This window comes from Aspergillus vadensis (assembly GCF_003184925.1).
Source record: "Aspergillus vadensis CBS 113365 unplaced genomic scaffold BO88scaffold_18, whole genome shotgun sequence".
In the NCBI taxonomy this organism is placed as follows: domain Eukaryota; kingdom Fungi; phylum Ascomycota; class Eurotiomycetes; order Eurotiales; family Aspergillaceae; genus Aspergillus; species Aspergillus vadensis.
Window position 1 is genome coordinate 102,841 of NW_020292056.1, and position 138,639 is coordinate 241,479.

A 138,639-nucleotide genomic window follows, 5' to 3' on the forward strand; every position below is an offset into this window, starting at 1 on the left:
GCGATCCGTGGAACTAAAGGGGAGCCGTAATCGACAAACGTCGACGTCGGGGAAGTCAGCCACGTAATTTTTGGGTCACAACAGCTGCTGTTCTACAGGGACTTTCTCAACCATCCTGCCTACCTCATAGTGCCAATGTGGCAGGGCCTTATTAAAGGAGCCTTTGCGAGTAGTAACGCGTTTGGTAAAAGTACATATTCGAACTTATCGTCAGCGCATATAAGAATCAATAAGAAAATAGATAGTCTCGCCTAGAGAGGAAAATCTTATACGTTACTGTTGGGTGAAGTTCGGTCGTCTCGTTTTCCCCTTTGTAGATGACGATGCGCTTAAAACACGTTTGTACGTCGAGGTACAAGCACTGGTCGATTTAAATAGTAGCTCAGTAATGTAATGCATCAATGCCAGACCTGTTGTGCCGCTCAATAAGTAGCACGTTTGAATGACAGGACTTTCCACCACCTTTTCCAGCTAAGCAGTTTTAAATAGTTATCCCGGCGAATAGACCTGTTTCGACAATTCATCTCATATTCGCACCTGGGGTCAACGCCTTCTTGGAATCACTGACGAAGATCATCTAGCGAGGTTTAGTCGGCTATGCTGGAGGCGTTGATCGCGATGGGAAAGACTAGTGCAGCACAGTTAGTAGGCTATCAATCGAAGTAGGATGACTTTTACCTTCAACGAATCTGCAAGGTAAGTAGAGACATCCTTGCCGAATTTATCCGATACATTTTGGACCAATCGCTCATAGAAGTTCACTTGCAATCGCATGTCCTAAACATATGACTCAGCACAGCATTCAAACATTTCGTTCAATGAGAGAATGTTTTCCCACCTGGAGACTATGCCAATCGTGCAACTTCGTGTTCACATCAGTAGACGAATTATTCCTTGCTATGCTGATGAGCCGTTCAACATCTGCATCAGTGCCACCATCGAAAGCCACCACGATCTCATGTAGAAGTGAACGAGTTGTACACAAGTCCCGCCCTATCTTGTGCATTGCAACTTTCCTTCGTCGGTCAAGGCCTTCAAGTACATGACATTCTGTACCTGCCTGAACACATCCATCGCATGGATGATCTCCATTGCACTGGTAGGCCCCTATCAATCAGCTATATGCTATCTGAAATAACATTCTGCGTGCTGACCTTAGACCTCTTTTTCTTACAGGCCTCACAGGCTATTGATTTTCTCTTGCTTGACTTAATACGGATATCTGTCTGTTGGGGAGCTTCTATAGTTGGGGCTGGAGCAAGAAGCCTTAGGCCTTCTGCCCGCGAAGCAGCCATATCTCTTAGAGTTCAGACTAGATGGTGTATTTGTGGCACAGATGGGAGCGGATGATATTTTGAGGTCTTGTGGAAAAGGAAAGGGCTATGAGTGCTCGAGCAGAGATTATCGATGGCACCAATGGATTGATATACTTCTCCTTTGTTCGATCAGCCTGATGTTGTGTTCCCTTAGCGGATGAGATGAACGAGATGAGTAGGTTATATGAAGCACGAAGGGAATCGCTACCTTACAAGGGTCCGTAAATATTTGTAGAGAAAAGTAGTAATTTGAAGTGCGGTATGCTTTGAGCGTTCTTTCCAATGTTTGTGACGAATTGGTCGTTGCTGGCCGTCTGGCATGGACGTAAGGGGCTTGTTCCGTGGCGACATTCTGCCTTTTACCCCGCACGGCAGACCACTTAAATCGAAGCCTTCACCCACCCAATCCATGGACGGACATTTCTCAGTTTTTACACCTTTCTGCCATCGCTAGGCATTTTGACAGCACAGCTTTGACCAGCCGAAAAGCTTAGCAGGCGAGGAAACGACACATTAGAGTTCTGATGTTTAGAAAGAGTCTACTATATACTACTGCTCCGTTTCACTGGAAGTCACTGCAAGGTATTAGAAAGAAATCTTAAAAGAGTTTAGTAGAAAGGTGACTGATTAAAATTTAAAGATGATCCTATTCTATAGGCTTCCGACGATATTTTGCGCGTAGTAACGACCGGCGTCCGTGCCAAACAACTCGAACAAGTCTAGTGTTTCACTCGCACTGGATGTTCCCAGTTTCCCCGGCACAGTCTTCAGCGCGCTTGTACGGCCGGCGTCCATGTCAAACAACCCGACCAAGTTTATCGTTTCGCATGCAGAAGTTGACTCCATTTTTGTTCTCTCAGTCCACGGGTATTCTTTTCCTTCGGCCATATAGCAATTCGCGGGCTTAGACACCCGAGAAGAGACAGTCTAAGCATTGGGGCATCGCTAGGCGAAGGCAGATCGTCAGATGGGGTTAAATCACGGAACGACAGGATATTATGATGTTCTCCCTTATGGGCAGGACCGGACCGGAAGTCTTTCGGATTGTCATTGTGGTGGTGTTGATAAGGGATATCATCCGGCTATCTCAGCCGGATCCTCGGTGCGCCCACAAATATGTCTTCGAGGCTCCCATTTTGCCCAGGTACGTGGTAAGGAACGATTGGCCAGCAATAGTGTGACAAGATGATTGGATGTAGTATACCCTTTCGGACAAGATCTGCGTGGCGTTGGGCGCAACGCATCAGTTAATGGCACATCATGACACAACCGTGCACTGGGCTCTAACACCATTTAGAAACAAGATGCAAGAGAACGAGACCGCTGACTCGATAGGCCCAAGTAGAGGTCATGTGCCGTTGAATGAGGAGGAAGCATCGCCACTCATTTGCTGCTTGCGCTGCCAAGGACCACTTGATTGAATGTGACGATGTGATGTTGCCATCCCGCTCACAGCCACTGAATTTGCAGTCAACCAGAGATGCCGCCTTGATGGGTCAGCGCTAGGGACAGCTCGACGAGCGTCGCATCTAACGCCCAGTGAAAGTGTTCTCAAAATGAAAAGCATGGAGGACTAAGCCAGGCTCTGTGCTGTTGAGAGCGAGACAAGCACAACCTATCAGCTACCGCTCACACCAATCAAGGCGGACTTGATCAGATGTGCTGATAAAAGATCGAGGTCATTGTTGTTGTTGTTGTTGTTGTTGTTGTTGTTGTTGTTGTTGTTGTTGTTGTTGTTGTTGTTGTTGTTGTTGTTGTTGTTGTTGTTGTTGATCCATATGCTGACCCTCGCCTGAGCGATATGCAGGCTACTACTATCTCCACGCTCTATGTACATTCATTCATCGTAGACTATTACTTTCCCAACGAACTTGGTGCCTCCCCAAGGCCTGTGGTAGCCAGTGCCTGGGATTATTTTTTGACGTCCCCGCAGCGCGCGACTTCGGGATCTCTGCGATGCCTCCGCAAAGTCCAGGACCGCTACGAGGATGATACTGTCTTGCGGACCATCTTGGAACCTACCCTCCTTATCTTGTCCTGCTCCTCCCAGCATATTTGAAAAATTATTGAACGCCCCTCCGATCTTGCGTCGGAGGATTTGGCGCAGCCCACTGAGCCGCGGGCAATCGATTAGTACGTAAACCACGGTTTCAGTTGCTTCACAATTATATTTCTCATCGTCTCAGAGCTCGCGTTCTTCTCCGTGTGTCGCCAGCCATGAGTGGCCAGTCCGAAATTGGGTGAATAAGTGGGCTCGGTTTTGGGGGAGCGAGCCGTGGCGCCGGCGGGTCCGGTGGGCCGGCAGGGCCCGATCAATGTGGCGGAGATGTTCCTTTTCGAGAGACCTTCTATTCCTGTATGCCGGTAGCGGTAGTGTAGTGGTAAGCACTCCGAGGCTAACTTCCAAATATGTGGGAAGGTCACCTTCCTTTTTGGAGGTGGTGGGTTCGATTCCCATCGTCTGTACCACATTTACCACAACAAAGGAATCCGTTCCACAGTAATACCCAACCCTCCCCCTTATTGGCAGGGTCGCGTGGAAGAGAAACAGTCACAGGCCGCAGCGAGGCTCCAAATTCGTTAGGAAAGAAATGGTTCATAGTAAGCAGATGTATATAGAGAGAGTTAACTAGATAGTGGATACCTGCATATCGCTCCGGCGAGGGGTCAGCGTATGAATCATCATCATCATCAAGAAGTGTACACGCAAAGCATAGTTACATTTGAAATTACTGTACTGTAGAGCGGCATACGTAACAGTCGAACGCAATTTGATGTGGAGCTAATTCAACCCCTGTCAGCTTGATCTAGATCTACCGTAGAATCAAAAACTGATTTCCCATAGGCCACGGTGGTAAAACAGCCACCAAAACCGACTCTGCTTGACAGAAGCTTGCTAAATACCCAGTTGTTGTGCGTATAGATTTCCGACGCACCCCATATTTCTGATGCCTGGGCATCGGATTGAAAGCGCAGACAGGATCCAACACTTGTCGTCTTTGACCTCAAGGTTTCACGGGCGGAATAGCGGGGAGCCATTGCCATCGCCAGAGCGGATAAACCGATCGCCTCGCTGAGGCATGACTCGGGTTCCCTTACTGGTCAGACCACCACGCCGCCCTCGATGATGATGATGATGACGAAGATGACGAAGATGACGAAGATGACAATTGTTTGTGATGATGACTGTGATGATGACTGTGATGATACTGTAACTGTGAGTGCGGAGTATACCACTGACCAGAGTTAGGCAGCTGCTACCGTCCTTATAGACCTCGCCATATTGCTTTTATGGGTACCCATGGGTTACCCGGAAACCCGCCAAGAACCCAAAATCTCATATATTACGGGAATTAACGAGAAATGTTGAATCTTTAGTAGGTATTCTTATGTAGTTTGTGTATGTATTACCGTTATTCATTTCTCTTGGCTGGTTTTAGGTTGGGTTGGAGACCCAACCCGCGATTTGGCGAGGTCTACCTAGGTGAGAATAGATTGATTGATTGTCGGTTACTTAAGGAGTTTTGTTTTTTTTTTTTTTTTTTACAAGGGCGGGATAGCACATAAATATGTGTGGTCCCATCCCTGCCATAAGTTTCAGCCACCATGATACTCATCACAGCCACCGTGATATTCAACAAGACCACCCATGGGTTTGCTGACTAAGGCCCAAACCCGCCCATGGGTTGGGTTCTTGGCGGGCTTTGGCGAGCTCTATTCGGACATGGAGGAAAGGGTGTCCTCGGACGGCTACCACGCTTGACCGCCGCTTTCATGAGCCTGCAAATCACTACTACTGCCACATGCCTGTTCAAGGTATTCTGTATACGTTATTGTTTAATTGCGGGCGATTGAGTAACAGCTAAGGCATACATAAGTAGAATGCCAAAATCTACAAATACCGCAACAACATCTATTCGCAGCGATTCGGTGATTGATAGTCTTCGCCGCGCACGGGGTATACCGAGCCGGAGTTTGGGCGTGTCGGTCAGCACTGCCGTTGGGGGCGCTACGATATTTCTGTTGATCTAAGTCTTGCACCGGCCTATTTACCGATGGATTTGCACACGGCGTACGGGCGTGATTTGGATCGGCCACGCATCGGCCGCAAGCAGGAGACATTATACAGAGCCGCGTTCACCTCACATGCAATATCCGGAAATGTCCCACTTTTCTGATGATTTGGAAGCAGGCTCTACGGAAGCACATAGGGCGTGAAGCGAATCTGGGTGTACGGCCAGTTGTGTTGGGCAAACTTCCACCTGAATGAAGCCTGCATTGTCGTAGGGACAGTTCCAAGTGTACTGTAATAATCTCTTGAAGAACCTATTATATTGATGATTCGATTGGCCCAGAGCCAAATCTACCCCCTAGCTAATTATTTGCGAGATACAATTTTGTTTAAGCTGCCAAAGTCTGCTGCTTATCATTGAATTATGACAATGTTTGGCTGATCTGCGTCCAGCGTTGAATGTAAGTCCTAATAGCCCATCGAGGAACATGCTCCAGTGGGTTCTATATCTCAACAGGTGGCTTGATGTGCCTAGCCATAATAGTAGGATAGATTGCAGGCCTGGGGCAACGGCTGAAGACACAGACAAATGGTACTGTGATGGAACCATTACCCCTGCATCAGGCGGATCGGAGCGCACTGGCGCTGGGATGGTGATTTAGTCGATGGCTATGATGACACTTCCCGGCATAACACCCCGTTCCATTCCTCTACGTTGCATGTCACCGGGTGGTCCGGTTCCGACATGCTCTTCAAGCTCGTCATTCAGTTCCCTCTTCTATGGTAGATCATTGTATCATGATCTTGAAAGCCGTGTTTTTTCTTTTTACTTTGCAGCATCTTATAGCATCGCGAGGTAGCCCTGGCTAGAATCATGTCTAAGAATCATATCGGCCAGTTACAGTAGTGAGAAAGAACGGTGCCAAGGGTTGCTTTGACGATGATTACAACCTAGCGGGAGCCTAATATTATGTATTCTGTGGAGTTTAGAACAATAGATACTAAACACTCAAAAGGAAAGCCGCTGCAGACTCCTCTGATCCTCTATGATCCCGTGGGCACGATTATGCTGAGATGATTATGTTGGAATAATCAGGCATGCATGTGCCGCTCACTGTAATAGCCCCCGCCTCCGCGCCTTTCGCCTTTGCTATATTAACGAAGCCTCCACACGCCCGGTCACCTTTTAAGGCTACTTGGCTGCCAACATAGCTTGCTGCACGTCTGAGCCCTTCCTGGCAGCCCTCGACTGTCAAAGGTGCCGAATCCATACAGGAGGCTAGCTTGTTATTGGCAGTGGATTCCACTCTGCCAAGAAAGTCGTCGCTCCCAAAATATGGGTTGGCGCACCTTGAACTAAACTTAGTCACGGTCACCATGCTGGAGGGGACGATCCCGCATACCCATCTTTAACACAAGCCTCGCAGGCCGATTCGAGAGAGGGTGAAGAATATCTGGATGACCACACTACTTGGTGAAAGAACAATAGATTGTAGCCTTGAAGCTAGACTCGATCTCATGCTCCTGATACACATAGCCGATTAGCTCTCGACTCATATGGGATGATGGTTGGGTTTGCTAACAGTTGCTACCGCAGGTGGCTGCTCCCGGGAATGTGACGAATGATAGGCGCTCGCGTTCAATACTTCTGGAGTTGGTATTCCCATACCTAGACACAGGATGTCCACCAAAGTTAAAGTGGTAGTAGATGCTGACAACGCTTGTTCTGTTGTAGTGCCTGCGTAGCAAATTAGCTGGCAGTGACCATCAATCTCTCTTGCACAACATAGTTGGGTCTTGGAGATATCCGTCCTCCAAATGTCCTTTGACATCATGATTGTGATATTATTGGTGACCGCCAACAGTAAAGTTTCCGCTAGTAGGGAAAGGGGCATTCTCACTGTACCGAGACATTAGGGTGTAAGGGCTGGAAGGCAAGAGCGAGGCAAACACAGGGGAGATGCAGAACCATTGTGACAGGCGGAGATCGGTGATGGCGTATATGAGTGTACTCCATACAGTATCTTGGTCTTCGCATTTGTACGTCGAGGTCGATGGGTCTCCAATAAAAGTGGAATGGCTTTAAACCGATACTCTCCCTGTTTATGGTATTGTTTGGAACTAGAGATTGGCCAACATCACGTATGGACAGAGTAAGCGGACCTTTCGTATCGGCATGGAATGCAAGCTGTGAATTTTCCCGAGACAAATTATGGGCAAAATCAAGGTTAATGATCGGACAAATGTTCACTTAACAAAGAGAATGTCCTCCACAACGGGAGGAAGCCCATGTATATATGCAGAACGCGGAATTGTTCCGGGCAAAACAGAAGTACTCTAGGCGGTTTACCTAGGCAAAACTCCCACCTGAGATTCAACAACCGGTTGAGATGGTTAGTAGCCGGCCAATATAGTCAATGGCGTATAAGGGCAATTCACCCAGATCATACCCTTAGCCTCTGCCACTAGAATCCCATTAGGTGTGATCTGGTGAACTTGACTCTCTTTTGTATGTTTATCCCGCGTTCTCCGCGAATTTGTAGCATTTACCTGCATGAACTGACCTCGCTAGTAACCACTTCGAGTGGGTTGTAATGGAACATCCCGAGTGCAAAGCACACAATCTGTTGGTGTCAATCCCTGGGGTCTGTCCTAACCAATCGGGTGGGTCTGGGTATCGACCGACCGGGCATTTTGTTCCTGCGGGGTTTGGATCCGTAGTGAGTTGGCCAGTGTTCTGCCTGGTCAAACCGCCATCACAATTTACCGGTGTCCGTCTTGTTGGGACTATCACTCCTAGAAACATCAGGGATTATGGTTGAGATTACCCTGCCGGGACAAGTGATTCTTGATATGGGTTTAGGGGTTAGGACGAAGCACGCAACGACAACAGATTTGTGCGGGCAATCAATATTGCCCAGGTTGAGCAAGGCCCCTAGTACTATGAGCAAGACAGAGAATGCTCCGAACGGTAATTACAGCATGGGCGTTTGGTGTTTCGTTGAAGGCAGTAGAAGAAAAGGGTAAGAATAATGTCCAGCGTCTGAAAGGACATAAGGCTCCCACAGTATGAACAGTACTTGCTTCAATAGGCTGGAGGTCATTACGAAAGGTGAATCCCATGTGTGTTTCTGAGGGATATGGTAGTTCACCTCGACAACTGGGTCATGTATTAACCACCAGTGTTGTGTCTCTGTCCCCATGCGACAACTAGCATGGGAAAGAGCGATACTCGGTCCTGTAGGCTGACGATGGGATTCATTTTATTCACTTTGAGCTGGTCCAGGCTGACCGCATTTGCCCAGCTGGTGAGATAAGGCTCAGTTATGATTGAGATTAACGATGTGTCAGAATCCCTAACATGACGGTCCACTGTGCCACTCGGACTGCTGGCTTATGACTCAGTCCTATCCAGTGATCAAATCAGATCAGTCACTAAGCGCCTAGTCTGTGTAACAGAGAGCACAGCCATGTGCAATGAGCTTCCATGAGGCAGGGTAGAGCGTCGTCCCGTGAACCCCCGGAGGAGTACGTGCCTTTATCCTTCAATCTGTTGCTACGCGGATGGCACTTGTACCTCATTCCATGCATGGTCCTGATTCCCCAGAAGCAGCAGATACTTATAGTCGCTGTACGAGGATCCCCGCCGAACATACTCCACCGAGCAGGAACTGAAATACCTATCAACACCCAAGCCCCAGCAACAAAACAACGAGCCTGGAATACAGGTGTGAATAGGTCGCGCATAGCAGGCATGGTTCACTATACTAGAAGGCGGCGAATGTTCTAGTATTCACATCGCTTACAGACAACAGGCATTGGATGAGTACCTAGATAGCTGATGAGGGCCGAGGAAGAACAGGAGCGACTGGGAAAAGAACTAGAACGCGAGCGGCTCGAGAAAATTTGATCTATCTGATAAGAAGCGTGCAGTTTTGGAAATGGAATATAGAGTTTATGAAAGGCTCGTGTCGTCGCCGAGGTGCCTCTAAGATGGGCCACCGAAGATGCCGCATACCAAGAAGCTAGGCATCATATGGGGTGTCATTCGCAGAACCTAAAAATCAACTCATCACCAGTCACTGATTATAAAGATCCGTCCGGTCTCATAGAGAAGTACCCCTAAATTGCATCGCCGGCCATCTAGGACAACTCCAGTAGCTCCCGTACTCATAATCCTTTTTCCAAAATTGATCGCCGGCTGGGCAGGCACCAAGTATCATCAGATTACGTCCAGATCTCGGGTGTAGATTATCTTTACGCGGAAGCCCAGGGATTCGAAAACTGCTTGGCCTCGGGCCAGGGACTGGGGGAGTCGGTCGTTGAGTCGGCTTTCTGGAGGGCTTTGGCGAGGATGAGATGATCTGACATGGTTGACTCGAAGTGGATGATAAGAGACGGTGAAATTATGCTCAAAAATGATGGTGGTGGTGATAGATGGTGTGGTGTCGGGTTGGGTATTATATCTAATTATACAACCTAGTTCAGACAGAAGTTGAGAACCAAAAAAAAAAAAAAAAAAAAAAAAAAAAAAAAAAAAAAAAAAAAAAAAAAAAAAAAAAAAAAAAAAAAAACACCTACGAAATCATGAATGCAAACACATGTCGTCAGCCGGTCGGTATAATGCAGGAGTGGTGAGGATTAGAGTTGAGAGTTGGTTGGCTCTGCGGGGAGAACATGTCTGCACTCTTTTATTTGCTGTCTTTGTCGTGTTTGCCTTGTTGGCGCAACGGTAAGACCGCGTCATACCATCCCATCATCCTACCAACAACACCTTCATTCTCGAAAATAGCCACAGCAGTAAGTTATGAGCAAATGTATTGGTAAGCCTGAGTTTACTATTATACTGTCCAAAGTCTTCAGGATCTGCGTGCTACTTGATGATGGCTGATTTCTATGATTACTTCCATGCCCTGTCCAAATCGTACGGCATGAATTGGTCGTACGGTGTCTGGAGCGCTGGATGAAACATTGCCTCGTTCCTCATTTCTGAGTCCATAAATGCCGACTCCCCCGTTCCGTGCGGCACTACGGAAACATGAGTAGAACTGTGCTCAGCCTGGGAGACTAAACTTGGGACATCCGCAGAAGGGATAAGTTTCGTTGACAACGCCGCAGAGAACCTAGGAACTCTGTCCTGTTCGACGATCGAGCGGAGAAGGAGCCGACGATGAAGACTATCGCAGACTTTGAAAGCACGTTCAGCAGCGAGATCATCAGCCGCCAGAGCGGAAAGCCAGTCTAGTGCTTTTTTAATGCGTGATTCGATAAAAGCGGCCTGGTCGGCACCTGTTCGGATGCGATAGCCCAGCTCTATCAGCAGTATGGTTGCTGACTGCATGAGGTAGTGTAGGACACACCACCATGGAGACACCTCAGCCAACCAGATTCTGTCAGGAATATCAGGCAGGAGATCCAGAATCTGGCAAGCTGAATCAATACATATATCTGCAGTTTCCTGAAGATCCTTGGAAGGCTCGGTGCCTTGTCTGTGCCTTCCCGACCGACAAAGGGAGGGCCGACATATTGTAATCCTCACGCTATGAAATCTGACGGCAAGGCCCCATCTCCACCTGTCAAATTGGCCTGATCCTTGATGATTCTTGAAGCTAAAGGCTTCCGCTAAACCGGAAAGCCATTCGTCTGTTTCGTGCACCAGGTCTATCATGGCCGCATAGATGGTAAGCCAAGGACGTCTCGCGAATCCTGGACTGTACAAGGAATCAACTGCTTGACGCATGATCTTGGTCAGCTCGACCAAATAGAGAAAATACCGAGAAGTATTAGGGACAATATCTTGAAGTTTGGAGCCAGGCCTTCGGCCGCCAAATTTTTCGGTATTTCGAGGCCGGTTCGCAGGGGTGCATCCGAAGAATGTAGAATCCCGCATATACTCAGCACGAAATTCCGAATCTGCTAAGAGTCTGGCAGCAGGATCTTGATGAAACTGCTCTTCTTCGAAAGGTATTGGATATCTCTTTACTCTGATTCCGCAAGTTTATTCCCATAGCAATGGAAGACCTTATTGCGATACCACACACTCTCCAGGACCTGCAATACGATGAGAACGTGGGGGCTTTTGATGAACAGAGGTAAACTAAGAAGGGAAGAGGAAAGGAAAGGCGAGCAAAGGGTAAGCAAAACTGCTATCGCACCTATTAATATGCCCAAACACCATACACAGAAACGCAGTGAGACCTTCAATTTGTACCTGTTGAAGATTGGGATGTTCAGTTAATGGATTTTCTGCGGTAGCGAGTTGCTGAGCCCGGGAGAAATACTCCGTCGGGCTATCCATGGATTGCATCAAATGTTGAGGTACTAAATGCGCAAACTTGGCAGCGGCAGCAAAAACCAAATTCAAAATCGCGAGCCATTTCTTCGGCGGACGTAAATTTGGATTGGCGTAATATCTGCCCACTTGTTGCGTAAAGGACAGTTTGCTGATAATGGGAAACGAAAGATGCACAGTCTGAAAGTATAGGCAAAGCAGACGCTCCGCAACACCTTGAGGTGGCTGAATCTGAAGATCGATGTTTCCATAAATAGCCAGCTCCTGATCATCCAGGAAGTAACTCACCCTACTCAAAACTTCTGAGTCATTAGTTGGAACTCCTTTCGGAGAGATTCCTTCCGAAGATATTGTGTATTTCTCGACCTCCTGGTTCAAATCCTGAATCCAGGACAGCTCAGAAGGACCGCCAATAAATCCAATGGGCTGTAAAGTTTTGCTACTATGAAGGTCCTCCTGTACACACTCTATTGCATAAACAGTATCATCTTCTGTAGCTGAAAGGTGTGCATGATCTGTAACAGTGTTGATCACCTCAGTAGACAGACCGTACTTGGACGTATGTTAATAGAGGCCAGAGCTTATAGACAGTCAATCAGATTGTGGCATACATGGGCAAGAGTCTGAGCGATAAGGTCCCCTTCCTCGGGCGGGACTCGAAACTGTACCCGGCGCAGGACTTTCTCGTACGCCTGAACCCGACTTTCAAGATCTAGGTATCTCCTGATCTTTGTCGGTCACTATAGTTTCTCAGCGCGTCATGAATGCGAACGCACCTTTCCATAGTCTCCCTTTTCCCATCAATGTAGAGACACTCTACTCCACATGCCGCGCATCGACTGCATGGCTGGTGACCGTCGCATTTTGCCTTGCGTATTCTGCATTCCTTACATGCCTTCCTAGTGCGTGGCCCAGCGGCCACTTCATGAATCGATAATCTCGGGATGGCAATTTTAGAAGTAGAAGTACTCGGAGAAACAGACTCTGAGTCCGGATTCGAGGCCATATCAACAAATATGACGCTGCCTACGCCTCAGGTGATGGTAACCGTAATGGGATCGTGCCTGTGCAGATGTATCACCACTGAGTAACATGGGAGGCTTTTTTTACTCTTCTTTGGAAATTGCTATCGAGGTGTTTGTGCGGCATCTGCCGTTTATCACAGGCCACAGTACTCTGTTTGGACATTAGGATCCGCGTGTCAGTCGACATGTATGACGTCTTTTGAAAACAAAAGGAGGTTTCGGGCCCGCGCACCTGCAGCTAATTATGATAGCCTGTATAACATTCGTCGAGGGCTACACTGGTGGGGTATGACTAACCTGCTATGATTGGACGGCAGAGAGTTCCGGCACTACGTCGCAGTGGCGGGGGTAGATTATGCATCTACCGTGTAGCATAATCCACTAAAGATAAGACCCACCTGCGGCAGCTGGCAACCATCCAGCGAGCTGCCCTGATACGGATTCTTTCTGCCTTTAGAACCGTGTCTACACAGGCACTCGAAGCAGAATCCTACATACTATCAACTCCATTACGGCTGAAACAACGCGCCCAGCTCGTCGCAGCCAGCCTAAGCACAATGCCAGAACATCACCCAATCCATGAGCTAATGGCCCGAGCAAGGACTCGCAGAACTCGGACATCATTGCTACTTCCCGCTGGCTAAGACACTACGAACAATGGACCTCCGCCGCCTGCATGCCCTGGAGACAATCGATCCCACCCCACTAGCGCCCTGGCGAGAGCCAACATTTGCTGAGATCAAGATTGAACCTGACCGAGAACAGGCAAAGGAAAATACCACGGCCAGACGGGATATGCCCGGAACTACAATTTTCTCCGATGCATCCGGCCAGCAGAACCACCTAGGGGCCACAACGGTAGCTCTCAACGGAGACCTGCAAGCCTCGGAGTGGCGACAAGTCAGCATTGGTTCAATGGAACACTGGTCGGTATACGCAGCCGAGCTCATGGTAATCTTCTACGCCATCAGCCTGATTCTTCAAGTAACTCAGAAGGGGCAAAGCCAGTTAGACAGGGTGGAACATCCCGCAACCATTCTAAGCGACAGCATGTCAGCGCTACAAGCGATCCGTAATCCGTCTAACAAGTCCGGGCAGCAAATCGTCCGAGCCATACTACAGGCAGTCTCCGAAATGAAAGCGCGAAGGATCCCAATTCGCCTCCAATGGGTGCCAGGACACTGCAACGATCCCGATGAGGCCGACCGGCTGGCAAAGGAAGCGGTAGGCCCGAGGAAAATGCACCCCTTTCAGCCCCTTCTCTCGCGGGAAAAGGGCTTCATCCGAAAGAGAATTCTGAACGAATGGAGGGATGAGTGGGTCAAATCTCCAAAGGGAGGGCACCTTCGCCAGATTGACAAAACCCTACCGGCAATCCGTACCCGAAGGCTGTACGGATCGCTCCCACGGAACCGAGCATATCTATTCACACAATTTCGGACGGTTCACTCTTGGCTGGAAAGCACTCTTGGCTGGAAACGTACTAGAAACAACATGGTTTCCAGTACGATGACAGATGTGTCTGCGGAGCTCGTGAGACAGTAGTCCACGTACTGGTGGACTGCCCGAAACTCAGATACCTGCGACAAGAACTGCGGAGGAAGATTGGAGCTGCGTTTAGCAGCATTTTAAATATGCTAGGAGGGCAACAAGGTAAGGGAGGTAAGGCACAAGACGCTGAACAAGACCACGGCACCCTAGGGGCTGTACTGGATTCTGCAGAAGCGTCCCAGATGTTTCGAAGTCGCGCGCCCCGGGGGCCGCAGAACAAAACTCTAGGCGACTAGGCCAACATAGGCCTCGATGAGGCTCCAAATTCGTCAGAAAACTAGTGGTTTAATGCATATAAGGAATATATAGTAGGGTAGATAGGGAGATCCTGCATATCGCTTTAATCTGCGAGGGGTCAGAGTATGAATACACGCACACACACACACTACGCTGCAGTGCGGTAAGAGCATGCACTGTAACCGACGCAATTCGGGGTCTGTCACACAGTACATCTTGGACATTGCTACGGCAACTTCAACAGCTTTTTATTAGGAAAGGCCACTTGGACAATGCCAGAGAGTGTAGCACATAGCTTGGCTACAGAGGTGCCAATTTTGGACATGAGGAACTAGTTCTTCAGTTTTTAAAGATATCGTCTATCCGTAACTATGTCCTTCTCACTGTCCCGTACTGTCTCAATCTTGTCACATATAGCAGGACACGTCAGAGGAAGCGGGGGAAATCTAGGCGATAGAGGCGGGACTGACAGCTTATTTTCCGATTCCACTTCGTTATCAAGAGAATCCTTACCCAAGGCTTACCAATGGTTATCGTAGGTTCGCTCAGAGCTCTCCACGTTAAGCAGGTATAATATGGACCTTATCAAGGTCGGGCTAATAAGCCTGGATAAACCTAGCGGGTATTAGCGCCATTGTCCACTGAGCCGAAACCCATGCGAGCAAAAAGAGAAGACTATCCCATTTGCCTGCTATAGGCCCTATCTTTTTTGGGCCTCCGAGCGTCTCTGTGGCGGATCAAGCATTCGTACAGGCCATATAGCCGTCTTGAAATTCTAGCATACGTTCCAAAAATGGAAATAGCAGTGATTATGTAATAAAGCTAGTCGTGTTCAGTTTCAATACTTACTCCAGGTAATTGAAGAGCCCCTACGGTTAATTCCTATCGCCCCTGCTTGGTGGGTGTCACCGTCCATACTGCCATTGTCGAACTCGCTATTATTGTTTGATTGAACCACTTCTGAATATGATGCTTATGGAGTATATGCGTACCTAAGAGTTCACTTTTGTACAGTTAGAATTGTAGTCATATTGAAACAGTACCATCAAAGGCGGACATCCATGTGACCCGCGAAGGGGAACTAGCCCTTAAAGCAACTAAAGATGAGTTTGATATCCTTAGTGATTGCGAAGGAGAACAACTGAATGGCAGGGAAGGGGGCAGTGGCAAAGGATGTAGATATAAAGGAGGCTGAAAGTGAGCGTGATTTGGATTATGTCCTGCTGGAAACGCTATTGGACATGCCCACTCCGACCAAGAATGTCCCAGGGGTTTAAATCTGGAAACGGACAGGCAAGAGAAAGCTCTACCGTTCCTTGACCGATTACATACCGAAGGTGACAGCTCTACGGACCAGACATGCACAGCGCTACGCAAGGGATAGTTTCACCAATCATGACAGCTGTACGAAATTGAACCCAAATCGCGACTCAGCCCGCGAGTAGTACCAGAATGGACTATGAGTGCAACGAGGCGCAACAGTCGACGCGGCTTTCTTCGACGGAGACATAAAGGAAAGGGACTCCAGAAGCATGAGAAGCATATCGCGGGGCGCGCAACCATAGGTCATGGCCTATTAAAAGACCCCTAATGCATTGCCATAGATCAGCGGATGGCCTCTGGCAACTAGGAAGAAGGGCCCGGAACCAGAAAGCCACACAGCACGATTATAACACCCCTTCAGCGACCGGACGGCCAGACGGCCAGACGCGGCATAAAAGTTGGAGCTGTCCCGACAGGGCTTCTTGCCTCCCAATCAAAAGGTGCTTTGACCCGGCGCGCTAGCCCATGAATGGTATCGGCTGCTTTGCAGGACTCTTAAGGTCAGCCGCTGTCTTAGAGTGTCTCATAATCTTTCTTGTTACATTACCTTACGATTCCTATAGAGGTATCCCGCCTGGCTCCGGAGGAACGTCCCACCAATCGTTACGGCCCGTACACCACCATGATTATTAAAGATGGTAAGAAGAAAGAAAAAGAAAAAAGGGAAAAGACATTCCTCACGCTCTCAGCTACTTTCAGTGGCCCTCTTCCTCTCGCGCATCTGTTAAGGTTTACAGAACATCTCAAAGGAAAGTAGTTTGCCACTCACAACTCGGAAGCCCGGATCAGCTGCTCCTGCCAGTTCAGGGATATCAAGGATTATTCAACTTCTTTGGCCCTGCCTTGGCTGTCTGGGCCTAAGTATATGATAGATCAGATCCCCAGTCGCCTTCCGTCGCCTTGGCTATCACCTACTGGGGATAGTAGGCCTCTGCAGAGCTATACTCTGGCGATTCTTTGGTGGTGACTCGGGAAATTGACCGGTGGTATTCACCAATTCTACTCTCTGGGATGGTATCGGACATCACGCTGTAGATACCTTCGGGTTATAACAAGAAGAAAAACATTGACAGAAGACTTGTAGGCCTACCAGAAAAAGCCACACTGTATATAACGTACTAGGTCGGGCAAAGGCGTGTAGCAAGTATGCAACAAGAAGCTTCAATTTCGCGCTAGCAGGAATTACGCAGGCGATGGATCCGAGCCGCCTAGTTGTGGAGCTAGTCAAGGGCAAACATAGTCTCAACGAAAAGAACAGATCATGTTCAATATCACGCCTCTCCGCGTTTGCTCACTCCGCATCACGCTTTGGGATTGCTGGCTACCCCGTAACTGGAAACAGAGATACGATAATATTGTCACAAGAATGGATCAATGGCTCATATCAAGCTCTGACTCGAGGAGCTTAGGCGGGCAACCACTACTTGGGTGTGTTGCTTGAGCCGTTGGGGCCTCTAGTCCCATTGCCTCTGCTGATATAGTTCCCTGCGGAGAGAAGCAATTTGATAAGCAGAATTCTCTGGAATGTGCTCGGCGTCAACAGTGAATAAGTGAACCCAATCCAACTTCCAGCTCATTAGCCACCATGTACGTGGGAAACTACTGACTAGCTGACTACCGTGACCAGCTGACACATAAACAAGGGCCGACCAAACTAGCATCTAGGAAATGGCTAGCTAACAGCAGCCCGGGCCGATTACAAAGCACTTTGAGTGCAAAGGAAGAAAATAAACGGGCTGCGGAGGAACGCCAGCGGGAAGCCAAGGAAACAAGCAAAGCAGAGAAGGGACTAGAGAAAGTACAAGCACGAGAAACCACCTTTGCTGATCTTATTCCACCTCGGACCTTTAGTTTTCGGTATTTCGGTCACAGGGCGAAACCACAATGCCGGAACAAGGAGAACAATGATCTCGAGCCAGGTAGTGCGCCAGTACACTGATATGCGTCAACAGGTTCCGGGCATAGCGGGCTGTAAGGGAGACCATGAGATTCGTTTATTATAGCCAGTGTAACGGACATACTATACTACCAGGCATGCGTTCGCAGACCGAGAATGGATGACTTGATAAGGGGCATGATGTTTTGTGGATTGCCTCGGTGGGGCTGCCGTGCCGCTGATAGCTAGTCAATCAGACTATCGTGGATCTGTACGAGAATCCTTGCATGTCCTCCAAACGTAGCTACATGACGACCTTCTAGCAACCAATGAGTGCGGCTGCGTGAATGCCATCACTTGCAGCGAGGCGTCACGCTACATATGATCACCAGTTCTGGGCGGAGTTCTCCTGAAGCTGTCAGCTAAAACGTTCAACATCCACAACCAGAATTTTTTCAAAATCTTCGCTGCTGTCTGGTCGAGGGGCAACAGTAGGGGCCACGCTCATGCAAAATCTACGCCACTCCTAGAATAGTCCTTGGTGTGTCCATTATGTTTCAGCGAGAATTGCCCGGGCGAAGGAAGCTCCAAAAAAATAAAAAAAAAAAATAAAATAAATAAAATAAAAATAAAAATAAAAACAATAATAAAAATAGAAGGAGTCTGCGGGCCGACAAATTCCTGTTATTCACCCAGCCAGGGTTTCGAGAGGCATGGCAGCATATACATATTACGACCTGTGAGGCTCCTCGCATGCAAAATAATTTCCGGCCTCCCATGCCTTTGTAGCTGCATAGATAAAAGTACCTCCCGGCTGTTTTGGCGGCAGACGGGTAGGCCTGCACGTCAACCCGAGTCGCCGGCCATGTAGGATTAAGGCAGTGGAATGCAGCCACGTACTGATTTCGATTGGTGTCAGATCCTTCGTGGGAGTAAATCAACTCATTCAGCAGTAGGCAGCCACCTTTATCTGGGTTGGTGACCAATGCGGCAATCTCTGCGTCTGCCAGGAGGAATTTGAATTGGATTGAAATCAATACCTGACCGTGAAAAGGGAGGATCGGAATAGACTATGCTGGGGACACTGCGTTATACTTCCTGCCGTCATGATCAGTAGCGATGTGTCTCCCCGATGATGCCTATGGATTCAGAAGGCAAGTTATTGTTGAGCTCTCGCACACTTGGGCTTTGGGAAGGCCATCACCTCCTAGCAGACCGCATCCACCCACCGTACACCCATGATCCGGTCAACTACGTTGCACGCGATCCGGGTCAAAGCGAACCTAGGATATGCTGACCGAACACTCAAAAAGTGCATTCGTCGTCTGACGTTTCCTCATTCGCCTCTCTCCCCTTACACTTTAACACAAGGGAAAGTGGGGACCCGGGGGGGCGGGCGGAGGGTGATCGGAGAAGCACAGCTTAAACACAAGCGCCTCTCCACAGCGTGATTACAGGAGAGTAATAAATACAGTTAATGACAAGATAGCAGAAACGGCGAAATATCAAGACTTTAAGAAAGAGAACATCAGCGAATGGGGCCTCTTCTGCCAAAAAAAAAAAAAAAAAAAAAACACTGTAAATAAGTCATAAAATGGCATCCGCGCAAGATACAAACGCCTTATCCTGCGCTGAAGCAATTACTGTTCAAAAAATTGCTGGCTCGTTAGCCCGCCCTAGAAAAATATAATCTTGTTCGTGCCTTCAGACTGGTTCAGGGTGTGAGCTAGCGACCTGTGGTCATATGATCGTTAAAAACCGTTAACAAAGGACACTCTGCCATCGGAAGACTGATATAGTGTTGCTGAGACTCCGGGGGCAGATATCGCTGGCACACGGGATCGTGTCGCTGCCACTGTTGCACTGGTTGTACGTAGTATTGCCAAGCACACTGATTGTCAACCGGTGATGTGGCCAGGATAGGCTGCATCACAAGCTGGGCTGGATCTTGCAGGGGCACCGGCGTTACATACAGGCTCTGGTGGGCACGGGACTCGAAACTTGACCACAGAGTGCGAGGGTACGAGACTTGCTGGGTTGGGAGATACTGTTCGTTGAAATTTGCGGCTTGCTCTGGACACGGCTCATCGGACACCACCTCTTTCGAGGACAGCGGGGTTACGGCGTCTCGGGGATGGGAGCGATGTCGGTGTTTGGTCAGTGTCACCTTGCGGCGAAATCTTCACGTGGTCAGGAAGCTTGCAGCACCGCAACCGGACTAATACTTACGTTTTACTGCATGTTAAATTCTGACAGATATAGGGTCGTTCTCCTGTATGGATCCTCCGATGACGGGAAAGACTTGACGACTGTGACGGTTAACACTGGAGAGAGTTGGGTAAGAGAGGATATTGCATACGTCGGAAAAGGCCTTGTGGCATCCTCCGTGTTGACAAACGTGAGGTTTCTGTCCAGTATGCGTCCGCGAATGCACGGTCAATGCACTCCGCTGGATAAAACTTTTACTGCAATCTTTGACGGTGCAATGGTACGGTCGCTCGTTGGTGTGTATCCGAAAATGCCTGCACAGGTCTGATTTGCGAGTGAAAGCCTGCTAGCGTCAGCGAGGAAAAATCGACTCTCAGGTACCAGATGATAGAAATGAACACAGCAAAGGAATCGAGAAAGTCTTCACCTTGTCACAATTCTCCCAAGTGCAGTGGAAACCACGTCCACCACCGAACTTCATGGTTGAGAGGATGAGGGCGCCAAATCAAGAGCTATCGGAAAGATGGGCCGCCACTTGGGACAACGGAGAGTGGCCCGACTAGCGATTTTTTGGATTTGAAAATGGAAATGGGAATGGAAAAAAGAAAAAGTAAAAGTAAAAGTAAAAGAAAGGAAGAAAGAAAGAAAGAAAGAAAAAGAAAGAATCACAACGAACACAGTTACAGGGGGCGGACCGAATTTGACGAGGAGGAAGGGGAGATAGAACCGATACTTGTAAAGCGACGACCAAACAGAACTAGGAGAGAAGTACAAAGAATGGTGCAGGCGACAGAAAGATATGGGAGGGTAAGCGGCTCCGAGTGCGACAATCAGCTATGGCGGAGCGAAACAAAGGGTTTGGGTTGGGGGTGGAGGGAGGGAAGGGGGGAGGGGGGCTGGGGACGAGATAGGAAAGAGATCGGCACAAGCATCAGGGAACAGTACCTACAGTGCCATGACAAAAGTCTGAATCCGCCAGACTTGGGGCCGTGTGCCGTCAGACCGACGTCTTCCCTGCGTGCCCGCGCCAGCATTAGTAGGTCAAGCAGCGGGTAAGCGCGTCCAGATAGGCAGGCAAACAGTGAATTCTATGACTCTAGAGACGCCCCAAGAGGAATAACTACACATAGTACGTAGAGTAATTAGCAATAAGCACTGCATGCGGAAGATGTGACAAGCAACGACAATCGCGCGTGGAAAGTGATCAGGTCAAAGGCCAGTTATATTCATGGTGATGTTAGGCTAAGGCTTTCCAACGTCTAGAAGCTTCACAATGACTATTTTCAGCAGCTAAAGGTGTCGTTCATATGGAAGTCGCATTTTATCTTGGAAGTTGGGCCCCCCGATAATTTTGCTGTCCAGCCTGCCTTTGGCAGCTATAAACCGCTGGGCTGCTAGCGCATGCTAAGGAGCAAGAATAACCCTCAACATAAGTGGATACCCACCAGTCGGCTATGCTAGGCCGCTAGGACAGCATCGTCCCCCATCCATCCTTTACTGCACTCTCCCATATAATGATACTATTATTGCCGTCAACACGATCATGCGTACTCAAGTGGTCGGGGCCGTCCGGATCTCTGTAGTTTCTCTGTTTGGGACCACCACCTCGAGGGCATTAGTGCGATAATTGAACCGCACTCCATCGCCTAAGCAAGATTCCTGAGCGGCAGGTATCTTCCTAGCCTCTGTAATAATCTTGGTTATACAGCTTGGTCACCAGCTGGGATTTGAGGGTATAGTATGGCAGAGAGTAGCGATCCTTGTGGTAGGCCTGCGTCGATATGATACGTGTCCGGTTTAATGTCGCCCATCCGGGGGACACTCACTCCGTTGCTGGGAGAGCCCCTGAGTCGTCCTGTAGGATTTGAGTTCAGATGCCTTCTCTTCAAATTATGAGACAAGTCATTCGTGCAGAGAACGGTCGAAGCGCGCCTGATGGCCCTAGAAGGGCGCTAGTGATATGTGGCAGATTAGAGGTCTATGCTGTGTGGATCATTTCCAGCAGATGTAAGGCGTGTTCTGTCGTGATTCCCTTCCGTCCGCCTGAATGTTGTGTCGGAATTAGGCCGTGTATTTCACTGCGTGGCTAATCCGCTTTACGATACCTGGCTTCATAACCTTCCCCAAGCTGTTTAGGAGTGCTACTGGTCGGTTGTTCGGTTCTGGCGGTAATCATTCTTGGCGGGTTTTCGAAGCGTAACCGTGAAGTATTGACGGGGACGCTGGGGGCAGTAGCGCAGTTTGTTGCTTGCATTAAAGAGGCGCTAGAAGGGTTCAGCGAGGTGCTGAGACATGCAACATAGTAAATGTTTAGGCGTGATGTCTTCGCCTGCTGCTTCCTTTCCAGGCATGCGTGTTATGCCTTGAAGAACCTCGTTAAGCGTAATCAGCAGGAATCCCGGCGGGGTTGGGTATGCGTAGCCCGTTATCTTACAAAGCACTTCCATGGGTGGACCCTACCAGGTGGTAGTGGAATTTCGGTAACTTGTCCTAGGATGCGCCCATTGATGTGAGCGGAATCTCCTTCCAGCGAATCTGGTGCTTTGACGCTGCAAGCCAACATCTACAGGGAGAGAGTATCGAACAGGTAAATTTGGTTCCCGGGGAAGCGAGCCGCAAAGCCGGCGCGCGCGGCTTGCAAGCAAGGTCCAATCGATATGGTGATGGTGCCTTCCTTTCGCGCGAGGTAACCCGTTCTCATTCCCCTTCCACTGTAGATCTATTTGTGAACGTTCCCCTTTCTGCGATATGTGTCTGAAATCAACATATTGGAGACCACATGATCACAGTCATATGCAGGCGGCCTACCGAGGGGGGTCATTGACGCCGCCTCCGATGACAATATACTTCTCTGGCTCCTTATCCCAGTGCTAGAGTAACTACGTGGGGTCACTACCAGCAATCTCCTCCAAGCATGAAGGGGAACAGGCTTACGTAGTTCGCCACCTGTGCCTGTAAAGTTGGAAACAATTAGACTAGCCAAAAAAGACTCCGGAACTTTTGCTTTGTAAATAGCCTGTATTTCACACAGCCAGTAACATTATCTCCGATCAGCATTATTGTTTATAGACTGAATATCTAGGAGTATTGTGGGATAGCCAGAATATGGAATCCTAAATTGCGCTAAACAAGGGTGCAGTCGGACGAACTGCAAAGTCTTCAGCGCGATGCTGCAAGTGACAATCACATACTGCGACGGCAAGTGTAGCAGAACCTCTCCATACCCTAACAGGATTGCATGGATTAAGAATATATTAATCCCATAGACCATCAGGTGAGGCTTTGGCTCCGTCGCCCGTCAGCTTTTGAGCGCTTACATATTGCACTCTAAACAATGTGCTGGTTGGTCATCGTACTGACACCAACCAACGAGCGGTCAAAGCAACGACCCTAGGACAAACGAACATTTACTGCCTGCAAGGCCGAAAGCACACCAACACCAATCAATAGAGCGGCCTAGCACCGACATCAATCTCGGGTGTATGTGACATGTCGTCAGTTCGCGCTCTGAACGATTGTTAGGACAGTTACGTATCCTCTTCAGGGAATTTGTAGGTGATGGGTGTCACACTCTGGGTGTGGGCAGCCCCCGCTGGGTCAGAGAGCGTTTCCCGCCCAACGCGCGCGCTAGCATTGAATTATTTGGCCTGTCAGCACAGTTTAAAGAAAAAAACATCTGTACCTTTGCATTTCGCATGACGTGACCAGGTAACGAAATCTTTTGATGGTCCGAGCCATGCACTGTCCGAAGCCTATTCGAATAGCTACTTCGGCTAGCAAATGCAGACACCGCATCAACAAGCAAGCCTTCTGCTGACGCATAGACAAGACACCGGCGTGCAGAAAGCTGGTAATGTTTGGCACCTCCACATAACCCAACTATAAATGATAAGCTGTTGTCTCCTTCGCGCTCTACCTAGAAAAACTACCCACCTACGGCTCTCGAACCGTCCCTCAATTCCGTCCGTACCCATGGGGGTCTTGCTTTTAAACGCTCTGTTATTGGTTGAAGATCCTTCTAAGAAAATTTCAAGCGCTGGGCGACGTTTGTTCCAACTTACTATTGGGAGAAGATAGAGACTTTAAAATATTCTTAACCACCATTTCAAAAGGCCAGGAACCCATACAGTGAAGCTAGCACCACCGACTACGTGACTTTACATCCATACTTGGTAACTCCAAAAGCTTGATCGACTTCCGGCCAATGACTAGAAACCCTTTGGACCAGCCATTAGGCCAACCAAGTAAGTGATATATGCAATAATCAGAATCATGTCGATGCGTGATTTAACAGTGCCTTCAATTCCCAGGAAACCGGAGCAAGGGCACTGGACACACTCTCTTACGAGGTATCCCGTATCTGGTTGGTTAAACTTGCTCTAGTCACCGTGGTCATCTATTGCTCCAGTCTAGTGCACCGCAGGATTCGTCTAGTACGTTGGACGATTTCGGCTCTAAACGTGACAGTGCTTTCACGGTGGATACCATGGATCAAAGGTCTATCAAGGCTCAGCTCATTTCGACAGATTACTGCAGATCCCACTGGATCATTGCATTCTGTCAACTTGACAGGTGCATCAATGCAGATCTCTCGAAAAACATGCTCTATTACACGCGAAATCGTCTCCTAGCAGTTATGAGTTCTATCGACTTTCTCATCAAGGACGGCTACCCACCGATTGACGTCCTGAAGGGATATATGTGGCTTCCAGAACATCTAATGCAGCGACATGAATCCTGCTATTGCGTCCAGTGGGTGTAAGTGTAATATATGATAACCCGTCCTCTCATTCTAATCGTCTGCAGGTGGGGGGTCTTATACAACTATTTTGAACTTGGCTGTATAGAGACGGTCTCTACAGCTGGAGTTACCCGAGATAATTTAGTTTTGGAGCTAGTCTGCAGACAATCAAGTGCTCTGATCGATATTGATACGGACCGCTTACGACTGGACGTTGTCACCGTACCGGAGCTTGGGCCCGTTACGAATGACGACTTCCGGGACGCCGAGTCTATCAATCTTCTCGAACGTCAAGCCCCACATCACGCGAAAACAGAGGAACAGCAAGCCGCACCTGTCCGATCATAGATTTTAACGGGATGGGAGTGTATGCTGGGAAATATCATATTGGCATGGCCAGTTATTATGCTTTGTTGTTCACAGTTGCCCTTGGTACATGGTAAATTTAGGGTGAGACAAGAGGCAGAAGAGGTCGAGAAACCGGGAACCAGCGAACATGGTCCATCATCCATGGTATGCCGTAAGAAGCAGCTGCAAGACCAGACCTTTTCCGAGTCTTTTGGCGCACCGAAATATTCAAGTAAATGCAAGTAGGCCAGTGGTGGCGGTCGATTCAAGGGGTGGCCCGCCGGACCGTGGGTTACGTTATGACATGTTGTTCCTGTCTGTCTGAAAGGCGATCTATCAGCCTAAAATTGTGAATAAGTTCTCGCACAACTACTTCTCCCATTTATATATATATATATAAGAGTGAAGCAACGTCCTAGCATGTCACCCGCTGACTTGACCGAAATTTTCTTCTAGCGAAATCCGATATTTCGATGCTGGAAGATGACATTCCCAGGGACAGAGCGATCGGCCACTCGTATGACAATTCAACCACCACCTGGTGGGGGTCTCCCAGAGACAATCAGGATAAGTTCTGTCCCATTGTACTAGAACTTATAGGCTTTCCTTCCTTACAAATGACGAAAATTCCAATGTGTGCCTTATTACCGACTGCGATGTGGAAGCTCAGATGACAAGATAATAAGCCAGATAGCACCCTTAGCTGATGTTAACCCGATCACAAATCGTTATAATTCGCAGTTGCTGTGCTAGCGCTACCAGCCCGGATACTATACCTGTCAAGGACTTGTAAGTCGCTAAGCCACTGAATGATGGTGTTGTCTACCATGCTACTATACTGATCAGGGCCGAGGCTAGAGCAGATGGCAGATACCATAAGGCCATGGCTTGGACTGTTTTGCCATATAGGCCGGGAGAGCATTGCACATGATGCCACGGTTAGTAAACAGCAATGTGGAAGTGATGGCGCATGACTCGCAAAGTATTGACAGATAGCATGTTCTTCAACCCCTGCACAGAGAATGCGGAAGAGCTAATAATATCACTATCAAGACATTCCGCGTGCCAGTTACATTGGCACATCATATGATACAGCATAATATGTGCACAAAGGATATAAGAGGCTGCTCAGGACAGCAGGATGCCTGTGTCATATGCACGATCCACTATTTTTCCATTACCCTAGCCTCCAGCAGCCCTGCATTTTTGTGACTTACAATCCGCTGTCCCAGCATGTCCTTTACCTGCAACGCTTCTCCAACGAACGGGGCATACCCGCACAGTGCCCATCCCATGGCTGATGGGTCCACCGTTGAGGAAACTGTTATTCCTGATTGTCTTCTGACGGCGGCATCAATCGAAGGAGTGTGGCGTCAAGAAGTGCCAAAGCACGTGTCACCGCAACCCATGGCTGCAAGTCCGGATGGTGATCTGTGCATTCCCAAAAGACGGCCGCCTACTCCTAGCTGGTCAGTCATAAAAGTTACTAGGAAAGAGGCTAGGCGAAGGCAACCCAGTCAAGCATACGGGCTGCAGAAAGATAGGACAAATGTCTATCCTGTTCCGGAGGACGGTCCTACAGTCGACACGCCGCATGGTCTTGGAGCTCATCCGCACCCTATGAAACAGTCTATGGTCCCCAGACTTCCCCTGTACCACTTTAAAGGCACGGGAGATAAAGTTACCTCACCTATTCAGCCTACACTTGATCCCAGTTCATTTTTGGGGATGGAGACACGAAAGCACAACAAATTCAGCAGACGTCTCTTCTCACTGTCTCATACTACAACCCATAGTATTACTGGGAGAGTCCGAGATACCAGCCCCTGGAGCAGGTACGATAGGACTAATTTTGTTAAAATCAAACATTAACGCCAATACTGGGTGCAGTTGCTGATTGAGTACGGAACATACACGCTCTTTATTGTCTTCGTGTACTTTGTGCTGGTGGGAGTACTTCTTTGGAAAGGAGCTGTCTCCTGGCTCTACTGGCTGATGCAGAATAAGTTTGTCTTCCAAGGGGGGTGGTCCATCGTGATCGGCCTTGTGATCTTGTAGGTGATTCTCTATTGTTCACCATCAACATTTATCCCCCTGTCCTGCAAGTGACAAGTTTTGCCGCTTACGTATGCCTTTACAGCTACTCGTTCCTGCCTCTGCTCATTACCTTCGAGAAGGATGCTCCAGATCTCAAAAGTCACCACAGTCACTGTACACCCTCAGGTGCTCCAGATACCGCCCTTCTCATACCATGCCACAAGTCCGCCCCTCTTATCTATGAGACACTCGAAGCAGTCCTGAAGATATTCCCACCTTCCCATGTGTTCGTACTTGCAAATGGCGACTCACCTACCCCACTTGATAATACTGAAGAGATTTGCCGATCCTTTGGTGTAAATCATGTCTGGATTCCAGTGGGCTCCAAAATCATCGCACTCTTAGTTGGATGCTATGCTGCCAAGCGCTTCCGTCAAGTTCTACTAATCTATGATGACTGTGTTCTATCCAGAAACTTCCCCATTGTTGTTTCACGCTTGACAAAACGAGTCCGCTGTATAGGCTATACTCTCAAAGTTGTCGGCTCATTTTTCTCCAAGGGAACATACTGCCAGCAGGCACAGGATTTGGAGTACAAGCTTTCCGGGTTACAGCGTACCTTTGCAGGACGAATTGGCAGTGCTACCTTCCCACATGGTGCTATATGGCTCTGGGAACGAGAATTCCCTAGTGATGCTCTTGAAGATCATCCTGGATTCTCTATTAGTGAAGACTGATTCCTAGGTAACAGCTGTCGGCGACTTGGAGGAAGGATCCAAATGTGCAGTGCTGTTTTCGTGGAAACCAGTGCGCCACCGGCTGTCTTCTATACCAATGACAAAGACGGCCGTAGTGGATTCGGCGAGATGACCGTCTTCAGGCAGCGGTTCACACGGTGGAACTTCTTTGTTGCCAACGGACTGCGCTATAACTTGGCGTATTCTTCTCGGTCGTGGGAGCTAGGGAGATGGGAGATAGGTAGCGAGCTTTTGTTTTTCAGGAGGTAGTAGCTGTTTCGACGCCAAATTTGTTGTACTCATGGCTAATCTAAAGGCACAGATTTACGAAGCTATACTAGGCCTTCTAGCCCCCTTTATGCTTCCAATATCGCTCCCTGTGCGAGCAAACTTCTGCATCGCTCTTCTGATGGGAACAATGGCTCTCTATTTAATCAAAATTATCCTCTTCAACGAGATCCACCTGCGCTTGAAGCATGAGCGAGTCAGATGGAAGGTAATCATATTTTACTATGTAAGTTCCGCACGTTCTAGTCTGAGCCACGTGTGACTGTTCTCACACACTTGAAACAGATGCCGTATAAATTCCTGATCACCATCATCAACATCGGAAGCAACTACTGGTCTCTGCTCAAGTATGCCAAGTACTTTGCCCAACGACGTCCAAAAATTATTGAAGACCACAAAGCCATAGGGACTGTGCTGAGACTGGAGGAGAGTGCACTGAATCAACAGGGAAGATCTATTACGTTAGGCAGGAGTATGACAGTGAGGTCTGTGGATGTCCGGAGCCAAATGGATAGCCGGGCAGGTCTTGGAAGAAGCCGGATGCCTGAAATTCAGGAGCTAGACCAAGAGCAACGGTGGTTGTAATAAAAAGAGTTGACTGTCCGAAAACCATCCTATTCATTGTTTATTGCCGCGTTCCCCTGCTTTGGTTCACTATGCATCACGCTTCCGCGTTGCTGGCTGCCCCGTAGCTAGAAAACCCAGACATGTCGATATTATTGATATTGTCACAAAATCCTTTGGATTCGGTTTCTAGTTGGGCCTAAGACCTCCGGCTGTTTTTATTTTTGTTTTTATTTTTATTTTTTTTCTTCCACCTCTCTTTTTCTTGGTCTTGTGCCTTAATATAACTTGAGCATGTATACATCTTGATGCCAGAAGCCAAGTCAAAGAATAGCATAGGCCATATGCTGTCCCTGCAGATGGCAGTCAAGGCGACGTAAAACGATTTGGGACCTCATCTCTCATATACTTGAGGGACATACAACTGAGACACGGTCAAAAGATCTCAGCCTCGGCCCAGGTACGGCGGGAGGGACCAGATAGGAATTAGAGAACTCATAAGTGGGCAGAACCAGGTTACCTGCCATTTTATTCTTTTCCAAACGGCGAGCTTTTAATCGGATTCGATTATCTGTGAAATGCCTCTAAAGATCCTCAACAGACGTGAGAGAAAAAAAGGACTACTGAATATCGCTTGAGAGCCTGAAGAGATTCTTTGAGACAAATGATCGTATATGGGTCACAATGATTGGTGGAAGGTCTCTCCGAAGCTGGATGGAATGTCTCAGTAGGAACTCTTAGGCTACGTGGTAACTAATGTGATAGGACACTCTTAGAACGGCGTCTAAGTTTGAGTCCTGAAAAATTGTCCATACCATTCTTGGTCTAGGGGGCTGGATCAGAGCCCCTTCTGGCTGCTTGTTGGCCCTTACCAGGCGGTGGTTGGATTGCAATACCGAGGGTTCGGTCACTCTCCCCCTGTGGATGTCGGCTTCGAGAGTCAGAGCGCCGGATTCGCTGGAAAGAGATTCCGCTCACATTAATGGACGCACACTAGGACATTGTTCCCCCGCATCATCCGACTTTTGGTCACGCATAGGTACCCTTTAGCAGAATTTATGGAGCAGTAGTGGTGCGAGAATCAACTATCCTTATTATCTACGCTGATAGGTCGCTCCTTAAAACAAAAAAAAGCATGTTCAGCTGTCATATTCCTGGCAATGTGTTACTAATAAGCTGGTTTCCTCCATTGAGAACACTCTTCTCTTTTCTTGGCGCTACAGCCAAGACACTAGTCTGGAAGACAGGTGCAACTAGTATAACTTGTGCGTTTCATAAATCAGAATGCCGGTATGCTAGCAGAGGTGGGCGACTCGCTTACGTGGCCGACTCGGTCGCCGCTTATGTTATTCCGCTTTAGTCAGCTCAAGCGTCGGGACCGGTGATTACGAGCGGGACTGAACTTGACATTTCAACACGTTTCAGACAGGGTACGTGCAGACCGCTCTCATTGGCCGTCAAGCCCTCTCGTAGCCAACCGCCCTGGGCATGACCAAACTCTTTCATACCATAGCAGATTAACGTCATACCGTCCACAGACCTACTTTTTTGAATACTTGCTCCTTACCAACTCTTTGGGCTGACTCTATTAAATACCTCTTGATACTTTTAGTATCCACAATCAAATCCTCTCCACACAGGACGATTGTGGACTATTCTGCACTCTTGGTGGTCCCTGAATCCTCCATGGCATGGTCTTCCTTCCGAAGTATGTTAGGTACCCAGGAAAGCCTTCGTTCTAATGTATGTGCGACTTCCACGTCCCCGCTACTGAAACAATAGTAGGTATTCGTGAGCCCGTGTTGGTCGGCGCGCTATGAAGTCGTATACCACAATGGGCCGATGAACGAGGGTGAAATAATATCGACATAGACAATCAGCCCAATATGCGTGGATAAGAAACTGACTTGAGGAGGTGACTGGCGATTATAGAGCCATAGAAATTAAATTGGAGGCTAACATGGATCTATCCCAGTCGTGATATTGGATGACTTCCATTACCCCACATAACAGAATGCGGTTCTAAGGCGGAGAGAGTAATCCGAGAGCTTACTGGCATAATCTTAGGTCCGGTTATCCTTAGCCGTCATCGCTGGATTTATCCTGCAGCTCCCTGCTGAGGAAAATCAACCTGTTTAGGGGTACAGCCCATTTTCGATACCACGTATGAAGAGTACTGGTAGTTGTTTCTTTGATGTGTGGCGCCGATGCAGGTATGTGAGATGCACCGCAGGTGAGCGGTATGAACAGAAGACAGTGAGAAAGCGAAACAGAAAAATACTGAAGGATTATGAAAGGAATTGAGAGTAGTCGACTACAAAGACACGGGAACGCAGCCTCACAAGGTAAAAGACACCATGCTGCTTTAGTGCACATTTTACAGGGTACACAAGAGACTCGGATGCGTGACATCAAGTTCAAGTAGACGTTGTCCTAGGGTTTTCCCGTACATTTTCCCTTGGCGGTAGTGTCCGTCAAACTGGCTCCCCAATCTTCCTTGTATAAGTCTTGGTACCCACCTCCCGTGGGCTTCCAGGACCGAAATACGCCCTTGGAATGAAATCTTTCACATCATCCAGCCTAACATGTCCGACATTCGAAACCATAAGCCAACATCTGTGAATCCCCGGAGCCTGTGACATTCTTATTGCGCCTCTTGAACAGCCTCCGTTTGTCAACCGCAGTCACGGATCTATAATAGGAGCAGAGTTGCCTAAAACGTATCCAATGGTATGAAGACGATGGGGCAGAATGCTGCTTTTGGAAAAGGCCGGAGTTGAAAAGGGAAGGGCATGTGGCGGGGGAGACCTGGCAAGTATAAGATCTAACAGATGAATAGACAGGCGCTATCCTTTATAGCGATAGCTGTATAGCTACGCAGATGAAGTATACATGCCCAAATCAGCCTGTACTCTACAACTACTTTCTCCTCGTCGTACGAGATAACCAGACATCCCTATTACGACACGGTTGCACTGGAATTGATTTTGCGAGGGTCGTCAGAGTGAGCGTCGAGTATTGAGTTAAGGGACAGACGTCACCCTTGAATTCGTGATAAAGATGATGTTGCTCTCGCGTGTGACAAGAGATTCCATATAGTTGAAGTTAAGCAGAGAAATACGTGTTCAATACACTCCGCGCCGGGGTCAAGCAAAGGCTTGGTCGCGTGAGTGACAAGTACGCCAACGTAATTCACAGCTCCCTCTATGTCATTCTAGACAGAGGGAATCCGAGAGTGTGCAATTCGAGCGATATTGCTGTACCGTTTTTCCAGCAGGGTTGAAGCACTCTGCAAGGGCCATTGAGGGAAAGCTGGACTTCCGCGTCGAAGTCGCTCTGGACTCTACTATCGTCTTTCTTCTTAGGCTCACCCGCTTCAAGGATGTACAAGATTGCAATAAGTGACGAATTGCCTGATTTGATTCGATGACGACCACTGTTGTCCTCGGGTGCCTCGAGAGGTTGTTATCTGGCTATTTTGAGATCGCGAAACGACAAAAGGTGTTTTTGTCGGAAGACAGTCCAACTACCGATAGCCACTGTCGGTTGTTAGAAAGCATCTCTACAAAGTAAAAGTGATAAAGTAATACCAGGTCTGCATTATGCTACAGCGTCAAGGGTATCTCCGATCGATACTATGGTGAGTTCCAGCGCGGGGGACTGCGGGTAGAATGGGAGTCACTCAGCTGACCTCAGCCAGCTGCCGAATGTCACGCCTTCACAACACCATTGTAGACTGGTACCGCTATAATGGCCGCGCCTTCAAACATCAAGATATGCGTTTGCTTTGAGAAAGAGTATGCCGAGTGGACCTGGAAAGCCAGTTCAGCAGAAATAAACCATCAACTTATAGCTCATAGGGGTAGCTCTCAGAATTGTGCGAAGTGCGGAGAATTGCCGGATGAACGGCTGGATAAGTGTTATCTTCCTGGAAGAGCCTCGCAACTGTCTGCTGAGCGAAGTTCTTGCCTCGTTAATCAGCATACAACATTCGGACAGAGTAGACAATATTCCGAGGGCTCAGGGCAGTAAGAAGACCCAGCTCAGGTAGAGCCATATTCGGTCAATAATAACATTGTCCTACTTTAGTTACTACGACTTGGTTTCAGATATTTCTCTACGGATATTGAGACTAGATGGCTACACCGAAGCGAGAATGGCAAATAAACACACATCATTCTATACTCTTGGGCGGCGAGGACGTAATACCTTCGGTACTGGAGGGCAAAACCGAAAACAGTGAAAGCGTTGACGTTGAAGGGACATTGCGAGCTACGCAGCTCGGAGACGGCCTCCTCTAGCCCTCGCGCCGCGGAGTCGTAGTAGGCGTGTTGGCCATGGCCGATTGAGATGGTCAAAATGAAGATTGTGTCGCGAAAAGGCTCGTAGGGTCAACCTGGAGGACAATGGTTTGGTGCATGTAGGCCCTGCAGTAGTTACCCCCCGGAGACAACAAGACTCCGCATCTGGGAATTGGCGCACCTGGGCTCCTATTGGCGTCCAACGCTTTGGCTCACGGCATTGAGCCGCTTTGCCTGCATAGCGGCAACCCCTAGTATCCGATGGGCCGCATCCAGCCCATCCGAAAGAAAAGTGGTAAGTGCCTGAGATCCTTATACGTAAAGCTACATGTTTTACCTCTGATGCGTTCGGGACTCTGATGTCTACGACTTGGGGATAACTGACAGCCTGGAGGGCTGAACTTGGATATCCGGACAATTCAAGGCTCGGATGGACAGACACCATGTCAGGCATCTGAGTGTCTAGGTGCTCGCACTAGGCATCAGCTGCATACAGTCACTTGTCGATGTGCGCTATATCGAATCCATTTAGTCAAAAAGCCGGTCTAGACCTGTAACATCTAAAATCAGACTGTCATGAAGACAGTTTCTCTTCCCGCACATATCTCTTTTAATCGAGAAATCATTCTATTTACTCTCATATCCGGTACTACATCTGATAATCTCCTCACGTTCGCATAATATCTGAAAAGGATAGTATTTTCAAATGTAGACGCGCTCTTCTCAGAGAAAGACAAATTCAATTGTACCGCGATAGAAACAATAGTTGGAATGAGATAACGTTCGACCACAGCAAGCAGGTCATATTTGAAAGAAGCATAATGAAGATGAGTTGACTGACAAAGGTCGACTGAACGCTTAGTCGGTTACGACATAACTCATCTATGTATTGCTGAAAGACTTCATTCCAATGAATCGCTGGTGATTCTGAAGTGGAAGGCTGCAGACCACCCAACGGCCCGGTATACTGTGCGACTGGACTCGTGGTAACCACTTATCGTCTTTCTTTCGTCGACCGGAGCTCAAAGATGGGATCAAGGCTAATTTCAGTTATCTTAAATACTTCGGTTCGTGACTTCCCTGCCCTTTTTACTCATTCTTTTCCCCCTTGACGCGGCTCCTTGATCCAGTCTCATCACATTCCACATTGAGTTTCTGGTACCCATGGTGCGCATTACACGGACCGGCCGGATCGGCATTCCAAGGCGCAAGGAAGAAAAGAAAAGAGGGAAATAAAACGAAAATAAACAAGCTCAAAGTATAAAATGAGAAATATACCTAAAACAAGATCATAATAGAGTAAAAGATAGCGCATGTAAACCGTCTAAGTGAAAAATTGCAGCGATTTACATCCATCACCTGACGGTGATCGGCTTTCCCAAGTAACCTCCCTAAGCGTCCAGTGTGGCCCTGCACGTCGTCGGTCTGCCAACGTGACCCTGCCGCGATCTCAACTCGGTGAACCATCCAACTCATCAAATGCTACTCTCTCATCCCCGTGCCTCCTTTGGCCCTCTGCTTCCCATTAGAGTGCTGAGGATTTATCTGTCGTCCAGGTAAGTGGCGAATCCTTCTGATGCCGAGGTTTTCCAGACGGCATTCTTATATGGAAGCTTGCTTTCTTCGGCTGTATCCATTTCTCTATGATGTGTAGCTTCTACCAGCCCGCTACAGTACCTATTCCGCTTTCCGGTCGAATGCTAATTTTTTGACGGGATTTACCACAGTATATTTCGACGGCTACCGCAAGGGCATGCTTGCAGATAACCCAGGGTTGAAGGAAGTGGTTAGAAGTGTATTTGGAAAAGCATCATCCCGATTAGCTAACCGCGCAGTCTTCCCTCCTACAAGGCGTTCTCCTCTCCAACCAATATTCAGGATACCACCATTGTCGCTCCCTACTGGCGCAGGTGCAATTCATCACGCAGGTTGTCGTGGCGTACCCGCCGTAGGAGTGAGTGACCCTCTCCACGTCCGGACGGAGGCGCAGTTACCATCGGCCTCTATTACAGGGTAGGAGGATCTAGAGGTCTGGTACCCTGCTTGGCTTAGAGCAGGGACCTTTGGCTACTATTGCCCACCCCTCCCCCCCGAAGAGTTTAACCGGAAGTCTCATACGGCGGTGGTGATACTTAAAGGCCCGGCCTTTCCTGGATTAAGTCGGTTCAACAAAGCTACCCGACTCCTCGACTGCTCCGTATCACTTTGTCTTCCCAACCCCTCTTCCATCAGGCCCCAGTTCAGAGCAGCGCGCCTGAGAAGGAACGCCCCTTCCACCATCCTTTGCTGAAAGATCTCCCCATCTGTCACAACTCTGTTCGTATTTCAATTTCTGTCTTACTTGTTTAATGCTACTTTCTCCCACGTCCCCTTTGTGCCGTCCTTTTCAGTCGGCCCACCAGCTCAACTGCGGGAGAGCAAAGGATTATCTTCAGCCCCATCTTCTTCAAGTATATCGTCTCTCCTCTGGCGGCTTTCGTTTCTCTCGACCCGAAGACTAATTTTGCCTCCAACTCCTCCTGTACTCTCTCCTGCCGGTCTCTTCCCATACGCCTGCCATGGAGGCCGCTCGCGAACAGGCACGGCCCGGTTACCTGCCGGCGTCCCGTCGGAGTCACATGGCAATTGATTTTATATTGAACCCATTGAGTGAGAGAGCCCCCGCCAATTCCCGATTCCAATATAACTATCCTGGGCCCCAACAGTCGCCGCTATACCCTCCCAGTCCTAACCAATATTTCTATTCACCCTACTCAGACGGGCACCGCCCCTACGCAGAGAGTCCTGCATCATCGCTGGATGCGGCGTTCATGCCTTACTGGGACCGATCGCCAAAGTCCTCGCCCGGGATATACTTACCGGAGCAATACAACTCTGTCTCCCGCAGCTCCAGCAATGCAGCGGAGCGGCGACGGCCTCCTCGGCCTAAGTACAAGGAAGAGGAAATGTACTTCATCTGGTACCACCGAGTGGACCTCTCCCAGGAATGGAAAGAAGTGCACAAAAGCTTCAACAAACAATTCCCCAGCCGGCAGCGCTGGGGAATCCAGGGAATCCAATGCAGATATTATCGATTTATCAAGGATAAGAAGTGCCCGACCCTGCGGGAACAGCAGCGCCTGCGGAACGGCGGCCTCGTCCTTGAGAGAGCGGGCCTTCCCGACTCGGGACCTCTGCGATTTGGTGTGGTGGACAGGGTCGGGATCTGGTATCCATGGATGCGCGAAATCAAAGATGAAGTGCTCAGCGGGCGGATACGCCGGTGATGCAACCACCTAATAAACCATTTTGGGTTGCGCTCCATCCTCTGGAATTCCTCTGGGACTGGTAACTACTGACTCACGGCTGTTGGAAGATACCTCTGTTTAGCTTTATTCATCTTTCCCTTTCCAGTTTCACCATTCATTTTCATTGCTTCTTCTCTTTCTGTTTTATTTATCCCCGTCTGTCATTTGTAGCCACAATTCAGCACTTTAGATGTTTACTTGGGATGTTCTCGAATCTTCGCTTGCAGTGCATACATTGCGTATCCTTACCCTCGCACCCAGACTCCTGATAACCAAGGGTTGGCTAACCTAGTGACTTTTTGGCTGCGTGGGATACAAGGATGGAAACAGCTAAACAGAAACATGAGACAACCTATCAAGCAATTAAATCCAATCTAAACAAATCAATTGAAGCAAGATTGTACGATTGGAGACTTCATGTACCCATTAAATTTCCCATTTGGACGGATTGTATGGTGTTTTCTAGGAAGACTTTTAAGGCACTCTTGTTCTGGCAGTCTGGTCCGATGTCCGGGGTGAATCTCAAAAGGTACGGGCTGGGCCATAATAAAGTGTATTCTGAGGATACCCAGTACTATAGATACAAAATCCCATAGATAAAGACACTCTGGATGAGTGAATACGATTCGTCACGGCGTGGAATTGTCAATTAGTCTTGAGTATAGGCATAGCACGATGGTATTTCTGCATAGGAGAGTGAAGAGCTGTTGGAGAGGTGAGCCGCGGGCAAGGATAGCGGGAAGTAGTCCAACCAGCGATGACGGACCCAGGATTAAAGCGAAACCAGACGAAGAGATAGGCTGTGTACAGGTGACAGAGACGGGAAGGAGCGGTTGCGAACATGCCAGCCAGCCACGGCGGAGCGAAAGTGATGGAAATGATGGGAGGGGAAAGAGAGAGGAGCTATACAAGCGTGGGAAGGAGAAATGCAACTGGAAATCGAATCCCGAAGGCACGCAGCCTCAACAGTAGACCCATTAGCGCACGGTTGCTCTGGCTAAGGTATGGAGACCAAGGATTGCGTCATTAATCATACGTCTAAAACAACTATACTCATCGAAAGTGCCGAAACAGAGGCTGTACTATCTACTTCCCCCTTCCAATCAGATGAGGAGGCTATCGTTATGGTGGACACCGAGATCGTCTTACCTTGTCCATCATTGTCAATGGATCTACCGGTAGACGTATGGTGGAGCTGCTCTATGTCAGTCCCGTATGCCGTTATTACATCTGTTATACGCCTTGGCGATCGTGAGCCCAAGGGGCGCGAATCCAGCCAATCAGACTCGAATGGAACTGAAAATTGAGGCGCTGTTCGCCACAATGACCTTCTCTTCTGGGCGTACGTTCTGTTTAGCTATGTAAAGTGCCGTGCTTACATGGAGCCGCTGCGGTTCACTGAAGTCGTCGGAGCTGCTTTTTCCATGTTGCCCAGCCTCTACCCTCTCCTCTCCTTTTTACTACGGCTGTCAGCTGGCGAAGTGTTACTGATTAATTGATTACTTCACATGTATATGCATGAAAGTCATCTCCCTAGGGTTCTGGCGGTGCAGATATTAGTCCGTATGGTAGTTGTATGGTGGTTAGCTTATCCCCGGATGTGTAAGGCAGAGAGGCTTTTGCCCTTTAATATACTCATCATGATAACCATGAACAGCCTTCTTTATGCGGATATCTCGCTGCTAGTGCTCTGTCTCTTATTTTATTCATTCCTCGTCCTCCACTGTTCCTTATTAGGATAAGTTATATTCGTAATCTTAAGCACGTGCAGTCCTCGCCATCTGCATGACGTGTATCATGGATCCTGTACCTTTTTGCAAAGGCTGCTAAGGAGCTGATTACTTGGCCGTTAGAAGAACAGAACCATCAGAATTCTGTTGCAGGAATGGATGTGCTCGTCTGAAGGAGGAAGGGAATTTCTGGGAGAGACTATCGAGTGGCAAAAGGGAGATTTCACCGTCGGAAACATTAGCTAAGGAGTTATAGCATAAGATTAATCTTTGCGGGGCGCAAAATAAGGGGACAAAAGAGGATTCTCTTTCTCTAACGTTCAAGAAGGCTGTAGGGAATACTCAAAACGACTGGACTAAGGGATATGCACATATGACTTTGAGACGATCCTGTTGGGTGTGCAAGAAGAAATAGGTGGTCGTAAGCGACTGGGGATGCTGTCGTGCACGCGGCCACGAAAGTTGTCCAGAGTGGCCCCGCGCCCCGCCCTAAGACGTGCCCCTACATTACAGATCTCTGGACTAACCAGTACCATTCTGCAATGCAAGGAACAGGCGTGTAGATGTTCGTAAGACTGTTATAATGGAGTCGCACCATACCATCACATTTTGCAAAAAACGCAACGGCCGCAGTAGGAGCAGCATCCTGGAACACTAGACGGGGATTTATCGAACAACTTACCAGACAACGTTAGTCGTGTGGAAGTTGACATTTTCTGACTTTGCCACCACTTCTTCTGCAGTGCGCAATATCCTGTACAATATTCGCCAAAGCGCGAGTCGTCTGGATCCTACTTCGCTGTTAGCATGTCACCCAGACGTGTCATGTAACATAGCAAGTGCTGATCGCTGTATATCAACGCCCTTTATTGATCGGCCTGCTAGAATAATAAGACGCAGTCAGATTCGTCAAATGTTGTGCATATGGGTTGAAGGATCCGAGGCCATGATCAAGAGCCTGCGAGCCTTGTTAGCATCACTATTGAGTAAAATATAGCCTACTTGATCTAAGCGACTTTGATATAATTCGAGTATGTGCTACGACGGAAAAGTCAACATAATAGTATCTTAAAGCCTGCTTCAACGAAAAAATTTTCAGCTCTAGCCGCTCGTAGCTGCTTCTTAATCTCCCTATGGCCTCCTTGTGTAATCATGAAATGTTTAGCCACCAGCACCCAGAAATTTCTCGGCACTGTCAAATAATCCCAGTCAATGAAAGCAGGCGCTAGCAAAAGGCCCTATTATCAGCCCTGAGACATACGATGTATGCCCAGTCACAATAGATTCCATCCGTGGCATATCCTGCGCCTGAACAATGACGTACATGACGTCGCGAGTCCTGTGGTAACCCATTCCAGTTCGCTTTGGACAAGGAGTCTGCACATCGAGGTATATCTGATTCGAACTAGTTGCTCGTTCAATACTTCCCGCTCAGATGCGTTCGGTTTATGGCCTGCTCGACATATTCCAACCTTTGTGACGGGCAATGCACGATGGACCCCCGGAGATTGCCCGTCTGGTCATGGGGTGGGGGGAAATAAGGTAAAGAGGCAAAGAATAGTGAGAATATGTTCAAAAGATGGTGGAAAGATGGTGACAGGACACGGAGTGGACATGGTTAATAATCCGTTATATCATCTGCTCCGGGAACGGGTGCGTGGCAATCAGTTGGGACGTTAATCTGTTCAGAGGATGCAAGGTTGCCCAGGCGCAGACCTCTTCCCACCCACTCCACGAGACGCGTACAAATTCAATAGCGGCGCCAACCTTGAACATAATAAATAGCTCCGTGACGGTTTCTCAGACCCGGCACTGACATGGACGGGACAAATTGGTTGCACCATGAAGACATAAAGGAGCAGAGGCGCAGTGCAACGTATCCAGTTAGGCCTAACGCCGACTTCTGCTGCTCTCTGTGCTCAGACCACCCTTGTACCAGCCACACGTAGTGAGTTGTCGAGTCGATATCGCCTCAGTCAACGTGGCAGCTTGCAGTGCAGGGTAGTGCCAAGGAAATTTACAGTAGGTAGATAAATGATCATAGGAACCTTGCCGCAGACGGATACAGATTGCTTCGATTGCCCACCAGTCAATTGAAAAGACACCAAGCGCGACGGTATGCCCCGCCATTCGGGAAAGTCATTGTGAAGAGTTCCTTTGCGGCCGCATACGTCTCGGTCTCGATTTATACTTACTGCCTCGCGCGACCGGAGATGTGTTATAATAACCGCCACAGCAGATTGAGCGTGGAGGGTGCATATAAGGACTGAGACGGCATCCCAGTATCTGACATGCGGTACTGCGAGCTACTGCGTCTCATCCTGCTCGTCCCTGCATTAAAGGTCGTCAACACATAAGACTACTTTGATCGTCACACGAAGCATGCTTTTACTAGGGTAGTCCTGTGAACTTTCAATGAAGCAATGCACCATGACCATATACCTGCTGCGGCTCTCACGTTCGGCTGGGGCTTAGACAGTTAATTTCTGATCTTGAGTTGACTGTGCTCTCTTATGGCAGATCGGTGGACTGGAGACGCGTGTAGGGGCCGGCCGCCTCACCACCTGCGTCAGTAGAGGGCTTTGGTCGTCCGAATGATGCTCGGAAGGGCTGGGGGTGCTGATCGGGATAGGACTGGGCCAAGCTTTTCGTCGGCCACGAATTTGCCTTCAGGGGATCTGAGGGCTGGGCAGTGATGGGAGTTGCTGTTGGACGGCGGTGCCATTTTATGTTCCTCTCCAGCCGCCGAAATATGGCCCGTAGAAGTTCTTTCGCTCTGGGTTTGCGCTGGGTTGAATATATCTAAACTTTCTCCGGGCACGTTAAACGAAGATGACGAGCTACCCATGACGGATATTCACGTTTCTTTCTAAAAATCTGGGCCCAGTAGTGTCTCGCGGACAGGGGGAGCGAGAGTGAATAACAACATGATCTAAGTGGGAGGACCGCGCTTGCAGAGACCGGCGTAAATTGCAAGATTCAGGTAGGTGTATTGCACACTATGCGGAAGACCAAGGAGGGGAGGCCAGGAAACACTTATATGCGGAGTATTCATTGTCCTGGGGATGTTCCCTGTTGATTGACATCCTGTTGATTCAATAATTCCCTGTAACTTACCTACGTCGCCCACCATTCGGCATGTCCCGTTGCCCAGGGTTGTTCAAGTTCCATAGGTCAATACTACTTTGTGAGATGGGTGTTAATGAGGGAGGAAGCCTTGAGCTACAGGCTAGGCAGACCAGTTTCAGAGACTACAGACTAATAAATTGTGGTATATATCAGAGTGAATAAGGCTAAATTGGACGAATGACCGCGTTGAGTGAGAAAATACCACACGCCGCTTGGATCCGCAGCAATGCAGGTTGTCGCTAAACCTCGCCAAAACGCGGGTTCGGCTGGGTTTCCATCTTTTTAAACTGCTGAAGTCAGAATAGATTGATTGGTTGTCGGTTACTTAAGGAGTTTTGTTTTTTTTTTTTTTTTTTTACAAAGGCGGGATAGCACATATATATGCTGGTCCCATCCCTGCCATAAGTTTCAGCCACCATGATACTCATCACAGCCACCGTGATTTTTGGGCGGGTTGGGGACCCCCGAAACCCAGCCTGGGTAAATCGTGGGCGGGCTCAAAAGATGGAAACTCAACCCAACCCGTGTTTTGGCGAGGTGTACCCTTGCCTACTAAGGAGTCAGTGCTCCAACAGAAGGCAAACAAATACGGAGATACCTAATATTAGCTGTTTCTTGAGATCCTTAGGTACTGTACACACAGGGTCCGCTGGATGCAGAAGAAATCATCAGATGGGTCGCGGATATAGACTGCTTTAAACAAAACTCAGCTATACTGAGCAATCCCTAATTAATAATCCATGTTCATCTCGTAGCATGCGCCTCGTTGTCCCGATACGGCGCCTTCTATTCCACGACTTCTTCTTCCCCTTGTATGGAACCACTCTAACATGCTGTATCTGCGATGGGGAGATGACTTGTCGGAACAGCTCAGTCTGCCCTGTCCCAAGAATTACAATCACGCTGATTACTGCCTTGGTGAGGACCACGTCCTCTACATGCTCAGAGTCTTCCAGGAGAGTTAGAACATCCTTATAGTTAGAAAGAAGGGCCTGCAAGTAGCAGCCAGGCATGTCCATTACTTATACACCATCCCGCATGGGGTACCAAGCGACCGGACCGGCCAGGAAGAGGCTGATCAAGAACAGCACGTAGACGAAGCAGACTATCAGCAGCAACAAATCACTAAGAATGCCTTACATGAAGTAAATTATCCGGCAGGTATAAACACCTGTACCGGCAAAGAGAGATGACCAGTACATTCCAGAGCAGGGAGATAGACTAATATACCAGATTCCAATTAAGGAGCTTCTCTATATAGAAGGGCCGTAGGCCTAGCCAGGCCTTGATTATATTATATTAATACATGAATTCTACTTGCTGAATACTGTGTATAGTATACTTATACTCATTGTGCTGCGCCACAATGCTATTCTTAAAGCAGACAGTCTAGTTCATTCCTCTAAATATAAATATTACCTATTTATCATGAAGTTATAGCTAGAAGCAGTATTTCTTATAATAATCCTCTGATAGCTCCTCTTTATAACTATTATATAGCAGCACTGAAATACTTCCTTATCTTTATCAGTCTTACTTATATAATAGGTCTAATCCTTGCAAGTTCTATATCTTAAAGCCTCAGCCTAGTAGTATTATTACTAACTTCTATAACTAACAGAGTTGTCTGCCTTCTGACTAGTAATCAATATTATACTTTCCAGATCTATGCATTGCTAGTGAATGGGCACTTTCGTGGGCCAAGAGCCGATCACACATGGTGTGTGTAGCTCGAGTAGCGCGAGTCTATTCAACAAACTATGATGTTCTGTACGGAGAGGCAATCTTGTCTTCACAGCCGGCCAGGCTAACAACTAACTCAACGTAAACCACGATCGCGCGGCCCATACGGTCGAGCGGCCCATCTAATAATGCCATACAAAAGCTACTTATTTGATTCAAAATATCTCAGCCACTTAGAGAGTAAAGCACTTTATTCTGAGAACATAGACTATAAACATAACAAATTTTATCTTAATATTTTTCTAGTATATTTATAACCATTAATAATGGCTGGTCATATATATTTTTTAGAAACTTTTTGAGTAAGTTTCAGAAGTTTATCTTTAATCAGTAATCAATATGCAGAGTTATATCCTCCCAAGAGACGTGATTAGTGAGATATAACACTTCTCAAAGAGTATATGTTTTGTATGGTATTACAAGATGGGCCGCGCGATCGTGGTTTACGTTACAAGCCTTTCGCTTACTCGGCTCGGGACAAGCCACTTGTGGCTTGCCATTTGCCTAAGCCACGACATCAGCAACTGGGAAATGCGGTTGAATACGTGGAGGGTCTTACCTACGTAAGAAGTTCCTCGAGTACCAAGAAAGTATGGGATTTCGAAATAGCGCACATTCCCGAGCGGAAGAAACAGTCGGGATACAGTTATACATTGAACAACTAACCATTGCTTGTGCGGCTTGTATGGCTGTCGCGTGATGTATTTTTTAATAAGTATAAAGATTGCTGCTTCCTTAAACATATAATAACCCCTGCCTCCCAAACCAACTCTCCCCCCACTAACTATGTACTGGATGTAATTATTGGAAACTACTATTATCTAGTAATTCATGCCGAAGTAAAAGATTTTAGCCTTATAAAATATTATTAATATCCCGCATAATTCATGACAGGTTTAGTAGAGATAAAACCACTAGCTATCAACTATATAATATAATCTCTACTAATATGAATCCAGACCTAGCTTAATATCTCTTTCTAGCTTTGCAATTATCATATCAGATAACAGAATATTATTTAAGTTTCTTTTCTATTAAAGAACTGTCTTATTCTTTTTAATCTTGAAAAATATAAGGAGACGCTCAAGAAGAATCACAAGTTTTTATCTATTTTTTTTAGTATAATATAATACCATCTTCCTATACTTATCTTTGTGCAGTTTGAAGATACACTCTGACCTCAAGAACATATAAAATTAATAAATTAATGTCCCAGTATACTGTTGGTCTTTAGCTAAGTCTAAGCTAAGTTATATAAAATAAATAAATCTTCCTTCTCTTTCTATAATATATTATACATATAATATTTCGCCGCTTTAGAGTTAATCCGCGATGAATCAGTTCAGTACATGGGGCCTCAGTTGCCGGGCGTAATGGTCAAAGTCAGACATTTTCCATCATGGCCACCAATATATAGACCGGGAAGGACAGTCAAGACTTAAATAAAATCATCAAAGATTATATCTCCTAGATATATTTCAGACCAGCGTGAATGTGTCCTTCTCAATACACGCAAAATCAATAACTAAATAATATGGGTGTAGAGCTTTGTATTTATTATATAATATATGCTTGTCCAAGTTACCGTGCAACAGGCAGACTGTCCCTGCTAAATTATAGCTAATTCATGTAACACCCCTTGCAAGTCCACCAGAAACGCTACCAATATATAAAGCATAATTTACCGGCCAATAACAGCAGATAATTACTATTACTTACAGTAAGATATTAGTCTGTATATATAGCCACCCAAGATATAAGATTCCCTGCCAGTAGATAAGGACTGTAAGGAGTTAGCTACCTATAATTAAAAATACTCAATAAACTATCTAATAATATAAATTATCTTATTTAATAGATTTATATATAAGCTGCCAGCCTTCTAGCTTCTCTCTAGACTTATAACTTGCTTTAAATAACCGGTATATACCTTCGAGTACTGTTATTCGTTTGCTACAGAAAAGATTAATTATTAGTAGAACTTTCTAGGCCTAATGTCTCATAGAACAACTATCTATATAGTGAAATATAGAGTACTATTCCGAGCAGTCTCTGCGCAAGTAGCAGTGAATAAAGTCTAAAGATTTATTACATTATCTAATTAATATAGATAAGAGAGGCGAGGAGCTCTGACAGCCATGAATTTATATTAGAATAAACTGCTTTATGAACTGAATGCAATTTTACACAGAAAATCATATTAACTACTATAAATAGTTATCCTGGAGCTTTCTAGATGATAGGAAGCCTTGACTAGAAATATTTAAAATTATAAATGTCTCTAATAGCTGACTCGTCTTCAAAGCAATTATTATTATGCGTGGCATGTTCTATATACACAGTGTTCATGATTTTATATCTATCTAATAAAGAAGCACTAATTTCCTCTAGTACTAATATAATTTAAGATGGGGAAAAGCTGTTAAAAGAAAAATCTTAATATCTATGTTATATATACTAATACTGCGTATATCGGTCACTCTACTTTCGAAGTGCTGAATGAAAGATTAGGTGGTAGTTTTCCATATCACCTGCCACTAATTCCCGATCAAGAGTTGTTTTAAGATATGATCTGATGTACTCTAAATGGTTTTAGGGCAAGAAGAATACCATAAAACATCTAAAGGGCGCTACAGATGTACGTACAAGAGAATAATTATTGTATAAATATTGGTAACCATCCAATCCATTGCCCATGACGGACAGGGAAATTACCGGGTTGGTCACTGGGCCAGTGATGATCAGATAGCTGCCTACTGCTCAGTTGGTTGCCTTACCACCGGACACCAATTAAATCCAGACGCCACTGCATTCCGCGGCCTTGACCCCGCACGGCGGACGGTTCACGTTGAGGTCTAGGCCAAAGCTAGTAATGGACATCCTTGGCTTCTGTTACTAAGCAGGCTGTCAGGAACGGCTATAAGATACTTTTAATATTAGTCTAGCTAGATTAATCAGTGCAATCAGGGATGCAGTGGCAAAAATATTACTGCTTGGTATATAACAAGGCTCATAAATTTTACTAAAGTCCCATAATAATTACCGCAGATTCTAAAAAAGGTTTACTACTCTTATACTCCTGGAAACCCATGCTGGTTTGAGAATTAAGTATTCAAAGTATACCATTATAAATCATATATCACCATGAAACATTAGAGATAGAAGAATCATGGATTAAACATATTAAAAAACATAAAATAATCTAGACTATACTCCCACCATTACCCGCGGGTAAAAAAGCAATCAGGCTTCTTCAAGAATCTGGAATTAGACATCAAGTATTCTTTATTAGCAGCTCCAGAAGATCTACAAAATAGGTAATCAATATACAGCATAATACCTTACTACAGGTACTGGTATTCAGACATCTACCCTCATTAACTGGTAGAAGTTGCCGTCGTGCAGTTATATATAGCAAACATGCAAGGGGCCTTACACAAATTCTTTATAACAAATAGCAGTAGCACCGGCAGCCCTGCCAAGATATTATCTATAAATATAATCTCTCTTACCAAGTCATGCCCGCCAGCATATCTCTGGTAATATATTACAATCCCTTTCCTAGCTCTTTTTATATAGTAACTGATATTTTACTTAAGATTCTAATACCTACTCCTGTATATCACACTACTTTAACAGGCATATAAAAAAATCCTAGGACATTCTTTTACCTTCAGCTATGCCCAAATTTACTAATCTATAATATATCGAGTGCATAAGTTACTAGACCTATATAAATTCATTTTAATACTTGTTTTGTAATACAAATGATGATCAGTTTTAGAAATTAGCATTAGGAGATATTCAAGAGAACTGAGAAATAATAAATAATTATTCTAAACACTTAGCTAAATCACCAGGTAGGAATAATAAAAGACTATTTAAATATAAAATTTCTCTTGCGAGTATTTTAACAGTTAAACAGATACTGCAGGACTAAATAAAATAAATAAATTCTGATTTAATAAATACTATACTTAGTGGCTTAGATTCTTTTTATCGCGCTATATAAGAATATCAACAATTACGCAGTTTTTATATAGAATTTTGACTAGTTCTACACTTTGGCAAGTGGAAAAGCTTAATACTCTTATACTAAGAGAATTATATAAAATCTTTTCAGTAATCTTTTTAAACCTACTTTCAGCCTATATCATATACCGACCGGCATACTATACACATCTATGCCTGTTCTTGATACCAATTAAAACAATCAGAGGATCCAGGGATTCCTAATTCATATAATAAATACTACAGAAGGGAGCATATATTTTGGAATTCAGTAAGAGAATATATATATTAAAATTAATAATCTAGCAAGAAGAGAAAACTGTTAATATAAGACTTTTTATTCACAAATAATCTTTTCTTTTATAATAAACTTCCATGCCTGTGTAAGGACCACTCAGCATAAGCTTAATAGTTCTATAAGCTTAGCCTATGTTACACTTGTATAAAATAACAATCATACAGACAAGATATTCCAGATAAATATCTGGCCTGCTCTCTTCCAGTATAAGGATGGTTCTCAACTGCTGGAAGACAGCTAACAAGTTTCTTTGAAGTAAGAGAATATATTATAATTTTTTATAAAACAGTAATAAGACCTCTTAATAAGTAGAAACTCAGTATATACTTAAAAATTAAAGCATCTGAGAGCTCTGATCCTTGACCTGATAATTATTAGAAGTTAATATTATCTAGAGATAAGCCTGATTCTACCTCTTTAATCAGATAAAAAATACTCATTTCCCTATTTTAGCCATTTACTGAAAGGCTGCTTAGGCATTCTTGCTGGATTTCATGGTTATCAAGATACGCCAGATTTATTATGTTAAATAAACCAGGCATTGTGATGTGATTACTAAAAGTAAATGCCGGTAAAGATATATATAGTATCCTGGAATGACTCATGGCATAGATAAAAGTAAGTTTATATAAATTACTATAAAACTATTACAGAATTCTCTTTGTAAATAGTTCTATTATCATTCTACTAACTAAAGCATTAAAATAGTCTATTCTTATCAAGAAACAGTGTAATTGTTGAATCCTATATAATAAGAGATAGAAAATCAAAGCTAAAACAGTTATTAGCCACTATAATTAATTCTTTATAATTGGATTAATAACTAATCTATTTTCCTTTATTTTTATAATATCCTTTTGACTAAGGGGACCCTGTAAGAAAAACCTGCTTAAATATTATCTTATTAATTTGCTGTCTGGGATTTAATCTAGTATATAAAAGAAATTTTAATTATTTCCTAGTTCTCTCAGGTACTTTGTTACTCTAATTTCCTGGATTTATCATTTTGAATTTATCAAAAGCACATGTTAATCTTGACATTAAATAAACCAAGCAAGTTAGTACGCAGTACATCCATATATATATTAACAAAGTCTAGACATAGCGGACTGCAAAGGAAGACCCTATAATTTGTTTAATATATTTCTGCCAAAACAGTGTACCATACACGAGTGGGCGATAGTATTTTAATAAAATATTAATAAATACTTTAGGAAAAGAACAGCTAAGAAATCCTATATATTATTAAATATATACTGGCAGGCTGAGAATACATGACTTGATAATAAGAATAATATTTATAGATGTTATTTCAGCAGGATAACTATACTACTGCTAGCTACTACAGTAGAACTGTGCGAGAGCCCCTGGATATCTCCTGAAGGTAATTATATAATGGCAACTTCTACTAACTAATAAGAATAGATATTTACCAGCACCTACAGCAAGCTATCATGCTGTATATAATTATTAATTTTATAAATGTGCTGGAGCTGTCAGCTGGGAATATTTAATATTTAAATTAAAGTTTTTGGAGAATACTGGCTGCTGTCCTGTTTTACCAAGTGTTACTTGGGCCACAGGAGAATACTAAGAATAAGGAATCTACTAATCAATAAATATTTGTATTTTACCCGGCCAGGGCTTGGAGAAGCATGACAGTATATACTTACTTATTATGATCTATGATAATTATTAAGAAGTTCAGTAATATCTATAAGGCCTGCCGGCATGTAAAACAGTCATCAACCTGCTATAATATTGTGGTTGCGCAGATTAATCAGGCCAGGATTATGTTAAAAGTATCTCCCTGCTGTTTCTGGCAGCAGCCGGGTAACCAAAGCTAAGAATGGCTATTAATAGATTCAGGCCTAGATATCAATTGGAGTTGTCCACTGTGCGCGGTATGCAATTATGTCCGGATTTGGATTGGTGTCTGATCTTTCATGGAAGCGAGGTAATTAACTAAGCAGTAGACAGCCACCTAATCTTTACTAAAATAATAATTAATACAGTAATCTCTCTATCTGCCATATGTAGCTAGGATTAAATTACTATTAATATTTTATTACAGGCTTAACAGCTTGAAGATACTCAGATTCTTAATATACTAATTAAATATTAGTATATCTGTAAGTCATCACAACACAATCACTCAGACTTTATAAGAGCTAGATAATAATCTTAAATCTATATATAGCTGTATTCTATTATCTTGACTCTGCACAGGCACGCTCTGACTAGAGGCCAGGCCTAATTTTATCACTATTACATAATATTATTAGTTTCAATTATCTAATTACTATCAGTAATAGCTAGCAGCGCCACAGCAGTTTTATTAAGATAATATTTTTAGATATTATCTCCTAGTCAAGTCTTCTTAGCCTGCGAGTACTAAGATTGGTAGTATACTTATAATACCTGAATTATTTTTATTTAAGTAATCTTTTAATTATTTATTTGAGATTCTCTTACCCACTCATGCCTTTACACCACTTGAACAGATATATAATAATATTAAATATCTCAGAATATTCCATTGCAGTTCATTATGCTTAAACTCTGTTAATATATATCCATGTACTGGTGTACTGATTTGCTAGATGTGTGTAGTATTAACCAGGGTATATAGTCTAAGGCTCTCAAAAGACAAAATCACAGTAGTACTATAAATATTCCAAGAAAACTGGAAATTAATAGAAGTTTTTTCTGGTCGCTTTATTTATTCTAAAGATAAAAAAATAATAATATAATACTTAAATAATAGGATTCTCCTTGCAGGCTTTTTTTCACTTAAAAGAGTTATACTATAAAACTAAGAAGAGATAATTATATCTCTAATCAAGCTATAGACTATTACTAGATAATTGATGCTTGTTTTTATTTATTATTTTTATAGTCTCTAGTTATATACAGTTCGACAATCGCACCGTCTATAATTGTGAATAGGAGTTAATGGCCAGTAGAAGAAATAAATAAATATTTATAAAGAAAATCCTAGTATATCCTCTTCTTTGTTATCACAGCCTAGCTATTACAGTCTAATTTTATTATATACACAGACTAATGCTGTTGAATAATTTAGGAGAATATGATTATGGAATAACTTCGGTAATAGTTTAAAATAAATAGTATGCTGATGGACTGGCCTGAAGACGGGCCATGAAACTTCTCAAAGCAGCGGGGGTTCCCGCCCCTGATAGCAACTAAATTGATGATCATCAGGCCCGCACTGGATGGCGACAGACTGAAATATAGCCAGTAAAAGGGCCAGATTAGATTATACCACTTGTCATCGTCGCGGTCTAAGATAGATAGAGACTGATGGAAATATTGGGTGGTATTCTATACTAATATCAAGATTTGACACACTTATCTCACTGAACCAGAAGAAAAGTAATTTGCCTCAGTAACTGCTCTATGCAGTAGAGGAATTATGTGCCCTCGCGTATCCCAGCAGTCGTACTGGGGAGCTTTATGGAAATATTAAGAGTTTAGAATTAAATAGTTCGGCTTAGCTCAACTTGGTGTCTCCCGGACCTGATCTCTGGCATCAGGATTTGGACCCAATTGGGTTACGCTGCGGCCATGCGCAAACCATGGTGGATATAGTCATCTTAGCCAGTAGCCAATCCTTTTATATGAGCTTCCAATTTTCCCATCGCGATTCTGGACCAGAGGAAGTTACATGCCAGCTAATGGAATGCTTCCCAAAATATCGCCGGAAAATCTCATTTTAGATCAGCAATAGTCGAACACAAGAACCGTAACAGGGGCACTATCGGGGTGCTTACCGTGAATCTGAAATCAACTACGTTCTCAATAACCTGTACGGAACGGACAAGCCCTGGACGAGCGCAAACTACCAGATCGCTGCCACGATGAATGCATACTGGGAAACTTCCTAAAGACCGGAAATCCGAATGGCGACGTTTGGTGCAAAGGCCGGTAACTGACGAGACGGAAATCACTCAGCAGCTCGGAGACGGATGGGGCTCTATGCCGATCGGTAGCAAAGATCAGGTTTTGCTATAACATTCCGACTGCCGGATGATTATCTGCCCGGGATAGTTATCAGCGTGCGGTTGAATGGGTCCTAATAAGCACCGGCCATCCCTCCGAGAACGGAACGCACGTAAGGCACATGGTGATCATCAGCCCGTATGAAGTGAATAAACTTCATGCTGACATTCGTGGGTCTGGTGCAGTAACGATGCATCTATATGCACTTCGGCAAAACCAGAGCTCGTATCCTATCGATAATCTCAATCTGTACACGATTCCGACAAATCTAAGCCCAAGGCCCCTGCGATTCCCTGAGAGCCTACGCATTCAACTGAACCTCTTTGCGGGGCAGCTCTATATTTCGTCGTACAACGAGTATCGTGAAATACGCCGTTTCCTGGGAGTGGCGTCTACTGCCGCACCAGAGGGCTTGGCTGTCGCCGCGGATGGGTTCATCGTGGAGAATCAACAAGCAGGGGCCCAGTTCACCAAAAAACCCCCCAGGGTTCTCAAGGTGTTCATGTCACAGATACGGAAGGACGGGCAGGAAATTGACAAGACCCGCCTTGGGAACATCCTAGACGGAAAACTATTACTCATGGCTGACTTCCAAGATTGCAATGGCAGGACTTCGGACGACCTCGGCAGCCCGTCCGATCAATTTTCGAATCGATCGCCGTCGAGCTCCGGTGGAAGCCCCAGGTCTTCCGGTGGCATGGATTGTGATCGCAACCCATGGCTGGAGAATAGTATTGAAGCATCAAGTGAATTTGGATCGTAAATCCTCCCTGTCACGAATCTCATGTAAGAGCTGCGGAAAGCTAACGTATCTCGTGGCAGTATCGTTGCTTCCCTTCTCAGACGGTTGCGGAGAAACTGTGAAGATAGTCTCTCAAATGCTTCCATAACCTCGACCGGCTGATAAGTCTGCCCGGACCTCCACATATGATAGCGTGTATAACGCCTTGATGCATGATCGTCTTCGCTGTGAGCATTCTCCATACATCAACATCACTCATGTGGTTCCTGAACAGTTTAGCCTTTCCAATTTACCCTCCTCTCCTCCGCCTATACCTCGTTCCCTGGTCTCGGGCAAAGACTATTTCAACCTACCGGTTGTGTTCTCCAGTGCAGCGGTTGATCCCGCCTATCACAATCATCGGGGTCCGATCCAACCAAAGACAATGTGCTTTCCTATGCTGGTCGTCCCGCCGCACACAGTCCACATCTCGGTTCCGGAGCGGTGTCTCCCTCCGTCGTCCCCACAGGAATATCAGGACATGTTCTCACGGCATCGTTCGTCGTTCTTGGTGGACAGACTGTGTGAGCTGTCACTGAACGGCGGGTAATTACTGTTCGTCTACCCCACGAGCCTTGGACCTTCAAGTCGCAATACCTTGGACCAGTAATAGATCTCTTACTCCGTCAGCTTGTGGTCTTGAATGAGTTATCCACCGACATCGGTTGTAATTTGGCTCGTACGGCACCGGCGACATCGTGTCGGGCGAGGCTTCGTTGCCTCCAAATATATGCATGTCAGCCTCCAAAGCCGCTTCCGAAAGACCCGGAGTTGTTGAATTCCCATGTATGCTCTTTAGTGCTGCTTTGACGCAGTTTCCGATTCGTCCACGTTCACCAGCGGCACCATATACCCCGTCCGTGTCACCGGTGGGCTGAGAATCAACGCCGGACGGGACATCGAGCGGAAAGATCGTGAGGTTGAATCTTAGGTCGCAGCCAAATGAGAGCAGCTGTTCTCTAGCTTTCGAAAGTTTCGCGTCCATGTCCTTGCGCATCGTAGATGTCTTTACTCGACGGAGAACGGGTTTTGTGCATCGGAAGATAGTAAAGCCCAAATCAGTAGGTATCAAATGCTAGGCTAGATAAGCATCTTGTAGTTGTAATTAGAGCTGCTAATTACCCTACATGCCTTAGAGTCCAGTATAATATTAATTTGAATATACTGGAGAGAACCGTAAAAATATACTGAGCTTATAATCATTTTGAAAGATAAAGGCTGCACCCTATCATCGTTGGAATGTGTCATTTTTTCTTTACCTCGACGCATGTTGCTAGAAGAGCATAATAAAGGTATTAATCTTTTCAACAAGTTTATCGAGCATTTTGAGGCACTGCAGGTATTTAAGAAGGGTTATAAACTATTAATACTTTTAAGCCTCGCGAAAGAGGGAGTGTCTGCTGAAGATAAATTTCTGGAACATTTTATTCTTTCTATTTGATTCAAATGAGTCGGAGTCTCGGAAACTACTATAGCTGAGACCTTAGTAACCCTATACAGCTTTCAGGGATGGACTTCCGAAGAACAGCATGAACTAAGTCAAAGCTTGCTTGAAATTTCTAACTTCCTGATGGAGAATTTCTTCCTACAACGTACGTCATTGATATGTACCTGGCTTGCCCTCATCAGCCCATCCCTTTTTCACGTTACACCGTAGGAAGTGCTCTGTAATGGTGGTGGAGTTTGACACTGAATACTGAATAAGTCCAATTGGATTCGTATTTAAGTCTTATTTTGTATATTTAGGAGCAACGCAACAATGCTGTTCTTTGGAATATACACGCCAAATCAAAATCACAATCAGAATCTTCCGTTCGCTTGCATGGGTGGGATAACAACGCCAGATGTAGAATCAAAATCCTCCCGTCGCTGTCCTAGTCATAACACCGAGGAAAGGCCCCATACTGCCCAGAGAACATTCAAAGTAGACGAAAGTAATGCGCAATCCGATAATAAGAATAAACCAGACAGAAGTAAACAAGTATCGTCAAAACATCGTATACAAGCCGTGCATAATGTGTGGAATACCGCACACCATCACGGACCCTCCGTCATCTTCACCGGCTCTGCATCTGCATCTGCATCTGCATCCTCCTGCTTCCCCTCTCCCACCTTCGAGCCACCCGCAGCAGCAGCAGGCAGCACAACCATATCCTTAAACCCAAACGCAGCCTCCTCCACTTTTTCACTGTTTGCCTCCCACAGCGACGCCACCGACTCCGCCCGCCGCGACACCCCGCCCGAAAGCACCATATCCGACTCGCTAGCCCCCGTAGACACCACAGACGCACTGGGCGTCGACAGACTAGCCACCATCTGTGCCAAATGCGCCTAAATGCCCGGGTCATCGCACCCAGAATGCTGCAGGAGCTCGTTCTTCAGCTCCAGAATCTGGCTGCGCAGCTGGCTGACCTCGCTCTCCAGCCGCGTGTTGGCCTGCGTCACATCCATACATTTGCTTTTGAGTTGGCGCATATGCTTCTTCTTCTTGCGCCGGCACTTGTTAGCCGCGACCCGGCTGCGCTCCAGGAACCGCTCGCGCTTCTGCTGTTCGACTGTTTCGCGGTCGGGAGGATAACTGCACGGATGCTGGGCCAACAAGTCGCTCGGCCGCCGGGTCGCGTGGCTGTAGCTTCCCGCACTGTCGGCGGAGCTGGCGCTGCTGATGCTGCCGTAGCTGCGCTGTGAGTAGTCGCTGATGGTGCCGCGCGAGGTGAGCTCGTGCATGGGCACGGGGTAGGAAGGAGGGCTTGCGGCGAAGGGGTGGTGGGAGGCGGGGGGGATAGTGCTACCGTCGAGGAGGGGGGTCTTTTGGTGCGAGGTGCTAGTGAGGGTGCTGGCGCATGTACGGGGGGTTTGGTTGGTCCGGGGAGAAGAGGTTGGGCTCGATGAGGGCGTCCAAGAAGGTTTGTTGGTAGTGGTGGTTGTGCTGTTGGTGGTTGTGCTGTTGGTGGTTGTGCTGTTGGTGTTGGTGCTGTTGCTGCTAGAAGCTATCAAGTCCCTCTGCGGATGGGGCCGGTACCCCCGGGGTGCTGCCGCTCATTGATTATTCTTGCATCCCGTCGAATAATGGCATCGTCAGGAAGTCGGGGGAGACCGGGCTTTCCATGAGGAATGGCATCGGGCCTGTCCAGGTGATGTCAGCTTTGGACGGGGCTCTCGGCATGGAGGAGTGGTCCATATGCACGGACATGGTGGGTTGGCTTGATTTGGCTCTCTTGAGAGTCTGCCAGAGGTAATGCTTGTGGGAGGTATGTATAAAGTGGTTTCAATTCAATGGGCTTAGATATATCGATAGGACAATTGCCGCAGCAAGATGTCAGACTGAAAAGACAGGACTTGTGTAACTATATAGATAATAAGATTGTTACAGGAGGCTGCTTCTGAGGTCACCAATCGCCAGTATGCAGGAAGTCCATTGCCAGGTGGGACAGTGGGAAAGGTATGGAATAGAAAGGCCAAGGTGTGCAGTGAGGAAACACCATACTTTTTATCAGGAACCACGCAGGCTTCCCCAACCCACAGCCTGGCAATGGTGATGCATGCGAGCCAGTTAGCAAAGAGATTAATCTAAGGCATTCAGGACAGATAGAGGAATTTTCCACCACGGAAAGGGGGGGGGTCATCTTCGTAGGGGATCGGCTCCCACAGCAGAGGGCGCGAGACTTTTGCAGTGAGGGTAGTTCAAGGAACGATGGGACGACAGTCGACAGGGGAAGGAGTATAGCTCCTTGCGGCCTGATTGGCCGGAGTTATGAGCCGGTGGGCTGGACCTGACGGATTAAATAAGGATTGATACACACACAATTCATTAACGCCCGGCGGCTCAGCCGAAAGGGCAACTATCACTGATCTATCAACACAGGTTCTAATGTACATCTGCGGTATCTCCTTCAAGCCCATACATAGATCCTTCCAGTATATGTCCTCTCAGCTGTCAGTATCGTAGGAATCCCTGTGGGGGTAAGTAATTTTGCTGATTGACCTATCCTCGGCAGTGGCACAAGGTGGCTGGTGTAGGTTAGTTAGGGGGTGGTGTCATTGTCTTGGTCGACCTGGTTAGACGGCGTCGAGACGACCCGTGGCGATTGTAAATCGTATTGAGGCTCGTACTGCCTCCAAATTCGGCGTCCATTGCTGATCATCGGAAGGCGATTTCCCGCCCAGGCAGAGGGAGAGATTGCCCCGGTGAGTAAAAGTACCTTGTAGCAGTGCTATCTGTTGCGTGGTCTACTTCCGGTATCGGAAGAGGAAATGCTCCACGGTTGCTCTTGCTTGTCTGCATGCACACTGGTCTGTCTACGCGACATTGACCTGGTAGAGATACCTATTTAATCTTGCCATGCTGGTCCGGAGTTGAGCCAGCACGGTTGCTTCTTTCCACGGACAATCCATCATACAGCTGTCGGGTGTGCTTTCCTGGAAATGCTGCATCTACTCGTTTGATGTGTCTTTCTACGTCCTCTGGCAAGGCTTTCGTGGTGACTGCTTGGGATTGTTCGAGACTCAAGGTTGTTGACTTCATTCTCGAGACCTGTGCTTGTGGGATAGCGTCCTCGTGGGTCGCGGCCTTGGTCTGCTCCTTAGCCAGGCCCAGCAGTTTGTTGTCTTCGCTGGCGGGGACCCAAAGAATTTTGATATGGTTTCCTTTTCTCCGCATTCTGTTCATCAGCTCGTACGTCTGGCAGACGGGCTCCTGGCCTGACTGTTGTATATCCCGTATACCATATAACATATACCCAGTCATTTACCGTACTTACCGCACAATAATACGGCACGTGATTATAATTTCCTGCTGTACGCGCTCGATGACATCATCTCATTGTCATGTACTTTGCCACGGCTATTCGAGCTTTCGAGCAGAAAAAGCAACGTGTCTTCCATTAGAAAGATTGTTCGGGACGCTGAATCATACGCAACCAATGTGCCAACTACTACCACCCTGACATATGATGGAGCAACTGCAAGAACATGTGCACGAATTTGACTACTTTGGTTTCGATCCTGCCCCGCCGACTACGAAAGACCAAAAGAAAGAAAACAATAGCAGTATCTACGATCCCGGCACCCGCGAAGTTCGGAATCTCAGTTACGCAGTGGCTACGCAGCTGTCTGTCGAAGAAGTTGAGCCCCACAATGTCTCAAAGTCGAACAGTTACAGAGGAAACACTTCCGACAACTCTTATAACCTTCCTGACAAGGACAATACCGGGATAACGAGTGACTTTTGGGGCTTCGATCCGCACCCCAATTCGAGCCAGAGGTCCATCGCCTCGAGCCGAATCCGACCACAGCATAATCACGACAATCAGGCGCCTCTGCGAGGCGAGGGTTCACTATAACATAATAGCTATTAAGTACTACTCAAGTTCTCGTAGAGACAGTCGCAGGAGTCGACCAATCCCGTATGTGAGCTAGGGAAATGTCACATAAGAACAACAGATACCTGATTTTCATGCAAGCATTCTCTAGGATGTCTGATTAAATTAATAAGCGATCGTGGTATTGAATGACTGACTGGAAAAGTGCATCTACATACATCATATCGAGACGTCTTGAGGAGAGGACTGATGTGTTAAAGACAAGCCTTCTTTGGTACCTGAAAAGCCCAGTCCGCCATACTTTGGCTGGTTGGTGCCTGCCACCAAGAAAATTCAGCGTGATAATCGCTGCGGTCGTTCTGTGCACGCGATTCGTCCTTTGTATTCTATGAGGCAATCATAGGCAGCAGTAATCCTTCAAACTCTGACTCTTCGCATTGCGTGGGTAAATCTGGCATATCTGCATCGCAATCGTAGAGAAACTACACTTTGCTGCATTGCAGCAGGACTCCGCTGTCGATCTCCAGCGATGCTCTCGTCGTTGAATTCGTCGGGTGAGGCGATAACCTCTGACGTTTGTTTCTCAACCCCAAATTCATGTACTCGCCCTTCCCCGTGCGCTTCGACTTGTACTGGGCTGACGAGCTACTGGTGGGATATCGCTCAGACCAAACTCTTTTGCTGTCGTGAGATTATGGATACACCTATTGAAGAATTCGAAAGATCGTTGAGCCGAGCCTGAAGTGTTTCCCAAGCACTGCAACCAACGGATGCCTTCCTTTGCCGCTTTCAAGATGTCTCCGACTGGTTCAGAGGCAACATAGGTTTCTCCAGGATTCGTTGGCACCCGGCCAATTGATGTGTCAAGCAGTAAAATATGATAGCTTGTGTGAGGATATGAACAAAATCCCACCGCTGTGGAAGCTGGTATGGCCAATTCCATAATGCTCGATCCGGTAGCAAGGTAATAATGACCAGGGAAGCTTTAGTGTACACTAGAGCTGAGAGATTACCAAATCTCAACCGTGCACAAGTCGTCTTTCCAAAAGCGGGTCGAATCAAGCAGAGCAGGTTCAGAACAGATTGAGTGCTGTAGTAACCCAATGCGAGAGATATTCGTAAGGGTGACTCAATCGTGGAAAGAGGATTGCCATGGCTGTCTTGGTAACGATAATCAGTGTTTAAACGCGACTCCCAGTTATGCATCCTTATGTTACATAGTGTTATCCGGCTCTCAATTCTGCCCCGATTGGTTCGATGACTTTCGGTAGCATAGACGCCGCTCCCGTCACGAGGGCGATAAGAGACAAATCAACCATGTAAAAGCGATAGAGGGATGGACTAGGGTATATGACTTTAGCAATTCGCTTTCGATATCTTTGCTCTGTAAGTTTGATTGCATCGTCCAATGCAACTGACTGAGTTGCGATATTGTGGTATCGCCTGTCTGTCGGCCAGCAAGCCCTGTATGGGCCAAGCTAGGAAGTGATGATGGCGGAGGCAGAGAACTAGAAGCCGATCCGATGCAAGAGACTCTTCCGGTCATTACCGAGAGGAGTTGTTCCAAACGGATATTGACCACGAAGCTGCTAACGGGCTTCGTCGGACTCGGCGTCAAGCCCGTTGTGTTCTGTATGAAGATTAATCCCTTGAGAGATTCCCGACCGTGCAATTCCAATTATTTTCCAGGGTCTAGGAAGTGAGTGTTAAGACTCGTACAGGGATTCACTCTATCTGATAGACTTACTTCTTTATCTGAAATACGATAAGGAAAAAGAAGGCCATTAACGACTCGACTTGCACTTGCTGCAAAAAAAGTCGCTTGTAGAGGATATAATCCGAAGCACTCAGGGATGCGATTTAGCCCATGCAGAAGAATGTCCTCGTCGGCGCCTGGAAAGTGTTCTTCAGACAAACGGGAGAAAGCAGAGTCGATCGCAAGGATGAGGTTTAGAATGGCAAGCCATTCTCCACTGGATTCACTCCGCCTAGAAAGCAACGGCGGTATTGCGCACAAAATAGATCGAAGAAACGGTGGGGAGATTTCGCGTCCGTCAAGATCAAGCTGAAATAGCCTATCAGAAAGATTTTTTCGCGGTAGAACAAATGCATTAGACACTGTTGGACTCTTCATATTTCTTTCATTGAGATGATAATTCATTGACGACAGCGAGTTATCCGGCACTCATTGTGCGGACGTAGGCTCTAGGACTCCGTCATCGCTTTGCCTCGTCTCTTCAATATTCAGTCGTTGCATCCATACAACCTCGAAATTCTTGCCCAAATAACGAGTTGCTGACTCTTCTTGTCCCGATTATGTTCTTCGCTGGCAGCATCAACATCTTCAAGGGAACCCAGACACGATGGATTTGAGGCATTGGAGCCATTTTTGTGCTTCGTAGTCCCAGACTGGTGGGTTCAGCTGCAATCCAAAAATTCAGACTATGTCTTGAGACTCATTCTGGCGAAGAAACGGACCTTTAGGGGTCTTCTGATTCGCTCTGCGGTAGGACCCTCGAACTGCACAGATAGATCCTGGATGATTTTCTTGTAGGCTCCTGTCTTCTTCTGTTCAGATCCAAGCTCCCTTTGAAGCCTGGCAACCTTCCTTCGAAGTAAATGCAATTATCAAAACCCTGGGCAGTATACTGTGTACAGCGCGGCCGATTACCGTCGCACTTCGTTTTAGGTCCTCGGCACGCGGCAGAAGCACCACTAATGCGTCACCCGCTACTAACCTATCTTTCGCGCGGTAGTCGCGGGATAGACAGCTTACTTGCCACGATCTGGATGGGTCAACGACGACAGAAAGAGATCATGCCAAATCATCAAGAGTCGGATCTGGAGGATACTGTATGACCAACTTAGTGGCGAAAGTAGTTAGCTCTGGAGTGACTCTGGTAATCCAATTCATTGTATCACGCTGACTCACCAAAGCGTCATCCTGGTGCGCTGCCAATGAATACTCGCGCCCTTTAAATGTCGAGTTCATGGCAGCTGTTGTATGTCGTTCTATCTTTGTCCAATGGCAGTCGACTCTTCCGCTGTTTTCGGATCTCTTACAGTCTATTCCAATTCAGCTTCTACGGCTTGGTCTTCAGAGATGTAGTCAATACGTCCGTGTAATGCTCCTTGCACGTCCAGCTGGTTCCGAGAGATCTGACGCTAACGAACACCTGCAAGTTCGGCCGGATTTGGACGATTGCAGGCTCCTCGCAACTGTAGCTATCCCCGCTTGAAAATAGTTAGTCACTACAACCTGTTGTATAATGCAGAACTGAGCGTATATCTCGTCTGATTGAGGGCCATGATAAGTCGGACCACCAGTGTAAACTGCTAAACAAAGGGACGAGTGTGGCCTGGTAAAGCTAACGTCTGGCATTGGTAGCAGTTTTGTGACAGGTAATAATAAAGTCGCGAAATAATCATACTTTGGTAATCTATGGTACATGGCTTGCAACCTGGTTAAATAACTTTATGATCTCGAAATAGTTCAGCGTTTGTCGGTATCAGGCTTGGGGGGGTAAAGAAAGAGTGTAGGAGGTGAGACCGTTTCCCGGAAACACTGTATGTGAAGACCTGTTATAAGCAGGAGGTAAATCTAGGTCCAAGCCGAACTATAGCAGGACGGCCTGTATAGCAAGAGAGCGATCACTTTTGGGACGATATACGGCTCCTTGCTGGCGGTTAATCTACCCCACAGGTGATCCTGAAATCATCCCAAGGACACCTGCAAACTCTGCAGGGGACGATGGCGAACAGACACTGGCACCAGCCCATAGGGGCAGGACAAGGAGAACACAAAACCATTACGATCCCACCTCTGGACTCCAATGCGCCGGATGATACCAGTAACCGCATCACTAACCAGATGGTCCGGGCGCTGATTCTCAGCCTGAAGAAAACCATCACTCACCAAAACATTGCGATCGAGTCAGCCAGAGCAGAAATCCAAGAGATTAAAGCTAGACAGTGAGAACCTACAGAAGGAAAATGCCAAGCTACAGGAGATACACTTCCTTCGATCTCAGGTCGAAGCACAGGCCCTGTCCACCCCTAAATCATGGACTGCAGTCGCAGCAGCAGCGGCAGGGAACACACCCGAACAACCCCCAAACGCGATACTTCCGCGACCCGAAAAGAGCCAAACTGCGTCCGCATCAACACCGCGGCCACGTTAGATGAAGACATCGATAACGAACAGTTCACAAGATTTCTACCTACCGAAGCAGCGAACACACACATCAGAACAGCCCTGCTCAACGCGAAGACCACCAAAGAAGTGCAAGTGGCGGGAATCGGTACAACCAAAACAAGCTATATCATTTAATTTCGGGATGTCCAATCCGCTGAGACCGCTCGGAACAACACCGAGTGGCTCGATGAGCTGGGAAAAGAGACCAAAGCAGTGAAACCTAGGTTCGGGATTGTGATTCATCGAGTTCCGACGGAATAATTCAAATTGGAGGCGAACAAAAACCAAGGGTTCGAGGAAATCATGACGAATAATGACCTCCGCGAGAAGGGTTTCCGGGTCGAGAAGCTGCATAGCTGAAGAGACATGTCTTTGGGCAAGTCAGCCGCCATGAGGATCTTGTTAGACTCACCAGAGGCAGCGGAATGAATCATCAACAATGGACTACTTGTCAGACAGAGGTACATCTGAAGTATAGAGCCCTATCAGGTAGAAAAGAAACGATGTCGGCGCTGCCAGGGATTCAGCCACCTGGCCTGGTCATGCAAAGAGCGAGCAAAGTGCGGATACCGCACGGGTCCACATGACCAGCGCTAATGATTCCCAGGAATCAGGCCTAGATGCTCAGACTGCAATGGAGAACACCCGACAGAAGACCGGACATGACCAGACACTGCTGAATCCTCGGTCTCCTCCCCAGTGACGGCAAATCTCCGACTTCTACAGTTGAATATGATGGAATCCCGGGCAGGTTGGAAGTCCTTATCAATGACCACCATAACCAGAACCTCGATCTTCTCCTAATTCAAGACCCTTGAGATGAGTCGGGGGGTGAGTAAGGCTATACAGAGCTAGTAATATTATAGCAGCTAGATAATAATAATAAAGATAATTTCAGTTACCCTGACCCCTTGCTTGAGTGATATACAGGCTACTACAACTATATCACTGCCGTCGTGTGTCTACCATACATAACCCCGATTCTTAGGAGCGAACTTTGAGCCTCGCCTAGAGGCCTGTGTTAATCATTTACCTTCAGTTATATCATTGTGAATTCCTTGATCTGCGGCCACAAAACTGTTAAATTACTTCTGCAAAGTCCAGTACAGTCTTCACAGGGCTGGTTTCCCTATTATTTTCTAGCATGGTTAAGATGTTGGTAAATACTTCTCCAGTTTCTCTGTATAGAATCTGCCGTGAGATTCTTAGTTCTGGGCACTCGAGTATGACATGGATGGCGGTTTCCTTGGCACCAATCCACAATTATCATCGTCTCGGATCCGTACAGCTTTCTGTAAGGTGCCAACAAGCAGTGGCCAGCCTGCAACTGGATAAGGAGTAGGCGCGGTCTCGTGGCAACGGGTTGTATAGTCGTCGCGTGCGGATGGCTGGTAACTCAGTATCAATTCACTGAAGATGGCCGCCTTTCAGGATATCTTCTACTTATATTTCTATTCTTAATAAATATTCTTTTAAATGGCCACCCTTCAGTGTTAAAAAGAATATATCTTATCTGGGCTGACTATTCTTTTGGCTGGCGTGTTTACTGTATCATTTCCAGTGTTATCACTGTATCCCGGTATCTATTAGAGACAGAGAGGAACGCCTTGAGCCTTCAATTCTAAGGCTGCCAGCAGAATAATGTGGATATTCTATTATCCTGACTTTTTACATGAATTCCTGGTCGCCTGTAGGGCTGGCATGTTATCACAGAGAATTATTGCTGTTTCATGCTTGTAGTATTATTACGGCCCTGGGCCTCAGCCTTCTGTTTTAAAGACAAGGCTAATAATATAGAATATACTGATAAGCTCTGCTGCATGGAGACCAGTTTACTATCAAGCCTATAAAGACTTGTCAGGATTCTGCTATTATTTAATTTTTATTTAATATTACTGGCACTGCCCCGAGATGGCCGTTTTACTCTGATATATCTAAGTTAATAACTGTGCTGAATAATATAAATAAGACTGTGGCTTTCTCTATTACTGTATCTGGATCCTGTTTAATATTAATTTCTATAAAAGCAGGGGCGCTCCACGGGTTCTAGTCTTAAGTTAATTATTTCTAATTATTCAAGTCTTATTATTTTCATTGATTCAGCAAGTGGGAACTGATACTAGAATCTATATTATTACATTGCCTCCGAGCTCTCAACAAGATATTATATATCAGATAGCTACAAGGAAACATCTGCAGATAGACTGTAGTATTATGTTCAAGTCATAAGTATGTCAGTAGTATATATATTTCTACTTCTATTATCGCAGTACATTGCCATTGTTCAAAATACAGACAGGGTTCGGATTATGGCCGATCAGTGTACAAGACCGATCATTATACCGTATCAAGCACTCGGAGATGCCTCTTATCCTTGAGAGATTATGCCAGACCGTTGATATATAATCTGTAATAAATATTACACAGGCCTGGTAGACCTATCTCATTTAGCCAGAATAATATTAGCCTTAATTACCTATTCCACTGCCTGCTATACATACTCCGTCTACCCTCAGTTCATGGTCCTAAACCACTCCAAGCGGCTTAGCTGTCGCCGAGAGTATGATAATTACATCTTATATTACTAACTATATTTTAATTTTGCTTATACTTCTTTCTAGTAGAGCGGATAAGTTCAGTCTTTTCCACAGTAAAATATAATTCTGTTTATTTAATTTATTACTTAATATAGAAGATATCCTTCTCCTGGAGCTTCTTAAGATTTTCTTCTACAGATTTTCCTGCGCGCCACCGGAAATAGTTATTAATAAACACGGATATACCTCTGTGGCAGTCCACTGGCCGGTCTACCAGGTTGGAGTTGAAGAAAATAAATAGAATTAGTAACAGGGACAAGCCTTGAACCAAGCCTGTGTTTTCTAAAGATAACATTAGAAACTTGAAGTTATTAAATAAGATACTTATAGACTAGCCTTACATAAATCTGACAATCTAGGTTTGTAATATAGTTGGGAACCCTTTAGTCTTGAGCTGTTAGCTGAGAATATTTCTATTAACCCTGTTGTATGCCCCTTTGAGATTAAACACAACTAGTATTATTATTTTCTATAATAGCCATGCTCTGTTGATAACACCCCTCACTCGATCCTTCCCGTGCTGATATAATGAATTTATGTTTAAGATGCTCTCCGGTTAATTCTTGACAAGATTATGCAGAAAAATGGTTCCGAATTCACCTGGAGCCAGGATATCTGAAGCTTTAAATCAGTGCTGGCCAAGAGCACCTCACTGTGATACTTATAAGATCTATTACAGCATTATATTCCAGCTTTGTTATATAATGCGGCTGCTGACTGGAAAGCACGCCTTTCTTAGATAAATGACAGGGAGGGAGATCTTACATTACTAGTAGAATTAATAAATAAGATTATTTTTCATGAAGTTAAAGTTCAGCGCGAGGACTCTTTTTTACTAGGATTAGACTACTAGAAATACCTGTAACACTGTCTATAACATAGATAGATGTCAATACAGTAGTATAAAAAATATATTTATATTATGGAGGCTTTTGGGCTAGGGCCGCGGATAGCTTATATAAAGATTGTCAAAGAGAATGCCTCCCTAGAATGCAGCGGAGCATGCGTACCTCCAGACAACGAGCCTAGGCACAATATATTTAATAAATTGAGATGTAGTAATTGTTCCTCCTGAGTGCTTCGTACTGCACTGTACCGCCCAAACAAAACGAATAAACGGAAAAGGACGCCATCGGTCGGGGTAAAAATCAAACCACGATCCGACTGTTCGGAAGGATAGGTGCTGAACCATACAAAAAGACATTAATAAGCTTGCAGCCTTTATAAGTCTTGGCTGCAAGAGCTCCACCCAATGATATGCCCCGAATTATAATATATGCTATCCATATCACAGCAGTACGAGATCGTATTTGGCCTGTTTATTTACAACGTGGATGTATAGCTTGAGGTCGCTCTCGTCAATCACCTTTTTGAGAAACAGATCCTAAAATCTTGTTAAAAACAACCACTCTGCCGACTTGCTACAAACTTGCCTTCAGCAACTCATCCAGTGACTTATCAGGCAAGATTTCTAAGAAATCTTTAGGCCTTGGAGCTCCGTCTTCCTTGTCCTGTACCTATAGCTATCAGGCTTCTCATGACTATTATCAGGGCGGTTAGTTTCAATGTGTCGGTATTTATATAAGACATTTAAATCTAGTAGCTCTGTTTCATGCTGGCTAGTATAATAAAATCAGTTATCCATGCTCTTATTGATAACGATATTGGCAGGGACTAATTTACCAAGGCGGACCTGCCCCCTTTTGTTCAGCCAGATCATGTCCGGCCCCAGGGTGGCCAAGGCTCTTCCATAATCACACAGAAATCATATTCCATCTAGAGTCTATTTCCCTCACGAGGTATCCATATTATTAAGATCATACTATGGCCGCCAGTAACACTCACCGACCAGAGAACACACGCCAATTCAGTCTCGTTCACCGGCCACAGAGCAGTTAGAATATTGTCCACCGTGATCTCTATCAGCTCTCATACGAGATAAAGCTGGCTCATTTCATAGTACAATTCCAGAAGGCGTGGAAATATAGGATGAGAAAGTTGACTGGTAACCTTTAGAAGACCTCAAATCTGGGATTAATCTCCGGAAAGGCATTAGATATTCACGACTTCCTGTTTATACTTTCAATAATGGGCCAGGGTGATTTATTATCCGCGACAAATTCTAGCTCGCGGTTCGTACACGTCCCGCGGGTCTTGTTCATAGTAGTTCAATTTAAGAGAGCCTTGTAACTTTTATTTATAGATAATATTGGCTTTGGCGTTTCTCCAACATCTGGTTCGGCCGGTCGCTGAGACGCTCCTCCGGCTCTAGCCAAGGCAAGAGCAGGTCTGGTCAATACTTTCTTACCTGACCACAGAGTTAGTGGATGACTCTCCGGAAGATCCGCCATATTAAGAAAAATATGACTTTTCTGATAAAAAAACTACCAGCTGCAAAGATAGACATGCTAGTTTTATATACAACAGAGTATATCTAAACCTCAGTCCGCCCTTCATAATTTAGCATTTATTTTTCACGCTCTCGGGATGACCACTGATATATTATCCAGCAATTAAACATGATTCTTTAGTTAGGCTTTAACTACCCCATCGCAGCCGTCACAGGACGAAGTTCACTGGGCGAAATGCGCGTAAGTCTTCAGAAATGAAGATTCTAAAAACCGCGCCGCACTATGAGGGAGAAATATGATTGGGAAACCCCCCCTAAAGCTTGATTTCAGCAGACCTGAAAGTTGTACTTTGTCCAGTTAGAGAGACACACCCTATACTACCCACTATAAACACTGCTCTTCCTCAGCAGTGCTAAGATTAAAGCCCTGTTTAAAGTTACATAATTATTAGCCTTGTAGAAGTACTTTAAATCTTCATTTTTATTTCAGATAATATTTTCTCAGTTTAACATGCCTCTTTGCGTTGCCTGCGACCAACAATTCCCTGATTAATATTCTCTGAAGCAGCACTTTCAGTCACCTAGGCATTAATATAACAAGTATAACAGATTCTTTAAATCTGCTTATTCAAAAGAACAGCATATAAGGAGCTCGAAGAATCACTGTATACAGATACTATACTATACAGACAGTAATACGCAGCTGCGGAGCTCACCACATAAGCACAAAAAAAGAATCCAACAGATATAAGTAACAATAATTAGAGGAGCCATTAATAATTCTGTTCTACTATATTTTAAAATATCCCGAGCCACAATCACACCTGTCTTCAAGATAGCATATCGCCTCCGACCTGCAGAACCCGATATTGACATATTATTAGAATGTATTGACATGCAGTTGGACTGTATGATTATTTCGGCACTTATTAAAGCTGCCCTTTGACGGCTGCCACCTGACAACACCCCCGAAGGCAGGGCAGAGGCGAAAGGGAAAATGCAAAAGAAAATAAAGGCAGGCAAGACTCTATGAAACAACTTTTATCAACCAATTGCGATATTTTGGTTATCAGTTTTAAAGCGAATTTGTATATTTTGCATTTTCCACAGGGTTTAGGACGTGCTTGATGGGTGTATGTATATGCATGTGTGGAGTGGACTGGACAGGTGGGCGGATTTGGGAATGCTAGTGTAGATGGGATTCCCTGGTTGGCGTGACAGATGAAAGATGACGAGTTGGATAGATTCTTGAAGTAATTAATAGATAGATTATTTGATGAATAGACATAACTGGCTCTTATATAATATTGCAGAATTGCATGAGCTGCTTATCCTGATATCTTAGTATCCAAGTAATACCCTAGTTACTAGTAATAGACAGCCTAAACTCCAGGTTATACGTAATTTACTACTGTGCTATTAATACAATTACCAAGGATCTTGGGATTATTAATATCAAGCATATATACATATAATAATATATATCTAGCTAGCTTAGTTACCTTTCTGTTACTTGTTAATTCACCAACTGATATAGACTAAGTTGCAGACCCTGGAAAGAATAGTCATCCCATCACGATTTAATACTGTTAATTATTGGGCAAGTTATCAGTTATATTTAAATATATTATCTCCAATCCATTGTTCCCAGTATAAATTAGTTATGAAGTAATATTTAATTAAAGCATCACAAATCTCCCTTTATTAGAATAGCAGGTGGGCCCGGGGGGAGGGGGCCGTAAAAAACAGAATATTTTTATTATTCTTAAGTTATTTTTAACAGGAGAAAGGATAGCCTTCTAATAGATAATATCTTAATATTTAATATATAAGAGTATGACTTTATAATTAAAGAATTAGAAAATATTTGATAATAATTTAATTTACTATAATAGAGATACACCCATGACTGAGCTTTACAGTTTATTAAAGTATTTTTAAGTCTTGAATACTTAAGCAGTCTTGCTCTTGTATATGGCTATCAAAGATAAGCTGGAGGTTTGTCTATCCATTACTATGTACTGTAAGACTATAATATGACTGGATAACTTAACTAATAATATTTATATACTGTTGGTTGACCTGCTATAACTTCCCACAATTTAGGCCACTGGCCTACTTAGTAGTAGTAGTAGTATATTTATAACTATATGCTGGAAGTGGGGAGCAGAGACTGGGGAAAGAAGAAGAAAATTCATTAGTTTGAAATAAGTAGTATACTAATAAGAGAGAGAGCTGAGTTCCATCTGTTTAGGTCTTATAAATATTAAGTATATATAAATATATATATATATATACAGACAGAGGAAGAGTGTGTGTAGACTAGGTGTGATGATGGTTTATCTTATTACTATATATATGAACTGCTGGTGGTAGTTCCCCTAATCGTAGTTGTTTTCATGTTCGTTTGTTAGAAAAGAAAGTCGTACTGTATCCTATCTATTTTATCACGGTGGCACTCGGAAGGGAATGAACGTTTCTCTCATGTTAGACACAGAATATATCTTATTATTGTACTATTATTACGCATCGGATAACCCAGACGCAGCGCAGCACCGGGTATATGTGCTCATATTATCATCACAGCCTACTCCGAGGTCGTTTCACTCCATATTCCCAGCAACGCTTTATCAATGCCAAGTACGCCACGAATCAAACCTTTGATAAAATGGTGGAACGGGGCGAACTGGGATGGGAAGGATTATAGCGTAGATGTGGGCATACATGTATTGTTACCTTCCAGCGCGCGGTGATCCAAATTAGCTTGTGCTTTTTGGGTCCAAACTATTGTTCGAGCATAGCTATCCCTTTGGCATTACTGCGCGCAAGCTTCCCTTTCGAAATTGACACCCAGCTGATGGAAGATGTCAGACATATCTTGCAACTAGAATTTTCCAAACTCGATTGGCAAAGTACGCTAAGGAAGCAATGTATGGCAGTGAGAATGCAGGAAAGCGTCGTTGTCCCCATGCCGGGGAAGGACGGATGCATAGTGGCTGGCTTCCAACCCTTGCACAAGCCTAATGACATCGGTGTCAGCTTGCATATGCACAGAGTTTAGGTCTCGCCCATGCATTAGAGGGTTTCAAGAGAAGAATACCGCCAAGAGTACTCAGCCTCGCAGGCCCAGGGTTACGTATACCACTTGCCAGTGAAGTTGGGTTGGCTGTAACACAACTTGCATTAGGAGCGCTAACATCTCTCAGTGTTAGGACCACTCATTCCCGCTTCTAGTGTTTCGTACTTCAACACCCGATCTAGAGACTTCAAATTTTATGAGACTCATTTAGCCCACAAAGAGTGGCTATATCCACCCCGAATATGGACGAGGATGAGCCGGTCAAAGATGAAGCAAATGAAGCAAACCTAAGGGCAATCTGGCCCTTCGACATTAATGAGTGAAGCGAAGCGATACCTATTGCCGAAACACGGTGGATGCCTATGCACAAGCACAGTGAGAGGAAACCGTAGTGGGGACTACGCGAAACGTCCGTAACTTGATATCAGTGATTGGATACCGTGCAATTTCAGACTGTCTTTCGCAAGTGGCCAGAGGAATGGCACGACAAGTCGTGAGGAGAAAACTAAGCGTGAAGAGTCTTCCCAGAGGCCTACTGTAACATATAAACTCTGCGCTCAGTCGAAACACGACATCTGTAGTTTGGCCACTTAATTCTACCCCTCGACTCTTAAAGGCACCCTGCGATCGGAGTACCCATGGGTTACCCGGAAGTCCGCCAAGGACCCAAGTGTTGAGTACTGTTGAGGTGAGAATAGATTGATTGATTGTTGTTACTTAAAGAGTTATCTCTTACAAGGGCGGGATAGCACATACATATGTGTGGTCCCATCCCTGCCATAAGGTTCAGCCACCATGATACTCATCACAGCCACCGTGATATTCAACAAGTACCATGGGGCTGAACCTTATGGCAGGGATTGAGAACAGATATATATATGTGCTATCCTGCCCATGTAAAAGACAACTCTCCTTAATGTTAAGTCAAGTTACACTAGAATCAGTCTATTCTCACTTTAACACCAAGACCTCATATATTACGGAAATTCATGTGAAATGTTGGATCTTCTTAAGAGGTATCTTAATGTAATTGATGTATGTATTACCGTTGTTTATCGTTTGGGTTGGGTTCGAGACCCAACCCGCGATTTGGCGGGGTCTACTGTACACTAGCCGCTCACGTGTATCCAGGTAACAATTCACCCAGGCAGCAGGCCGTGTACTCAACGCCACAACCGTAACATCTATTTGTCCCCCCATATTGTCGGAACATACGGACGTCCCCATCCGCCTGCCCTGGGGTTCGACCTCGCTTAGTCATAACTTAGTAAGCAATTACACCCAAATAGCTGGCCTACCGGCCACCCAATAGGAGAACAATCGGTCGCTTCCCACACAAATCCCGAGTCATGTGATCATAAATTACTGTAACAAAAAGTCCCTGTACGCTTTGAAGGTTCTAATTTCTATCACATCGAGATCAACGCAACTCTTCATACACCGAAGAACCAATCATTGAGAGAGGGCTTCGGTGTTCTTAGATCCTCCATCACGGATCGTATAAACAGTGTACGAGCCGCCACTCCCCAGGAAAAACAAGCGGCGATCTGCGTCCCATCTGTCTTGGGAGCCAGGTCAGCCGCGTCCAAAAGCAGTCCTGCTCTGCATCGCCTCCATAACTCTCGTTATCCCAACCATGTAACAGCCTGTTGACTAGTTTCCGTCAAACTATTATAAAGCTTAATAATAGTGAGCACCTGCTATAATCCAGTTATATAGATAAACTTCTGATAGAGATTGTGGGCATGATTGTAAGAAAATTAAAAAGTAGTTATTTTCTTAATTTTCATCTTGCCAACAGAAGTCTCCGAGCAAGGTTATTCCAGGATTTTATTATGAAATTTTTTAAGATATGATGCTACATTTTAAGCTGATATAGTCTTGAAATCTTTTAAAATATAGCTACTCACCCTGCTTGTAGTAGTATATTATATATTTGTGTAATCTACCCTGATCACCTTACAGCACATTATCTAGCCAATCCCCGGAATAAAGAAGCTGCTGCGGTGGATAAAATCAGCTATGAATAACATTTAGCTGAGCAGGACTATCTGGCAGTATCTGGTAGTATCAGACTATAATACTGCATGTCTCGCACAAGCCCTTTCCAAGGCAACAAACTGCAAGATAATATTTATTAAGGATAATATTAACTATTATTCTTAGAGAGCTCGTTCTCTTGAGAAATTAATTAGTATTAAACTAAACTCTACATTAGATAGTTCAGAAAGCCGGAAATTCTTTATTTATACTATTCATATTATTTTCACTACTATTACTGCAGGTTGTGTTCTACTGCAGTAGTTTAAACTCTATATAAGATTATCTAGAGTTCCAGTAGATCCAGAAATACTACAGCTTCCAGATTTCTGTCTTACTATAAATTCTATTACTTTGATACTCATAATCTTACATATCACAGTTGGCCTACCAGAAAGGGAAAGTGCATTACCCTGGGCAAGACATCTAATATAATTTATTATACAGTTTTCCGGGCTTGAAGTGCTACGTCTAGGGTTTGATTCTCGTATTTAAACAGGGGATCTTAAAGCGCTAAGTGATGGTATTTATCTCAAGAATCTCCACGTCTTGGAGATTAACACAGTCAGTAGTACAGAAGACTATTTAGCTAGGCTATTTCTTGTCCATAAAATAACTTTGTATAATATATATCTGGAATTAATCGAACTTCCAACTCTAGAGTCCTGGAAATCATTACTTAAGACCATTCAGGATGAACTTTGTTTAGACCACCTTGAGATCACGGACTGTGAAGCCAGTAATCATATCATTATGTTCAGTGGCAAGCAGTTATGGGATTCTATTAGTATCTAAGAAAGGAAAGAAACTTTAAATAATCTTATCAGAATATTAATATTAGAGAAGATAATCTGAGCTATTATTAGATAACTAAATATATTCTTATGGAGGCGGATGTTAACTATATAAGATATAAATACTCAGAGCTAGCTGTGAAATTAAATATATGATTTTTGAAGGATCTCGGTCAACAGAGACTGGTTAATAGGAAGTATGTATCTCTAGTAGCTTACCTAGAAAGTTGTGTAACAGTTCCACCGCTCAAGCCTGCCGTGCAGTCAGGCTCTTACAACATGTACGATTCATGTTGCAAAATGCGTATTTAGTAACCGGTCTAAGATAAACCACGACGTCTTGTGGCGGTATACTTTGCAATATTTCCAAATTAATTGTTACAAGCTTGAGATCCTGCTATATTACTTATTTTCTATCTTTTCAAAGCCGGGCTTATATTTCATCACTCTGATGCAGTGAGTACACTGCTTACTGTTTGAAATATAATTAAAAGTCCCAAGGCGCTTCCATTATTTTATATTCTCCAGGTCTCTAATAACTAAATGGCCAATCAGGTCCTCTTGCAGTATATTATACTATTCATTATCTCAGCGAATAAGTCCGTGCTGTTGGAATACAGTCAGAGCTTTGTCGCGCTCTTGATAAAAGAAGCAGAAATCCCTGTCATAAAAGATATATTAAAACCATGTCCCAGATTATTCCAAGATTATCATCTACGCCATTAATTTTCTGTGGTACTAATATATAATATGAGGTTTAGAATCTACAGACAGGAATATATTATTCCTGTAAGTTCCTAAGCTGGTGGTAAATATTTATTTTTACTTAAAAATAATACTGGTTCTTCATAATTATAGTATTTATAATCAGACTATGTGCGGGAAATGAAAGTGGCTTTAATAAGATATTCTGTCTGATCACACACGTGCAGCTGTTTAAATCTGAGATCTTAATTTCAGGCAGGTTAATAATAAAGCTGGTATATAAATTTCTACAGTCTGATAGTATATTACTGACCACTGTGAGGTTTCCAGCTGGAGCATGTTTAATCCAGAGATCCTCGGTTAACCAAGCCGCGGATATAGGTAATAATACAGTATAGTTATATAAAATATTAATCTTTCTGAGAAGTCTCTTTATAGTCTTGGCCGGCTTGTGTCCTTTCGCCTCCCATGGTTGACAGGTGATTGTTGCCGATGCTGCGGCTTGATTAATTGCGCGACGCGGGTGCGGCAGAAGTAGATAGCATATACAATTCTTGATCACTGACACTGCCTTCAGCGGATGAGTGAGCTGCGCCCGAGTTGACACAGACGCCCGCGGGCCTTGACAGAAATTTTTGGAAATGTCTCTCAACACGTTAAGATATTCGCCATTAATTCAGGGATCATTACTTTATATAGTGCTTTGAACTCTTACTCTACTGCATACACGAGTATTTGCTGTTTCTGCTGCAAGATACATACAAAATTAGTCAGCGCGCTGATTATATTATTATATAGTACTATTTCTTTTCTATTTCTTTATAGTTTCTTTTTCCTTTCCTCAGCCTCTTCTAAGCCTTGTGTTTACTGGTAGTTAGGATGTCTGCGTATTCTTAAGATTTAATTCCTTCAGGCTGTTCTCCAGCAAAGTTCTGACGGGTTTGCGTGATTATTGAAGACAACTCAATCTTAGATTTCAAACTCATGTTAAAGAGCTTCATCATCTCGTAAAATCTTAATAATCTTTATAATAAAGTTGCTTACTATGTTTTACTTGAAATTCTGAAGATATGCTTTTGAATAGATCAGTCTGTTCTGGATATTCATGATAATATAATCAATTTGGGTATCAGAAGAGGATAATAGGCACGAGCTGAAAGCAGTGATATAGTTAAACTTTTTCTAAACTTATTTCCTGTAGTTGGGGAAAGTCATGCCAAGGGACATGTATCGGGTTATTTACCAGCTGATTTACTTCTTCGGCCGCAGCCCATTGGTTGCCTCAGGCGGAAATATATGTCAGTTTCAGGCTTATTTGTCCTCACAAAATGCGCCGGCTTGATAATGCCTAAATTTACTATATAGTAGTTATAAAAGTTCGATCCCTGTTCTAACTCTTATGAAATAGAATCATTGTAATAAATTAACTATTTTAATTGTGTCACTCTTAACACCCATACTCTGTTAATATAAGCACTGTAAGGATGGTTCCGTGGTATGATCTTACTGAGATAAATTATATTAATTAAGTAATTAGTTAATAAAGACTCTTCTAAATAGAGAGAATAGGCTTATTTCTCTTATAGACTATCTATTTATATATATAATGGTATTACTGTAAAATCTAGGCTTTAAGGAGTTGATACCATGCAGTTATTACTTATTAAAGCTTATTAATAAGTAGAGAAAAGCATATATTATCTTATCTATTTTAAATATTCTCCAGACTATTTTTTTATTATAGATTATAGCAAGTACTTCCTCTTGCTAATACACCTGGCAGTTAATCTATCTTATACTATCACTTAAAGCCTCAAGTAGTGTGAGGCCTATCTCTTATTAATAGAACCATTAAATGGAAACAGACACGGAGATGCCTACTAATTACTCTTATAATAAAGGCTATTAGTGGTTAGAATTATAATATATGATCTAGCTGTTTTGTTTATTACTTTATTATAAATACATCAGCATCACATCCTCGACAATATTTGAAGAATAATAAAATGGAAGCTGACAGTAAAATTATCCTCTGCCTGTCTTACTTAATAGTAGTGATAATATATTTGCGCAGGGAGGCTATTCTTGATCATGACTACCAATATTATTAAGCAGCTGGATAACGCTCTCCTTTGCCCAGGGCACGTTGATACGGAGATTCACTTTGGCTAGAGTTATCTAAGAATAATTTGCATATTATTCTTCATGCAGCCGCCGTCAGGCACGTCATGGGTATTCTGGGTGCTGGAGGACAGATTCGCCCACATTCCTTGCCAGCTTGCGCAGAGACATTGAATCATATTGTCTGACTATCAGCTGTATTCGCCAAGGATGCCCCTCTCTGTCGGTACCGTGCAGCAGAGGTTCAGAATTACCTTTGACAGTACAGGAATGATCCTCTGGAAGCGGTCAAATAATGTTTTTGCTTGTTAGACAGACCGCAAGCGCACTTCTATCCTGACATTAATTATAAGACAGAGATATATTATTTTATTTCCCCGGCTTACTAAATAATTTATCTTCAACAGCTAAATTCATAGTATCTGGAAGAATACCATAATCTTCTCCAGGTACAGAGTAAATAATAATAAAGTAAATAATTAATTTTATATCCTCCTCCATACTTCACAGGGGAGCAAGTCTAGATATTAAAATAGTAATTCAGATACATATACAGAAAGCAGAGATGCTACCTAATATATATTATTATTAAAAGGAATACTGGCCTGTATTTATATAATTACTCACCCGCTTCCCATCAAACAATAGAGCCGATTAGATAGCAGTGAGAAGCAGTACTGAGATGGATTTTTTTATAAAGTTAATATGCCAACTCTAATAAACCAAATTTTTCAGCCTATTTTGGGCAGGTGTCTGCACTCATAATTTAACAGCAGATTATGTTAAATTATAATAAATACACAAATTCGCCTGGACAACGGAAAAAGAGGTCTGGACTGGAAAAGATAGATTTCAGAAGAGAGCTATTAATATACTGCTGCAGAAGTAAAGAAAAAGAAGCTGTGTAGCAGGAATTCTATTAGCTATTCTTAGTAGAAGAAATAGAATATATTCCAGCCTGAATCATGGAGGATGCATTCTGCCCAATCTTAAAAAAAATAAAAATCTATAAAACTTGGTTGCTTACCTGTAGCTGCACCTCCTAAATTGTAGTGAGTTTTTTCCGTGGCAACAAGTCAAAACGAGCACTTGTTGTCATTTAGTAGGTATACAGGCTTGCTGTAACTCCTACTTCAGCAGACCTGTATCTGCAAGAAAGACTTGAGGATACTATTAAAAAATCTTCTAGCCTAATAATATCTTATCCTCACTGGGCCTGATAATATTAACTAGATTTCACATGGAGAGATCAGCCTTCTCACTCCAGTCAGAGAACTAGCAAAGTATAGAACATAAAAAGTCATATTAAATAGTAATCTATTATATTGCTTTAAGACAGAGAATATTACAAAATATTATAACATAAAAGCTGGCTGTCCTTAAATGGGTCTATGAAGGTGACTTTATATAGATCAGATACTTCGATACCAAGCGGTAGTGAGGCACTTTACGTGGTTAGGAACAGGATACTGGCCGCCCGGGCAATTTTGCTCTATGAACAGGTACCCATATCCCCGCAGATTCTCACGGTACGTACCCGTTCTCAAGACGGCGGTTTAGTTGATTAATTGACTATCCCCACCCGGCCAATTCTTCCTACCAGTTTGTTAGTGGTCCCAGTTGCCCTGCCCTTGGTCAGCAGAATATCCAGCTCCCCGGGTGGGATTTATAATAGACCGCGACCCGGCATCTCAAGGGGCTTCCACCACATTTGGAGGAGTAACAGACGATCGCCTATAACTTTGTCGGACCCTATTCAGCGTGAAGCCGCATGATGATGATGATGATGATGATGATGCTAGTCAAGGCAGAATGAAAACCCTTTGAAATAAACGGGTAATCTTATCTCTCAACTTGACCGTTCGCGTACTCGCGAGGGAAATTGTGGTTTTTATTTAAATACAGTCCAGGCTGGTCAGTTTTGGAACCTGTATTCTGCTTGAATGATAGATGAGGAAAGCTTGGAATATTGATTTTTATCTTTAAAGAAAACATACACTTAGTCTTATTAATATAACCAAGATTAATATTTAACTAGTCTTTGAGTACAGGAACTTCTAATAAAAACTTTCTCTTAAAAGCCCAGTCATCTAGCTTAGCTAACTTAGATTTAATATTATAATAGATTAAGCCACAGAAGCACAGTAATTTATAACTATACTATAGTCAGAAAATTATTACTCATTAACAGGATCAATATACTGTTACCCATCTGCACATTGATCATCATCGGATGTGATGCTTCTACCAAATCAACCAAATAAATTCTTCGGTGATGGATGACTTCTAATAATCTAATTAATCATGAGATTCTTTATACTATAAAATATTTATTCTGAATCTAATTTAGATAGATCTATTTACTGTCCTTTCAATCACTTATTTCTTCTATGAGCTATTTTACGCCCTGAGGCTTTTTATTTTAATATATCTTTAAAAACCAATGCTGTAGAATTTGCCTTTTCACCCATGCATGCATATTTCTATAGTTAAGCTACTAGACCAAACCCACATCCGACACCATGGTTTGGACCATCCGCTAACTAGGAATACACTGAAGAGCATACTTTAACCGCCCAGCTAGATCATAACAGAAGGCTATTTGACCCCTGCACAACTACATTCTCTAACGCAGAACGCATAGTATCATGGATACACGTGGGTTCAGGTATATTAGGCATGTAGGTCTGATTTTAAGTGCTATACTCACCTACTCTAGTATCTAAGATCTAAATCTGCGGAAGCCCTTTTACTTCTGGGCATCTGTTCAAACCAGTTCATGTGTTTCATTCTTGTGGTGAAAGACCTGTTATATTCTGATCCGCGGTATCCTGTGCTGGTTTGAAATAGGATCCTCTTTGGAGTCAGTCTATGTCTGGTTCTCTACCTTCTCCACAATGACTGTTGTATCAACCAGTTATTATTATCTCATTTAAACAGTATAGTACTCACCGAGCTTTACATTACTATAGGCTTTATTAATCTAGTGAATTAGCTACGCCCCAGAATCCTTTCCAATCCAAGAGTCATCACTGTGGTAACAATAATAATAATATATTTCTCATGGATAATAGAATATTGAATAGTATGTGTTGTGCCTTGTACTGTGACCCATGACTCTTTATAACCTGTAATCAATTGCTCAGTTCCTGATTTATATATATGTATAAGCATTTTTCTTAGTGTTGGTAATATATACCCTTACTATATTATCAAATTAAATATGAACACAAGAGTAATTATAATCTAATATTATTTTAATATATTCCCTGAGACAAGAGCTCTGACCTACTTTTTTATAAAGTAAATTCTGAGCTATACTTGACTAGGCTCTTCTGATTCTGACTCTTCATAGACTAATATAGACTTGTTAGTTAATCCAGTACAGAATCCAGAAGACTGTATACCATTACATATTTTTCAAGAGATATTATATGATATATACTATATTTTTATTTATATATTTATTTTTTATTACCTTTTGTTTATGATGATATCCTGTGATATTCAGCAAGATTTTCGGTAGTTCCCATTCTTTGCTGACTGAGGCGGGTTTGGGGTTTAAATTAAGACTTAATTAACTGAGCTGATCTATAACTATATTATAATTAGTATTATTCTATTCTACCTGGATTAACAGATATTAATTATTAATATAAGAGTTATATCGCTCGCCTACTAAGGAATAATTATAGCTATTATATAATATCCAATACTTGACATGTTCGGAACATTGCATGACAGATGTATAAAGTAAATACTATATAAAATATCCTCCAGAATTCTATAAAAGAATATTCTGATATTACAGCATCCTTAATTTGATACCTTACACCATGTAGTCATCAACAAAACAGTGAGAGAATTCTGAATCTGGGCAATATATAGAAACATAGAAGCTGATAAGATGTTTATAATTATCTGGATAAGTAAAACAGCCGGGAAGAGTCTTCTTATAAAATAAATAATATAATTTGCACTGTTGTTTTCTTAGATACTGAACAGCTAATAGAGGATTTCCCAGGGCTTTAAAGAGTATAGAATTATGAAAGAATTTATTAAAATAATCATAGTAATAAACATGACCACAGTCTAATATAAGATTTACTATTTTATAAAAGTATATCTTGTATTCATAATGCTCCTGAAGGAAGCAGCCTGTACACTTTCAGTAATTATATAATTTATAAAGATGGGAAATTCAGTACTTACTGCCAGTATTATACTTCTTTTGCTGGTGGCTGTTTGAACCAGTATCTATAACATTAGTTATATAACTGGGTGTTGTAGTTGTAGTATTAAGGATAATCAGATCATCTTATTTAGAATCAGAATAATTATTGAAATTATAGTAAAGCTGAAACTTACTGATACTATCTTCTAAATGGTGTGAGCCATGTAAGAAACTATTAGAGTTTCTTTCTATATTACTAAAAGTATTAATTTCAATAGAATTTCCTGCAGATGGGCTTTGTAGATATACTGAGGAAATACTGCCGTCGTCCTCATCATTATTTTTTACAGGGGGAGGGTCTGGGGATGTTGGCAGCACTCCTAGTTCCGCGGCACTCTGGGGGTGGCCGGCCGGCAAAGTCCGGTGATCTCTTTGGACAGGAACGGCCGGGCTCGAGAAAGGGGACATATGTGGTTCAAAGTGACAGTGAATAATAGAGAGAGATGGTGAAACAAATCAAGCAAGAAGACTATCTAATATGCAGTGTATAAATTAGAGGTTGAGTTGGGGGACTCGGACAGGCTTTATATGGCCGCCAATACCCGAAGTTAGTCTCACATTGGAGGAAAGATATAGCTGAATCTGCTTCACAGGTAACTTGCCAATGGTGGAGCTCCTGCTGGGTCGATCTGACGTGCGGGTGAATGCAGCAGAGAAAAGCGAACAGCCACCGCTGTGGTCAGCTGCTTCGCAAGGACATATCCAGGTCGTGGAGCGCCTGCTGCAGTATGGAGATATTGATATTAATCAGGGATGGAGGCCTTATTCGTCTCCGCTCCTGGCCGTAATTACACGCGCGGTCATTCCGATGTAGCCATGCGGTTGCTGAATTGCGTCCCGCGGCTGGATGTCAATGTCCGGATCTACCTAGGGGATTCTGCTCTCTCCCTGGCCGCTCTCCAAGGACATGTGGACGTGGTTGCGCGTCTGTTAGAAATCTGGCAGACTGACCGGAATGGCGCCGACAGGTGGGGACGCACTGCGTTATGACGGGCGGCCCAGGCGGGTCAGGCTCAAATTATGCAGCGGCTGCTGGAGGACAACCGGATTCTAATTGACGTGGTGGATAACGACGGAGTAGATGCTATGCATGCTGCGAGTAGTCATTATCATTTTAACATTGCGTGGCTGATTCGGACTCATTGCTTTACACGATACAGTAACTGGATGGGCGGTGTCCCCCACAATTTGAGGCCTAGGAGTTAGAGTATTTAGGGTCTTGCCAGAAATCTTCCTTCCACGGATTTATACCAGCGGGGTGTCTTTGCCAAAACCAATGCTCGGCTCATTGCTTGTCCTGGGACTGTCGGTCGTGCGGTCACTCGGTCCATTGTGTGATTATATTTGGATTGTTACTACCTAATCTTGTCTCCCTTCAACAGCGAATGTCAGTGGTGCTAGATAGCTCTTGTTCTTCTGATGTGTCTACCGAAATGAGCATATAAAATTAAATCAGAGAGCGCACAGTATATGTCCTTCTTTATAGATTACAAGGGTACTGTGCAGTTTTACTATACAATATGTTTCATTGCTTTGTATTTCCTTGCACAATTTCTGAAAGTATCGAGCAGGTTTATTTTGGAATGCAAGCCACTGTTTCCTCGCTTGGCTTCGTCCATGTGCATTGAATGTCATTGGTCGACCCCTGACAGAAATGTAAACAGAGGAGAAAGCAACGCCGACAGAGTTACATATTCAGGAACAGTCTTCTGTATTGTGAACAGGCGTGCCGTCAATACTTGGCCCCTGCCAGTGGAATGACTCGGTGAATGACCTACTAATCTAGAGAAACTCCTTCTACCTTAGGGTACTCTTGTGGTTTCTCATCCTGAGCGAGTCGACAGCGGCATGCAGGTCAGTCGCAATTGCTATGGCTGTGTCCATGTCCTGGCCTGCTACACACTGTCCCCTGTGTAGGTTGTTCAGCCTGTGGAGTACGTACGGAATCAGATCCTGCAGATCCTTCAGGAAAAAGTAGCACGAGCGGTAGTACGTGTTTTGGCCCTGTTGTTGACTGATCTATCTGATAATCTCGAGGATTTCATCCATTGTCACGGGCGTTGGATTATAGAGCAGTTTGCATGACACTCGTGTGGATGATACTTATGTACCGTAGAACAAGTACCAGCAGGCAAGGGAAGAAAATTCCGTCACTGACTGACTATTATGGTTGGTAAATGCCAGGAAATAGGTGTCTTTAACAGAACTATGTATTATCTGATGTAATAATATACAGGCTAGATATAGATTCCTACTTGTAGCACTCTAAGAAATTGGGGGGCTGGGTAATAGGACTAGTAATTAGTATATATAATATACCTTTTCTCATCTCTGAGCAGTCAGTTTAGTAACTACCAGAAAATTACCCGCAGCTGTTATAAATTCCCTAGACTGTAAATTATAAAGTAACCATACAATTGCTTCTGAGATTAATTATATACTAAATACTAGCTTACCTTACTTTCATGATAACAAATACTTGATATTCTAGCATTTCTACTCTTAACCCACTGATTATAAGGATATTCGCATCACTTTACAGTGGATAGCAAATAGTGGATTACAGTGAAGTCAGCTACACTAGTCAACTCTTATATAAACTGCATTTAACTGGAAGGTATTAATTAGCCGGGTGATCACAGCAGTATATAAAAGTCTGTTTTTATACTAAATCCTGAATACCCGCGAGGTATCCCTCCAGAAACATTCTGGTATAATTCATATAATACTTCTATGCTGTCACATAAACGATGACCTGTGTCCTATTTCATGGTATATATTACATAATCTGCATTCCCTGCGTCAGTTGGTACTTACTAATCAAGGTCAGGTCACCAGCTGCTTCCTAACTTTATGTAGATGACCTCTTCTCAGAGCCGTGTGAAGCAGGAACAACTTCGAAAACACCGCAATAACCTGCTACGGCGGATCAATGACTTCTGGCAGCTGTACGCCATCCGCAGCTGGGTCATTCTGGAAATGCCGAACCGCTGGATTTACACCTATCAGTCCCATCCTCATCTTCCCGCACCGACTGCTGAGGAATTGGTAAGATAAGCCGTGCTGCTGTAAATATTTGCCTTGGGCTCTGACAAGTCCAGGAGGACTGGCCCCAACCAGTTACTCACAGAATCCCTACTGATTATACTATACAACTGACGACTAACGTAGCGATTCCACACCCACCCACGTTCAACATCCTAGGACGTCAGTACGACGGCTGGGATTCTGTTTTCAGCAAATGTGGAGTATATTAGTTAGAGCTATAATACTAATAAAGCTTCTATTTATCAGACATGCTATTCAAACTCACAGACAGGGATATGGGAGGTGTAAAGAAGATTCTGTAATAAATAGTTAAAAATACCAGGGGCACTCCGAAAAGAAATAGGCATTTCATAGGCCTGATGGCTGGCAGAATATGAACAAATATAATGAACTCAGACAACAGCTAGTGCATGTACAATGATGCATCTATTGGGAAAAAAATGACTGTCACTGACCGATAATCGTACTGCTTGACACGGAGTGCAACGCGAACGTGTCGTGAACTCGTGAAGAGGAAAGCAGTTTAATATAAGTTAGATCATCATTATACGCTATACAGATCGGACCACTGGCAAGAGGAACAAGGTTATTCCCGTCCTCGAGTCCCCAATATTAGCATGGGGCCTAAATCGTGGTCATACATCCCGCACGAAGACCACAGATGCAATTAAATGTACTTTAGGACAGCCGCTATTAAAATTTTGTTTCATTTATTCAAGCTCACACACTACGTACAAGCAGGAAGCGCATGATTGATCAGAAATTAATCATCCAACAGTATCTGTAAGTTGGCCACGCGTATGAGAGCGAAACTAATTTCCAGTTCCACACAAATCCTGCCAGCATCCAAGTAATTAATACTTTCTGATAAGGAATTATTCCCCCGTGTTCAAGAATAATTATCAATTAACATAAGTATTCTAGTACACATTTCCATTTTATGCTCCTCCTCGACCTTCTTTAACAAGATGTATTTATACAGAACTGTCAGTAATAATGAAATTAAAAAAGCACTTCCGACCATCACTGTAGTGACCAGAGCCATGATAGACCAAGTAACTGATTACGCGGTGTATATATTAATCAATGTTATAGCAAGGCCCGCAGCTGCATTCATCATAACTGGCCTAAATTCTAATCAGCTTTCATACAGAACAATGGGTGTACAGATACATAGCTGGGTCTGCATACATAAATACCCGACCGACAAGCCAAATGTAATTGCTGCGCCATGTCCAGCAAAGCCATATCAGAAGCATAGTTCCTACTGCAAAGAACACACAGGCAATCACAAGAAAAAGCAGATTCTAAATTTTATTTAACACAGTCTTATTAACACCATTACTAATAAGAGCCTGCTCGAGTTTTTCCGACTTCTGCAAGAAAATGAATATTCCAGGAATTACTAGATATCCCGCAAGGAGCACCCAGTATGCAACGCTGGCAATGATATTATAGACCCACAGCATATAGTCAACTTCCAACAGCATCTCTATATAGCGAGTGTGCCCGGTAATGGACGCCGGACTCAAGAGGGACACTGTGACTGAGTTTACCTGAGACAGTGTACAGGAGTTCATGGCCGCAAGAATCATTAGCCGCTCCAATACATCACACTTGGTATCACTATATATTAAATACCTTTGGAGTATACCCTCCCATATTACAGTTGAAAGCAGCATATGGTAGGTGGACACGACACTTAAAGCGGCCGCATGGAGATATTGCTGCCGCGAGGGCTGACCGGCAGTAGACATTGGAAACTAGCCAGACCGCCACATTCTTGCCTTGGGTCCCAAAAGCTACCATGATACAGTGGTCTTACTGTGGTGTGGGTTAATCCCTCATTTCCTTGACTGCTTGCTTCAACATCCTGTATTCTACAATGAGAGGATAATTCGTATCCTCGAGTTTTGAAGTAAGAGTAGCCCAAGGGGTTGCGGACCGATGAGCATGGCAGCCAGCTGAAAAGAACACGGGGACATGGCTGATATTGACAGATAGCGATAGTATGGTCGTCGTCTGCAAATCACCGCTAGGGACGAGGATTTAGCGGATGATTACTTAACGAACTAACTGATCCACAGCATCATATTCTACTACGTCTGTCAAGTTCGTATAGTACCGTACCAAGACCCGTTCAAATCATAATCTGCTGGATGTAGTCCAGCTGTAGTGGTGAATGGCGCACGAAAGACCCTTTTAGACGATCTGTCCTGTCACTGCGTAAGTAGAGGACCTCGCAAATCGCAATGACGAGGTGGCCAGGTCAGTTTGTTAGTGCCTTGAGGCCATCAGATTTTGGTGTTCGGGAAGGTCCGAGTCTAGCCTCCTTTGGGAAGTCGTTCAGGGGTTCAACTCGAAGCCTCCAAACACGCATGGAACGAATATTACTTGCTCAAGTTTCGCCCTCTTTGGCTTAGAAAGTCGAGTAATGAGATCAACACAGGGTTCTTCGCATTCTTGACATGTGGCTACCTTAGATTACCAGCTCAGCGAGCCTTACTGTATCTCTCGAAATGGATGAATGCGTGTATCACAGTCCTCGTCCACACACGGTTAATGATATATATAACTATATGTAGACATAACCACCCATGCTATCCAGATCAGTGTCAAGAACAGGAGACGCTCTTACATCCCCGGGGCACACATGCAAGACCAACTGGTACACCAAACCAAAACGCAATAATGATACCCCATGGCACGCCTAGATATGAGTGAAAAGGCGAGGGGATGAGTTGGTTGCGTCATGAGGACTTAGAGCAGGAACGCAGTGCCGCGTACGCATCGTCCCAACGACAACCCCTGCTGCCCTCTGGACCCAGATTACTAGGGCTGTTCACGATTTGCCTATTCGGGATTTTGACGATATGAAATCGGCAAATCGTCAAAGCTACTTAGTTAAGACTGGTATATAAGAATTTGACAATTTGACTTCACATACATAATCGTAATATGTGTCTAATCAATCGTCGCCAAAACTGCTCTCTGGTTTGCAAAAGAAAACAGAGACAGGCCAATATACTTCTCTCGCGCGGGCGACCCCCGGCTGAACACCAACGAAATAATCAGCCCGTTTGGCTCCCGCGACATCAATGTCACACCTGCTCCGAAATGAAAGAGAAAACGATCGCGGGAGATATGCTGGCACTGCTTTTGTTGGTTGCCATATTCCTTGCTGCCGCTTGGGGTCCCACATGTGATTGGCCATTTAGTAGATAGTACCTATACTCGCAACGGTCGTGTTGCCGACTCTTACAGCAAACCATGGCAATGACTTCAGAAGTCCCGTCTGTTTTGGCAACCTGTCAAGGTCTGCGCAAATGCGAACAATGCATGCTTGTATATCTCTCATCTCTCAGTTAGATTGTATTTTGCTGACGAATACTGATATGTTTGCTGGAGCCTAGTGTCCAGTTTTGTTGCTCTCGGGGACCTTTGAATTGTGATATTTGTGCAGACACGTTGGCTGGATACAGGAACTTATGTGGGGTACTTTTTCCCTTCGTAGTTGCTGTTAAAATATGAAATAAAGCCAGGCCGGAACGGCCATATACGCTTTCACTCTTTCCTCCTAGTTAGTAACCTTATAGTCATTGATGTTAGATAGGTCCTACCACGCCAGCCAGACTCCCTCAACACTGGTATCCGCTCATGCCAAGCTTTTTGTTCTAGATAGACCTGGGAAGGCGCTCATCTGACAGTTCCATCCATGTACATATAGAGGCCGGTTAAAAACTTCCCAAAAGTCGTTGGGGGAAGTCCGGTATCTTTGAAGGCTTTTTGAATACCTATTGTACCGCGCAACGAACGGAGACTCGGGCGTCATATAACAGAAAGACATCCATACGAAATTGTAGTACTGACTATCAACCCCTATTGGTGATAATGATTGCGTATGATGCGACTATCAATAATCACAGCTTGACGACCGTAGCTCGCTGGGGGAAGATAAAGGCGAATCGGATATAAGATTCGCAGATGGCGACATAGTTCAATTACAAGTGACTGTACCAAGAATTATTGCAGGGTGACTACTGATACTTGCAAGCCAGCCCCTACCACATGGTGCCATTTGTGGGTCGACGTAGGTTAAGCCTGGCAATTCCGCCGACTGTGAGCTATAAGAAGGACTCATACATTCTATCATCTTCTATTCACATAACAAGCCGCTGCTTGAACTGAGTTAGTCGCGATAGGTCCTCTAAATATGCGCATCGTTAAGGTGTTGACACTCCTGGAATATGCTCCCTGTGGATACTACCTAACAGGATCATCAAGCAAAGTCCCGTCATGGCCATGCCGGTTATCTTCTGATAATACATCGAATACTGTGATGGGTATGACCGATTTCTAGAACTATTCGAAGTGCCCGAATGATATTACTACTGGTATGGGTGACAGTGTTGCTTGAAAAAGCCTAGTTAAGGTGGCATTTCGTTGGGCGAGCAAATTTGCTCTTCATGAAAGTGCGGTTGAAATTCATATGCCACCGGGAATATCAACGAGTCAGCCTGCGAGTTCTCGGACGTCGATGGCTCCCACGAGTGACACGCCCGGTATTATGATAGTGATGATTGCTTCGACAAACGAGCACAGTTTTGCTACGACGTGATACACTCTCATGATTGTTTTTCGTCTTCCCGATTCATTGTGTAGAATGAGGTCTAGCAGCTCGAAAGACGGAATCTCATGGCGCACCTCCCTGCGCGGGCAAAAAAGTGGAAATGATTTCTTGCCAATGCCAGACTTATATTAGGTGAGGCTATGTCTCAGACGGTCCACACAAAGAACTGCGTCTGCCTGTCTTTGCTTCGTTATTATAGGCTTACATCCTGCCATGGCTAACTATGTCTTTGTTGCCATCAAATACGGTCCTCTCTACCGTGAGCATTGGATTACCGGACAATGGAAATCCCTGCCCCCATACTGTGAACCTAGAGTTGCGTATGACGACACACACAGAGCTGCAGCTACTCCAAGACGGTACGGATTTGACTACCAGGCAATCTAGCGTCAAAAATGTGACAGAGCTTCTGCTATGTGGATCCCACCGCCGCGCCCTGGTTCGCTCGACGAGGCACAGGCTTGTATAAGGACCGCCACTGCTTACAACGATGTCCACTAATGAAATTTCCAGACATTTTTCACCACTGATTCAAAAAGAAAGCCAATCTATGGTTCAGGAAGCGCCCTCTCGCCCTCTTCCTCGGCTATTTGGAGAAATCATTGAAGGCCCAATACTGCAACGAACAGAGTTATCTTCAACCTTGGATTAATTTGTGGCATAGGAGCAATAACCTATGCTAAATTTTAATCATGTATTCTCGCTCCTGGCTTCTTTGTATTCAAGAATATGTCATCTGCTATGCCGCGCATACCCTACCCACATCTTCGTATACAATGACGGAAAGCTCAATTGTAGCATGTAGTCCACTTGCCCAACACAATCGTGATTGGTCTTTTCCAAGAGCCTCCTTGTCGCCTCGAGCAGGAGGTATTGGCGACGTCGATCTTAAGGCATCTTGTTACATCAATGCGCGCAGCCAGATTGCCTTGGAGACGGCGGGTGCGTGCCTTCCATCCGCTGAAAAGCCGGTTGATCCGCATTTGACACTGCTCGATCTCCATTCCACACTGCGGATCGCCCAGCCATAAGACGACGATGATCCTGTAGCTGGCGGTGCACGGCTGCGTGACGGGTATCTTATTTAAATTATATATCTACCTTCTCCTGATCCAACCGCGCTCTGCTTTGCACAGAGTCTGGGTAGAGTACCTCGTTGGTGCGAGATCTTTCACCCAGCTACCAGTCGGGCACTCTTTGAGGGCCTATTGTGAACTGCCCTCACCCAGTTGAAAGGACGCATTCTCTGACTGAACATTATACTTTGCCGAGTCACTCGAGATGAGGTGAGTTTTGGAGGTTGAGTATTGCTTCCATGGAAAACCCGCGCATCAATCTTGTTGATATAACCAAGGTCAATATTTGACAGTGACTCTGAGCGCGGGGCCTTCTAACAAGAGCTTTCTTCAAATTCTCGGCTATCTAGCTGAGCTAATTTAATTTCGGTACTGTAGCAGGTCAAGGCACAGAATCACGGTCGTTTATGACTGGGCTTGTGTCTTGTGGTCAGTAGTTTATCAATCATCAATATTCAACGCAACATTCTCTTATCTGACCGAGCCAGCTATGTATGTGGATGTGATACTTCAAATGTTATTAGTCTTATTCTGGAAATGGTCCAAAGTGGATTTCTTATGATGGTTGCACTTCTATTGCGTGGAATGGACCCTGGCCTTCAACTATCGGAGCAGGGGGTGCGCCTTCTCTGCCGACCGGGGCGTCGAGCCCTACTCCGGGTTCTTTTTTTGGCGGACCAGCCTGTCGTACTCATCAATTGTTCTCTTGGCGCTGACGCTGTCAACTCCCTACCCTGTAAGGGTTTGGACGAGTTCGTCAAGTAACGAGGTAGTCCCGATATTGCATTGATGCTCACGAGCTTTTCTGGAGGCGATCGATATCACCCGCATTGGAAAACAAGGCGGATATGCAGCGCTGCAGTCGGGTTTCTCCCTACAACATGCCTGCAGAGTAGTTGGATGATCCGCCCACGGTACTCTGCTTCTCAACCACGAGCACTTCAGCTCCAGATTGTGCTGCAAAGGCGGCACGGGCCATCCCGGACATTCCTCCGCCGCATACTAGCACGTCGACGTTGATGGACTGTATTGTGAGTAGAAATTTTAGATTGCTTCGAATATAGACGACCTGCGAGAGTATCCTTCGAACGTCCGATTACGATAATAAATTATAAAACTCTCTTGGTACGATCATTTGGGGACAACCCGGCGTCCGGTGCATACATTTAATGGCCGAGTGGGCCAGCCACGACACCGCGGTGGGGAAGCTTCCCTTACGGCTTCATGCACTTCAATTCGTAATAGCTTTGTTATGTGATGTCCAGGCAGTCCCAGTACTCGCATGGTCTCTTATTGCTCCGCTGAGCAGCTCACTATATGTAAGCTGGAGGGAGACCGTTGTAGCCGTGCCTCAGGCAACGAATCCGGGATCCACAGAACGATACGATTCCCCGCATTCTTGACAGGACCTCAGAGTGAAAGTTACTGTCCCGACACCTCATCAACGAATATGTCATCTCCAGGGTATAGAGACCAGAACTCACAGGTGAGACCCCGTCCTGGGGCAGCACCCGCCTGCGAGGCCTGCCGGAAGCTCAAGGTACGCCGCCCCCGTCCTCTGACAGGGAAAGGTCGCTGATAACGTCACAGATGAAATGCACACGAGCTGCACCGCAGAACAGCGGGAATCCACTGTCTGATCCATGCGCCCGGTGTAAAAGAACTAACCGGGCCTGTAAAATCCCCGAATCACGACCGCTGGGCAGGAGGCGAGGGGCGTTGGGCCGGTATCGCGGGCTGGAGAAGGCGTACCGGAAGCTACAGCAGGAGGCAAAGAAGGCGAACCTTTCGCGTAGACCTGACGAAGCTTTTGATCCTCTTGCCCTGCAGACTGGTGGAGGGTTGGATTCTCAATCCTTTTTGATGGATGAGTCGTCCAGCCATTCTCGACTCCCTGAGACAAGTTACGCCCGGGCGGCCCCTGGGACCCTTTTTCTGGGGCCTGAAGTGACAACACCGGGGACGGAGATTCAGGCCGAGAACCAGGAAAACATAGAAGGTCAAACAGAACCGGTTCAGGAACCGATGAGTAACCCGCTTGCGCTGTTGACGTACGCATCTGATGCCGCACAAGCATCGGAGACAAGCCCAACGTCACTAAATACTGTAACCAGCCCAACATCCAGGAGGCAAAACAGTCGCGAAATGGGAGAGAGTGAAGGACACCGTTTACTTCACCGACCTGGGTATGTCTCTCTGGGGCTGCAGTTGGATCGAGCGAGCCTCGTGCAGGGCCTGGATGCCTTGCTGGATCGCGTTGACGCTGGCCACCAGTCCCTCGACTACTTTAAGCAGACAGGTGTACGGCAACGCGATGTCGGTCCGGATCTTGATCCCGTAGAATTGAGGTTGGTTACGATGGAGGATGCAAACTACTTATTCCCCATGTACGTGTTCGACATCTTCTCCTGAGGGAGCTAACCCAATTAGATATTTTGCGCGACTACATCCAATCAACGGGATACTAGATCCCATGCTTCATACGCCGGAATTTGTGCGCGCTCGATCCTCGTTGCTCTTCACTTGGATACTTGCTCTCACGACCCAGTTTGAGCACGCATCTGCAGCTGTGGCAGAGCGTCTGCGACTACACGGCGAAAAGTTGTCGCGATACGACCATACATGCGGGTACAAGTCAGTCGAAATCGTCCAAGGTTATTATATTTCGCTCCTCTCTCCTACCCCGGCTAAAACGGTGGCTGGGGAGCGGTCGTGGCTATATACTATGTATGCTCTCGGTGTGGCGACGGACTTGGGAATTAACCAGGAGGCTGGACCGACTGCGCATTCTACGTCCAGACCGAGGCCCCGGTGCTCGGAAAATTGCAGCCCTTGGTTAAAATTCCGAAGAAATGCGTAACCTCGGGATATCAACTGGAATACGAAATAATCACTACTATTATATGGGCTGGTATGACTGGGTCTGGGGTGAGATATGATCCTTGAACATCCTTTGCCGGGCTCTTGCCTTGACTCTTTAGTTATCATACTGCACCATGAGCGAGCGACTGCGTCAAATCCATCAACAACTGCAGCCTAGCGACCCCGCCGCCGACCCCAGTCGCCTAGATGGCCAGGTAGTGATTATCACGGGGGGTGCTCAAGGTACGCATTCTTTGCAATTTGAAATTGTTACATCGATACGCTAGTAATACCCTACTGGCAAATGAATCGGAAGGGCGACCGCGGTATTGTTTGCCCGAAAGGAGCCAAGATCGCCGTCAATGATTTGGATATAAATAAAGCGGAGGATGTGGTAAGGGAAATCCGCGGATTTCAGGGCGATGCGGAAAGCTTTCCAGGCAACGTCCTTGACGAGAAATTTCCGCCGCAGTTGGTCAACACCGTACTGCAGAGATGGGGCAAGGTCAACTGCCTCATTAACAATGCCGGTATGATCCTTGTTGTCAAGCAGTAAGGGCAGGAGTGGATACTGACCGGTCCAAGGTTTCTGCCATGATAGTGCAATCCACAAGATGGACGAAGACAAGTTCGATATTATCATGAAAATCCACAACTACGTGCCGTTCCGGATGACACGAGCGCTATCTGGCCATTGGATGGATTCGGCTCACAAAGACATGCCAAAGACCGTGATCAACGTGTCGTCTACGTCTGGCCTGCATGGATCGATGGGACAGATCAACTACGCAACGGCCAAAGCTGGGGTCGTCGGGCTAACGAAGACCATAGCGTCGGAATGGGCCCGGTAGGTGCAGCAGTTATGGATATTTTTCTCGCTAGTGTATAAACTGACTCTTGTGTGCCTCTAGATATAATATTAGGGCTAATGCAGTGGCCTACGGTTGGATTGATACGCGAATTACTTGCCCGCCCACCGAGTCGAAGCCGATGATGCTGGGAGGGCAGTCCATTCGTCATGGGATCCCGGAAAGTGCGAAGAAATGGCGAGATGTGTCTGATATTCCGCTCGGTCGACCTGGGTCTGCGGACGAAGCTGCGCGGGTGATGCTTTTTCTGGCCAGTCCGCTGTCTTCGTACGTAACTGGCACTTGCATCGAGTGCACGGGAGGACGCTTTATGTAGATTATCAAAATTGCAAGAAGGGATATGTCATGCCAATTTGGAGTAAATTCAACGAGTAAGGAGGCTGGTTCTCCCCGCACCGGTGCATTTTCTAGTATTTTATAAACCGGGCTCCCCGCACTGTGGCGCCGGAGCACATCGCCTGGACTACCTCAGCTACACGAAGCCAGTATCTACTGACACTTGTCAAGTCTTTCGCCATGGACCAGTCTATCGACAGAAGCCGTGTCTATTACCCTTCAGAACCGGCCGGTTCTCCGCGCGGCTTGGTCGACTGACATCTCGCCTCACCTTCGCGGACAACAGACGGGAAGCGGCTGAAATACATCGGACAAGCATGGTATTTTTGCTGAACATAGTTAACATAGTGGTGCATATCCTGTTCATGTAATGCTAACAACAGTCGCAGCCTGGATTGCCAGCGCCGCAAGGTGAAGGTGCGATTTCCTGCCCGCTCCACCTTGATGACAGGCCTGTTCTCACAGCATACAGTGCTCCGGAGAAAGAATCTGTCGCAATTGCCGTGCTAGGGGACAGGACTGTATTTACATACCTCAGTGTCGACGGGGACGGAAACAGGGGACGAAATGCGGCCCTGCAACCCGGAGGTACGCCCCCTGGCCAATTCCGCGACTTGGCTTGTTCCTAGACGATAACGAGTAACCTGCGAAGCGGCAAGAAGCAAGAGTCAATAGAAGAAAATGCACGACGACAATCGAGCAGCCCACCCTGCAATGACATTACCTTTCTTTTCCGGTTTGTTCTTTTCCCCCGAGACCCGTGTTACGTGCCTGACTTGCGAGCTGACAATAGCAGCAAACCCCCCTTGCCCAGTACCGCACACAGCTGCCAGTCATCCCCAGACTGGGATGATGGGACCGACGCATACGATGTCGAGGAAGCCCGTCCCAGAAGTGTTTCAATCTCGTCTCAGCTTTTGAGTATCCGCGAGCTGGTGCATCCGAAAAACAGGGGACAATTAAGCCCTACCTTCATACGAAGCGCTCTCCAGGACCGTACATTTGCGGTCGAACTTCCTCGTCCAACAAGATTAAATGTACTACTAGATGTTTACTTTCGCGATCTGGGTTCTTTCTTTCCATTTATTGAACGTGACGGGACCCAGGCACGGATCCAGGCAAGGCTGCGCCGCCTGGGGCACGCAGATAACCAGCATATCATTGACGTAAGGTCCGCGGACTGTTCCGCCGTTGCCCTACTCTGCAACATGCTTGCGGTTGCGGAATGTTTCTGTATACCGGGGTCTTCCTCTAATGAAATTCGCCCTGGGTGGTCCCTGTTCCTTCGGGGCGCAAGCTAATCCAGCACTGCTCGTCGATGAAGCACATCGATATCCACATCATTCAGTATCACGCCCTTAGTTTTGAGTATCTTATGCAATCTGAACTACTCCACGATGCGTCGCAGGCTGTCTCCACCGCAACTCAGCTCGCGATGCGGGCCCGGCTCAATGAAGAGGGAGCCTGGGAGGTTTCGGACGAACAGGACGTGCGCAACCGAAAGGAGTTATGGTGGACGATATATTTTCTCGATCGCAAAATATCCCAACGAACAGGCAGCCCGTATCTCATTCACGACACCGAGGTCGCGGTGTCGGATTTTTCGCTGTCCTCGACTGCCGGAACCGATCGATATATGCAGGCGCTGGTAGACTTGGGCAAACTATGGTCTCTAATTTGGGATACCTTCTTTGCTGCTGCCGCTTCAAAGCCTATGGACTGGAAGGAAATTGAGGTTATGGACACCCGCATTTTGGTGGTCCAGCGAGATCTTCCGAGCGTACTGGCCTGGGAAACAGATCTCCTGGATCAATTGTACTTGGCTGAACGAGAGCCAGAGCCACTTGTCAGTCGCCGGCTGGCAATCTTCATTGTACTCTTCCCTTCCTCAGTCCACAGTGAAATAAGCTGACGGAAAATTCCAGAGACTGAACCTCTTACGCCTGATCATTCGACAGAACCCGATCCAGACGCGTCAGGGTACCAAATGCCACAGTCTTTGTGTCTCGCTTGCCGCTCAGACGGTGGATGCCATTGCTGCCTTCACTGAGAGATGCCCTAGTATTATCCCCTGTGGCTTTTTCTTTAGGACCGCGTTGCTGGAATGTATCTATCACCTTATCCTAGCCACGCGGGCGACACCGAGCGAGGAGCAACGCAGAACCAGCATCAGGCCGTTCCAGCTCGCCTACCAACTTCTCGAGTAATTCTCGCAGGTCCTTGACACAGCGAAGCGAGCACTTCGAGCCCTGAACTCAGTGGTCTCCTTAGCGCCGGTATCAGACTCTCTTCCTACCGTTGACAGCGCAAATTTGGAACCAAAACCAGACAACGATCACACGAAAAACCTAAGCCTGCAGACTACCGCATCCATAGACACCTTTGATCCTCTGTCTTGGCAAATTGATGACATTCCTTTGGACGTGGTCGCCTTGGTCTCTTCAATGGGGAACCAAGGTGCTGATGATGCAGTCGCAAGTAGTCTATCTGAAAGATTCTTGGATCCTGGACTGTGTATTTGGAATACCGATGGCGGCGTTGATTCTAGTGCTAGCAACGTATGATCTATTGTCTATACTACAATTAACTAGCTGGACTATCATACTTCCTACTTGAACCCTTAGGGGACACGGAAAAAATTTGAAAGGTCAGGATATGTCCCACGTTAGGAAGTGTTGGTACCACTGCTGAGCGAGTTCAGTTGAAATGCCATTGTCTCTGCCACGTGTTCCTGGGCGCCACAATGAGGAACCGTTCGTGAACACGTCAGGTCCCTGGCCTGGGGAACGACCAACGTCGATTTGTTCTTCGATGGTCGAAACTGCTCTAGGGGCCGACATTGTTGATCTTAGGAATCGGAGTAGTCGTTACAATATACTGCAGTCCGACTGCGCTAATTTCTAAATATAATTACATGGCAGCTGCATTGTCCATTCACTAACAGGATCCGCCGAATGATAATTCCGATACAGCTCATAGTCTGAGCGGGCCTTGTGGGCTGAGTCGTTCGCCCGGTCGATTTAAATAGAGTCCGGCATGTCAACACCCCGCATCGATACGGAATTTAAAGCTGATCGCACGGCGGCTACATTTCCGTCATTTTTCCGATATGAGGACGGGATAACCGAGCATGGCCTACGCTCTATTACGCTTAGTCATATACGGGGGTTGGTAATAGTCCCATCCTCTATATATACGGTTCTTACTGTAATCAGAAATCCACGGCTGTTTGAATACGTTCCCCATACTACCTTCGACAGATTATACAAAGGTCGTTACTATTTACAAACCCCAGTACTAAGCATGGCTCCCATAATATCAGATATGACGGTACACTTCCGCCATGACCGGTCCATTGCCCAGATGATGCTGGAAAACCCTTCCAACGTCGATGCTAACAAGGCCATCAGTGAGGATATTTTAACCGGTAAAACATTAACCTATGGCAGTTTGCGCGAGGATGCATTCAAGGCTGCATGGGCGTTGCGGCATCGCCTAGGGCTCAAGACAGGGGACACCGTCACGATTATAGCGAGGAGCTGCGTATGTTAGGACTCGGCAATTTTCTTTCCGCTGTTTTCTGATAGGAAACATGCAGGTGGACTATATTATTGCAACGCATGCTATTTGGGCGGCGGGTGGGATTGTCAGGTTGGTGTTCTATTTGGCGTATCGGCGTTGTGAGCACTACTAACCATGTCCAGTACAATTAACCACTCATCATCCGCCAAAGAGATTACCCATGCTATTGAGATCATTAGACCGCAGTTCTTCATTGTGGATGGTGACTATGAGAAGAAGTTGCACGAGGCGCTGGGTTCGGAACACTATGATAGTATGACAATAATGACAATGGTGTCCAGATTCGCCGGCCACCTTCTCGTAAGATTATTGTCCCACCTTCCAAACCATCGTAAACCGTTGACCATTCTAGTTTCCCAACGACCTGATATCGGACTCAAAGCGAGTGGAGCCTGAAGCGTACGTGCTGGACGGACAGGACGCGCGGACCAGGTGCGCTGCGCTGGTAATGTCGAGTGGCACAACTGGCCTACCCAAGGCGGTTATGCTGTCCCATTACAACTTGACTGGAATCTGTGAGGGGCTGCGTGCTCATAATCCCGATAATTGGAGGGAGTCTATGAGGGAGGTGTTTTTCCCAGTATGCAATACTCTACCCTATCTTGGAAAAGGTTTCCAACGTACTACTTGCTTGCCCCTAGTCTTGTAGGTAACACCCCAGAAAGACAGAGAATGCCGAGGCATATTTGTGACTGGTGACTTGAAGTATCACATATCTACGGTTTATACGTATGCGCATTGATGAGTCCGTGGCTGGGGTATTATGTGTGCATGGTGTCCCAATTCCAGCTGGAGACTTACTGCCAAGTCAGTGTCCTCGTTAATATCATATAAACTAGTCACTGACGTTGACTGCTAGCTTATGCATGAGAAACGCGCAACATTGGCGCGACTCGTGCCACCAGTCGCTGTTATGCTGGCGGAGAACCCGATCGTGGATCAGTACCAGTATCCTGACCTTGAATACTTTTCCTGCTCAGCAGCACCATTGAAGGTAATCCTTGACCCTTACATACGCTCTGGCCATATATTATATTGATTCGGTTATAGCCTGCCGTCGCGTCAAAGGTACGGCAGAGATTTCCAACTGTTAGCCTATGTTAAAGTAGATATTTGCCATCCATCTCGTGTATTGTCCTAACTGACTTTGTATTATAGCATATGGCTGTACTGAACTGTCCTCTTGCATTGCAAAAAGGGGAGTCAGAGACAAGGACGCTCCTCTCGTTGCCGTAGGCACTCTACTAGCAAACGTCAAGATCCAATTTCTGGACGAACAGGGCAAAGAAGTGCCCCGGGGATAACCAGGAGAGATCGTTGTCTCTACGCCAACCATTATGCTGTTAGTATTTTCCAAACTACATCCTTCATTCATTGCCCCTAACTTGTGTCGCCTACAGCGGGTACAAGGACAACGGGGAAGGAACACGCGAAAGCATGCACGGTCCTGGGTGGTACAAAACCGGTGACATTGGATACCTGAACGACAAGGGATACTTGATAATTGTTGACCGTCTGAAGGACGTGATCAAATACAAGGGGTATTTCAACAACAAGCCAGCCTCCTCACAGATCTTGCGACACTAACTGTCCTCTCAGGTTCCAGATCAGCCCAACTGAGCTCGAGGAGATAATCGGACGACACCCCATGGTGAAAGACTCAGGCGTCACCTCTATCTGGGACGATGTTGAGGGGACCGAGATCCCTCTTGCGTTTGTTGTGCCGAGTAGTCCTATTGCATCTATTGATCGGGAGAGCCTAGCAAAAGAAATCCAGGATCTGGTCGCACGGGAAGTTGCAGGCTACAAGAAATTGAGGGGAGGTGTGCGCTTTATTGATCAACTGCCGCGGAATTTGACTGGGAAGATGCTGCGCCGGCAGTTACGTGATAGGGCTGGATCGAAGGCGCACCTGTAAGCGTAAAAGAATTGGACTATAGATGGTGAGTGCACTGGGGGGAATTGCAGACGATGTAGGAGGTTGATTTGTTCGGTTGATTTCCATTCTGACCCTAGGCAGCATTATAATGAGCCTGAAGCGACGAAATCACATGTCTTTCTTTTTGAATGCTCCAGTAATATAGCCTCATAGCACTTACACTTACAGCACTACGAATACAAGTCCGTTCGCTACGATAATTGACAATTTCACTCCCTGCAGATTACGGATTTGATACGTCCTTGCAGACCTGAAATCGGTTTTAGCGATTATCTTACTCTGAAGGGTCAAGTTTGGGTTTTTTTTTTTTTTGGTAGTCTCTCCCCGTGTTTTCTGTCTTCCTCTGACGCGCTTCGACCTGTCTGCTTTGTCAGACTGCCTAACGTTACGAGCATTCTCCCGCTTCAACAGTCAGCTTAATAAATGGTTGTTAGACAATACCGAACTACTTAGGCTTAAGACTCACAATCAACCGAGGACATGCTAGGTTATTCAATTTGTCCAGACTATTAAAGTTTCTGAGATATATTTCAACAACAACTGATTCGGCCTTTTCCTATAGTATAAGAACAACATTCCCCGAGAGAACATCACCCCCCAGGTTGAATACATCTAACACCGTCACCGCTGCGAGACCATCTTCTCCTGAGCAATTTGGCTCCTCACCTTGTCTATTCACTCTGGTGTGATAGGATCTACTTGTCAGGGTAGAAGGCCTGTTGACTTGGTAAGGAAGTAGCCTCGGGACACTATAGATTTGTATGATAATGACAAAGGTAGCCTATATCCACAGCATAGACCGATCCTTTAGGAATTGGTAGCCCCCGATGATAAGGTTCCTCATGTTATACATAGCGGAAATATATAAGACTGTGCTCAATAATCTGATGAGTTTAATAGCTGCTATAATATATTATTTTAATAATACTAACCCGCAGACTAATTATTCGAGTAAAAATGATGCTCTTCTCGCTGGGCTGAACCACCTCGGTCGGCAGCAGGGATAGCTTTACATTTTATTGGACAAGAAAAAGATAGCAGAGTATCAATTTTCAATATAGTAATCCAGATTAAAGAAGTATAGATCCAATAGAATACTGATATAAAGTATATCATGACCTGTATACAATGTATTGTATATATATAATAATGAATAGATTTATATTAAATAGAGAATTTACAGTGTTCAGTCACGACTTCATATAAATAAGAGACCTTTTTGGGATTTTTTCATATCTTCTATATTTCTTTTCTCTTTCTGATATTATAGTATCGTGTTTTTTTTTTTTGTTTTCCCTTATTTTCTATATTATTTTACTATTTTTTATTATCGCTTGTTATTCTTAAACAGGTATAGTCTAACAAATTTATTGTATGGTTTCTAATATTGGAATATATACCATGCCTTCCAAGATTTTTATATTTAGTATAAAGTGTCTGTAAAGGCGGATGTGCTAGAATAGCTAGACTATCATGGTCGGATTCATCGGGATGACGTATTGAGGTGGTTGTCAAACCCTAGGATCGCTTCCCTATCCCTGTTAGCTTAGCTTCACTGGTATACGTACCGTCGAACTAGATCGAGGAGGTATCAGACTGGTGGCTATCTAAGGGCGACTGGTCTTGGACAATAGAAGAGAAGGCCAGATAGTGCCGCGCAGCTATCCGTAAGTAAGTGCGGACGAGTGTTCTGTAGCTAAGCTTCCAAATGTATGGTTACTTAAAGACAGTGTTATTGAGCACGAAGAACAGAACTATCTAAGTACATGAGAGAGAGTGTCCTTATATATCCTATCCTTCATACACCGTATACCCTTTCATATACCCTATACCGTATGCCGTATACCTGATCATATACCACCCCATTAGGCGGTGGTGGTGGTAGTGGTGTCATTTACCCTGACCCCTCGCTAAGCGATATGCAGGCTACTACAACTATATCTCTACCCTGGTGTCTCTATTGTACATTGTCCCACTTCTTAAGGGCGAACTTTCAGCCTCGCCTAGGGGCCTGTGGTAGCCATTTGCCTTCGGTTCTGTCCTTGCGGATCCCCTGGTCCGCGGCTACGAAACCGTCGAGATGCTTCTGCAGAATCCAAGTAAGAAGGTAGGCGCGATTTCGCGGCAGCGTGTCATACAATCGTCGCGTGCGGATGGCCGGTAACTCGGCATCGATTCGCCGGAGGTGGCCGCCTTGTCGGGATGTCTTCCATTCACGTTCCCATTCTCGGTGAATGTTCTTTCGGATGGCTGCCCTTTCCTGTGAGACCTGGCGGCGAAAGGGATGCATCTTGTCTGAACCAAATGCTCGTTTGGCTAGCTTGTCTGCTGCGTCATTGCCAGGGTTATCACTGTGTCCTGGGATCCACTGGAGGTGGAGAAGAATGCCTCGCGCCTTTAATTCTGAGGCTGGCTGCAGGATGGCGTAGATTATCTGTTGTCCAGAGTTGTTCCGTGGGTTCCTGATTGCCTGTAATGCTGACATGTTATCGGAGAGGATTGTTGTCGTTTCGTGCTCTGGCGTTATCGCGGCGTTGCGCCTCAGGTTGACTGTTTTGAGGACGAGACTAATAGCGTAAAATATGCCGATGAGCTCCGCTGCATGGACCGACCAATTTGTCATCGGGCCTACAGAGAGTTGCCGGGATTCCACTACCTCCTGGTTTTCATTCAACTGCGCTGCCGCTGCACCAAGCTGGTTGTTCCGCCCAGATGCATCCGAGTAGACAACTATGCCGGGTGATGCTGCTAGGGCCGTGGCCTCGTCTTTCGCTTTGTCTCGGTCTGGTTCGATGTCGATTTCCACAAAGGCAGGGAGGCTCCACGGGCACCTTGGTTTCGGGTCAATTGTTTCCAGTCCGTCCAGTTGTTCAACGTTCATCGGTTTCATTGACTCGGCGAGGGGGAACCGACACCGGGCCCCCACGTTATCGCGTCACCTCCGGGCCCTTGCCAAGTCGTCGTGCATTGGGTGGCTACGAGGAAGTGTACACAGCTTGACTATGACACTCTGTGCTCTCTGCCTGAGTCGCAGGTGCGTCGGTAGTATGTATGTTTCCACTTCCATCGTTGCCGTTGCGATGGTTCGAAATGCAGACAAGATTCGAATTAAGGCCGATCGTTGTACCGTGTCGAGCCATTTGAGGTGTCTCTTGTCCTTGAGGGGGCTGTGCCAGACCGTTGACGCGTAGTCCATGATGGGTGTCACGCACGCCTGGTAGACTTGTCTCATCTGGCCGGGGCGGAGATGCCGAAGTCCTGCCAACGCAATGTTGGCCTTGGTCGCCCGTTTGACTACCTGCTGTACATGCTCCTTCCATCTTAGCTCGCGGTCCCAAACCACTCCGAGCAGCTTGGCTGTTGCTGAGGGTTTGATAGTTGCGCCTTGCATTGCTAGCTGCCCTCTAGTTTGCTCGTCCTTCTTTCTGGTGAAGTGGATGAGCTCGGTCTTTTCCGCGGCAAAACATGATCCTGTCTGCTGGGCCCACTGCTCTATGCGGGGGATGTCCTCATCCTGGAGCTTCTTGAGGTTCTCTTCTGCACATTTCCCTGCGCGCCACCGAAAGTAATCGTCGATAAACGCGGATGCGCCTCCGTAGAAGTCCACTGGCTGGTTCACCAGGTTGGAGTCAAAGAAAATGAACAGAATTGGTGACAGGGGTGAGCCCTGTGCTAGGCCCGCATTCTCCAGCGCGCATATTGGGGGTTCGAAGTCGTCCAATGCGATGCTCGCTGACCGGCCATGCATGGAACTGGCGACCCAGGTTCGCATTTTGGTTGGGATGCCTTTCGCCTTGAGCTGTAGGTCGAGGGTGTTCCCGTTGACCCCGTTGAATGCCCCTTTAAGGTCGAACGTGACCAGTGTTATCACTTTCGATGAGAGCCACGCTCGGTCGATGGCATTCCTCAGAACAAGGAGAGCCTGTTCGGTGTTGCGACCCGGTCGGCCGCCAAACTGCGTATTTGGTAACAGGCCGTGTGTTTCTGCATAGTACGACAGTCTTTTGGCTATGACGGCTTCGAGGATCTTGCCCAGTGTGTTCGAGAGAAAGATCGGACGGTACACGCCAGGGATGGTATAGTCTGGTTTCCCTGGCTTCCGCAACACAATTATTTTCGCTCGCTTCCACTGTTCTGGATAGTATCCTAGATTAACGGACGCCGTGAAAAGCCGAAGAATCGCTTCCTTCAGCCATTGCCACAGTTGCTTCCATACTAGCATTGGCAGTCCGTCTTCTCCGGGTGCTTTCATGGGTTTGGCAGCCTGGAGGGCCCGGTGGACCTCTTCTTCTGTGAGGGACGCCCACGGTATCTCTTCTCTCTGCTCCGTGTGTGCCTCGTCCTCTGGCTGCGCCATATTAGGAAAGAAAGTCTCTATGAGTAGCTTCGCTTTCTCTGCGTGGTCCGTGATTTCTTCTGTCTCTCGTCTTAACGGTGGTATGCTGGCATGACTCTCGCGCGCGTGTATATGAGATTGCTTTCCAGAGGTGGCCTTCCCCAGCGCTGTCGAGAAACTCCTTCCAATGGGCTGTTTTTGCTTTTTCAATGGTTCTCGTCCACGCCCGGCGCTTCTTACGCATGTCTTCGAATAGGCTTACCGATACCTCATTATGCCGTCCTCTCTCTGCACAGCTTTCCTGCCATTTCCTCCGCACCCTGTTGACCTCGCATTGCTGTATCTTCAGTTCTGGGTTAAATCACCGTTTGGAGTATGGTGATGGTTTGGCGGTTGGCGTATACGAGTTGACTGCGGAGGACGTGCATGAGATGAGTTGCGCCACGGTGTCGTCGAGCTCGGCCTTCGTTTGGATCGGGGGAAGTCCTGACATCTGAGCTTGGACAGCTTCTCCGATCCGTCTCCAGTCTGCGCGGTCGTACGCTTTTTGAGGATTGCGACCGGTACTGCGGGCCGGCTGGAGGGACCAGTCCGAATAGGTTGCCCGATGGTCCGATCCGTAGTGGTCGTGGTACAGGTGGCACTTCACGAGCTTCCCCGGCGTGTCAGTTACGGTGAGATCAATGGTCGAGTGGCTCCCCGGATGGCTCATAAACCAGTATGTGGGGGTGCCTCGGGGTAGGCACGACTGGAGTCCATGTTTTTGGAAAAAGTTGACAAGTTCTTCGGCTAGTTCGATTGCCCCATGGTGGACGCGGTCCTTGCACCACATTGGGTGGTGGCGGTTGAAGTCCCCTGCCATGATAATCGTGGTTGACTTGGGTGCGGTTTCTGTCACTTGTCGGATGCAGGTTTCGATCTCCCTCAGCATGGGTTGGATTGAGATTTCTTCGTGGTTTTGGCTGTAGTCCATGTACGGGACATACACGGAGAATATTAGTGTTTGCTGTTGCGTGGTCCACAGCTTGACTGCTGTGACATCGGGGTGGTTGCATTGTATCCGCCGATGTGACGTTGTTGAGATCCTTCTGCTTACGTAGAGTAAACTGCGTTTCTTGGGAATGTCGTCTAGGCAAGTTGATTGGTAGAGATGCCAGGCGCTGTGGTTCACATGTGTGTTGCACGCCGTGAGTGGTGCTTCTGGGATGAGGAGTATGTCTAGGTTTTGGGTGTGGGGGTCGTTTATCAGGGCCTCCATGCCTGATCTTGATGTCCAAATGTTCAGTTGTAGTAGGCGCAAGTTTGGTGCTGTCATTCTGTAAAGGGGGGTTTGGCCGGGTTCGGGCAGCTTCGGTCGTTGGTTGGGTGCTCTCCACTGCAGTCAAGGCACCGAGCCCTCACTCCGGGAGGGCAGTGTCGTAGCTCGTGCTCGGCCGCGCAGTGCCCGCATCTCGCCTTCTCCTTGCAAGCCCAGGCGAGGTGGCCGAATGCCTGGCATCGGTAGCATCGTCTTTCTTTCAACCGGTATGGCATGAGGCTGCCTATATATTTTTGGCCTATCAGAAGCCATTTGTCCATCGTCCATTCTGCCGCCTCCTGTGTGTCAAACCAGATGGCCAATGATCCATGTTTGCCTATCGGTTTGCCCCTTGGTTTCAGCCAGGCTACCTGGCTGATCCGATGGCCACGTTGTGCCATGTTATTTTCTTCCACGATCTTGTCGATAAAGGTTCGTTCACTTTCTGGAGCCAGGAAGTCTTCGGTTGGCGTTCTGTGTGCCACAACCGCAAATCGTGGTCGAGCGAGTTTGGTGTCGTTGCCAAGTTCTTCGAGCCAATTTGTGTTGGATCTTGCTATTTCCGCTTGGGACTTGTTTTCGAACCGTATCACGTACCCGGTTCTGGTGGTCACCACGCCCAGAACCTGTATGTCCTTTGTCTCGTTTGTGGTGGCGAGTGCGTTCTGGATGTGTGCGACTGCTGTTCTGGGTGGTAGGTACCTCCTGAATGTATTTTCGCCTCCATCCTCCCCGCCCTTGCCGTTCGGTTTCGTGTTGACTCGGATGCAGTTGTCTTCCTTGTTCTGTTTTCCTTTGTTAAGCAAGGGGTAAATGGTGGCCGGCTGCGCCTGGTCTCCGCCTGCCGCAACCTGGGCCCATGACAGGCCGTCGCTCGTTGTATTTACGGTAGTGATTGCGCTGCGTAGGGACTGAAGCTCCTGCAGGATGTCTTCGTGGCTAGTTTGAGAGCAGGGTTCGAAGCCCCCCTGCGGCGGTGAGGCTATCGTATTTTTGAGGTCTTTGAGATCCCGTTGCACTTCTGCCAGGGCCGCTCTAGGTTCGGCCTTTATTCTCTGTAGTTCCTTTTGGCGCACTTCGTCTCTTTTCTTGATCTCTTCCCTGAGTCTAATGAGTTCTGTGAGGAGCTTTACTGGTTCCAAGTCCTCGTTGTCGGTCAGGGTGGTGTCTTCTGGGGCTGGTGCCTCTCGCCCTGCTGACGCATCGCTTTGGCTCCTCTGCCTGCCTCGAGGGTTTGATTTTCGCTGGTTGCGTGCATTGTTCGCTTCGCTTTCTTCTTCTTGCTCACGAGCATAGCTGTTTGGCGGCCTGATGGTGCGTTTTGTGGTGATTTTTCGTTTTCCGTTCGGTCGGGCGGTTCAGGGGTTCGTGTTTCGGCCCGACCCGGAAGGGGGCCCGCCCGAAGGCATCGCAACGAACGACGAGAAGTCAGATATCACCTCTTTCGCTATATCGCAGCTCTATTCGAAAAGATCTTCCAGGTCCCCTCGCCCACACCTAGCAGTCCCTTACTAGTTCCAGTAGACGGTAGGCCTCGCCAAAACCCGCCCATGACCCAACACGCCCCAAACCCGCGTTTGGCGAGGTTTACCTAGTAGGCAAAGGCTGCACATCAGCGTCACGTGACCATCTCTACACTTTGTCTACTCCATTGCTCGCTCCCAGCTACGTAGCCTTAGATAGTGATAATTCAGCCCGTATGCCATTAGTATAATACCAAAGCTTCTTGGCAGCGTTGATTAATACTGTAAACGAAGCAATTTGCTTTCTTATCTTACAGTAGTCGTCGTATAAAACAGGAATTTACGAGCTTCGACATCCATACAACAGGACATCCGAGTAGCGACAACACTAACCCTTCTTGACCCTCCTTTTCCAAGATACACTGAATTCCGTAAAACATAAATTAACAAAGAAAAGGACAGTTGCGCTTGCCATATTCGCTCAATGATCCTCCCGAAAGTGGAACATTAATTACCCAAACAGTCAGCTCATCATGCTCCCGCACAACTAGCCGTACAAAGAGCGCGGTCTGGCTGAGGGAGAGAGGTGACGCCAGCATCAGAAGTTCGGATCGTATGGAATTTACCTCTCTTATTCCAAAAAAATGAATGGCCAAAATACACCGGGCTGACCAAATTCATACGCAGCGCCGTACCCTTGGACGGTTTTATCGAGCAAGTTTTTTTCGAGTTGCAGTGTTATTTCCGTTCCATCGAGAATATTCTGTAGATTTTGACATGCCTTGTTAAATAATATATCAGTCGCACCCCTCTGCGGTAAGTTGATCATTCTGCCTGGATGGGTAATATTGCTGTGAAGAGAGATATATTGCAGATTCGGCAGTTGGCCGTTTAGCACGCATTCCGCTATATGGGCCAATAATTGCGCTATTAGTGATCGGCATTCCCTTATCGCAAGGTGTTTCAAGGAGGATGGAAATTCAGGTGTAGTGCTAAGATACACTTGATCGAGTATTAGGTACTCTAAGACAACGAACTGTTTAAGGGAGCCGCCGAATTGGGAATCTCTGAAAATTGGGGGATTGGCGAACGGGTCGCCAAATGACAGTTGGAGAACCCGTAAGCTATCCCGTCGGCAAAAGAGCAGTGGGTATAGTCGTTGAGGACTTAATTGATGATTATGAGAACCGCACTGCCCACAGTAAAAGGCGGTCAGATTTTTGCATAACCCGACCAGCGCATCAATATCCGTTTCCTCGATGGAACTGCCACAGAGCGAAAGACTTGAGGCAGAAACGGAGCTGAGAGGAGTAACATCTGCATCGTCTGTTTTGGGTGAAGCTTGCCCACCAGAACAGTATTCGCTGATCTGTATCTCTCTCAGAGGCAGCAGAGAAAGGAGCCGGGCAATATTATTCATATTCATTCTATCGTTGTAGCGGCCTTTCCGGCAGCGCAGGTGCAATCTTTCGAGGCTGTTTCGGCAAGGTAACGATGTATGCGCATTCATTCTACCTTGGGCTAAGCCAATCAAGAGGGATAGGCCTTGGGGGTCAAGAGTGATAACCAAAGACCTCAGATTCTGAGTGCGTGAGATTATCAACATAGAAAAGATGACGGAGTCTCCGATTTCTGTACCAAAACGAGATGCATCTATGTCACTCAAATTGATATTCTGGGCTTCCTTTTCGAGGAGGTGAATATCTGCTACTGGCAGTTTATCTTGGTTGACAGCATTGGAATTATTTTCCCCCTCAGCCAGTAGAAAGCCTGGATTGTCGGTATCAATATCAAGTTGTTGGACATGCGCTGCTATGTGAGGGCAAGTAGTAACGGTGCGGCAGAGAAGGAGGATTGATAATAGTACATCTTCAGGGCCTAGGATAATCTCGTGGTAAAGAAGCGGCTGGGCGATGGCGCAGAATTTCTTTGATACCAAGCAAATATCTTTCAAAGCTGCAGTAGTCTCCAAATAGTCCAGGATTATCAAAATAATCTCTGGCGGTAGGTCGCTGAGTTCCATCTTCGAGACTCGTCGAAGAATCATCGAAAGTCGGGGCGAGAGCTGACGTCCTTCTCACTGCTACACGAGATGTACCCCGCAACGTGGACCTTCCAGTCGACTAACGGAACGAGGCAGTTGTCGGAGCTGCCGTAGATCAGTAATCCGGGAGCCCACACCGCCTGCGTGAGAAACTAGAATGGCTTGTTCATCCCGCCCTCGAAGCCTAACCCTGGTTCGCTCACATACGACGATGTAATGATTGAAAAATAGAAGGAGTAGCAATAATTGACAGAAGGGAGTATCATATCGAGTTAAGAGGATAGGGTGGCTGCGTACTGTCCACTGATTGCCTTAGTCCCACGAAGGAAATGAGACAAATCCAAATCCACAAGTAGGTCACCCAATAGGAGAACAATCAACCACTTGCCACATACGATAGTCATCTAGGCCGCCTACTTGTGAAACGATCAAGCATCTAAGTATTCTATAACTAGGATGAGTCGTGTGATCAAAGCAATAGGAACCTTCGGAAAGGAGAAACCAAATAGTAAGTTCGCTTACACCTCTGATGGCTGATTAGGAGGGACTTCCAAGACCTGTTCGCCAAATTCTATAACTGTCGACTAGGGAAGGCTTGATTGCGTAAGAATGCTATATAGGCCTGTCATAAGCAGTATGCCGGTTGCCTCAATTTCTTTCAGAGCACTTACAGAGATGCCTTCCAGCAGCCATAGTGGGTCCATGCTGGAGCTTGTTAAGCTGTATGCTCGATGATATAGCGGAGCTTTTACCCCCGCGGATCACTTGAGGGGCTGTCGCTGTGATTTTTTTTGCTAGGCATGGGGTCAAGTTGAATTTCATCTTCGCCATTTGACTCTTGGTATACAGGCTCATGGCCGTGCTGTAACTCTTGAGCTAAAGGGGGTCCATTAGGAAGGATATTTGTTCTTTTATTTTGTCGGAAAAGGGGATCTGCCTGGTTAGGTGAGCCCAGTAACGACTCCAGACGGTATTGATAATATGGATCGTTTGGGAAAATAACTGCAAGTCGGAGTTTGTGCATGTGTGTGCTCAAAACAGATAATTTTGTGGGTACAAGAAAAGGATTTGCAGAAGATGTGAAGGACGCAAAAGACGCTGGAAACGGAGCGTGAGAGCTCTTTGCACATGTCCATACAGGGAAAGGAAGTTGGGTGCTTATGACGTCATGTTTCCCAAGCACGTTTGGTTAAGTAAATTACGGTCGGGTCCGCCACACGGGCGGGTTGGCCACCCTGTATTTTGTTACGGCCCACTACTAGTCAATCTACTAGGAAGGCGGACACGCCAAGCAGAAAGCACCGATAACGACGACGAGGAACCAATGGACAACTCATAAGTCCGGTAAAGCCTTGGTTTGCTGGAAGGAATGTCGATATGGCATACCAACAAGGTGTTACAGACCCCTGCTAGTTGAATCCACTAGTGAGGCGGACGCACCTGGCAGAATGCGCCGATAACCGTTGCGACGGATCAAATGGCAATCTTTATCCAGTAGAAAGTATGAAAAAAGTATACGTGGTGACACCACTTTTACAGAACGAACCGTACCTTTAGAAATTCAAGAGCGAGCGAACACCATCCACGCGGCGAAGCAGACGTACCTTCTACACTAAGTACAACGTATACGATCTAAACATATTAAAACCCACCATGTCTATTCAGGCGGTGGTCTCGAGCTGGTTTAGGCGACCGGAACGATCGTCCACAATCGGTGCATCAGCTATGTCTAGCGGCATTGCTGCCGAAGGCTAGTTCTGCTGTCGAAAGTCCTCGTGCAGAGCCCGCACTAGTAATGATTGAGTGTTTGACGCACAAATGAAAGAGGAACAGAGCGAGAGATACTGACTAATGATCCGATTGTCACTAACTAGTCAGGTGACATTCTGGGCAAAGGCGCCCTACCATGGTCTCTTCTCTAGTTCGACGACTCTTTCTATTAAAGCAGTGGATACCTCGTACACAAACTCTGAATGATCTTTTCGGATTTCATCAGATTGACGTGATTCCTTGAGCGTACCGGAATGTCGAAGGGCGAATCTCATAAGGATTTCACGTAGGTCTGATCTTGGCGGACTCTGGGACCACAGACATCGCTGACAACTGCGAGAGATCCGCAGTCGTCCCAGTCATTTCTCAGGTTGGTGTCCAACTCCCTTTTGGATATATCTTTCAATCCTCCAATCAAGTATTTCTCTGCCACAATGTGGATTTGCACGTTAATGTGCGCACGCCTCCACTGCCATGAAAGAACATCTTGGGCGATACGCTCCGTTGGTGATATTCCCTCTTGGGTCACAGAATCATCCTCCGCAGCAGTATCACTTTTCACAGCGAGATCTTCCGTAATCTCCGGTGAGTCGTCATAGCTGCACGGTAAAGGAATCCAAACATTTTTGAAACGATGAAAGGGTCATCGGGAATGTATACGACGCGCGATTTAGCTTCTTATGTGGAAATTAACGATCAGTCTCTGGGTGTCACCGCTGATACATTACTCTTAGATTTACCATTTGCAGCCTTGTCGAAAGATGGCGACTGTAGGCACACAATGCAACGATGAACGTGGAAGCTTGATGATGGGCATCTGACTATGAGGTCTGAGAACTGCCTACTCTCTTGCATGCTTCGAAGTACGTGTCAGTTCATATGCAAACCAAGATCAAGGAGAAATACCGAGACAACTGCGCTTTGAGCGTATCAAAGCCCGTACGTAGTCTTGATGCATCAGGTTTTGTCGCTTGGGATTGCTTCACTCTAGAGTGACGTAGTTGGGTTTTCAGCCTCCGGCCCCTTAGCCGGATAAACATCTGAAATCCAATATTGTCGTTTGCAACAATCACATGCCTTCGTGCTGGAGTCAGTTAGCGTGGACAGTCAAATTCACTCATGGCAATCATCCTAGGAAAAGGCTCTCCTTTATAGCGAACCCCTATTGCGAAAAGTACTAAAGACCTCATAGTTCATACTTGTACCCCCGGATATTGCTCTCATTTGGACGACTGTCGAGATCCTTGCCGCGGGTATATGTACCTTGGTAGTAGTAGTTTTGTCACCTAATGCACAATGGGTTTAAAAATAAACAGATGTACTAAATGACATGGCGGAACTCGACAGAATTATATTTTACCTTCATAGCGGCATAGCATGACAATGACCAAGCAAACGACCGCTGACCCGGCTCGTTATATCAACATCCAGCAGTCGTTTATAGGATTACCGCCACAAGGTCTCCGAACCAGCAGCATTCCACTATAAGCCACCTCAACTTACGAGTGAAAAAAATAAAGAGATAGAGAGAGAGGGGGGAGAGACTAAGAAACGAAAACAACAAAAGAGACTGCACCGAAAGGCAAAGCCAGTCAAGGTTCCGCTTCCAAAAGATACTCTGCAACCTTATCGCTGCTATCACGAAGTATCCCCACAATAACTGAGACAGCCATGGGATAATCCCTTCAAGCTAACACACAGGTGTTAGGGATCCCTCAGCACTCCGTCAAATCCCACCTAATTCTTCCCACTAGGAGGAGTATAAGTCGAGCCACCATTGCCGTTATTGTAATAAGTGCTCCCATCGGGGTTGGAATAATAGTAGGATCCGTTACTGGAGGAAGAAATTTATTAGAACTGATTTGGCAAACTCCAGGTCCGAGTAGAAGAATAATAATGAGGGGGAGGAATGGAATGGGACGACATGACTGACCTGTTTGAGTAGTGGTAGGTGTTTGAGTTAGAGCTGCCAGAGTAGTCACGGGAGCACCAATGGTTTCCCTTTTGGACATCAGACCTTTAGCTAAGGTTTTGGATCTACAATATAGGGTGGTACTTACCTGACTGTTAGTGCCGGAGCCCTTGTAGCTGAAGTCTTTCCCAGACCTGGGCATGTTTACGATTTGATCACTGATGAAATATCGAAGGACTTGATTGATGCAGTGAGTATTTAGAAGCTAGATGATGCGGGCTGCTGGTGGAGGAGGAGGGGGAGGAGGAGGAGGAGGAGGAGGAAGAGTGAAAGATAGGGTCAGGCGATTCAATGTGAGGGGTAATTTGAGCCCCGCCAACGACCACATCTGACGTCAATGGGCGACCACTCGCTTCAGGTGCATCCGAGCTACTCTGCAGCTGAGTGATAATGTATTTCTTGCTTTCACTCGGTGCTTCTGGTATATTACTAAGTGTCTTTCCTAGAGTAGTTCTGATATCTTTCTTAAAAAGCGCGGGATTATTTCTAACGCTTTAGTTAATTATTAATTTAAGGAATTCTGTTAGCAAATAGGTAAAAAAATTAGAGATTAATTTAATACCTCTATAATCTTCCCTGTTCTAATATAGCTTTTTTTACTGTTAAGATGTACAGTGCCAATGATCTCCGGAGGCAGATGTAACTCATTTGGGGCTATGTGGTGATGATTTAAGTAATGTAAAACAGGGAATACCCATTTTTTAAAAAAAAAAAAAACTTTCATTTAGGGCGAAGGAGTATTCTAATAGTAGTAGTTTATTATAGAAATCTAAATATAAAGAAATAGGCAATTCTCACTCAGGGTGTATAAATTATGTTATCAACAAGCTTATTTACATGAGATATGATTTAATATCGCAAAAGATTATTTGTGCTTTGGATAGTAGTATTACTGATATATATATATATTGAGGTAAGTGATATTTGAACTAACTTATAGGCTGGCCTAAATTATCTGTAAGGCAACCTGTTACGACAGGCTGTTTGCTGCCCGAAAAGTCATCCACTGATAAGATATTTAATGGGCAAATGGTACTTGTCCTTACAGACTTCCTATGGGTTGTGTTTGCTTTGAAGTGGGGCCTCCGCTTCGGCCAGCCAAGTTCTTAAGCTAGTATTAAATCAGTATTCCAGAACTGATGAGACTGCCGTGGAATTATGTTTCTAAAGAAAAACCTGCACCATGTTATTTCTTTTTTAGTAAATAAATAGAGATGGTTTCTTGATTTTCTTTTGGGGAAATAGGCTATTAACTTCCTGTATGATTAGGTCTGAATTCACTGGATTAAATTCAGTTTTAATATGTATGCTAAAATATTAATATTAGAACTAGTTAAGCTCCTATTATGAGTACTGCCAGCCAGGATACTAATCTTTATTTGGGTTGGCAGGTAATATCTGTGACACAGTAATATCTAGACTTAGTATATGATGAGAGAAGGTTAGTTTGTTAAGTAATAAATTATTAATCTGGCTTCTTATTTTTCTTAATATTTAGTCTTAAATTTATCTTTATAGTAAGAGTCAGCCAATACTCTCTAGTCCTTTGACTGGCAGTATTTATTTACTATAATTTTTAATGCGACCATTACTTTGCATGAGGTGATTCTATTGATACACTAGTTATTAGAAATATAGGCTTAAGTTATACTGTGTTAGCTTATTATTTAATTATATTTTATTATCTTTTTATCTTTTTCTTAATGGCCTCCTTCAGGCTGCTTACTCTAGAGGTAGAATATAAGTTCAGCTGACTTATTATATAGTTATTAACTTTTACTGGAGGATACTTGTTATTCTTAAATCTGCAGTACTTGGATTTATACTTTATGTATAATATATATTATAATTTAGATGGCCTGCTATCCTTGAAAAACATTTAGGTCCGCAAGAGGAATAGTAACTAGGAAATTAAAATAAAAAATAATAGAAATTTCCAGAATACCAGATTTATAAAAATATATAATCTAGAGGAAATCTCTTATTACCTGAAATTTTCTATAAGTACTAGTCAAACTGAATTTACTAACTTTGGACTACGGGAGTTGGCTTTCTTTATAATATTTCAGCAAAGCTGGGTCGCTGACAATAAGTTTATAATTATTCAGGACATTATGGATTTTAATAATTATAAAATTAAAGAGGTTGAGCTGTAATATACTCTTCCAAGAAGTTTTAGTTCTATCTGTACTATTGAGGAAGAACGCGCTCTGAGACTGGAGAAAATAGACTTCTAGATCTACAGATTCATAACTTATTATATATAAATATTTCATATAGGTCAACTGAAAGATAAGCTTGCAGTATTTTTTAAAAAGTTATTAAATTAGATTATCTGCCCTCGCTTACACTGGACTGGGATAGACTGGTTATGCATGTGGCTATTCTAATAGTAGGTAGAGACCAGAAATAAGTAAATATATATTAAGATTAGCAGATTTAATCTTATGGAATAGCTTGACTAAATAAGTTAATCTCAGTCAAGTCTGCTTGCTCCGCATATATTAGTCTGAATATTATGGAGTTCATGCCAGGACAGAAAAAAAAAAAACTAAATTAATAAAAGAGGTATTTTAATATATTCTTTCTCTATTTATATTAAACAGCTTATAGCTTCAGGGCTGATAACTGCATGCTAATCTGTATAATTTTTTATAATATCAGGAAATTATTTTTATAAAACTTTATCTTCTGTCCAGTCTCCCCCTCGCGCTAATGCTTCTGCTACTGCAGGCAGAAAAATACCCAACCCCGTGGATTTCCTGATAACATAGCAATGATCATTCGCAACCATCCCATCTTCGGTTGCTAATAATATGCCAGGTAATTTGGCTCGTACGGCACCGGCGACGTCGTGTCAGGCGAGGCTTCGTTGCCTCCAAATATATGCATGTCAGCCTCCAAAGCCGCTTCCGAAAGACCCGGAGTTGTTGAACTCCTATGTATACTCTTTAGTGCTGCTTTGACGCAGTTTCCGATTCGTCCATATTCACCAGCGGCACCATATACCCCGTCCATGTCACCGGTGGGCTAAGACTTAACGCCGGACGGAACATCGAGCGGAAAGATCATGAGATTGAATCTCAGGTCACAGTTAAATAAAAGCAGCTGTTCTCTAGCTTTTAAAAATTTCATGTCCATGTTCTTACGCATCATAGATATCTTTACTTAATAAAGAATTCTAATAATATAAAAAATATTTATAACCCCCTGTCTTTCTCATCAAGGTGGCAGCTGATTGTAGCACAACTAGATTATTCAGTTAAAGATATTATAAGAATTTATTAATTGAAATTCACTATATTTCTTTATTCAGTAAAATTCATATTCTGGAGTTTGGGTAATTCTCAATACCTGAAAATCTATCTTATACTTTATTTCAGAAATTTCCAACACAGCACCCGATATTGGCGGTAAAGATCTACCCGACTGAAACTAATGTATATACAAAAGGATAATCTCACAGGAGAGTACAGGCTAAGATCTTTTTCATATAAAAATTAAATATATTACTTAGAATATAGCATGCAGAAATACTTCAAGGGCTTAAACTATTTTATATCTCTTTTAAACTATCTTAAAAGCAGCTTATAAAATAACTTAAATATATGATAATATCAGCACCACCCGCATGTTTAAACAGCAGAATAAACATGAAAACTTTTTTAGAGACTTTACCAGAAGAGATTTTTTGTCTGATCCTAGACTATTTTTATTTCCCAGCAGTAAAAAAGATTTCGCGCGTGAGCAAGCTTCTCAAAGAGTAATATTTATTATTTATTTTTAATAATATTATTCTAGATTTTACTAAAGGGAGCTTTGCCTGCTTAGATAATATCAAAGAATTCTAATTATATTATTTTATTACATCTCTAGGATTTAAGTTAGGTAGAGCCAAAGCAGGTAATATTTCTTATTATAAAGAATATTAAGTAATATCTTTAGATAATAGTTATATCTAGTATATTACACTACTGGCTTTTCCTATCTTGGGCCAGTGAGCACCGCTGGGAACATGGTAAAATCCACAGAAAGCATATATATTATATTTTCTAATACAACCCTCTGGATTGTGAATCAGTCCAGCATCAGCAATACTGACATATAGTAAACTATTAATTTTCTAGTATCTTTCTCTTAATTACAGAAAGTAATAATCTATATCTAAAAAAAGAATGATATAAGCGTACTACTGCAAGATTTACTAGGTTTATATATACTATATTAGGACAGGAAGTACAATATAACTCAGGTCTGTATTCTTACCAGGAGTATTAGCAGCTCCCAGTAGCAAGATCTTGATTTAAGAGATATTTACCTTTTTAACCTATTTTACCCTGCTTTCTTAATTAATAATAAGCACAGCGAGCTGGTAGAATACCTTAAGCATCTTTTCCAGAATATTTTATCTATACAGATTACTAGTGATAATTTTTTAATTAAACTTCTCTGTCAGTACAGCATCAGTCTCTAACAGCTTAACTTGAAATCTTTGAAAATATTATTTAATATACTAAAAAGCTTTCTTTATACTAATTCTTAATCTGTCTATATCTTAGAAATATTTAATATGGTTCTTATTCAGATGTCTAATTACAGACTAAATTCTCTGCTAATATAATAATTTTTAACTAGAGGCTAGAGCAGCCAGCTTTATTCAAGAATTCTTATTTACTATACTAGTACAGTGAATATAATATTCCTCACAACTCATTTGCTTGAATAATATAGACTATAGAACTCAAACAGTTATTAGCTTGATTAAGGTCTAGTTAAGAGCAAGTTAATTATAAAATATGATTTTCTTAGTAATATCCTTATCTTGAAAATTTATATATATATTTATTAAAAGAGGGGCTTATTCTTCCTGCTTACTTAATTTATAAATCAGCACTACTTTTTATAATAATATAAGTAACCACTCTTCATAGATAACTTTGGATAGTCTATAAAATATATTAACTAAACTTATCTCAGAAGGCCTTTACTGACTCTTATATAAGCTGATAATGGATAATACTAGTTATTATCTACGCGAGGGCAGCAGCCATTGTGTGTTTCAGAAAATAGTAATTATTAATCTTTATAGAATATTAAGAATAGAAAAATTATTTCTATTTGATTAATTTAAATAAAAATTAAATAAAGAATTATTTAATTACTATAAAGACTCTGCTGTTATTGCTAATATTATACCTGGTAGACTTAAGGCCTTCCAGTTGCTAAAAGAAGGAGAAAAAGCCTGCTGGTATAAATAGATTATTAAAACTATTAAAAGAATATTAATTAAGATAAAAAAGATTACTATTATTATTAGATATTTTATATTTTATTCTAAGTAAGATATCCTGGAAATAATTCTTACAGAAAGTAATCTTAAGATTTTTATATATATACTATATTTGGATAAGCCCGCTAACATAGTATGGCAGCAGCACTAGCAGAATATATAAAAATATAGGATAAAGCTGCTTGGTCACATAATCTAATAATAGATTAAGACTAAAAAAATATTTTTATATTAATTTTATTATAACCACAGTATCCTGTTCTGTCTGGTGCCATCAGAAAATATTATTAAAATAAAGATTCTTTTGTTAGACTTTCAGAAGCATGATAAAATCTATAACTTAAGTATAATAATAAACTTTCTTAATATTTCCATGCGCTTTAGTTATATTAATTTAATCAACACTTTTCTAGTCCTGGACGGGGACAGAACCTTGTGTGCTGGAGATACTGGAGACATACTGTAAAGAGTATATAAATTTTAATAAAATAATATAATACTATTAAAAGTTATCTTCAACAACTATCTGAGATATTTATATACCATGTTCTACCAGGTATCATTACTCTACGAGCAGTCATTTAACAATAATTAATTTAATAAAATCTATACACGCGTGGCGTCTTCAGTTAAATTATATCTTGAAATATTTTTATTACTATACTATGCCTAATTTAAAAAATATATTAGTGCAGTGATCATAACCTGCAGATTATATATAATATAGACTAAGATTCTTAATAAGATTAATCTTTCTCACAAGGTCATCGTTGTCAGAGATAATTATATTTTTAATAGATTTACTATTATTCCTGGTATAAAGACGGCAATAGTAGACTGTCTTAAAAAAATATATTATATATATATCTAGACTTTTGGTAATAGCCTGCTCGATATTAACATACTGAGCAGAGCTGATAAAGCTATTATTATTATAAAAAATATTAATACCAGAAGCTAATTAATAAAAACTGAACTAATAACAGCTATTAAAAGTGGTTGATTACATATATACTAATTATTTTTACCAGAAGAAATATTATTATACTTAAACATTAAAAGGCTTTCTACAGTTCAACTGAAATTACTAATAAACTTAATTAACTTCTGATTCTATGTATTCCACAGCACAGATATAAATGCAGCCAAGCTATTAACAACAGCTATATAAAATATTAGAATTAATAGTCCTCTTCTCAGAGAAGCATATCAATATATTAAATATTACTTATTAATAATCTATTTATCTGATCTACTAGGCCTTGAGACAAATCAGATACCTCATATATAGGAATATACTACTGACAGGTTCCAGCTTTTCCAAGAGTCAAGGACAGTAATAATAGCATTAATATAAAAAAAAAAGCTAATAACCTTCGGGATTAATAATATATTTCTAAATATAATATTCCTACACGCTCATTATGTAGCGGATATTAAGAAAATATATTTAAAAGACAGAAATACTGTTATATTTATAGATTCAGTTATTAATACCGGAAAGTCTGTCTTGCAAATGGCACAGCATATCCATAAAATCAATACAGCTGTCCAGATTATAATAATTACTGGTATAGTTTAGAAAAAGGCTGTATCTGTTTATAATCTATTTTATACTTTTACGCGCGAGGGAAATTTTAACCTTGTTACTCTTTATTTCTTAGTTAATAAATACTCAGGTAGGAGCTCAGCAGATACTAGAAACAGACTTTTTAATATAGTACACTTAGTATGATAAGAAATGGAGTACATAGCAAGTCTTATATTAATAAGATAAAAATATAATATAATATATTATTTTTTCTAATTATAAAATTATAATATTATATTAGTGACTAGCCCTTTCTGCCTGTTTTATTTTATTATAGCAAGTCTTGGCACTATATTAAATTATAGTTATTTATACTATAATTACCTAACAGCAGCTTTCACCGACAGCTAGAAGACAGCAGAAAGCATCATTTTAAATAAAAATATAAAAAAAGATTAGGCTTATATACCAGCAGCAACTGCAATATATAAATAATCTGGAACAATAACAACCCCAGCTCGTGGCCCAAAAACATCAGGCAGAACGCAGAGTGCGGACTCCGACCATTCTGGACAGAGCTAAGCAGAATCCTAACAGTAAAGTCCAGTTATCTAATCAGCACAATATAATAAGATATCTGACGCGGTGTAAATAAACCATGTAATACACAAGCCACAGGCGAGTCAGGCTTACCATAAAGAAAAATAGAATCAGGATACTCAGTAAGTCCCGCATAATCAGATTACAGAACCATCAGGATCCAGCCACATTCAAGTATCCCGTCAGAATTATTATCAGAAAGACCCGGATCAAGTAATTCAGCTGACACTAAAAAGTACTACATCACAATCAACATAAATAAATAATATTTCAAAAAAGATTCAGCACCAGGATTCACAGCATCCAGCCATAAAGCAGGAAGAAGAAAATTAAAATAAAAAATAATAATAATATATTTTCCAGTAAACTCAAGCCTGGAATAACCAGTAGAGAATCACTAACTAATACTTAAAATAAAGAAAAGAATTACCAGGAGCATCTCTAGGATTATACTTCTATAATTAAAATATAAATACCAGCGAAAAGTCTCTCTTTAATAATAATAAAAGTATTATAACAGACCTGGTCTCTCTTATAATTAAGAATAACTAAGCAGGAATTAAATAAATCAAGAAATTTTTTATATAATAATTATAAGACTCTTTTCACCTTCTCTTTCCTATTTCTAATACTGGTAATCTATATAAATACTTGGGAATTTTCACTTACGGCCCTAATGGCGCAGGCTGGTGAGAAGATGAGACTTTATTAACAATAAAAAATAAATAAATAATACCAAGTTTTATAATATTTGAGAAAGCTGTATACAGCTGACTAGATATAATAGAAAATAAAGATTGGCTCTGGATAGCAGATAGACCAATGAGATGTGTTATATGCCTCTGAGGCTCGTCCGAAGTTTAATAGCAGAAAGTAGATAAGAAAGGGGGAGAGGTGTTTCTTTATCTACCTATTAATCTATAATATTATATATATAATATAGCAACTTCTAATAGACAGATTCTCTGAACCCACTGACACCTATACAGAATAAAATCACATAATATATAATTATCAATCAAACGCATTGTCCTGACACTTGGAATTTAATCAGTAAACTATAATAACATAGAAAATCAAGTCCATACTTACCATCTGCTAACACATCTTATTATCCCGTAGCAGTTCCTGATAACTTTCCAGCTCCATAACCTGAACCCATATCTACTCTGGCTTATACCAAAGACACATGCTATCTCTGCTTTCAGTACAGTAGCCAGTATATACATAACTACCATAATTATTATATATCTCTTCACTACCAAGCACCTGAGTACTGCCTGTACCATTTCTTAAGACTAGAATAAAGATTAATTCAATATCATTTTATCAAGTAAAAAAACAGTCTGTGTACTAATACCTATATAAAATCAGAGCATTATCATTATCTTCTACCTAGAAATAATTAAGCCTTGATGCCCGATAGATTAACTATCTATCCGGAAGGCAGGTAATAGGATTATAAATATCTATATTCTTAAAAATTTAAATCAGATTAATCTTGGTGAATTCAGAATTACTGAGTTTAAAAATTATATTATTACAAATGGTTCTTTCAAAGAGTTGTGGTTTTATTAATAAGAACTATCAGTTAATAAAAATTATAAAATCTCTCTAACAAAATATCACAGTTATCTTTACACAGCCAGATAAATTAATAAAGACAACAAATTAGCCACTCTTAAATTTAATATCAAGATCTATGAAAAGAAGTGTATCCTGTAATAAATAAAAGAAATATTAATAAAACCTAATATCAGCTTCAATACATATACACAAAGATTATAGTTAAGCCTTAACAGCCCAAGCATACTCTTACTTAACCTCCTTCGGACACAGATCCTGCATGCTGTATGCAGATACTATCACTTAGATAATATATGATACAAAGCTGAAGGACTGCCCGGTAGACTTTTTACCTTAAATAATTCATAATCTAAAGAAGTATTCTATCAGCTGGCATTTTTTATATACAGGACCTTGGCCAACATACCTACTAATATTATCAATAATCACCTACACCTGAAGCATGGATTTAATCATAGAAGAAACTTATCAGAAGATGATTTCCATTACACAATTTAATACTATCAGGAGAGGCGAAGACTAGAATAATATATTTAAATCTTTAAAATACTTTTATTTAGTAGTCTTGCTGGAGTCTAAAATATTTTTAGATTAAGTAATATATTAATCTTTATTTCCTCACAGAGCTCAACTAATATGCGGAGAATATAAATAACCAGAATTATACAATTCCACATCAGTAATACTAAATTATTCAACTGCTTTTAGTTCCCTCCAGAAACTAAGACCTTACACTTGTCATTAATAAAAACTACCCTAGATCTGATACTGACAATACCGTTTAATAATATAATTGATAAAGTCAACCACAAAGACTCGAATATGCTGGAGCAACAGCTTAAAGCAGTATTCAAGATTAATAATTATAATCTTTTATTATAAATAAACACAAGATAAATACTAGAGTACTGCTATTCACTCCTCACTTACTAACTTAAGCCAGATTAAAAATATCATAATAATCACACATGCTTTTACTAAGATAGATACCAGCCAAGTAATCTCTGAGTACTTAAACTAGCTGTGAAATTAAATAAAGATTTTCAAAAAAGTCCGGTCAACAGAAAATAATTAATAAAATATATCTCTAGCTACAAAGCCTAGAAAGATTATATAAATAATTTTATTATTCAAGCCTGCTGTGCAGTCGCACTCTTGCAACATATAAGATTTGTGTTACAAAATATGTATTAATACTCAGTATAAGTTAAAGCCATGATATCTTATAGCAGAATACTTTACAACATTTCCAAATATACTGTTACAAACTTAAGATACTGCCGTATTGCGGAATTTCCACCCTTTCTAAGCCAGTTTTATATTTTATCACTCTGACACAGCAAATTTACTGCATATTCACAGAGACAGATTCAAGAATCCTAGAATACTTTAACCATTTCACATCCTCCAGGTTAATGATAACCAAGCAACCACTCAAGTCATCCCACAGCATATTATACCACTCACTATCACAGTGGATAACCCCACACAACCGGAGCACAGTCAAAGCTCTGTCACACTCTTGGTAGAAGAAGCGGAAATTCCCATCATAGATAGCATGCTGAAGCCGTGTTCCAGACCAGCTCAAGATCATTATCTGCGCCATTAACCTGCCGTGATACTAATATACAATACAAGGCTTAAAGTCCCCAAGACAGACAGGAATGTATTATTCCTGCAAGTTCCGGAGCCAGTGATAATTATCTACTTCTGTTCAAAGACAATGCTGCTTCTCCACAGTCATTACTTTCATAATCACCATGTATCCGCGGGAAAGGAGAGTGGCTTTGATGAGATATCCTGTCCAACCACAAACATGCAGCTGTTCGAATCCAAGTTCCCGATCTCAGGCCAGTTGACGATGGAGCTGGCATGTGAACTCCTGCGGTCCGATGGAGTGTCTCCGACCACCGTGGAGTTCCCAGTTGGGGCAATTCTTATCCAGTGGTTCTCGGTTAGCCAAGCCGCGGATGCACGCAATGGTGCAGTATGGTCGCGTAAAATGTCCGTCTTTCAAAAAGTTTTTTTATTGCTCTGCCCGGCGCGTATCCTTTCCCTTCCCCTCGGTTGTTGCCTAGGTCGCTCGGTCGGCTGCGCGACGTTGCTGCGGCAGATGGCGAATGCGATTACTGCTCAGTGCCGCTGCCTTCAATGGACGAATGCTTCGGTGTAGATGCGCCTGGTTGACAACGAGCGCGAGCGCGTGTGTTGTACATTTTCCGAACTCGTTTCCAGTGGGAGGGCCAATAACTAGACGCCTGCGGGTCTTTACGGGAGGCTTCGGAAATCTCGCTCAACACGTCGAATTCGACCTTGCGAGTTGATAGGTTGTCGTATGCCACACCGTGCTATTTTAGAGTCCGAGGTTCGACGGCCAGGGCTTGAAAAGCGAACGCAAGCACCTGATCGATAGCAGTCCAGTGGAGGCGCAATTCACCGTCGGCCTGAAAATCCGCCTGCACATCTTCATTCGGGATACACAATAACTATGGAACAATGGTGGCATCATCCTTTCGAAGGTGGAGGAAAACCAAAGCCTCCCCCTGTGCAGATGTAGTCGTATCGAACGCCACTGTCCTTCATGTATAACAATATCTGAGTGACCATGGCGGCGACGAGGCGAGTTGGCATAAAATCCAAAGGTGTCGCCTTCCTGTTCAATGACATCCCGAGTCAGATCCATCGGTGTATACCCGCCACCCCACCAATTCAGGGATCGTCACTTTGTGCGGCGCTTCGAACTCCACTGCATAAACAGGTATTGCCGTTCATCCGCCACAAGGTGCACGCAGAACTGGTCGTCACGCGGTTCCACCCTTCTTCTGTCTCTGCGCGGCTCCTCGTCCCCTTCCTCAACCTCATCCAAGCCTCGTGTTCGCCGGTCGTTACGGTGTCCGCGCGTCCTCAAGAATCATTTGCTCCAGGCTGTGCTCCAGCGAAGTTTCCGACGGGTTTGTGCGATCGTAGAAGGTGACTCGGCCTTAGATGCCAAACTCACATTAAAGGCGTCCATCGTCTCGCAAAGCCTCAATGACCTTTTCGACAAAGTTGTCTACCGTGTCTCGGCCGATATTCCGAAGAGAACCTCTAAATAAAGCGGTCTGTTCTGGATATTAGTAACGACATTATCGATTTGGGTATCAGAAGGGAATAAGGGGCGAGAGGGAAAGGCAGCGGTGCGGTCGAACTTCCCCCAGAATTCCTAATAGTTGGGGGAAGTCAAGCCACGGGACGATGTGCTTGGCGTAGATGATCCCTGGGTCGCGAGGGTTGCGAGGGTCGCAAGGGTCACATCTGCCTCAACTTGGATACAGTAGCTTGGGACAGAGAATTGTGGCAGCGATCAAGAAGGCAAAATAATGTGTTGGGTTGCACTCCGTTCTGCCGCTTCTTGTGCTAGTCTCTCTTCCTCCTTGCGGCGCTCTGCCGCTTTTCGCAGCCTTTCTTGTTCTTCGATTTGACATCACAATTCGGTTATCGTTTCCTCCTCTGTTTGAAACGAGCACTTAGTAGATAATCGAGTATAATCTTAACTCAACAACGTTTGGGGGTGTTGTTTGGCGGGCGCGGGGAACAGAGTGCTGGAGAGAATGCGTGTTTACCAGCTTACTCATCAGTCCATTATTGCCTCAGGCATCAATGCATGTCTGTCTCAGACCCATTCGTCCCCGCAGAATGCGCCGGCTCGATGATACCTAAATATGCTATGTAGTAGTTATAAAGTTCGATCCTTCTTATTTTTGGTAAATGGAATCACCGTAGCGGGACGACTCTTGATTGCGTCACTATCGATACCCACAATCCGTTTAATATAAGCACTGTGGAGGATGCTTCCGTTGTACGATCTTGCTGAGATGAATTATACAATCAAACACTAGTCAGCGAGAACCTTTTCCAAACACCATTAATTGGCTCACCTCTCTCGTTGACTGCCCGTTTGCGTGACGATGCTACTGGATGGTTGTCTTTGAGGGTTCGACACGACGTAGTCATTACCCATTGGATCTCATCGACAAGTGGAGAAAAGTCCATATTTCCCCGTCTATTTTACACCGCGAGTTGCTTTCATGCTGTGGATGCCGTCAAGTATTTGCTATCGCTGTATATTCGACAAACAATTCGTTCCATGTTATCCCTTCGGATTGCGAGGTGCGGCCTACACTTTGTCAGTGGATGACCGTTAAAAGGGGACAGACCGGAGACGCCTATGTACCAATTGTTCTCATGATAGAGGCCATTGGTAGTTGGAATTGCGATACAAGATTTGGCCATTTTGTTGGAATCGTATTATCATAAAGACGTCGATGATGGGTGTTCTGGGCGCTGGAGGACACCTTCGCGCATATTTCTCGCCAGCTTGCGCAGAGTGGACGTCAGGTTATATCGTCTGTCAATCGGCTATATCCGCAAGAATTGTCCCTCCTTGTCGGTACCGTGCATCAGAGGTTCAGAATTACCTTTGGCAGTACAGAAATTGTCCTATAGGAGCGGTCAGCGATGTTTTTGGCTTCTCAAGCAAACCACAACCGCACTCCCACTTGGACATCGTGCGAGCAAAACGTATCATCATTTCGTTCCCCTGGCTCACCAGCTTACTTGTGTTCAACGGCCATATCCATAGCATCTGGGTGATTGCCGTGATCATGTCCCAGGGCAGAGCGCACAATGACGAGTCATACAATCAGCCCATATCCCTCTCCAACATGCTTCAAATAATAGCAAGTCTGGGTATCGGGGCCGTGGTTGAGGTGGACGCACGGAAAGGGAGACGCAACCCATCACGCGCGATGGTTAGGAGAAACACTGGTCTACATTAATCCGATATTACTCACCCGCTTCCCGTCAAATGACGGAGCCGAGCTGAAGGCAGCGAAGCAACACCGAATTGGATGTCCCTTTGAAGTCGGCGTCTCTGAATCCCATAAGCCCTCTTGGGAGAAGAAACGAAATATATTCCAGACCTGGATGGTGGAGGATGTATCCTGCCCAACCTTTAAAAACCAAAAATAAAATCCCATAACAACTTGGTCGCTTACCTGTAGTAGCACCTCCTCAACCGCAGCAATTTTTTCTTTCGTGGCAACAAGTCAAAACGAGCACTTGTTGTCATTTGGTGTATAATGTACGCAGGCTTCCTGCAACTCCCACTTCAGCAGAGTAGTATCAGTAAGTGGACTCGGGGGTACAGTATTATTGAAACACCTTCTGGCCCAACAATGCCCTATCCTCACTGGGCCTGGAGATGTTAACTCGGCCTCAAATCGGGAGGTCAGCTTTCTAACTCCAGTAAGAAGATTAGCGAAGCGTAGAACATGAAAAGTCATATCGAATGGCAATTTTGTATAACACTTTGAGACACAGAATGGTTAGGAGACAATATACTGTAGCACGAAAGCTGGCTGTCCTTGAGCGGCCCACGAAAGTGACTTTATAGACCACGCACTTCGGTGCCAAGCATGCTGCTCTTTACCTGATTAGGAACACTATACTAGCCGGGCAATTTTACAGATATCAATGTTCCGCAACTTCTCATGGCACATACCCGTTCCAAAGAAGATGGTTCAATGGAATACCTGAAATGCCCACCCCGCGAAGCTTTTCACCACTTTTCCACCGGCTCCACCTGCCCTTTCCCTTGGTCTGTAGGACATATAGATCCCCAGGCCCGGGTTATGATAGACCGCGATCCGGCCTCTCAAAGGCTTCCACCACATTCTGAATGAGAAACAGATGGGCGTCTACGCGTCCGACTAACCATGAGGCCATATGATGATGTTGGTCAATGAAAAAGCAGAATGAAACCCGTCAAAACAAGTGGGCAGTTTATCCCACAACTTGACCGTTCGCGTACCAGCGAGGGAAACCGTGGTTTCAGTCGCACACAGCCTTAGCTGGTCATTTTCGGAAACCCGTACTTCGTTTGAATCATAAAACTACCTTTTTCTCACCCAGTTGAATCTACAAATCATCCGACTGAACGTTATGGCTTTGCCGAGTCACTTGAGATGAGGAGAGTTTGGGAGGGTGAGTATTGCCTCCATGGAAAACCCGCGCATCAATCCCGTTGATATAGCCGAGGTCAACATTGGACGGTGATTCCGAGCACGAAGGCTTCCAACGAGAGCCTTCCTCAAACGCCCGGCCATCGAGCTGAGCTAACCTAATTTTGGTACTGTAGCAGGTCATGGCAGAGAACCACGGTCGTTTATGACTGGTTTCGCGTCATGTGGTCCAAAATTCATCCATCATCAACAGTCAATGGAACATCCTCTATTCTGACCGAGCCAGCTATGCATGAACTTCATTGTCTGGAGCAATAAACAACCTTGATTAGAAGCAACGCAGGTCATCTGTTTATAAGTTGGTGACATAGGTGCTGTAATAGCACGGACTACCATAGCTAAAAGCAGCATGACTACTCATAATGATATGTGATGAAACTCAGGAAATGCAGAGTCGGGCAATTCCATTGCTGCGAGCACAACCGCCTGGCCCTCTAGATAGCAGTATCCACCAAGACAAACACAGCGAAAAATTTCTCTGTTCTTCAACGGACAGATTCTGAATGTCTGAGTTATTCCATCTCGATACACGGTATCAGCCTGTATGTTGCCACCGTTACCCTCTGTTTATCATGACTGCTGGTTCTGGTCGACCAGATTGCATGGCGACGTTCCGCGGTTTCCCACCTCAAGCCGGAACATCGACCCTTTCGTTTTGGCCTTATCCATCCGTAGAGTAATCCAGAATGGCGTGTCTAATTCTTTACCTCCATGCCAAGGGCAGTATCTCCAGAACCACAAACAGCGCAATCATACAAGACCTGTGTCAACGCCTCAGAACGGGGAATATGCGAGAATCAAATAAGAAAAACCCACTACGGGGCTTATACCCCTGAATAGCGAGCAAGAAAACTTCAGCGGTAGAGCTGGAACTAAGAAAGCTCCAACAAACCTTATTTGAGCTGCCGGTCACCGTTGCCGAGGAATTCCTACTCATTAGACCCGGGTCAGTGAGCCAGGGAAATTACCTAACCAACACAATGCCATCTCATTCGTCCACAGTAAAGGCCGCAGATGAAGTTGCATTCTTGTCGAGGGTCGCTCTCTTCTTTATTCTGAGGGCAAAGAGTGGGCCCTATCAAATAGCCCGATACAGGGTAATGAAATTCAAGGCTTAGTGGTACTCGGTGATCCGAATCTGTTTCATTGAGTTTCAATTCTTTGTTTCAAACAGTCTAGAAGATCAGAAGCTCCCCAACGGTTTTTGAAACATTTGACATTCTCGCACACGATACGGGATATGACGTCATGGGCAACAAATAGCGGTTGGGTACAGGCAGAGGTGCTGTAGAAACTGGGATGTCTGACAAAAGAAGGAACAGACAATCATATTACTCTGTTGGACCATGGTTGCCCGACTGTTTCCAAGTGGCAAGGCCCACTTGCGCAGACATGCAACCCGTTTTCCAAGTATTTCGGTGTACTTGAGACGCCTACAGTATTGACCTGCGGCGCGGTCCCAGCAGTCGCGCACATCTTCACACTGCCATGTCCACGCCGATCATTTCATTTCCCTAGTCGGCCCCGTCTTTGATTGAGGACCTGACGTCTTGGGGCTGATACTCTGCGAAGGCATGGTCATTTCGGGAGGTAGAGTCGGGGTTTGCTCTTCGTATATGGTCATCATGTGCCCCTGGGCATTTAGTAGGAGGGAGCAAGCGCACAGATGGCCAGATACCCCACCCGGCACTTAACGACTCTCGAAGTTCTTCTGTACCACATGATGGTCGTTGACTTGAACCTGGCGAGGCTGGATGCTAGTGCTGCACCGTTGGTCTTGCCGGGCGACCGGAGCGCTTGGAGATATAAGGCCGGCGTCTCCCAGTCCTGTTCACTCCAGGATCAGGCTTCTTGTCCTCACTCACTGAAATGCGCGAGCGCAACAGTGTGTACCTTCACAGGAATGGCGGGCCTGTGTCGTACGATCTCCTCGGAGATATCCCCTGACAGGAGTGGTGGGCCTGTTTAGTATCATTCTCCTCCGGAGATACCCCCTGACAGGAGTGGTGGGCCTGTTAAGTATCATTCTCCTCCGGAGATAGCCCCTGACAGGAGTGGTGGGCCTGTTAAGTATCATTCTCCTCTGGAGATAACCCCTGACAGGAGTGGTGGGCCTGTTTAGTATCATTCTCCCCCGGAGATATCCCCTCACAGGAGTGGCGGGCCTGTGCAGTATCATTCTCTCCGGAGATATCCCCTTCATGGCCATCGGCCCCATGTTGCATCACCTGTGCCCTGGACCGTTCCCAGATGAACAGGTTCGTTTTTTTCTTAGGACCTCGTTCTGAGGCACCCCAGCTATGAGCAGTCACCTCTACGCGATGCTGGGGACTAGTACTTGCCAGAGTATATCCACTCATGACGCAAGGAAGCCAAGATCTGCTCGCGCCATGCCGTCGGTTCTTACCAGCATCGGTGCCACATCGTGCATCACGGGCAGAATGGAGGCCCGTATGGAACGGAGGTCCGTATCCGTCAATGCCGCTGCCAGTCATGTACAGTAGTTAGCTTCATTTTAGTGATACAATGTATATAGTATTCACTCGAAATAGATCCCATCTGTAGTATATGTATCCTCGTCCTACACAATACAGTAACGCAAAGGATCAATGACGTTGCGAGAGCTGGGTAACTTCCCCGGTTCGCTTCGGTCAAGCAACCGTGAGTCGCGTATGTCTGCTTCAAACAGATTGCCTGTTGCATACTGTACTCAACGTTCACGTTCGGACGCCTTCAGATTATGGTCCGCTCGACAGATACCGACCTTCGTGACGGGTCACACATGACAGGCCCTTGGGCATTGCCCGTCTGGTCACGCGTGGGACGGAATCTCGCAACAATGAGGCAGCCCAGCGACACCTGGGTAAAACCAAAATCTTCGGGAATCCGGAGCCCGATAGTTCGGGGACGGGCAAATCATTCGATCCGACAAGACTACTGTACCGTTCTGGCTCTCGTCATATGCTTGAGGATATTGAACAGGTAGGGTTGTGTTGTGCTCGGCTGACACAGAATTCCCCGCTGGTGCTCGGAGGTCATTTGTGACACAAAATCCCCGATCAGTTCGACGGGTTCACCGCCCATCAAAGATTTGAACCCCTAATCCTGCTTTGCCTTGGGCGCACCGTGACCCAGCTCCACGCTGAAGAGGGATTGACCAGGCTGGATGCGACCCTGCGTCTTTCAGAATGTGATGATCGCCTTTTGAGGTGCCTGATTGCGGTTGATGGGAGACCCAGTGGGGAAGCTGGTTGACCTGCAGACCAAGGGTAGGGCAAATGAAGCGGATCACAAAAGAAAAAAAGAAAAAAGAAAAAAGAAAAGATACAAAAGAAAAACGAGAGAGTGGAACAAGTGATGGAGATGAGGTAAAGAGGCAAGGAATGGTGAAGATCTGGTCGAAAGATGGCGAGAATTGGGAAAGGATGATAAAGGAATCACCGAGTAGACGGTCAAACATTCGCGATGCCGTCTCCGGGAACGGGATGCGCACTGTGCGGGCATTAAACCTGTTCAGATGCCCAGGCGGGCGCGTCACTTCACCGCCTTCTGGGATCGATTGTTGTTGTCCTGGGCCATCAACATTTGCTGGTGCTCGGGAGGGTCCGGGACTAGTCCTTATGAGGAAGCTGTCCAGGGGATCAATTTGAAGCCCGCCGGGAGAATCCGAATGCGCACCGAGGGAATATTGTCCTCGGTTTTCAACCTCTGAGCTTAAGGCGTAAAGCAAGAAGACCAACACATGGGTATACTGGCATTTGTATATACTATTCTTGAGGCTACTACAGATGTAGGCCTTGTCGCTCGCGATTGTAATCGTGCGCATCAATGGTCTACAGTACAGTTTTCGTACATGATTGACCAATAATATATATGTATCATGACCAACACTAGCTACACCAGCGTGTCCAGCACAGCCGGCTTTTGGTAACTCTACGAGAAGCATACAAAATCAACAGGCGCGCCAAGATTGAATATATTGCCCACTCTAAGGGATCGCTCATCAAAACCAGGTCAGCAGGTTGATAATTTGCTCCGCTGCCCCCAGTTTCAAGTGATTCAATGTCGAGCATGGCCGTGCTGGGCATGAATTTTGCGGGCGGATACGACCAATAAGAATTCGTGCCGCCAGCAGCATTCCACCCCAATAACAAACCTATTTCCAATCCAAACCCTACCAAAAATGGGGTTGTCGGGATGTCGACCAAATTGACCAGAGTGCAAGAAGTGTGGACATACTGATCGCATCTCACGCAATAGATCCTGATCTCCATTCAGAATGATAGACAGTGTAGACTGCGCATCTGCCAAAGAGCAAATTGGGCAACATATATGGAGAGCATGGACTTCTTCCTTGATTCTTCTTTGCTCCATTCCACCGAGGACAGCAGCTGGTGAAAGTATACAGAATTCTACTCTCAGATTCAGTCATGCTTCTTGCCATATTTATGACTGTATGGGCATTGTCTACCGCCATGGTGAGCAGACGAATCACCCAAGCCTTATAAAGATACCGGGTGGTTTGAATTGACAGATCATAGACATGGGGACTTGTAATTCACCAAAGGGATTCAGAGTCGTGGAATGGTCAGCTGGTATGGCACTGCAAACGACAACTGCTTTCTAGATAAAGGGGGGCTGACCAATGCCAGGAACTCCGTTCTAGCACATCGAACGATCTGTGTTGCGAAGCAACCGAGCTTGCTATGAGGCGTGAGTGGGGGTTCTCTTGGCGCAACATTCACTAAGGTATATTGAGATGAATCGAACCGAAGACAGGGTCGGCGTCGTCACAGACCACACCATGCGCACCATCCTCATCGGCCGAACTAGCCGACCTAGAAGCGCCCAAATCCGATGCAAGACCTCGGTTATACTCTACAAGCTGTTCATTAAGCCGGTGAACTAGCAAGCCTTTGACGTCGAACAAATCAAGACCGGGCCGAACAGATCAAGACTGGGCTTCTCGAGGGTTGGTATGTTTCTTCTTTGAAATGCGATAACCCTTCCCTGGCGTAACGACCAGCTTCAAGCCATTCTTTCGCAATTCCCGCCAAACAGCCGTCAAAGGGAAAAAACATTCATTTCTTCGAGTTGCCCTGTCGCGTTAACCATCCGGTCAGTGAACCAGTCGTACCAGTAAGGCTGTCAGTGTAGGCCGCACGTTGGCAATCAGACCGGAATGATAGACGTACAGCCGGTCTCGAAATATCTGTGACCCTCACACACATACCATTTATGTTCCAGCCACTGCCAAGGGCTTAGCGCGAGCCGATTATTTGAGCAGTTTTCGGTATAAACATTAGCTACGTAACTATGCACTTAATTTTGAGTTGTACCATTATCCAAATTGACGGCGACCGTCATTTGCAAGCGGGTGGCTCTCTATAACTTCCCCAATAAATTCTTGGCGGTGGGGCGCGAAATCAATTGCCATGTGTTTCAAGGTCAATGGTATTTTGAGACCGACTGTATAACTGAGCACATAAGCATGGTCTTATCGCTCATTTCAAAACCCCAGCTGCAGGTAGGTTATTATTTGTTAAAGGGGCAGATCGGCCTTCGAATGAAGGGTTTGGTAAACAATGCCGTCTCGTGAGGGGGACATTGAGGTCTGGAAGTTTCCAGAAGAGCATATAATTACCGTGTCTTCGTGACGTTGCAGACGATGCAGAATCCAGTGACAACATCAGTAAAGTTTACTAACGAGACGTATCCTGGACGCGAGGACGGACGCTCGTGTCCCTCTGGCTTCCATTGAGCCAGCCATGCCAGCCGCGAAGAGAGACGTTCGTGGCACCGTTTGGTTCGGACGAACTAGGTCGTCTGTGGCCTCTACGCAACATGCAGCTACGAGCACTGCCTCGGATCATGTCCCAAACAACCAGACGCTCAGTCATGCCACTTCCGGGCTGACTGGTCTACCGCCACAGCCGTCCGCTCCCAATCCGGCTCCCCGCGAAATCCTAGTACAAAATCCTTGGGAAGTATATGAACCTCGTGCCTGCATCTACTATGGGCAAATCATGGTGCTGGCTAGGCATCGAAAGAATAAGGCCAGCTTAGTTCACATCCAGATGCAGGCCGTGGAGCGATCGGCAATAGATATATGTGTCCAGATGATCGATCGGCTTGCTCATCGCAGCATCCCGCGCCTGCTAGATGTTTTCCAGTATGCAGATCGATTTCTTCTCGTGTGGGAGCCATTCGAGTGCACTCTCCACCAGGCTTTAGTGTTGAGTTGCCACATCGCCGAAAGTGATGTGGCCCAGATATTGTGGCCTGTACGAGCCGTCCCCTTCCTACTAGAGGCAAGATGCTCATACACAGTTAACAGGTGTTAAAGTGCCTTCAGTTCTTACGCGGTCAATCGAGGGAGCTAGCCAGCCTGACTCCTCGAGATATCTTGTTCACCGAGGAGGGTGAAATAAAGATTGGTATGTCCGCCCCCACTACAGACTGCAGGCCACTGACATCGAGGGAGGTATAGCCGGTATCGAGAACAGTCGCCAAGTCGACCCTTCCCGTGCCGACGCAATGGCTTCTACGTTCAATGCTCTCCGGTCAATTCTGGACTAGATCATGCTGAAAAATGGCTCCACATTCACTTGGAGCCAGGAGATCCGAAGCTTTAAATCGGCGCTGGCCAAGAGCACCTCGGCGCGATGCTTGGATAATCTAGTGCAAGTAAGTTGGTTCATATTCAAGCTCCGTCATGCAATGGGGCTGCTGACCAGAAAGCAGCACACCTTTTTCGGGCAAGTGACCGGGGAGGGAGGCCTCAAAATACTAGTAGAGTTGGTGAACAGAACCATTTTCCACGAAATCACCGGCAACTAATCTTCTCTCAATATTCCTGGTTAGGGTCCGACGGAAGAACGACCGTTGGAAGTTTATTGGGCAAAATCTGCATAAGCCTTCGGATGAAGGATCTGGTGACAATATTGTAACATAACGGGAGAAATTGAGGTCTGGGGCTTCACAATGCCTGGATTTTGGGACACTTGAGACACAGGATTAATGCCAAGGCTCGCGATCGGAGAGAAAGACCGATCACAATCAAGACAACCATCATACTCGTATACTGCAGAAAACGTCAGCTTACCAGCCGGGGGGTACATTGTACTATTAGAGCTCGTGATCCATACTCCCGTACCACAATCCGAGAATAGTCCTTGCGCTATGATAGCTTACCAATATGCTTTATGCGGTGGCTCTATTAGTACTGCACTATCGATTCAGGATGTCTTTCTTGTCGCCATGGTTTACCCATTGTGGATACTATATAAGAGAATCATCTTGAATCTTTCCTAACCACGTCAATACTCCTCTTCTTGTTTATTCCAACTGCGTTTTTGAGCATGAAGGGATAGTCTGAAAATTTGCTCGTCTACCCATGCAGCTATGTCATTCATGGCCTCAGACAGCCCCTTCCTCCTCCTTTTAAGCCGATTCCAGTCGGATGTGGTATCATTCTGTACATTCTTTTCGGTCAAACTGGCTAGAATATTCTGGCCTGGGTTCCTCAGATGCCAGATGTGGAGATTTTCCTCGTCTGTTACATTGCGCTCATCTGTACTGTGGAGGCTGAACTTGCGCATTTTCAAACTGTTGTAATTCAAAGGAAGCTTGATTATTATTATTCAGAGGGAAACATGAGGCTATATATACAACAAGAAGATCAACTTGATTGGAAATCAAGTTAATTCTTTGTATACATACTTCGGGATTAATTCCGATGGTTCGGCTTGGTTCCTAATCTGCACCAACCTCATATCACAACATTCCCCCTCAGGATCGCTTTGCTGGCAGGGCGATACTGGAATTCCGCAGAGCAGTCAGGCCTCGGTAAAACCACTCAAAAAACCCTTTTCTAGGAAAATACAGTGGAAAGAGTACCTGTGCTGTCTTATACATATTACCTTGGAGTCTCGGAGGCGTTAATTCCTAAGAGACTACAAAACTTGACAAAGGACGTAGGTCCCAGTGGCTTAGTGATAGTGAGACCATCTGCGGCCTGTTCCTCAGTTGGAATATATTGAAGCCTAATCTCGCCTGCATCCAGCACGGCTTGCTGATAGTGAAATTTCACGTTAAGATGCTTCGTCCGTTTGTAGAATTCCGGGTTGCGAGAAAGAGCAATAGCGGACTAGTTATCAGCCATGATATTAGTAACCGGAGACCGATACAGTTAGATTTCAGCCAGAAAGGTGCGGAGCCACTGCAGATGCAGAATAGCATTGTATTGTCCGATGTATTCTGCATGTGTCGTAGACATGGCTACTTCCCCCTGTCTCTTGGACGACCAGGAAACTGGCCCCCCTGCAAGCTGGAATACATAGCCAGACATCGAGTATGCACCGTCAGTGACGACAGAGCCACTAAAGTCGGTATCTATATATCCGATCAGCTGCCCACTGCGGTAGGTAATACAATGAGATTGCGTGGCTTTAATGTAGCGAAGCAATCGCTGCAGAGCGACTTGGTAATACAATTACGGCTGAGCTGTAAAGCGACTCAACATGCCCAGCGCAAATGCAATATCCGGTCGCGTGCCAACCATCAGATACATCAGCGAACCAATGGCAGTCGCATAACAAGTCTTTGCTTCCTCGTCCGGGGGCTCCTCGTCTGGACGATGATTCAGGATTTGCTTGAGATTCATCGGTGTCGACTTCGGCTGACAACTCTCCATGCCAAAGTCGGAGAGCACCTTCTGGATATACTAATATTAGTAAATGGACACGGATCCATCAACGTGATAGTCAAACTGGATCCCGAGGAACGAACGAGGAATGCCCAGATTGTTTAATCAGAACTCTACTTACAAGGCTCATTGCACTTGTTTGATTTCATGCGTGTTTGCTGCAGCAACAAGAAAGTCATCGACATAAACACAAATAACACAATCCGGCTTGTAGAACACAGAGTTGTCCGATTGGGCCATAATAAAACCATGAGAAGCCAGGACGCGGTGAACACATTAATACTAAATCCGCGGGGCCTGCTTCAGCCCGTACAGTGAACAGCACAGCCAGCATACGTACCCTGGCTCTTCAAAGCCTTCGGGCAACTCTATATAGATAGACAAATCAATGTCTCCATGCAGAAATGCGGTGACCGTCTTGAATTAGTAAAGTTTCCATCCGCGCAACACGGCGCTGGCAACAATGCAGCGGACCGAGTCCATCCTGGACACAGCGGCAAATATTTCGTGATAGTTGATACCATATTTCTGCCAGTAGCCTTTAATAACCAATCACGCTTTACACGTTCCATTGGCTTTGGTCTTGAAGACCCATTTACAGCTAATCATATAATCTCCAGCTGGGATGTCCTCTCACCGAACCTTTTCCCATGTTCCGTGTTCAAGAAACAATACATATTCTTTCTGGATAGCTGCCCACCATTCCAGCTGGTTTGGGCCGGACACGGCCTCGTGGAAGGTCGCCGGGTCAACTTATCTTGCCAGTACAGTATTTAATGCACCTGCCGTGTATATCTTGCCTAGTGATTCCAGGAGATGCTGTGATAGTCTTTTTCTACAACCAAAGATTAAATATCTAAGATCTGGTGTTAGATCTATTCTTTATTAATTTAAATTAACTACTGGAGGTGTCTCTTCCTTATACTCAGATGGTATATTCTCTTGCTCATTCAATAGAGGTAATAATAATGCAGATAATATTAATAGTCTACTAGCTGAACTTAGTATTAATAAAAAGACGGATAATAGAGAAGTATTATCCAAGAGATTATTATCTATTTTCTTCTTGATAAGTAGCGCCACTGGGTCCTTTTATTAAACTCAATATTATAGGAAAAGACTGTCTTTCCCGAATGTATCTTATAGAGCTTGTACTGGTTTAATTTATAATAGCCAAGCAGTCGATACTCAGATGATCTTAATCCAAGTTTTACTTGATGCTCCTTTGGGATTAAGACCCATGCACGGGAGCCAATCCATTACAGATACAAGAGCAAGGACGGCTTTCTATATAGAATCTTAAACAGTATTGTCTTCTGTAAGATTAATACTGGAGCATGCAGCTTCAAGTAAACCATTATATCTATAAGCTTGATCCACCAGGAAGGAGGAAAGTTCGCATCAGACAGAAATGAGTTGATCCGCTCCCGGATAGTGCGATTCGTGCGTTCCGCCAGTCCATTCTGCCCTTTGCAGTACGGCGGCGAGCTTTATCGCTGCCACAATTCTCTGTCCCAAGCTACTGTATCCAAGTTGAGGCAGATGTCACCCTTTCGACCCAGGGATCATCTACGCCAAGCACATCGTCCCGTGGCTTGACTTCCCCCAACTATCAGGAAATCTGGGGGGAGTTCGACCGCACCGCTGCCTTTCTCTCTCGCCCCTTATTCCCTTCTGATACCTAGATTGATGACGTTACGGACATCCAGAACAGGCTGATCTATTTAGAGCGTCTCTTCAGAATATTGGGTGAGACACGGTAGACAATTTTGTCGAAAAGGTCATTGCGGCTTTGCGAGACGATGAACGCCTTCAACGTGAGTTTGGCATCCAGGCTGAGTCACCTTCTACGATCGCACAAACCCGTCGGAAACTTCGCTGGAGAACAGCTTGGAGCAAATGAGTCTTGAGCACGCGCGGACACTGTAACGACTGGCGAACACGAGTCTTGGATGAAGTTGAGGAAGGTGACAAGGAGAGGAGCCACGCAGAGACAGAAGAGGGGTGGCACCGCGCGACGACGCGATCGGTGCGCCGGCCAGTTCTGCGTGCACCTTGTGGTGGGTGAACGGCAATACCTGTGTATGCAGTGGAGTTCGAGGCGCCGCACAAAGTGATGATCTCTGAATTGGTGGGGTGGCGGTTCTACACCGGGGATCATCTAGAACTGCGCCGCCTGTGGAGAAGCAGCATCGCCTTCAAGCGGAAGTGGACAATTATGACCCCCTTAGGAACTTATAGGACAACACATCCTCGTGTGTCTTGGGCACTTCAAGCCTCGTGTGGCATATTGGTACCACGGCAGAAGAATGGCACAGATGATGATCTTGGGCTGGTCTGGAACGCGGCTTCAGCATGTCATCCATGATGGGAACACCAGCTTCTTTCGTCAATCAAGAGCGCGACAAAGCTCTGGCCGAGATCCGGTCGCGTAGAGCTATCCACTGCGACAGTGAGTAGTGTATTATACTGTAGGATGACCTGAGTGGCTGCTTAATTGTTATTAACCTAAAAAATATAAAATAGTTGAAGCACCCCAGGACTCTTAAATCTATCTTTATAAATATACAGCAAACTTGCTGTGTCAGAGTAATAAAATATAAAACCAGCTTAGAAAGGATGGAAATTCTGTAATACAGCAGTACCTTAAGTTTGTAACAGTATGTTCAGAAACATTACAAAGTATTCCACCACAAGATATCATGGCTTTAACTTATACTGAGTACTAATACACATTTTACAATATAAATCCTATATATTGCAAGAGTGCGACTGCACAGCAGACTTAGACAATAAAATTATTTATATAATCTTCCCAGACTTTACAGCTAGAAATATATTCTATTAATCATCCCCTATTAACCAGACTCCTTTAAAAATCTTTATTTAATTTCACAGCTAGCTCAAGTACTTAGAGATTACTTAGCTGGTATCTACCTTAGCAAGAGCATATATGATTACCATAATATTTTTAATCTAGCTTAAGTTAGCAAGTGAGGAGTGAACAACAGCACTCTAATATTTATCCTATATTTATTTATAATAAAAGACTATAATTATTAATCTTGAATACTGCTTCAAGCTATTACTCCAGCATATTCAAGTCTTTATAGTCGACTCCATCAATTACATTATTAAATAGTATCATTGATATCAGACCCAGAATAGTTTTTACTAATGATAAGTACAAGGTCTTAGTTTCTGGAGAGAACTAAAAACAGTTAAATAATTTAATATTACTGATATAAAATTATGCAGTCCTGGCTATTTATATTCTCTGCATATTAGTTAAGCTCTGTGAGGAAACAAAGATTAACATATTACTTAATTTAAAAATATTTTAGACTCCAGCAAGACTATTAAATAAAGATATTTTAAAGATTTAGATATATTATCCTAATCTTCGCCTCTTCTGATAATATTAAATTATATAATAAAAATCATTTTCTGGTAAGTTCTTCCCATGATCAAATCCATGCTTCAGGCGTAGGTGATTATTAATAATATTAGCAGGTACATTAGCCAAGATCCTGTATACAAAAAATACCAGCTGACAGAATACTTCTCTAGATTATAAATTATTTAAAATAAAAAGTCTACCGGGCAGTCCTTCAGCTTTACATCACATATCACCTAAATAATAGCATCTGCATACAGCATGCAGGATCTGTGTCTGAAGAAGATTAAGTAAGAGTATACTCAGGCTGTTAAGACTCAACTATAGTCTTTATATACATACACTAAAGCTGATATTAGATTTTATTAATATTTCCTCTATTTATTACAGGATATACTTCTTTTCATAAATCTTGATATTAAATTTGAGAGTGGCTAATTTATCACCTTTATTAATCCATCCAGCTGTGTAAAGATAACTGTAATATCTTACTAAAAAGATTTTATAATTCTTATTAACTAATAATTCTTATTAATAAAACCACAACTCTTTAAAAGAACTATCCGTAACAATATAATTTTTAGACTCAGTAATTCTGAATTCACTGAGATTAATCTGATTTAAATCTTTGAGAATATAAATATTTACAATCCTATTATCTACCTCCCAGATAGATAATTAACCTATCAGACATCAAGACTCAATTATTCCTAGATAGAAGATAATAATAATATCCTGATTTCATACAGGTATTAGTACACAGACTGTTCCTCTACTTAATAAAGTAATATTAAATCAATCTTCATCCTAGTCCTAAGAAATAATACAGGCAGTACTCAGGCACTTAGCAGTAAAGAAATATATAATAATTATAACAGTTACACATATACTGGTTACTATACCAAAAGCGGAGATGGCATGTGTCTTTAGTATAAGTCAGAGCAAAT

The 138,639-nt window shown here is 44.8% G+C and overlaps 35 protein-coding genes across 35 annotated transcripts; 19 read left to right on the forward strand and 16 right to left on the reverse strand.

Moving 5' to 3' along the window:
• Nucleotides 1–802: 802 nt before the first annotated feature.
• Nucleotides 803–1,295, reverse strand: BO88DRAFT_344829 (Zn(II)2Cys6 transcription factor domain-containing protein; the record flags this gene model as incomplete). Its single annotated transcript, XM_025703256.1, has 2 exons — nt 803–1,096; nt 1,155–1,295. 2 exons carry the CDS (start codon nt 1,293–1,295, stop codon nt 803–805), a joined length of 435 nt encoding a protein of 144 aa, XP_025560829.1.
• A 4,954-nt stretch (nt 1,296–6,249) lies between these two features.
• On the reverse strand, nt 6,250–6,806 carry BO88DRAFT_82971 (uncharacterized protein). The gene has a single exon (XM_025713170.1). It carries the CDS (start codon nt 6,705–6,707, stop codon nt 6,393–6,395), a length of 315 nt encoding a protein of 104 aa, XP_025560830.1. The 5' UTR covers nt 6,708–6,806; the 3' UTR covers nt 6,250–6,392.
• On the reverse strand, nt 6,368–7,600 carry BO88DRAFT_466209 (uncharacterized protein). Its single transcript, XM_025711464.1, has 6 exons — nt 7,492–7,600; nt 7,230–7,427; nt 6,912–7,066; nt 6,732–6,852; nt 6,444–6,678; nt 6,368–6,397 (listed from the first exon to the last, which is right to left on the reverse strand). Coding segments are annotated over exons 2-4 (294 nt in total). The 5' UTR covers nt 7,367–7,427; nt 7,492–7,600; the 3' UTR covers nt 6,368–6,397; nt 6,444–6,678; nt 6,732–6,850.
• A 1,027-nt stretch (nt 7,601–8,627) lies between these two features.
• Nucleotides 8,628–9,172, reverse strand: BO88DRAFT_82982 (uncharacterized protein). The gene has a single exon (XM_025713171.1). It carries the CDS (start codon nt 9,082–9,084, stop codon nt 8,764–8,766), a length of 321 nt encoding a protein of 106 aa, XP_025560832.1. The 5' UTR covers nt 9,085–9,172; the 3' UTR covers nt 8,628–8,763.
• Nucleotides 9,173–10,171: 999 nt separating this feature from the next.
• BO88DRAFT_436792 (uncharacterized protein) lies at nt 10,172–12,806 on the reverse strand. The gene is made up of 6 exons (XM_025709583.1): nt 12,397–12,806; nt 12,232–12,343; nt 11,909–12,172; nt 11,540–11,884; nt 11,370–11,425; nt 10,172–11,312 (listed from the first exon to the last, which is right to left on the reverse strand). Exons 1-6 carry the CDS (start codon nt 12,624–12,626, stop codon nt 10,229–10,231), a joined length of 2,091 nt encoding a protein of 696 aa, XP_025560833.1. The 5' UTR covers nt 12,627–12,806; the 3' UTR covers nt 10,172–10,228.
• Nucleotides 12,807–19,208: 6,402 nt separating this feature from the next.
• Nucleotides 19,209–20,703, reverse strand: BO88DRAFT_445133 (C2H2-type zinc finger protein). Its single transcript, XM_025710177.1, has 5 exons — nt 20,268–20,703; nt 19,992–20,183; nt 19,862–19,941; nt 19,399–19,812; nt 19,209–19,366 (listed from the first exon to the last, which is right to left on the reverse strand). Exons 1-5 carry the CDS (start codon nt 20,319–20,321, stop codon nt 19,309–19,311), a joined length of 798 nt encoding a protein of 265 aa, XP_025560834.1. The 5' UTR covers nt 20,322–20,703; the 3' UTR covers nt 19,209–19,308.
• Nucleotides 20,704–21,395: 692 nt separating this feature from the next.
• On the forward strand, nt 21,396–22,126 carry BO88DRAFT_83118 (uncharacterized protein). The gene has a single exon (XM_025713172.1). It carries the CDS (start codon nt 21,715–21,717, stop codon nt 21,928–21,930), a length of 216 nt encoding a protein of 71 aa, XP_025560835.1. The 5' UTR covers nt 21,396–21,714; the 3' UTR covers nt 21,931–22,126.
• Nucleotides 22,127–24,044: 1,918 nt separating this feature from the next.
• Nucleotides 24,045–24,929, forward strand: BO88DRAFT_416994 (uncharacterized protein; the record flags this gene model as incomplete). Its single annotated transcript, XM_025708285.1, has 4 exons — nt 24,045–24,084; nt 24,135–24,189; nt 24,224–24,598; nt 24,647–24,929. 4 exons carry the CDS (start codon nt 24,045–24,047, stop codon nt 24,927–24,929), a joined length of 753 nt encoding a protein of 250 aa, XP_025560836.1.
• Nucleotides 24,930–26,114: 1,185 nt separating this feature from the next.
• On the forward strand, nt 26,115–28,576 carry BO88DRAFT_466248 (uncharacterized protein; the record flags this gene model as incomplete). The annotated part of the gene is made up of 7 exons (XM_025711465.1): nt 26,115–26,398; nt 26,420–26,783; nt 26,820–26,983; nt 27,070–27,692; nt 27,735–27,944; nt 28,036–28,217; nt 28,277–28,576. The coding sequence occupies exons 1-7, from the start codon at nt 26,163–26,165 to the stop codon at nt 28,574–28,576; spliced, it is 2,079 nt and encodes a 692-aa protein (XP_025560837.1). The 5' UTR covers nt 26,115–26,162.
• Nucleotides 28,577–35,414: 6,838 nt separating this feature from the next.
• BO88DRAFT_369164 (uncharacterized protein) lies at nt 35,415–36,291 on the forward strand (the record flags this gene model as incomplete). The annotated part of the gene is made up of 1 exon (XM_025704136.1): nt 35,415–36,291. The coding sequence occupies one exon, from the start codon at nt 35,415–35,417 to the stop codon at nt 36,120–36,122; it is 708 nt and encodes a 235-aa protein (XP_025560838.1). The 3' UTR covers nt 36,123–36,291.
• A 5,119-nt stretch (nt 36,292–41,410) lies between these two features.
• Nucleotides 41,411–42,015, reverse strand: BO88DRAFT_455533 (uncharacterized protein; the record flags this gene model as incomplete). The annotated part of the gene is made up of 2 exons (XM_025710870.1): nt 41,411–41,551; nt 41,833–42,015. The coding sequence occupies 2 exons, from the start codon at nt 42,013–42,015 to the stop codon at nt 41,411–41,413; spliced, it is 324 nt and encodes a 107-aa protein (XP_025560839.1).
• A 9,351-nt stretch (nt 42,016–51,366) lies between these two features.
• On the forward strand, nt 51,367–51,669 carry BO88DRAFT_296244 (uncharacterized protein; the record flags this gene model as incomplete). Its single annotated transcript, XM_025702398.1, has 1 exon — nt 51,367–51,669. A coding segment is annotated over one exon (303 nt), but the record flags the coding sequence as incomplete, so codon positions are not given.
• A 60-nt stretch (nt 51,670–51,729) lies between these two features.
• Nucleotides 51,730–52,467, forward strand: BO88DRAFT_83172 (uncharacterized protein). Its single transcript, XM_025713173.1, has 2 exons — nt 51,730–51,836; nt 51,900–52,467. Exon 2 carries the CDS (start codon nt 52,028–52,030, stop codon nt 52,406–52,408), a length of 381 nt encoding a protein of 126 aa, XP_025560841.1. The 5' UTR covers nt 51,730–51,836; nt 51,900–52,027; the 3' UTR covers nt 52,409–52,467.
• BO88DRAFT_416999 (uncharacterized protein) lies at nt 52,442–52,855 on the reverse strand (the record flags this gene model as incomplete). The annotated part of the gene is made up of 1 exon (XM_025708286.1): nt 52,442–52,855. One exon carries the CDS (start codon nt 52,853–52,855, stop codon nt 52,442–52,444), a length of 414 nt encoding a protein of 137 aa, XP_025560842.1.
• A 767-nt stretch (nt 52,856–53,622) lies between these two features.
• Nucleotides 53,623–56,518, reverse strand: BO88DRAFT_489418 (bZIP transcription factor; the record flags this gene model as incomplete). The annotated part of the gene is made up of 3 exons (XM_025712699.1): nt 53,623–54,163; nt 54,212–54,841; nt 56,259–56,518. The coding sequence occupies 3 exons, from the start codon at nt 56,516–56,518 to the stop codon at nt 53,896–53,898; spliced, it is 1,158 nt and encodes a 385-aa protein (XP_025560843.1). The 3' UTR covers nt 53,623–53,895.
• A 14,306-nt stretch (nt 56,519–70,824) lies between these two features.
• Nucleotides 70,825–72,295, forward strand: BO88DRAFT_445135 (uncharacterized protein; the record flags this gene model as incomplete). The annotated part of the gene is made up of 6 exons (XM_025710178.1): nt 70,825–71,216; nt 71,322–71,406; nt 71,567–71,684; nt 71,733–71,843; nt 71,940–72,210; nt 72,241–72,295. The coding sequence occupies exons 1-6, from the start codon at nt 71,146–71,148 to the stop codon at nt 72,293–72,295; spliced, it is 711 nt and encodes a 236-aa protein (XP_025560844.1). The 5' UTR covers nt 70,825–71,145.
• Nucleotides 72,296–79,261: 6,966 nt separating this feature from the next.
• BO88DRAFT_344910 (uncharacterized protein) lies at nt 79,262–79,702 on the reverse strand (the record flags this gene model as incomplete). The annotated part of the gene is made up of 2 exons (XM_025703272.1): nt 79,262–79,377; nt 79,429–79,702. The coding sequence occupies 2 exons, from the start codon at nt 79,700–79,702 to the stop codon at nt 79,262–79,264; spliced, it is 390 nt and encodes a 129-aa protein (XP_025560845.1).
• Nucleotides 79,703–80,047: 345 nt separating this feature from the next.
• Nucleotides 80,048–80,348, forward strand: BO88DRAFT_455539 (uncharacterized protein; the record flags this gene model as incomplete). The annotated part of the gene is made up of 2 exons (XM_025710871.1): nt 80,048–80,262; nt 80,321–80,348. 2 exons carry the CDS (start codon nt 80,048–80,050, stop codon nt 80,346–80,348), a joined length of 243 nt encoding a protein of 80 aa, XP_025560846.1.
• A 1,805-nt stretch (nt 80,349–82,153) lies between these two features.
• BO88DRAFT_466279 (uncharacterized protein) lies at nt 82,154–82,557 on the forward strand (the record flags this gene model as incomplete). Its single annotated transcript, XM_025711466.1, has 2 exons — nt 82,154–82,342; nt 82,396–82,557. 2 exons carry the CDS (start codon nt 82,154–82,156, stop codon nt 82,549–82,551), a joined length of 345 nt encoding a protein of 114 aa, XP_025560847.1. The 3' UTR covers nt 82,552–82,557.
• Nucleotides 82,558–83,231: 674 nt separating this feature from the next.
• BO88DRAFT_427248 (uncharacterized protein) lies at nt 83,232–83,922 on the reverse strand (the record flags this gene model as incomplete). The annotated part of the gene is made up of 4 exons (XM_025708979.1): nt 83,232–83,401; nt 83,516–83,519; nt 83,542–83,649; nt 83,680–83,922. The coding sequence occupies 4 exons, from the start codon at nt 83,920–83,922 to the stop codon at nt 83,232–83,234; spliced, it is 525 nt and encodes a 174-aa protein (XP_025560848.1).
• Nucleotides 83,923–89,498: 5,576 nt separating this feature from the next.
• Nucleotides 89,499–90,908, forward strand: BO88DRAFT_489420 (Zn(II)2Cys6 transcription factor; the record flags this gene model as incomplete). Its single annotated transcript, XM_025712700.1, has 3 exons — nt 89,499–89,588; nt 89,639–90,435; nt 90,479–90,908. The coding sequence occupies 3 exons, from the start codon at nt 89,499–89,501 to the stop codon at nt 90,906–90,908; spliced, it is 1,317 nt and encodes a 438-aa protein (XP_025560849.1).
• Nucleotides 90,909–90,921: 13 nt separating this feature from the next.
• On the forward strand, nt 90,922–92,095 carry BO88DRAFT_392074 (SDR family NAD(P)-dependent oxidoreductase; the record flags this gene model as incomplete). The annotated part of the gene is made up of 3 exons (XM_025705040.1): nt 90,922–91,440; nt 91,496–91,757; nt 91,822–92,095. Exons 1-3 carry the CDS (start codon nt 91,215–91,217, stop codon nt 92,093–92,095), a joined length of 762 nt encoding a protein of 253 aa, XP_025560850.1. The 5' UTR covers nt 90,922–91,214.
• A 1,338-nt stretch (nt 92,096–93,433) lies between these two features.
• Nucleotides 93,434–94,322, forward strand: BO88DRAFT_455543 (fungal specific transcription factor domain-containing protein; the record flags this gene model as incomplete). The annotated part of the gene is made up of 2 exons (XM_025710872.1): nt 93,434–93,988; nt 94,041–94,322. 2 exons carry the CDS (start codon nt 93,434–93,436, stop codon nt 94,320–94,322), a joined length of 837 nt encoding a protein of 278 aa, XP_025560851.1.
• Nucleotides 94,323–95,418: 1,096 nt separating this feature from the next.
• Nucleotides 95,419–97,615, forward strand: BO88DRAFT_466285 (acetyl-CoA synthetase-like protein; the record flags this gene model as incomplete). Its single annotated transcript, XM_025711467.1, has 11 exons — nt 95,419–95,658; nt 95,714–95,766; nt 95,820–95,997; nt 96,050–96,277; nt 96,339–96,342; nt 96,404–96,504; nt 96,557–96,691; nt 96,748–96,765; nt 96,856–96,929; nt 97,098–97,238; nt 97,297–97,615. The coding sequence occupies 11 exons, from the start codon at nt 95,419–95,421 to the stop codon at nt 97,613–97,615; spliced, it is 1,491 nt and encodes a 496-aa protein (XP_025560852.1).
• A 7,347-nt stretch (nt 97,616–104,962) lies between these two features.
• Nucleotides 104,963–107,151, reverse strand: BO88DRAFT_83232 (uncharacterized protein). Its single transcript, XM_025713174.1, has one exon. It carries the CDS (start codon nt 106,777–106,779, stop codon nt 105,364–105,366), a length of 1,416 nt encoding a protein of 471 aa, XP_025560853.1. The 5' UTR covers nt 106,780–107,151; the 3' UTR covers nt 104,963–105,363.
• A 3,141-nt stretch (nt 107,152–110,292) lies between these two features.
• BO88DRAFT_306535 (uncharacterized protein) lies at nt 110,293–110,660 on the reverse strand (the record flags this gene model as incomplete). Its single annotated transcript, XM_025702436.1, has 3 exons — nt 110,293–110,380; nt 110,480–110,547; nt 110,607–110,660. Coding segments are annotated over 3 exons (210 nt in total), but the record flags the coding sequence as incomplete, so codon positions are not given.
• Nucleotides 110,661–112,221: 1,561 nt separating this feature from the next.
• Nucleotides 112,222–112,755, forward strand: BO88DRAFT_427252 (uncharacterized protein; the record flags this gene model as incomplete). Its single annotated transcript, XM_025708980.1, has 4 exons — nt 112,222–112,251; nt 112,285–112,349; nt 112,449–112,670; nt 112,692–112,755. The coding sequence occupies 4 exons, from the start codon at nt 112,222–112,224 to the stop codon at nt 112,753–112,755; spliced, it is 381 nt and encodes a 126-aa protein (XP_025560855.1).
• A 7,479-nt stretch (nt 112,756–120,234) lies between these two features.
• On the forward strand, nt 120,235–120,527 carry BO88DRAFT_466302 (uncharacterized protein; the record flags this gene model as incomplete). The annotated part of the gene is made up of 1 exon (XM_025711468.1): nt 120,235–120,527. A coding segment is annotated over one exon (174 nt), but the record flags the coding sequence as incomplete, so codon positions are not given.
• A 1,604-nt stretch (nt 120,528–122,131) lies between these two features.
• Nucleotides 122,132–122,621, forward strand: BO88DRAFT_455549 (uncharacterized protein; the record flags this gene model as incomplete). Its single annotated transcript, XM_025710873.1, has 2 exons — nt 122,132–122,477; nt 122,512–122,621. 2 exons carry the CDS (start codon nt 122,132–122,134, stop codon nt 122,619–122,621), a joined length of 456 nt encoding a protein of 151 aa, XP_025560857.1.
• Nucleotides 122,622–123,678: 1,057 nt separating this feature from the next.
• On the forward strand, nt 123,679–124,261 carry BO88DRAFT_83344 (uncharacterized protein; the record flags this gene model as incomplete). The annotated part of the gene is made up of 1 exon (XM_025713175.1): nt 123,679–124,261. A coding segment is annotated over exon 1 (431 nt), but the record flags the coding sequence as incomplete, so codon positions are not given.
• A 2,828-nt stretch (nt 124,262–127,089) lies between these two features.
• Nucleotides 127,090–127,272, reverse strand: BO88DRAFT_344769 (uncharacterized protein; the record flags this gene model as incomplete). Its single annotated transcript, XM_025703249.1, has 1 exon — nt 127,090–127,272. A coding segment is annotated over one exon (183 nt), but the record flags the coding sequence as incomplete, so codon positions are not given.
• Nucleotides 127,273–127,452: 180 nt separating this feature from the next.
• On the reverse strand, nt 127,453–128,082 carry BO88DRAFT_406339 (uncharacterized protein). Its single transcript, XM_025707125.1, has one exon. The coding sequence runs from the start codon at nt 127,946–127,948 to the stop codon at nt 127,655–127,657; it is 294 nt and encodes a 97-aa protein (XP_025560860.1). The 5' UTR covers nt 127,949–128,082; the 3' UTR covers nt 127,453–127,654.
• Nucleotides 128,083–128,475: 393 nt separating this feature from the next.
• On the reverse strand, nt 128,476–129,142 carry BO88DRAFT_83379 (uncharacterized protein). Its single transcript, XM_025713176.1, has one exon. The coding sequence runs from the start codon at nt 129,046–129,048 to the stop codon at nt 128,662–128,664; it is 387 nt and encodes a 128-aa protein (XP_025560861.1). The 5' UTR covers nt 129,049–129,142; the 3' UTR covers nt 128,476–128,661.
• A 660-nt stretch (nt 129,143–129,802) lies between these two features.
• On the forward strand, nt 129,803–130,244 carry BO88DRAFT_83404 (uncharacterized protein). Its single transcript, XM_025713177.1, has one exon. The coding sequence runs from the start codon at nt 129,868–129,870 to the stop codon at nt 130,117–130,119; it is 252 nt and encodes an 83-aa protein (XP_025560862.1). The 5' UTR covers nt 129,803–129,867; the 3' UTR covers nt 130,120–130,244.
• Nucleotides 130,245–131,356: 1,112 nt separating this feature from the next.
• Nucleotides 131,357–132,557, forward strand: BO88DRAFT_445138 (uncharacterized protein; the record flags this gene model as incomplete). The annotated part of the gene is made up of 5 exons (XM_025710179.1): nt 131,357–131,872; nt 131,926–132,025; nt 132,079–132,151; nt 132,203–132,275; nt 132,333–132,557. 5 exons carry the CDS (start codon nt 131,357–131,359, stop codon nt 132,426–132,428), a joined length of 858 nt encoding a protein of 285 aa, XP_025560863.1. The 3' UTR covers nt 132,429–132,557.
• Between the last annotated feature and the right edge of the window lie 6,082 nt (nt 132,558–138,639).

Bases quoted from the DNA above. Each gene is read 5' to 3' on its own strand.
- BO88DRAFT_82971 (XM_025713170.1), bottom strand. From the start codon at position 6,707: ATGGTGACCGTGACTAAGTTTAGTTCAAGGTGCGCCAACCCATATTTT.
- BO88DRAFT_83379 (XM_025713176.1), bottom strand. From the start codon at position 129,048: ATGTTTGACCGTCTACTCGGTGATTCCTTTATCATCCTTTCCCAATTC.
- BO88DRAFT_82982 (XM_025713171.1), bottom strand. From the start codon at position 9,084: ATGCCTGCTATGCGCGACCTATTCACACCTGTATTCCAGGCTCGTTGT.
- BO88DRAFT_83172 (XM_025713173.1), top strand. From the start codon at position 52,028: ATGCATGATCGTCTTCGCTGTGAGCATTCTCCATACATCAACATCACT.
- BO88DRAFT_466209 (XM_025711464.1), bottom strand. From the start codon at position 7,366: ATGCGAAGACCAAGATACTGTATGGAGTACACTCATATACGCCATCAC. The intron at 7,067-7,229 runs GTGAGAATGCCC...TTTGCTACGCAG, and splicing joins CACCCTAATGTCTCGGTACA to GCACTACAACAGAACAAGCG.
- BO88DRAFT_436792 (XM_025709583.1), bottom strand. From the start codon at position 12,626: ATGGCCTCGAATCCGGACTCAGAGTCTGTTTCTCCGAGTACTTCTACT. The intron at 11,885-11,908 runs GTGAGTTACTTC...CTGGATGATCAG, and splicing joins ACTCAGAAGTTTTGAGTAGG to GAGCTGGCTATTTATGGAAA. The intron at 11,313-11,369 runs GTGTGTGGTATC...TTGCGGAATCAG, and splicing joins CGTATTGCAGGTCCTGGAGA to AGTAAAGAGATATCCAATAC.
- BO88DRAFT_83232 (XM_025713174.1), bottom strand. From the start codon at position 106,779: ATGATTCTTCGACGAGTCTCGAAGATGGAACTCAGCGACCTACCGCCA.
- BO88DRAFT_83404 (XM_025713177.1), top strand. From the start codon at position 129,868: ATGATAGACAGTGTAGACTGCGCATCTGCCAAAGAGCAAATTGGGCAA.
- BO88DRAFT_83118 (XM_025713172.1), top strand. From the start codon at position 21,715: ATGCCTTCTCTTCAAATTATGAGACAAGTCATTCGTGCAGAGAACGGT.
- BO88DRAFT_445133 (XM_025710177.1), bottom strand. From the start codon at position 20,321: ATGAAGTTCGGTGGTGGACGTGGTTTCCACTGCACTTGGGAGAATTGT. The intron at 20,184-20,267 runs GTGAAGACTTTC...TGACGCTAGCAG, and splicing joins CTTGGGAGAATTGTGACAAG to GCTTTCACTCGCAAATCAGA. The intron at 19,367-19,398 runs GTTAACGGTTTT...ATATGACCACAG, and splicing joins CCGATGGCAGAGTGTCCTTT to GTCGCTAGCTCACACCCTGA.
- BO88DRAFT_406339 (XM_025707125.1), bottom strand. From the start codon at position 127,948: ATGAGTGGATATACTCTGGCAAGTACTAGTCCCCAGCATCGCGTAGAG.